Source organism: Blennius ocellaris (assembly GCF_963422515.1).
Source record: "Blennius ocellaris genome assembly, chromosome: 19".
Taxonomy (NCBI): domain Eukaryota; kingdom Metazoa; phylum Chordata; class Actinopteri; order Blenniiformes; family Blenniidae; genus Blennius; species Blennius ocellaris.
The window spans coordinates 13,416,058-13,556,358 of record NC_137668.1 but is presented as its reverse complement, the minus strand read 5'-3'; the positions used below and the strand labels follow the sequence as shown (position 1 = coordinate 13,556,358).

The 140,301-nt window shown below is 41.1% G+C and overlaps 10 protein-coding genes across 14 annotated transcripts; 6 read left to right on the top strand and 4 right to left on the bottom strand.

Moving 5' to 3' along the window:
* Nucleotides 1-1,900: 1,900 nt before the first annotated feature.
* On the bottom strand, nucleotides 1,901-11,829 carry tfap2a (transcription factor AP-2 alpha). Its single transcript, XM_080515441.1, is given in 9 exon segments — nucleotides 1,901-3,506; nucleotides 4,547-4,688; nucleotides 6,459-6,498; nucleotides 6,500-6,561; nucleotides 6,564-6,577; nucleotides 7,427-7,652; nucleotides 9,276-9,327; nucleotides 10,491-10,910; nucleotides 11,399-11,829. Coding segments are annotated over 9 exon segments (1,272 nt in total). The 5' UTR covers nucleotides 11,426-11,829; the 3' UTR covers nucleotides 1,901-3,217.
* Nucleotides 11,830-19,061: 7,232 nt separating this feature from the next.
* Nucleotides 19,062-20,748, top strand: tmem14ca (transmembrane protein 14Ca). Of its 2 annotated transcripts, none has more exons than XM_080514944.1 (5): nucleotides 19,062-19,127; nucleotides 19,568-19,652; nucleotides 19,786-19,887; nucleotides 20,079-20,166; nucleotides 20,541-20,748. In XM_080514944.1, exons 2-5 carry the CDS (start codon nucleotides 19,577-19,579, stop codon nucleotides 20,596-20,598), a joined length of 324 nt encoding a protein of 107 aa, XP_080371070.1. In that variant the 5' UTR covers nucleotides 19,062-19,127; nucleotides 19,568-19,576; the 3' UTR covers nucleotides 20,599-20,748. The 2 variants fall into 2 exon arrangements, with proteins under 2 accessions (XP_080371070.1, XP_080371071.1); XM_080514945.1 differs by having other exon boundaries at nucleotides 19,109-19,172.
* A 688-nt stretch (nucleotides 20,749-21,436) lies between these two features.
* mak (male germ cell-associated kinase) lies at nucleotides 21,437-32,685 on the bottom strand. Its single transcript, XM_080514760.1, has 15 exons — nucleotides 32,560-32,685; nucleotides 31,327-31,381; nucleotides 30,703-30,824; nucleotides 29,435-29,517; nucleotides 26,706-26,838; nucleotides 26,373-26,544; nucleotides 25,840-26,007; nucleotides 24,774-25,016; nucleotides 24,439-24,632; nucleotides 24,173-24,312; nucleotides 23,859-24,005; nucleotides 23,185-23,271; nucleotides 22,256-22,375; nucleotides 21,957-22,055; nucleotides 21,437-21,852 (listed from the first exon to the last, which is right to left on the bottom strand). The coding sequence occupies exons 1-15, from the start codon at nucleotides 32,658-32,660 to the stop codon at nucleotides 21,689-21,691; spliced, it is 2,028 nt and encodes a 675-aa protein (XP_080370886.1). The 5' UTR covers nucleotides 32,661-32,685; the 3' UTR covers nucleotides 21,437-21,688.
* Nucleotides 32,686-36,581: 3,896 nt separating this feature from the next.
* Nucleotides 36,582-41,565, top strand: plcxd2 (phosphatidylinositol-specific phospholipase C, X domain containing 2; the record flags this gene model as incomplete). Its single annotated transcript, XM_080514700.1, has 8 exons — nucleotides 36,582-36,684; nucleotides 36,786-36,922; nucleotides 37,028-37,147; nucleotides 37,520-37,573; nucleotides 37,912-38,067; nucleotides 38,996-39,106; nucleotides 39,263-39,393; nucleotides 41,406-41,565. The coding sequence occupies 8 exons, from the start codon at nucleotides 36,582-36,584 to the stop codon at nucleotides 41,563-41,565; spliced, it is 972 nt and encodes a 323-aa protein (XP_080370826.1).
* A 5,214-nt stretch (nucleotides 41,566-46,779) lies between these two features.
* Nucleotides 46,780-83,227, top strand: phldb2b (pleckstrin homology-like domain, family B, member 2b). 4 transcript variants are annotated; one of them, XM_080515013.1, is made up of 24 exons: nucleotides 46,780-46,862; nucleotides 53,709-53,765; nucleotides 54,032-54,155; nucleotides 56,518-56,616; nucleotides 57,183-57,266; nucleotides 63,530-63,649; nucleotides 65,705-65,889; nucleotides 66,111-67,286; nucleotides 69,468-69,839; nucleotides 70,395-70,556; nucleotides 70,747-70,884; nucleotides 72,067-72,195; nucleotides 73,143-73,298; nucleotides 73,748-73,858; nucleotides 73,951-74,025; nucleotides 74,569-74,718; nucleotides 75,857-76,000; nucleotides 76,172-76,271; nucleotides 77,507-77,657; nucleotides 79,685-79,775; nucleotides 80,103-80,249; nucleotides 80,672-80,891; nucleotides 80,978-81,063; nucleotides 81,569-83,227. In XM_080515013.1, exons 1-24 carry the CDS (start codon nucleotides 46,830-46,832, stop codon nucleotides 81,707-81,709), a joined length of 4,251 nt encoding a protein of 1,416 aa, XP_080371139.1. In that variant the 5' UTR covers nucleotides 46,780-46,829; the 3' UTR covers nucleotides 81,710-83,227. The 4 variants fall into 4 exon arrangements, with proteins under 4 accessions (XP_080371139.1, XP_080371140.1, XP_080371141.1 ...); XM_080515014.1 differs by lacking the exon at nucleotides 72,067-72,195; XM_080515015.1 differs by lacking the exon at nucleotides 74,569-74,718.
* Nucleotides 83,228-86,911: 3,684 nt separating this feature from the next.
* tlcd4a (TLC domain containing 4a) lies at nucleotides 86,912-108,222 on the top strand. Its single transcript, XM_080515353.1, has 7 exons — nucleotides 86,912-87,224; nucleotides 94,462-94,631; nucleotides 96,193-96,282; nucleotides 97,059-97,117; nucleotides 98,017-98,111; nucleotides 103,431-103,504; nucleotides 104,803-108,222. The coding sequence occupies exons 2-7, from the start codon at nucleotides 94,477-94,479 to the stop codon at nucleotides 105,119-105,121; spliced, it is 792 nt and encodes a 263-aa protein (XP_080371479.1). The 5' UTR covers nucleotides 86,912-87,224; nucleotides 94,462-94,476; the 3' UTR covers nucleotides 105,122-108,222.
* Nucleotides 108,223-112,106: 3,884 nt separating this feature from the next.
* On the top strand, nucleotides 112,107-117,673 carry bco1 (beta-carotene oxygenase 1). The gene is made up of 11 exons (XM_080514622.1): nucleotides 112,107-112,189; nucleotides 112,295-112,423; nucleotides 112,500-112,629; nucleotides 112,839-112,986; nucleotides 113,076-113,226; nucleotides 113,838-114,058; nucleotides 114,169-114,426; nucleotides 114,519-114,624; nucleotides 114,760-114,854; nucleotides 116,087-116,198; nucleotides 116,342-117,673. Exons 1-11 carry the CDS (start codon nucleotides 112,126-112,128, stop codon nucleotides 116,494-116,496), a joined length of 1,569 nt encoding a protein of 522 aa, XP_080370748.1. The 5' UTR covers nucleotides 112,107-112,125; the 3' UTR covers nucleotides 116,497-117,673.
* A 116-nt stretch (nucleotides 117,674-117,789) lies between these two features.
* On the bottom strand, nucleotides 117,790-122,804 carry pkia (cAMP-dependent protein kinase inhibitor alpha). The gene is made up of 3 exons (XM_080514623.1): nucleotides 122,704-122,804; nucleotides 120,733-120,910; nucleotides 117,790-119,942 (listed from the first exon to the last, which is right to left on the bottom strand). The coding sequence occupies exons 2-3, from the start codon at nucleotides 120,881-120,883 to the stop codon at nucleotides 119,866-119,868; spliced, it is 228 nt and encodes a 75-aa protein (XP_080370749.1). The 5' UTR covers nucleotides 120,884-120,910; nucleotides 122,704-122,804; the 3' UTR covers nucleotides 117,790-119,865.
* Nucleotides 122,805-125,352: 2,548 nt separating this feature from the next.
* Nucleotides 125,353-132,722, top strand: zc2hc1a (zinc finger, C2HC-type containing 1A). Its single transcript, XM_080514690.1, has 10 exons — nucleotides 125,353-125,401; nucleotides 125,997-126,064; nucleotides 126,839-126,955; nucleotides 127,481-127,507; nucleotides 128,628-128,769; nucleotides 129,812-129,954; nucleotides 130,374-130,479; nucleotides 130,566-130,641; nucleotides 131,059-131,163; nucleotides 131,502-132,722. Exons 1-10 carry the CDS (start codon nucleotides 125,386-125,388, stop codon nucleotides 131,635-131,637), a joined length of 936 nt encoding a protein of 311 aa, XP_080370816.1. The 5' UTR covers nucleotides 125,353-125,385; the 3' UTR covers nucleotides 131,638-132,722.
* Nucleotides 132,723-133,241: 519 nt separating this feature from the next.
* Nucleotides 133,242-138,639, bottom strand: LOC308143775 (uncharacterized protein). Its single transcript, XM_080514691.1, has 5 exons — nucleotides 138,445-138,639; nucleotides 136,556-136,681; nucleotides 135,875-135,961; nucleotides 135,287-135,406; nucleotides 133,242-133,642 (listed from the first exon to the last, which is right to left on the bottom strand). The coding sequence occupies exons 1-5, from the start codon at nucleotides 138,445-138,447 to the stop codon at nucleotides 133,499-133,501; spliced, it is 480 nt and encodes a 159-aa protein (XP_080370817.1). The 5' UTR covers nucleotides 138,448-138,639; the 3' UTR covers nucleotides 133,242-133,498.
* Between the last annotated feature and the right edge of the window lie 1,662 nt (nucleotides 138,640-140,301).

The following is a 140,301-nucleotide window of genomic DNA, read 5'->3' as shown; positions in this document are numbered from 1 at the left end:
TAAATAGAAATAAAGAGCAACTTCTTCCCTGAGCAGAAGACGTGTTATCACACAAAGTTATCAGTGTAACCTCCAGTATGTATTTTGTCTCGCACTGTCTCTGGAATATTTGATAACAACAGGCCTCACACTTATTAATTACTATACGAGAATCAGCTGTAATTGGTTTAGTTGAGACAAGCAGCAGTTATGGATTGAATTATCCAAATTCAGCTGGGTATTGCTGACTGGCTCTTCAAATTTCAGCCCTCTTTTATTCTCTTTTTGCAAATGACTTTTGCTTTGAGGCATTTGTGGAAACTAGTTCTACCTGTTTGAGATCAAATTAGGTAAAATTACAATTCTGTACTAAAAAGGTATGCAAATTGTACGCTGGTATCAAAGTAAACAAACGGCTTACAAAGGGATTTGGAGTTTCTTCAACACTCAATTCTATTACACAGAAAGACATAATTATAGGCCTCGCAATCCTCCTCATCTTTTACTAATAATGCACACAAATATCCGCCTTTGTCACAGCTGCAACTATTTCTAATGCGTTTGTTTCACCCTCAAAAAACCTGTTTTCATTCAAGCAAACCCCGATAAATTTATTAAATAACATTAGCATTAATGACACACGCGAGGGGCTTCCTTTTTTCCCCGCCACTAATACCAATGAATGCTGTTTTAATACGATTGTTTTCCCTTAAAGTGACTATTTATGCTATTCCCGCCTCACATCCACCATAGCAGGAGCAGCCGGGTAGTCTCTCCCCTTTATGAGTGAGCTATTGTGCCTGAGGACAGGATCCCACACACAATCTGAGGACTGAGCCAACAAAAACAGGGCCTGACAGACAATGCCTCGCTTCACCTGCTCCAGCACTGTGCATTGCAATTATGCCAAGGACATGTACAGTTAGGCTTCATTCACCCTCCTGCAAAACAACTGCCTCAGAATTAAACCAAGGCCCGAAAATCATGCAGATAATAAATACGGCTGCTGAGGAGATTGGAGGAAGGAGGAGGAAGGAGGAAATGGAGTATATAGGAGGGGGAGTCACCCATATCTCCCAGTGTTACAATATTTTAAACTGCATGGTTACCAGACAGTGAAATAAGGAAAACAGGGAACGATACCAAGATGCATATATCACCAGACTGATGCACGCTCCAGACGAGATTGATTCCGGGCTATATAGGTGCTGCACGCCATCAATACACAATCAAACTCAACTCAAATGTTATGCAACGACCTGCTCTCTGCGGCACCGAAGCAAAGGCCAGCATCAGATTTGCCATCACAGCCACATTTGTCGACCCACTCAGCCAAACAACGAAATAAAAAGTAGACGAAACACCAGTTAGAATAAATATTGCAATTATGAATATACTTTTTTTTTTTTAAACCCAGCAGCTGATTGTTCATTGATTAGAGACAAACAACATAACAGATATTTGATGCATGCCTTTAAATAAGGCTCCAGCACAGAAAAAAAAAAAAACTGGGGTGGGAGAGCCAAATATAACCTATAACAACCAAACATTGCACACCAGGCCTATATACATCTCAGAGGGTTTTAGCTGGAGGGGTGGCGCTGCACACTTCAAACGCGAATATATCCATTGTTGTGAGCCATTTGGCCTGCATAAGATCCTGTGCTCTGAACTAGGGAGTTTAAAGTAAGATTTTTTTTTTCTTATTATACTTGAGGGAAACAATGAGTTCAGCTGCTTTTTGCAAGGAGCAATCGTCAGGGGAGACTTAAACTCAATTACTGAAGCCGTTCAGAAAGGGGAAAAAAATACCAAGACGAAAAAAAAAACACACCCGAGTGTGTCAAGCAGTGAATAAAAAATTAAAAGATATGAATAAAAATCGAGATGAAGCGTATCAAATATTTATTTTTTTCTGGGCAACAAAGGACTATAATACATTGACAGGCATAGGAACTATTGCCAGCACATGTCTATACAATACAGCTAAAACCGCCTCCAATTTTAGACATTATCGGACATAACAAGATACCAGGTGGTCCCAAAAAATGTTTTTGAATGTCTTCGAACATTGAAAAAAAGACAATATTCCATTTATTGCTTTTATGGTGCTTCAAGGAGAGAACAAGAGGTGAAACGTATTCTGATTGGCACAACACATAAAAGCTTGTATAAAACGAAAATAGAAACACAAAAAAATAAAATTAAACATTTCTCCTCGGGGTCTCACTTATGCTCTGTCTCGAAATAAAAAAAAAAAAAACTGAATAAGGATGATATATATAGAGAGAGAAATGGAAGTTTATTTCTATTAAATTTGTTCACTTGCTTCAGTGTTGCCTCAACATGCTACAAGAGGGCTGAATTGAAATATCCCAGAGAAATAAAACACCCCAAACTTCTGTTTTCTAAGAACCATAAAATCACATGAAGAACTAACCGAATATTCAAACCCACTAAAACAGGAGGCACCAGATAAATAAAAAAAAAAAAAAGAAGTTTCAACAGACGCACCATATTTACAATTCCCATTAAATTACACATAAATAAATATATACATACATGAACACTGATTCCCTTATATAACCGCGAATCGTGTTGAAATTCAAAAAGTTCAAGTTGGTCGCTTGGAGAGAGAGAAAGTGTGTGAGAGAGAGTCTACAACTGAAGTCATGACATGGAGATCTGTGGGGTTTCGCTTTGTTTTTAAAGTTTATTATTCACAATACTGATAAGAATTCGTCCTCTTCTAAGCTTCGTTTTTGTCACAATCGTAAAATTGAGATATCGAGGGGTCGCTGGATTTCAGTCCTTTTCGTTGCAGCTCATAAAAAATAAGGGGAGTACATAAAAAGTCCTCTGGGTGAGGCATTACTTTTTCCTCTCCCTGGAGCTGTTCCTCTGCAGCTTTTTTTTTCTTTTCATATTTTTTTTTTTTTTTAAATAACATTTCATATGGTTCAAGGTGTCGGAGGAGGAGGAAGAAGAAGAAGAAGAAAGGAGGAGGATCTTGCGTCGTCTCCCCTGGAATCCAAAGTGGGATGTAAAAAGAAAAAAAAAACATGTAAAACCGCGCAAGATCAAGAAGTGGCACGTTTAACTTTATCAATAATATTTATAAGGTATTTATAATATTTATATCGGTTGGGCGGGGGGGCGGGGCCAGGCGGATGGGTGTGGGTCGGTGCAGGAGCAGGGCCCCGGGGTCTGGCCCCCGGTGGAAGGAGGGATGGAAACATCACTTTCTGTGCTTCTCGTCTTTGTCTCCGCCTTTAGTGCCGTTATCTGAGTGACTGTTGGGGTTGTTGTTGAGGTACATTTTGTCCATGGCTTTGATCGCCTCGGTCAGATAGTTCTGCAGGGCCGTTACGGCCGCGCACAGTGCCGGGGTCCCGAAGCCGTGAGAGATTAGACTGAAGTGGGTCAAACAGCTCTGGATTCCCGGTTCGAGGATGGGCTGTGGCCGCGAGTTTCCCAGCGGCGAGCGGTCCTGGGACAGCAGGTCCGTAAACTCTTTGCAGACTTGCCTGAGGACAGAAAGGAAGGGACATAATGAGCATAAATTAACTAAAACTAAAACAACAAAAAACATGTTTTTTTCTCCCCCCCCCCCCACACACACAAAAGTAATAAAAATGACAAAATTAATTTCTTTTGGAGCAAAACAAATCTGTCCATTCAGCATAATTGAACGCATTTTTTTATCTACTTGACTGAGCTTATTTGTTTCTATGGGTAACATGGGCAAAGAAAAAGAAAAAAATGTTCCGCACCTACAAACAGGTGGAACATATTTTTCAGTAATATTGACGAACACCCTTGAATTTATTTATTATCAAATAATTCCGAAAAATCAATTTGTTATGGTATATTATAAAAAAAAAAAAAAACACCCACTATATATAAAATGCATTTTTAAGTCTTGAAAAAAAAAAAAGGAATTGAGCTTTAGAAGTTGGATGGGAGCAGACATGCTGTGCATTTCATGGTGTCTTAACAGCACTCCAAAAGCCTGTAATAAGCGGTTATGGCTGACAGCTGTTTGATTATAGCAGCCCATCATCAATATTAAATGCTGGCCTCTGCCTCCCGATGCCTTGTGAGGAATCCCCACGTTTTAGTTAATGCATAGTAAACACCAATGGTAGCGCTGGACGAAAACCAGCGATGTGTCAGTGTCACTGAAATCACACGGTAAACAAAACTCGACTGCAACGAGCAAAAGGCCCAGTCAACACACCAACTTCAATATATATATCGAGCACTGCAATTAATATTCATCATATTACAACGCAGCAACAATATACAAAATGGGTGAGTTGAAATTAAAAAAAGGTATTTTATATTTCTTATTAATATTATATCATACATTTTTAAAAACACTTATAATAAATAGCGTGCAATTAATTTATCTGCGTGCCAACACACACACACACACACACACACACACACACACACACACACACACACACACACACACACACACAGCACACACACACACACACAAACATTGGCACAGATTGGACGCATTTAGTGAGACACAGTGAAATGTGATAATAGCACTTACTTCGTGGCCAATAGCATGTTTTTTCTTTGGACTTGTTCGTTTGGGTCGGAATGCTGACGGTTTACATATTCAGCTACTGCCTTGGCTGGAAACTCGGTCTCGCATACATAACCGAAATCCCTGGCAAGATGCACCGCTTCGCCTGAGAAAGAAAGAGGGGGAGAGATGAGCTTGAATGTGCTTGCTTTATTAAATATTGTCACATCAAATTCAGAGAGATTCGCCCTCCTGTGCGTGGACGAACACGTGACGATTTGGACGAGAACGCAGCGTCACCGCCGCTTTACGCGCACAGACAGGCCGGTTAAGGCACCTGTGCATTCCCAGAAGCCTTAATGACGATTACAAAAATATGATGCAAAAACTGGCAATAAAAAAATAAAGAGAAAAAAAACCAGCCACGTGAGCTGTCAATACGCCATATCTTTCACTGAAATGGCTGAATGTGGAGGAGAAACTATAAGTGGATATGAAATATAGACGGGGCGTCATGCTTAACACCATGTCATTGATTACCAATGCCTGCGCATTATTGAAAGTCCAGCAGATCACAGAGGCATGGGGAAGTAATTTTAAAGGGCTATACCTAAATCTCACTTTGCCTTCACACACTTCAGCTATGAGAATTACAGGTTTCATTCCGTCGGAGTCTCAGCTCGCCTGTCTTGTTGGATTTTTTTTTTCCTCCCCCCGACTCGTCTTTGGTTTTAATTTCCTGAAGCAGTTGAGTTCTTACTGCGGGGCTTCCTGCCCATAAGCCTCTGCTCCGGAAGGACGCATGCGCCAATTAGCATTAAAGCTTGAGTCAAGTCAACTATTTGCCATAAAATAGAGCGAATCATAAACAATGACAGCTCAGAAAACTCGGAGTTTCTACGCCATCTGCGGGCATCACGACCCCACCCCCACGTGCCACCACCCCTCTTATTACCCACAATCAAACATTTCTCCAGGCTCATTACAATACGGGACCAGATTTCTGGGAAACTCAATGAATATTGCATTTGGTTCTCGTCTGCAATAATGATTAACGGAGACCAATGAACCATCTCGGGCTTTCACCTTTGGAAACCAACAGCACACCAAATACCACCGCACTGAATAATAGGGTTCAACTCTGCAAGCAAAATGGATTTATTCAGTTGCGTAAAAGGCATCTTTTCGGCACCATAGTTGACTAATTTATTATTTAATAGGCCCAAAACGTATAGCTGCCAATAGGTCAGCACCACGCCATTTGCATGCAATAAAAAAAAAAATCTTCACAGAAAACCAAAGCTGGGGAAGCTATTACAGCAAGAATTAAGTCACCATCAAAATGCAGCCATGTAGTGCTATATCCAGACTGTATTAACGTTTGAAACAACGCAGGGTTAATAAATCAATCGACTTCTCATCCATGAGGTGAAACAGCTCAGTGGTGCCCAATAAACAAGCAGCACTCAATAATTAACTGGACTTCAACACAAATTAATCCAGTGTATAAACTAGGCAGCCGTGGACCTGCAAGTGTGCTTCTGAAAGCGAAGGCCAACGCTGCAAAGCCACTAGAGTCACCAGCACCACTCTCTCTCTCTCTCTCTCTCTCTCTCATCTCTCTCTCTCTCTCTCTCTCTCTCTCTCTCTCTCTCTCTCTCGCTCTCTCTCTCTCTCTCACACACACCACACACACACACACACACACACACACACACACACGCACACACACATCCTTCATGCTTTATTACTTGCGAGGCAAAGTCGGTTCCACATTACACGGATGAGCGCATATGCTGATTTCCAACACACAGAGAGAGAGAGAGAGAGAGAGAGAGAGAGAGAGAGAGAGAGAGAGAGAGAGTCCACTTTACAAGCACCTGATATCGGGCGAGAGCAACAAGAGTGAGAATGGAATTTAGAGCTTGCGACTTACCTTCGACTAGTGACGTCAGCAAGGTGACGTTGGCCGCCTTTGCGTCTGCCCGCAGGTAGATTCAAGCCGATTTTATCCAACTTCTCCCTTAAGGATCTTCCCCATTCTTAGATTTGGCCCTGTGACAGTGAGAGAAAGCAGACATTCATTGTAGCGTTGCTCATGTAAAGATTTTTATTTCTTTGTGCGCACCAAGTACTCATTTAAACATAAAGACATCTGAAGACACGGAGAACAGGAATTTTTTTTTTATGGAATTCTGATGTTTACATCACAGGAACCTGCGACCACTAACACAGTTCAGCTCTTTTTGTAGCAGCTGATACCGATAAGAACAAAATTATTTTGCCCTGTAAACTTCACCCACCTCCCCTTTCCTCACTGGCACAAGCAATAAATAATACTAAAGGAGTCCCAGCCTTTTCGTGGCAGACTAATACTGTACAAACTGAATAAATAAAGTCCTACTTAATAGGCAGCGCTATTACTGGCTGTGTGTCTGCAGCACTTCACTAGACAGTTCACTGGAGACCAATGTTTTCATGTGTAATGCCTTCACTGGGCCTATAGAGCTGAGCTTGAAACAGACTAGGCCTACATTAATTTGAGTGAGGGAGTGAGTGAGGGAGTGAGGCAGAGAGAGAGAGAGAGAGAGAGAGAGAGAGAGAGAGAGAGCGCTAGGGAAGTTAATATGGAATTTAACAGACCCCTCCTGCTTTAAATGCGGGAGCTAGGTGTCATGGTTGGTCGATTTTAATTATTCTTGGTACAGAGGAGAGAGGGAGGGAGAGAGCGAGATAGAGAGAGAGGGGGAGAGAAAGAGAGAGAGAGAGAGAGAGAGAGAGAGAGAGGAAGCGAGGAAGAGGGCGAGTTACATGCTCACAGAAAGGCAGAAATTATTGGAGAAGAGAGAGTTCACGCACACACAGGTAAAGAGGGAGATCTTGCAGCCCTCCAGTCCCACTCACCTCCTCAGCACCCCGCCCAGCAGAGACGCGTTGAGGCACTCGGGTGGCGAGAGGCGTCTCTGCACCTCTGCCACCGTGACCTTGTACTTTGATGTGGAGCTGAGGAGGGACAGCCGACCCGGAACCGAGCAGAACACCTCGTTGGGGTTGACCACCCCTCCGAAAAGACCGTCCTTATTTACGGGGATAGCAGAAATGTTGTTGTTCTTGGATAAAGACACTGGACCTATAGCCGGGGAAAGAGAGGGATGGTGGGATAGAGGGATGGAGGAGAGGGAGGGAGGGGTGAAACAGAGAGAGAGTTAGAGGGAGAGACCGTGCTTAGTGAATTTCATGCAATGCAGAGCCTTAACTAAATGAAGGGGGGATTTAGGCCCCGGATTTAGAGTTTAGCACCACATGTGGACACACTCAGCAGCAAGGATATGCAGGGAAATTGACAAATAGGAGCCTTTGTGTCGTAATAATAATAATAGTGATAATAGTAATATTAATAATGTTGGCACGTGTGATCAGTAGCTTAAATCTGAAACAAAATCAAAAAATTGACAGTGACCTGTTGTTCAGTCATTTAAATAGTAAATATCTTTGCAGAAGACACCATGAGCCATCCGGGGTCTCTGCGCCGAGGCAGTGTATTTTTTTTGCGAACCACTGTGACTCGACTCTCGCACAAAGCCGCCACACCAAGCGAGAGATTTTGGTAAAGTCTACCTATTTTGACATATCCTCGGTATCTTGCAAAAACACGGTCGCCCGTGTGTGATTTCACACCAGGGGGGTTGCGGGGGGGACTCAGCACTGCTGGGCTTTACAACGTTTTGGTGTGCAGTAACCGGAGACAAAGGGGACTGTGCGCCTTTGGATAGATCACTTGTGACATTAATGGCTCAAGGGAGCCTAATAGAGACAATAGGAGTTAAACGAACTCTTGAGATTACTAATATAAGAAGCCAATTATCATGTTGATATGCAGATGGACTCAAAAAAGAAAGAATTGGGTGGGGGGGTGAAAAAAAGACATGACTGAAGACAGAAAACGGAGGATTGGCGAAATCGCCCCACATCGTCTCCAGTCAATTTTAATCTGATCTGACAAAACGTTTTTTAACGTGGTCAAAAAAAAACAAAAAAAACCCTGTAATACAATATCAACGAAATCAACCACTAAAAATTTGACAGCAAATAAATAAAATGTAGAAGCCATGTAAATTGACAAGATCCACCAAAGTAATCTGATTACATTTAGAGATTATTAAGACACAGCGAGGGTTTGGATTCCCTCTCTAAATGACAGATAATTGTCCTGCACACACACAGGGGCCTGCATGCGCGCCATCCAGCGCCATGCAACTTCCATTTTAGATTTGGCCATGCTACGTGATTATAGCTATTGGCTTCCAACCACTGAAGTGCCAGGATCGTCTGCAGGCCTGTATCTTTGGCCATCAATAGCGCGGGGCCCACAAAGCCCACCAGCTCCACTCGTCTCCCCGCTGCGCAGAAACGCTGACAGTAAATTCCATAGACGAGGGTGGAAAAAAAAAAGGTGCAGCCAGTTTGATGCACTTGGAAACCATGTAATGAAAAATAGGCTACTGCGTATTAGGATCAGTCAGGCATTACCGCATTGCATCGAGCTCTCTCGAGCAGAATGGTGAATGGTGTGTGTGTGTGTGTGTGTGTGTGTGTGTGTGTGTGTGTGTGTGTGTGTGTGTGTGTGTGTGTGTGTGTGTGTGTGTGTGTGTGTGTGTGTGTGTGTGTGTGTGTGTGTGTGTGTGTGTGTGTGTGTGTATGGAGTCTATGCTGGTGAAGAAACATGCACGACATCTCAGAGGAAATTGCTTACCTTTTTTAATTACAGTCTGGTCGGGGATGTGAATGCCTTGATCCTCAACAGACTATGACACAAACGCAGAAAAGGATTAAAAAAAAAAGTTTTAGTTCCAATGTACAAAAAAAAATGAAATAACAGCCACGGTCTCGTGTCATTGAACGCACCCCAGAAAACTGTGCAAGAACAAAAGCCTGGCACAATTAGCTGCAATAATCACCTAACATGGAGGCTCCCGAGGCCCATACCTGTTATTATTGTCAACGAAGTGTTCCTCTGATGGACGGACTACAGTGGATCACAAACTCAGACTTAAATAACGAAGCTGTGTCGCCCCATAATCCTGACCTAATTTCGCCCTCAGACTGGTTCTACTCACAAGGAAACTTCTAATCTAGATTGGATAGTAATTACGGCGGCGGAGCCTATTAAAGGCCTATGAACTAATTAGAGGATTATTGGTGTTTGTTTCTGATTAAAAACTGGGAAGAATACACCCAATAAGAACAAGGGCTATTGGCAATTTTAGAGCTCATTTATCATGCATCTTTAGTTAAAAAAAAAAAAAAAAAACCTTAACTCAATACACTATAGCCAATCCTCCAGTTCGCTTGCTTGATAGTGTTATTGTTCACAAAGGAGCGCGAGCTTGGTCTTTTTTTAAATCACAGAAATCAAATAAAAGTCAAAAGGCATAAAGGGGAGGTTGAAGAAACAAAGCGGGCAGTATTCATATATCTAATCCAATGTATTTTGAGTAATAACATTGAACAAAAAAAACCCCACCGAATTTATCTGGTAGAATTGTTTTAAATGTAATAATTCAAAGCTGCATTTCATAAAACAAATAATGCAAAATCGCAGTTGAGTGATTTAAATAATTTCTGGACAGAAAAAATATCTGCTCTTATTCTTCTCTACTTTATTTAATTTTTTCAATAAATGCTACAGTGAGAAGCACGGACCTTTTGTCATTTCATCAAATACTATTACTATCAAAAAGCATAGTACATTTATAATAACGCGAGCAATATGAATTGTACTGTTGAAATATGAAATACTAAAACCAAATGTATACATTTTAAACGAAAATAATATCATTGTATTAATTATCGCATCAATTAAAAAAAAATAATGGAACGTGGTGCGTCGACTGTTAATGAAAGATGTATTTTTTCCCCCTTTTTTTGTGTGTGTAATAAAGACCCCCCCAGGTAAACGCTGCCTCACCTGAACATCTTCTAAAGAGTGAGGTATTCCATGGATAGGGATAGAGTCCGACAATCCGGAATCGATGCCGTGTCCGGACGGCAGCAGCACTTCCCTGCGGTACTCCCGGCACAACTGGTGGGGCAGGCTGCGGTGCTGGTGCAGCAGGCCGCTCTCCTGGCTCTGCCGCTGGCCCGGCCAGCCCGGGTGCTGCGGCTGCGGCTGGGCGTGCAGGGAGTTGAGGGAGTACGGGTCGTTGACGTGCGAGTAAGGGTCCTGAGACTGCGGATAGATGGGCTGGTAGGGCGGGGGGAAATACGGAGGCTGGAAGTCCGAGTTCGGCGTGTGGGAGAGTGGAGGTGCGCTCGTGTAGGGACTCTGGCCCACGCCGCCCAGCTGAGGTAGCCTGGCTGTCCCATTGCTGGTACCGTCGTGACGATCCTGGTAGAAGAGAGTGAGAAGAAACTGTTTTAGTCTGAGTGTATTTTTCTAAAAAAAAAAAAAAAAAGAAAGAAAAAAAAAAGAGAGAGAGAGAGGGGTCTGGGCAAATTAAGGATTTCTCTCTCGTCATTTCAGCTCTGCAGGCGTACACTGAGGCAACAGAGGATTACAAGAATCAGACCGTGTGTCTCATCTGAGTTTGTCGATATTTCTGCTCGGGAATTAAAATAAATGCATCCATCGCCTCTGTTTCCCACGTGTTTTTAACTAAAATAATAATACATAGTCCAAAGTAAATATGATAACAAACAAAACAGCCACATTTAAAGAGTATTGTTATGATTTTCTCATTTATGCAGGACGGCCCACCACTTTTGTATAGCATACACGAGAAAGAAAATAAATTAAAAGGCAAATAAATATGTAGTAAGAAGAAGCAAAGAACAAAAAATGTATTTGACAAACACGGTGAAGCTCCAGCAACTTACCATCGCGGAAAAACTGTGCACTAACATCTTTACGCTTGTTTTTTGGTGCGATTCAACAGAATAATCAGTTCAAAAACACTCGAAGTGTTTAAGTGGGCGAGCAAATGGGAATTAAACAGCAAAACAAAACAAAAAAAAGCCCCCAAAAGACTCTTCTCTCCTGCAAGATCACGATGGCCCCGGCGGTCAGATATGTGCCTCAATTGCAGGACGATAATCCATCAGAAATAAACGGTTAGTTCCCCGCTGCCCTTCATTTGGGTCTAAAAATGCAGATATTCGGCGGATGCTGGTGGGTTAGGCTGGAAAAGTTTCTCTTGGCAAAAAAAAAACCCCCAGCCTCGTTCTCCCTGTTTTCTCCGGGCTTCTATCACAGTGCTACCGTCCCCTCGCTCGAGCTCATATTAGCAATAGAGCCGCTTCTTCGTCTCCCTCTTGGACTCCTAATCGAACGCATTCATGACTATTAATATTGCAGAAATACTTTATAATAAGGAAAGAATAGTCGGAAATCTGGCGTGAAGCGGAGGACGCAACTCAAGGCAGGAGTCTGCGCTTAAATGACGTCCATTGAAAGGAGGAATCAGTATATCTAATCAGAGATGGTGAGAGAGAGAGGGAGGGAGGGAGTGAGAGAGCGAAAGAGGGAGCGAGAGAGTGTGGAGGGAATGGAGAGAGAGAGAGAGACAAAAAGAGGGATATTCACTCTCGTCTGACGAATCAGAGAGAGAGAGAGGGAGTAGGAGGAGAGGAGAGGAGGGGGGCGTTTTAAAAGAGTCCCAGGGCCAAAGCGCAAAAGTGAAAGAAAGACGTAGGAATGGAGGGAAGTGGACCGCAGACAGGAGGAGAAACCATGGAAGGAAACAATGTGCACCTCTGAACTGGGTGAAAATCCAGCAGACGACGCCGCTGCGGGCATCCCGACCGGCTCATTTCTACCGCTCGTCCCTTTGTTTTCCTCCTCAGACTCCGACAGCGAGCTGTCCTCCATGGGTCTCCTTCTCTCTCTCTCTCTCTCTCTCGCTCGCTCTTTCTCTCTCCTCTGTTTCCACCGAAATTAATCCACCGATTCCTCTTCGACTCCAAAATCCTGCTAACTTTAACTTTTACGGTGGAAGACGGGGGGAAATAAATCCTCTTTAGTCTCAGATAGGGCCGCTGGATCCGGCGCACCGACTTAACTTTTACGCGCGGCGAAAACAGCTCCACTCCCCCGTCCTGCTAAATCACGCCTTTTAAAATACCCAAACACTGGGGCCTCGATCGGATTTCGATTACACTTTTTTTTCCTTTTACCCTCTGCAGGAGCAGGGAAGCATTTCCTTGTAAATTAAACGAATCAACCGAACACGAACGCGGAGGTACCCTGTGTTTTGTTTCTTTCCTGCTCCCGGTTCGTCCCTGTCCTCAAGACGCGGGTGAAAACACGTCCGACTGGCTTCTCCACTCCTCGCCAAGCCGACAATATTACTGCCAAACTTTGTGTCCCGTAACAACAATCACTCAAAGAGTGCGCAGACCAATGCATGCGTGCACACAAGGCTGTGTGCGTGCAAAATCCAACGTGTGAAAGAGCAGAGGAATTAAAAACTGAGGGGTACATTTAAGCACTAAATAAAAACAGATTGTCTGAGTGCCCACGTCAAAGTGTGTATTCTATCAAATGCATGGTAAGTGCGTATTATTATTTCACCGATTCCACGTGTCATTGGATATTTTTTTTAAAGTGTAATTACAATGAAAAATTATGAAACAACAAATCACAATTCAAATTATATTGATGCAGCTAAAATACTCTCATAATTTTGGAAAATATGAATTACTTCAATTTGTTATTATTATTATTATTATTATTATAATTCTTATTATTATTTTTAATATTATTATTATTATTATTACACGTGCCAATATCTTTAGAAAAAAAATAAAAGGCAATTCATCTTGGAGTTAAGTGTATTAACTGTCAGCTGTCAAACGATGATCAGATTTGTATATATTCAATACAAAATATCTCTTAAATAATTATCCTGTCAAAATAGAAATATCAAAATGAACAAATAAAAAAAAAGCAGCCTCTTACCTCGCAGTCTTCATATTTAATGTTATCAGTTAATTTCCAGAGCATTTTCATGGGTTGTTGAGGTGGATATTGAGTATAGGTATCGTCTTGTTTTCACTCAGTTGAATTGTGCTCCCCGCTCAGAAAAACTAGTTTTATTGAAGCTGTGGGCTGCTGTCTGTCTTGCGCTCTGAGGTCTCCCTCTAATGGTGGAAGTGGAGGGCTGGAGCAGCTCTGTAATAACACTGGCACAGGGCCTCATTAGCATATCAACAGCCGTTGATTCCCCCCATCTGCTCGCACAACACCAATGGACAGCACACAGGTAAAAACTAAAGCAGCAAGACGCTTCACGTGCTTATTATTTCTACTGTTCATTCAGGTGTGTGCATGTGTGTGTGAGTGTTTGCGGAGGGAAGGGGAGGGAGTCATGCATGGGGGCCTGCGTGCACGCACCTGGGACGTTTCGTTGTGGGTTTTTTTTTGGAAGCCTTGAGAAGCACATCCACAACATATATATTGTTGAGCATGTATAATATTTTAAAAAGGAGTCAACGTCTAGGGGGGGGGGGGGGGGGGGGGGGGGGGTTTCACTCTTCCACTGTCTTGTTGATTAGTTTTCCAGAGTTTGATGTGAAAACAGCATGCCAAATGCAAATAGCAGCCAGTCCCACACTTTGTTACCTGTCTTTATTTGTTAAAATCCCCAAACTGTTATTTTAATCCCATTGAGAGAGGGGACCTTCAGAGGCTATTCTTTCAGTGTTATGTAAAAGGGGCGAGCTTTAAGAAGCAGCTCTACAGGTCCACTGACTACCTGTGAGGGGAACAGGGTTTGGGGGATGTAAATAATTAACACAACAACTCGGCCTTGTCTCATTGAAATGACTACGACCCAGAGGCTGGCTGTGCCCTGTCGCCGGCCGAGCCTCCACCTCAGCAGGTCGTGTGGGTCAGCAGACAGGTCGCCGCAGCTCTTTAAAGGCGTTGGCTTTGCCTCGTTTAAAGAAAAAAAAAACAAAACAGGATTAACATTTTTTCGGCGAAGTATTTTTTTTTTTCCCCATTACAAGCAGTTGTTAATGAATAAGTGTCAATGAGCGCATCTCACGTCGACTTTGGCCTCTTTGAGATCGTGTTTTAATGCGTAGATATAATAAATTGTTTTTTTTTTTTTTTTTTGTTGGTCGTTGCAGATGATCACAGGTTTTCAACAGCCTTCTCAACCAGGAGAAGATTTTCAGGGACAATCTGGACAGTGAAACTACAAAAAAAAAACGAGAAGGGTTTGACGTCTGACAACTCATGATCCGTGTTATAAATGCTTGCAAGGCACATAGCCTACTAAAGAAGAAGTGGCGTCTAATACGCCTGTAAATCAAAAGCTGAACTTGGAGCAACATTTGCGCTTTGTTCACTTCTAAACTTTGCGCAGAACAGACCAACAAACAAACAAACAGACGCATCACCCCTTTCCTCCCCCCACTAATATCCAATTTTCTATGTGTGCACATTACCGTGTCTTTACAGCTTATTCACTTGCGATTTGCATCCTCACAACAATAAATAAGATCAACAACTTCCTCACCGGAAAAAAGGTGCCACACGAGAACACATTAAAATTCCACGATTTCCTTCCTGCCTGATAAAATCCACATGAGCACATTTTAAGAGAAGCTCTCTCCACAAACGATCTCACATTGTCCATGCAGCCTCATCCGACACGAGAAGTCGACACTTTTGACAGTTTTCATGGATTTTCCGCAGCTGTCTCTTTGTCTCAAAGTAAGCAGCACATACCTGCCATTCCCCCATTTTGCCCATAATTGACATTCTTTGTCTTCTGCTGCCTTTGGTGGTGTGTGTATGTGTGTTTTTAAAAGTCTCCTCCGGTGTCTTGACTATCTCATTAGAGCCTTCGGTCGCAGCGTAAACCTTTTACTTTTTACCTGGGACCGATCGTCTCACCTGGTCATAAAAAAAACGGTGCGGGGGCCACCTGGTGACGCATGCGCACTGGTCCGGGTGTGGACCAAACTGCGTGCGGTACCTGGGAAAAAGCGAAACAGACGCCTCGTCAGAGCTGGATGAGCTTTCTATCCTGTAGTTTAATATGATGATTGGGTTATTACGTTTCTTTTAAACAAAAACATAAAAATACAGCAAAAAAATCCAACTTTCTGTATAAATAAATTTTAAAAATGCAGGGAAAAGTTTATTTTTATTAGTTTAAAAAAAATATCACAGGCTTTATTTATTTATTGTGCACGTGGAAATAAGTCAAGTTGACACGCTCCTTTAGTAATAATTGCAGGTAAATAAGAAGGCCTTCTTCAACTTGCAGAATATAGATCAAAGTAAATATTTGTTAGAAGGGGTCAATTTGATATTTTCAACAACTGGCATGAAGCTAAAAGGACATATCTACTGGTTCTGAGAGTCAATTAACCTTTCCATTCCTTTTCCTTATCTGGTTTGTCTTTGGTAGAAAACACGAATTCTCAGAGCAAATGAAACTGTGTCAAGTTAAAAAAACTTGAAGGTTAACTGCCAACATCATTATTTCTACACAGAAAGCTACCCCGCTATTGTGTGGGTCATTATTTATTTATCCACTGTTTATTTCTAATACATACTTATGTAGGCCCCTCGGGCCAAGTGCGAATGAGCTCTCTCTCTCTCTCTCTCTCTCTCTCTCTCTCTCTCTCTCTCTCTCTCTCTCTCTCTCTCTCTCTCTCTTTAGCCTCACACAAACATCCGCGTACGAACACACGGAGTGGAGCAACACGTGCGCTCATGGAGGTGATAATGGTCAAAGTGTTTCAGTGTAAAAAAGAAAAAGAAAGAAGAAAAAGAAACCTTTCTCTTTGAACTTCCTGAAGATGTGCGCACGCACGCGCACACGCATACACACACACACACACACACACACACACACACACACACACACACACACACACACACACACACACACACACGCACACACAGGATGCCATACATTCAGTTTTGGATCAACTTTGTTATTAGGGGGAAAAATACTGCCTTTTCCATTATCATTTATTTATCCACTATGATTTTATGTTTTTTTTTTATTTTTGTAATTGCATAATTCCACATGAGTTCTATAGATTTTTTTTGTGCTGTTAATATTTAAAACAAGCCTTCATGTTTGACTTCAAAGGCGAACACATTTTAACTGCACACACAATACCTGCAGCTATGTAGACCTTACCAGGCCCGGACAAAGGAGAAGAGTTGGGGGGGGTGGGGGGGGGGGGGGGGGGTGGAGGGTGGGGTATGGGGAGAGGGGGATCAGAAATATTGTTTGGGGCTCTGCGGCAAGGGAGGAGTAAGTTTTAAAGCGGATCTCTTTGGGAGCCAGTTGCTCGCAGACTGGAGCGGGGTCTTTTTTGAATATCCAGTCTGTTTGTCTCAAGGGCTGGGTTCCAACCACTTCCACATAGTGCCGGGCCTCCGGCAACATACTGCTGCACCTGAGGCCATCTCATTATTATTATTATTATTATTATTATTATTATTATTATTATTATTATTATTATTATTATTATTATTATTATTGTTATTATTATTATTATTATTATTATTATTATTATTATTATTATTATTTGCTTTACTTTCTGATTTAATTGTATGGCTGTGCTAGTGTGTGTTTCTATTTATTGTGTCTTCCTAAGATAAAACTCAATTTACAAAGACACAGATTGATCTTGATGTGTACCTCTTATAGGGGAAATATGCAGGAACTGTGAAGGATTATCATTGTCAGTACAAACCTACCATACAGAAGTTGATGAATCGAACAACAAATGCAGGAAAAACAAACAAATGCAGAGTTCCTCCTCTGATGGAAAATCTCCATCTGGACGCACCGGAAGTCCAAAACTCTCCTGCGAGCAGCTCTCAAGTCCCACAAAACAATCCGTGTAGCTTTTTGATAGTCATGAAATTGATGATTGTTGAGTGAGACGGTTCCAGGCCGGTGTTACGCTGCGCTGCGCTCCTCGTAAGAGGTTATAAATGATGTTTCAGCGCCACCTTGAGGCAGGAGAAAAGAAACGACGCACCACCAAGCGGGTTCAGGACGAGACTGCAGGTGATTGAAACTCGACGAGAACTTGTGATCAGACCAGTCAATAATGAATGATAGTTAAGCAGGCGATCAATAAGAGAAGTTGTAAAATATTCGGTGAATGTTCGAAATGCTTATTGTTGGATCAACATTATCACTGTGTGGTTGAGTTGCTTGTGATCCTTGTTTCAGTCACAGAGTTTAATAATATTAGAAATAAGCTCTATTGGGTAGCTTAATACAACTTATGTCGATTTGTAAAAATTAATAAGAAAACAGCAAATCAAAGTATGTTTTAAAGAGCAGTGATGGATAAAGTGCTGAAAGTCGTCACTTGTGGTGTGGCCCTAACGCACTATAATCTAATCCTGTAGTGCCATCAAGTGGTGGCAAAAATAAACTCAGTTTCGACTGTTGAAGCATCATCAACTGTCCTTGAGGTGGTGCTGCACGCTCGGAGTGAATTGGGATCAGTTGTGGGAGAGACACAATTAAAAGCTGATTATCCATCCACGTTTGTTATTAAACATGATAACATGTTATGTCTTTGTTTTGTGTGTTTGTTTTAATAATATTGACATGACAGGTGCAATGTCACTTATTGAACCTCAGATGTTTTTAATGTTGATTTTTGCGACAACTTTTACTCTTTAGATTTGAAAACAAACATCTATACTTTTATTCATTACTTTCTAAAAGCTCGCTTGTTAGTTTCCCTTTTATTAATACAATGTACAAAACGTTACATTAACATGGCAAAAGGCTTGAGTTATGTATGCATAGAAAATCAGCTTTTCACATCAGTACAAAAATACAGAAAGCAAGAGAAAGTAATTCTACAATACAATTTACAGATCAAATTCAATACAGAGTTCTTTGGTCTTCGCAGCTTTAGAGTTGGTGCAGTGTTTTAAAGTGATTATGCATGATCGATGATTTATCGGTGATTTATATACTATGAATTTAGGTTTTTGGTTGTAAAATATAGAGCAGTGTATATGACATTTTGCTAATAGTAAGATCAGGTTTATCACAAAGGATGTTTTTTGGAGGGATGTTATTTTTTTTCATAAATACCAAAAATAACATCTTTTGTTTCAAATTGTAGGTCCATATTAAGCTTTCCAGTCAAAAACAAACATATGTCGTTCCAGAATATTTGAGTATAAGAGCAGTCCCGAAGCAAAGGGGTGATTGATTCTTCAGTGTTATGACAGAACGAGCCCAGAGGATCTACATTTAGGCGATATTTTGAAATAACACTGTTCACAGGGTAACATCGATGTGATGATACCTTTTTTGTTAAAAAATAAATAAAAAAAAATAAAAAAATTAATGTGCATGAAAAATACCAAAGTCAACCCATTTTTATTTTTTAAATATCCTTATTATTCCAAATATAGTACTTGTGGTTACAGAATGACTGTCAGAGGTAGAACATGCGTCACTGCGTCATTACGCTGTCGTACAATGTGGACTACATTTCCCATGAGTCTTCACTCCTCGTGCGTTGTGCGCATTGAAATTGTGTTCGGTGGAGAACAAGCAACGACAGAGGAAACAGAGGACAAACTGGAAGGGTAAGGCGAAGCTCATTTCAGGGCCTCATTCGTGATATTCTTTGAGTGAGTTTTAAAGCCACTTTTTTATGTATTACCGCAGTCGGAATCGTATTAGGATCAGTGTATGTCAGTGGTTCTGGTTTATTTGCATGTTTTTGTGCGCGTGCTTGCTGCCTCTGGTGTGCTGTGGCTGCGTTTGCAGCAGTTTGTCTTATCTCCCCAAACAGACGTTTGCTCCTCTGTATCGATGTTCACTCTAAAGCAGATCCTTTGTGACAGACACGTTTATTTGCAACCATGCTTCATATCGTGTTAGTTCAGCTGTTCCTCTTTAACAGCTCTGACTCCAGTGTCAACTTAAACAACCCCTCAGTTGTGAGTTTCTTGAGGTCTGCTTCGTAGTTACAGTGTATCTGCGGGGTTACGTTTGTTTACTTGCTGCATTTGTGTCCTGGCAGGTGTCCAACATGTCTGTGGATTGGGTCGGGTATGGGTACGCAACCCTGGTCGCATCTGGAGGAGTTATTGGCTATGTGAAAGCAGGTGAGTGCACTTTTAAATCTATGCATGTGTCGCATTACATTACGTTACGTTACGTTACATTACGTGCTCCATGCTGGATCCTCTGGTTGTCATGTTCAGGAGTTGAGCCCGTGTCATTATGAATTTCTTCCAGGCAGTGTCCCCTCCCTGGCAGCTGGTCTTCTGTTTGGAGGGCTCGCAGGTTTTGGTGCCTACCAGATCTCCAATGACCCAAACAACATATGGGTTTCTTTAGGTGGGTGAAATGACTTGTTACTTGTTAAAATAAACAAAACGGATTCAAGAGATGCAGTTCTGCTTTTAAACTTGAGGCTATTATCTTGCGTTCTATTAAATGAGATCCAGGAAACAAAAATCAAGTCAGAAGGGTTTTGGATAAGTGAAGTTTTTGTAGTAACTCCATGTATTTGTCTTTATTACCTGCAGCTACATCTGGAGCTCTCAGTGGCGTCATGGGAAAGAGGTTCTATGGTTCCAGGAAGTTTATGCCAGCTGGTTTGATGGCAGCAGCAAGGTGTGTTATCAGTTTCCTCTGATTACAGGATAGTGTTTAGGATACTTTGATGCATTTAAAATATGCTCACTGCACAGTATTGCCATCTTTATTTCCTGCATGCATATTTCAGATGTGTCTTTTGTTGGTATTTTAATGATTATCTGTTGATTACATATGAATAAGCAGTTATAGTGGTGGGCCTTCACTTAAAACCAAACAATAAGTGTACATTTCTTACACTGATAAGTACATTAGATCACACCTCAACACTGCAACTATTATTTTTTCAGACTGTCCATGTATTTATGTATCAGTACCATTATTTTCTGTCTCTCCTATCATTTAAGAATGAATACATGCACAGGGAGTGAAATGTAAATTTCTCATTGCAGTCTTCTGATGGTGGGAAAGCTCAGTCTATCGTTGCTCCAGAAACCGGCCGAGTCCTGATGAAGTGAACGTCTTGAAACTCGCTTGTGGATCTTTTGCATGAAGCACAGTCACTCGGTTGAGTTCGTTATGTGAGAAACCAGGTCCTCTTTTTTTTTTTTAGATGATGTATATTTGAGGGTGAAATATATAAACTTGTTTATATAGGAATGGTCTTCTTGTCGTCTTTTTAATGACTTTGTGGAGGACAAACCTGGGGTGAGGATAGCGTGATGTTCCCACTGCTTGGCCATACAATCAATCCATGTCCAAGGATATTTCTTTTGGGTCACGTTCCTAATTATTTATCAAAAAGAGTCTTTAAAAAAACAGATTTACATTTTGTTAAATTATTCCCCTGCCAATCTGGTGCTGGTAAATGACTGCCTCTGTGTTCAGCACCGCCATGGCTTCGCCCCTTCCACACCTGTTACCAGCACCTTTAATTACCTGAACCTAAATTACTCCTCCCAGTGGTCAAAAATAGTACTACATAAGACTAAAAAGCAAAGTGGGATTAAAATGGCTCCAACAGACTTCATCAACATTAGTACTTTTATTTGTATAAAATCATTACAAAATGTACAGTTCATATATTGCATAATACAAAGACGTTTTGCAGCTTTAACCAATCGTATACTGAGGACGTGAAGGTATGAGCAATTAAACAAGACTAAAGAGAGCATTGCAGTAACAATTGAACAAAGACGGCAACAGTAATCAATAAAAACTAAAGTATATTTAAAAAAGTAATTGGTGAAACAAAATTATATGCTACGTTTCAGCTTTATTCAGTAATGTAGAAGCACAAAAAAGTGGAATTGGCTCGCACTGGATTCTTCAGGAATGCAGTGGGATTGTCACACAGAGAGTACCAGTCTTGGTCTAGCGTCATGGCAACCATCATCTTGAAAACACATATATAAACATCCAAAATGTCTTCACAAAGAACGTGGCGTGTGTGGTCTTCACGTGACGTCGCTGAAGAAATGCATCGGTGAAATAAACTTCATAAAACAATTTAAACTCCACGTTAAAAGTTTTGAGATGGATTTCCTTCACCGCTCAGCCAACAGACGAGGTTCACTGTTGTAGCACCTGCTTTACTGAATTAGCGATTCCCGCCGTACTTGGATGTCCAGTCCACCCGGCCGTGGACGGACTGCACGGCAGCAGGCGCTCTGCTCAGGAGATTCCCGGAGGTCTTTCCCAGGGCGGAATAGCTGCTCCCCTTCACCTGGGTCCTGTCGGCCCTCCTCCTCCAGCCCTCGTAATCTACAAGAGCATGCTCGTCAGTTTTCTACCCTCAGAAAAATTATTCCATGAAGATGTGAGAGGGAATGAATAACAGTGATAGGGGCAGCAGAAAGAGACAATACCTTCACTAGTTTCACCTATTGATGACTTGGAAATGGGTTTGAGCTTTGAAGATTTTGGCTTGTCTTTTTTAATATCAGGAGAAGAAGGAGGAAGACTGGCTGAAAGAATGAAATAAGAAGGAAGAGTCCCAATCAGAGTGACGGTTTGAAGAGAAAAAGTGCAGGAGGCTCATTTCAGAGCAATCACATTTAAGGCGAAAAGCAACTTTATGAGTCATAGAAGTAGGTTAAAGGGAGTTTTTCTCAGAGCAGGTTTAAATTGAAATTGTTGGCAGTTCAAAGATGATATAAAGCCTTACTTGTGTGCTGGCCAGCTAAAGGGGCGAGCTGGATCCTCTGCCCCACCGAGCCAACCTCTTTCTTCTGGAAAGAAGGGATGTAGCCGCCAGACAGGTTGTACTTTGTACTCACAAAGTTTCCTTTAAGGGAAGCAAAACAGTGTCAGCAACATTTGTTTACCGCATTCTTTCAACGAGTCAATGTCTTTAACATGAGTACGCCACAATTGACACTGACTGTGTGATCACATGTGATGCTGTCACTGCATATGCAGCTGTAAAAGAACTTTTTTTTTTTTAATTAATGAAATAGAGTACAGTCTCATTCTACCATCAACAGCCAAACAGTACATTAATTCCCAGACCGGACCAGTAGTCGGTACCAAGGTGCAAGCACTCTCTTAAAGAGCGGCACTCCGAACAGTTTCCATTCATTTTCACCATAACAATGTAAAACACTCATGCATGCTGGAGGTCTATCTATCCACAAATGAAATCCTCAACATGCCAAAATTTTGACAAATGTCTGACAAAGTCATAGTGACTTTATGATATAGAATATCTGAGTTAAAAAAATAATCTTTTTTCAAGGCTTCCAAATTTTTTTTATATTCAATCCCAATAAACACTAGATAATTGTTTTATGTTCAAGTACAAAATAATTAAAGGGAAATAGATTTTTTTTAATGTTTTAGATGTACCATTTGCTAGTCCACCTCATAGCAATATAAATATAACTGAGGTCCGTCTATGCATAATAGAACACTAGTTTTGTAGTTGTACCCAGAAGTCACATTTGAGGAGTTTTTTAGTTTGGGACAAACAAATGTCTGCCCTCAGTTTGCATACACAGGATATCAAATGACTAACTAACCGGTAAGGTCTAAATTAGCAGCATTGGTAATGCTCTACTTGTAAAATACAATACAAGATAGTTGATGTGAAAATACCTTTGGAGAGATCAAGTTTCTCCAGAATTCTTTCTTTAACAACACTTCTATCTGGCAGGCTGTCTTCAGACTTAGAAGTATCATCTTCTACTCTCACACAAGGAAGGGTAGAGATGGAGGAGACATGCATGCAAACAAAGAGAAGGAAGGAAAGAAATATGAAATGGGACAAAGTAAATGATATGACTCAAATCAAGAGAAGGCGAAGAGCAAAACATAACTCAACCCAGCATTATTTTTCATCAGTAATAAGTGTGCAGTATTAAAAACAAAGAGACAGAAAGGAAATGAATGAGCAGAGGTGTGCCGTTAGGAACAATTTAGGAAGCACTTGATCTTACACCAGCAGTCTCAATCTCATGAATAAGAAATGGAGGGAGAGACGAGGTGAGACAGAAGAAGAGAGAGAAGAAGGGATCACATATTGTGTGACTGTCTGGATGACAAATGACTTATAGATGCCTCATTTTTAGAAAGTTGAAGACTCCTTATGTTGCTTTCATGGATCTCTGACTCCTGAACAGGATACATTAGCTGCATCATTAGCATTCGGCGCGTCTGTATCAGGGCAGTGTCTTATTGTGTAACACTAGGCCACGGAGAAGAGTCGCCAGGTTTCCACTGCATTGACCGAACCTTTTAACACCTGTGCACGAGACATCAGCGGACTTCACCTGCGTTGGCCCTGCTGACGGCTAATCCTCCTCCGATAGGCCCGAGAGGTTTGTTCACTGTGTTTGAAGAGGTCTCCCACAAGTCCCTCAGTGTCATACCACTCAGCTCTTTATCTCCAGAGGAAGTCGGATTCTTGCCAATCAAACCTAAAAAAAAAAAGATCTTTGTGAATAAGAATTGAGGCTACGATTACTACAATTCTCTTGACTAGTAGCAAGCAAGGGAACTGAAGAACAGCGCTTAAAAACAAAGCTTTTGAATAGGCATCCATAAGAATTTAAGCGGATGTAATAAAAGTGCCTCTTTGTCCTACCTGGTAAGTATCTTGACTGACTGAGATAGTGCTGCCGTGCTACAGATCCTGGAAGATTGGAGTCGATTTGGCCAATCTTAACATTGTTGGGTAGCTTTGTAACTGTGCTGAAGGAGAACAGAGGTTTCTGCTCCTTTGGCCTGAAAACAAAATAAAGACATCATCATGCATTGAAATCCCTTCAAATATGTATTTTTTTTTTTTTATTATTCTTAATGTGGCCTTTTAAGGACCTTCGATCTGCTGCTTGCAAAAACAGCCCTTACTGTTGTTCCTTTGGGCTCCTCTCCTCCTCTGCATTACCCAGGCTGGGCTTCTTGGAGTTTGAAGCGGCTGTTTCTGAGGGGTCTGATTCCTCCCAACTGTCTGAGGCCTTGACAGCCGTCTGGAACCAGCGACGCCGGCCATTCTTGAGCGCTCCTTCACCAACGTTATTCTCACTGCCCGCTGGCACTGCCTTCTAAAGAAGGCGATACGAATCAAATTCATCTCACCGTAACCACGGCCAACCTCAGCATTGCAAATTAATGAAATCATCTAAAATATCATATATCTACATCTAATTTAGTAAAGAAAAGTCAGACTTCATTAAGCCACTCACTACATGGGCAGCTCCCACTGGTTTACTCACAGCTTGAGGTAAGGGGATCTGCTGAAGAGGCTGTTGAAGGTTTCTGTAGGAGGATGTGGAGGTTTTAGATTCCGAGGAAGACTGCTGGGGTTCAACCTTGGACTCAGAGGCTTGTTTCTGTGGATGAGGCCTGGTCTGGACCTTCTTCACCTCCTGGCTCTGAGGACGAGGCCCCAAAATCTGGCCCACTTGAAAGTAAGGATAACGCAGTGCCTGAACAGGGAGAGGAATAAATGAGCACAAACATTTTTTTCTCACTATTCTGTCTATACTGTTTCCCAGAACAATGAAGACATGATGATGCATAACACTAGAGACATGGATTTCTATGCAACCTGTGTGCACAAACAACATGAATCAGACTGTTGGGGAGCATGACTCACTATCTAACTCCTGCAGGAACGAGATTCAACACATAAGAAGTCCTGGAGTTTTCACCAACAAACAAGCACAACAAATGCTTTGATTCAGAACTCCATCGCCAGATCAAGTTAAAATAAGATGACCCTCCTCACAGAAGTGTAACACCTGGGAGCTTAGTCAACAAAAAAATGGAAATGCACTCCCGGTGGACAGGTGTTTCCTACACTGGGCCCACAGAGTGATTCAGCTATCTCACCGAACTGTAAATGACTGCCTGGCCGCAGTATAATGACCGTGGATTGTCTTCAACATGTGCATGTGTCACAGAGAATACATGCAGACGTGCACTGATTTGCTGCGGCACGGGGAATGAAGTATTAAGCTGAGACATCCGTTGGAAGGACTGGGATTAGGGTGCTGATTCAATTTCCGCATTAGAACTGGAGATAATCTGTTTCTCATGGTGAGTGTTGTTCTGTGGCAGAAGATGCTTCTTTGAGGACAGGTGTGTCCTTGTCGGTTTGAATAAAATCCTTCTTCAGATAGGTCGAATAAGGTTGAAATTGTAACTTCATAAGATAATATTCACTGGTCGATACACATAATATGAAATGTACAGCACTGGAGCAACATGACACAGATAGTTCTAAGTCCAGGCTCCAATCTGTCCTACCTGGGCAGCAGTGGGCCTTTTTGTGGGGTCCCACTGCAACATATTCCTCATCAGGTTGATCGCCTCATTGCTGGCATTTGGGATGAGGGTCTTCAGGGGGGTGGGGACACACTGTGGGAAGCGAAAGTTCATAGCATTTGCGAGCTGGTAGCCCTCTGGCCAATCCGCCTGATGGAGGAGAAAACCAAAGGATTGTATATTAATACATTTATCGATCATTTATTTGTAAAAGGAGGCACATGGTCCCGGTATTGTATCGGTGTCGAAATATCCACATTTGTAATCTCAAAATGTGTTTTAGTTTCTAGAGTCCATGTGTCTTTCTGGAGCACACACACATTACATGTAAAATAGACTGTAAGCAAGTAAATTATTCCTCACAATATCGATGGTAGGTTTCATAATCAAGTACACGTAAACTTTTATACACCAAAGGGAGAAAGACACAGTGCTATTCACAAATGCTGTCCTTCAGTAGAATCCTAAAATATCTATTCATTAAATATATTAATACGCGATTAGTTTCTTCCCACCTTTTTGACCGTGCCCAGAACTTGGCAGATCTTAAAGATCTCATCTACTTCGCTATTCCCGGGAAAAAGAGGCCTGAGTGTGTACAGTTCAGCCATGATGCAGCCGACAGCCCACAGATCAATTGGGGAGCTGTATGTCAATGACCGGAGCAGGACTTCTGGAGCTCTGTACCTTAATTGAAGATAAATACAAGCTAATGTAACCATGGACAGTAGTTTTTTATTAAAAGAGAGCATGTAAGTAAAACAAAATTAAAGATACTCCTCTCTTGCCTGGATAAGCGATGTGACATTAAAGATGAGATAAATATAACGTTTACAAAGTGCCCTTACCATCTTGTTGATACATAGTCGGTGAAGGGAGCTTTGGAGCGGAGCTCTCTGGCCAGTCCAAAATCTGCTATTTTGACCAGTTCGGGCCCCATACACAACAGATTCTCTGGCTTCATGTCCCGGTGAAAAAATCCTGTATAAATGTAACATCAAGCTTTCAGCTTGTATCATGAAGAAACAATCAAGTACATGCTTTTTATGGTTTCAACCATGGTTTCAACCAAGTCAAACATAAATATCTCTTGATTAAGTGAGAATTGACCCCCGGGGGGGGGGGGGTTCTATGGGACAGGGGCCGGGTGTGTGTGTGTGTGTGTGTGTGTGTGTGTGGGGGGGGGGGGGGGGGTACGAGTGTGGATTGGTCTGTATGGGTAGGTGTGGGTAAGTGTCTACGTGTGTTTGTGTGTGCGGGGGGACGGTGAATGTGAGCGTAGGTGTATGTGCGTGTGGGGGTGTGTAATTTATATATAAGTATGGGTGTGTGTATGTGTATGAGAGTATGTGAGTGTGGGGGGGGGGGGGGGTTTACGCTCCCTAGCCGCTGGTCTCCAGCCGGGCTCGTGCCGGGCCATGCGGGTCTTAGACTCTGCTCTTCGGCCGTCGGGTGGGGTGGGGGGGCTTCCTGTCCGGGTCCTCTTGTGGTGCCTTGTCGGAGTGGGTGTTGGTCCCCGTGTTCCAGACCGGCCGCTTCGGGGTGGGGCGGGATGGCGCGGGGGGTCCAGCTGGGCTAAGTCCTAGCGACGGGGGGACCTTCTCCCTCTCAGCCCCTCCTACCTTACCATACCATACCTCATTCAACAATAGGGGCCAGTGGACGGGGCCTAGGGTGGGGGGTCCAGGCCACTTAACTGTGGTCTACCCCTCCCCCGACTTTGCGCCGCCCACAATTTTAACTACACTTAGTCACGCAGGGTCTTGAGGGGATCAGCTGGCTTTCGGGGTTCTGCCGCTGGGCAGCGGTAGAACGCCCGGGCCCCCGCTACCCCTCAATTTTAAACCGCACCCTAGACACACACATTGCACCACCTCTTCAAAACACAAATACACACATCCACATGCACCCAACACCCCACAGGGTGGAGGGGGGGGTGGGGGCTCCCCCCAGCACCTCCCGCTGTGGTCCCGCCGTGTTCCGGAGCGGGTGCGGCTGGAGTGCGGGGGGCACGCTAGCTCGGGCGTGGCACCTCCGGGGGGGCTGGGTAGTGGTCCTCCCTCCCTATTCACAGTTGGACTGGTGGAGGACGAGATCCCGTAGTGGCCTGGTGGGGGCCTGGCTGGCGGCCTGGGGAGTGGGGGGCACCCCCCTCCCAACCATATAAATGTATGTACGTATGTCTGTATATATGTAGATATGTATGTCTGTGTGTGTATGTGTATGCTTGGTGTGTGTATCTGTGTGGGTGTGTATGTATGTCTGTGTGTGTGTATGCGTATGCTTGGGTGTGAGTGTGTGGGTGGGCTGGGATTAGGTGATGGGGTGGGGGGGGGGTGGCTGTCCTCCGGCCGGGCCTGGCTGGGCCTTCGCTCTTCCTGGTCTGGGGGGGGGGCTGGTCTGGGGCTCGGCGGCTGGGGCCTTCTCTGTCCCGCCGGGGGTTGGGGGGGTGGTGGGGGGATGGCCCCCGGGGGTGCGGCGGGCTCCGCTGTCGGGGCCGGGGGGGCTCCCTGCCCGCGTGGCCTGGGGGCGCTGCGCTGGCCGGTCCCGGCTTGGCGGCTCGGTCGGGGCCCGGGGCTCTGCGCCCTTTATCCTTCTCCTGTGGGCCCCTCTGGCCTGGGGGGGGTCCTCTCTCCGCGCTCCGTCTGGTGCCTTCCGGGTTGGGGCGTGGCTCTCCGGGGGGGGCTGTCGGGGCCTCCCTGGATCCGGTGGGTCGCTGGGTGCCGGAGTGGCAGCGTCCGGCCCTGGTGGCCTTGGGCTCCGGGGTGGTGCTGCGGCCCCCCCACAACAGTTTCATTCACATCCAGAGGACAAACCACACACACACACACACACACACACACACACACACACACACACACACACACTCCCACTCCTCATTGACGAGATTGTTCTGTTAACTATCAAAACCAAGTTGTTGTCTGCTTTTGTTGTTGTTGTGTTTGTTTGTTTGTTTTATTTATTTATTTATTTATTTTTGTTCTATGTCCTTTTGCTTTTTGCTTTTGTTATAATTGTTGTCATTATTTAGGTCTTTTGCTCTGTTGTTGCTCAGGCTGGTCTTAATCTCATGGCAGTTGGAAAATATTTAGATCACTGTGGTTAATGTATTATCAAAAAAAAAAAAAAAAAACAATTGTATGTAGCACTAACAAGGGTATTGTATGTATTTTGTATTTTGTATTTTTTGTATTTATTTTGTTTCACCAAGCCTTTCTCTGTCTCTCCTCTCCTCTCCTCTCCTCTCCTCTATCCTCTCACCCCAACCGGTCCGCAGAATGCCGCCACCTCTGAGTCTGGTTTCTGCAAAGGTTTCTCCTTGTTGAGGGAGTTTTTCCTTTCCACAGTCGCAAACACACCTGCTTGCTCATGTGGATATGTTGGGCTTTTCTATTTTCTCTATAACAGCAAATTGGAATGACTGTAAAGTATTTAAAAATAATAAAAAAAAAAAAAAAAAAAAAAAGTGAGAATTGCTAAAGAAACGAAGTGACAAGGCATCTCATAATATCAACTTTATACAAACTACCAAGCTAAAGGTTTGGTTATCTATAAATGATAGAGTAAAGCCTCTTACCATGCTTATGCACAAATGCCAACCCAGATAGCACTTGAAACAGGATGTTCCTAATTTCATTCTCTGTGAACATCCTGTTCTCTCTAACACCACACCAAAGAGATGGAAAAAGAGGAAGAAAAAGAGGGAAAAAAGGAGACGAGAGGAAAGAGAATATGAAAAGAAGCGTTAAGAAAAGAAGAAGTGTTTGTGAAAGAACATGCGCCCACATGGATGTGTGGTTACTAACATCATCAACATATATTTTTTTAAATCTTGCATTTTTTTAATTTTATGAGCAGGAGCTCATAAAATTCATACATTTTAGGAGTTCAGATAGACTGGCATAAACAAATAGTTAAATCCACACGTCCATTTCTCACACAGAGCAGAGTTACACGAGTTTTTAAACAAGGCACTTATAGAGGGTTCCCATAGTGCAAAAATTCCATGATAAGCAGTCTGGAAATTCAGATTTTGAATATATCAATATGTGTCCCAGTATCTGTTTGTTAGTTTGCATTTGAGATTTGGACGTATATGATGCTCTTACTTTGACATTGGGCACGTTCAGTGAATCTTGCAGTATGAAACCACTCTAATGCACCTGCAAGTCAGGTGGAAATTACCTACCATGTTTGTGAATAAATGACAGGCCTTGTAAAATCTGAAAGCTTATGTTTCTTATCACTGACTCAGGGAACAATTTTTTTCTGTAAACATAAAATCAATGTCATTTTTGTGAGCCAGGAGGTAACACACTTGTTCTATAAACAGCATTCAATACTTGTTCAACTGATCTAAAAGAAAAAGTTCAAATTCAAGCACAAATCTGATTGGATGTTGTAGAGCGAAAGTTTCCTTGACTCCACCATGTACACACGCCTTTGCTTTCCAAGCATAAGGCATTAGGGCCTTCCCAGGAGAATACACTAAGTTGGGTGGCAGCTGTTTGCAAGTCAGAGCTTGATCCTGGGAAGGTGTAAACTTTTACAAGTGGGGTGCAAAATTGTGAAAAAAAATATTCCACTGGAAAACTACTTGATCACAACATACCATTTCTATGTGTGTGTGTGTGTGTGTGTGTATATATACATATATATATATATATATATATATATATATATATATATATATATATATATATCACAATTATTGAAAACTCTTGGAAAAAGTGAAGATGAAATGCTTCTGAATCAGTGGAAACTCCAATTTAAATCAATGTTATGCTCATGCTAGAAAACTACTGTACCAAACAAACTGTGCCAAAGTGGGTTTTCTCTTCTTACCGGTCCTTCATTAGCTGGTATAGGTTCTCCTTCATGTACTCAAAGACAAAGTAGAGGTGATCATTCTCCCTGATGACCTCTTTTAATTTCACCACATTCGGATGGTTCAGCTTCTTCAGTGACTGGAGTGACACATGATTAGAAAATGTGAAAGAAAAATGTCAATATGATCCATATAATGACATATTTTCTCTATTTAAAAACAGCTTTATCTTTGCCTTCAAAAGGTTGCAACCCACTAATATCGATGGCACATTCCAGTGAACTGTCACTGCCAATATCGTTTCACAATGTGTTGTCTATTGTTCTCAAAAGCACATAGCAACACATTCTCGCCTCATGGCTCTCATTTATACCAATGAAAGAGAGTACTCTCGCTATATACTGCTAGCAGTAAGGAAACTAAGTACAGAAAACAAGCAAAACTCATGTCTGGTAAATTATATCTTTGTTATAACAATACTTCTTTGAGAGTACTTTGTAAGCCTTTTGAAAGCTTGCAAAGGTGCCACATTTTCTAAGCACTGAGCAGACGTGAGAATGTGGGTTGCCCCCGTGAAAAATATACTGCGTTACAGCAAATCAAACTTGAATGGCCTTCGTGCTTATTATTTGCACGCTCACCTTTACTTCTCTTAAGTTCATGCATTCTTCCCATGAGTAAAACTTCCTCTTCATCCTGCAGAAAACATGGAAATGTATTACATGACAGATATTTCATTTCAGAGAAGGATATAGAAATTAGGACTGCGGGTCATATGCAAGCCTCCCTGTTCACTGTGACATCTTAGCAAACTTCTTGTGTCTTCATCAATAATTCAAAACTTTTGACATGTCTCCAATTTCAGCTCATAACTTTGCAGAAGACCAACCTCACAAAGCTGGAGACCATTATTAATACTAATAATTGTTTTTCTAAATCATGTAAATTTTATTTATTATTTTTTAAATCTAATTTTATCGGGCTTGTAAACAAATCATTACTCTACTCATTTAAGAATTTCTCACTTCTTTCATATTGTGCTTTATAAAGCACATTTAGACAATGCAGCAGCAAATATAAACGTATCTGATTTGATCAGCCTGTCCTTTCCTCTGGAATTACATAAGAGCTGCAGAATGTCAAGATATCTTTTCCTCCACCTGCCAGTCCCAGTCATCTGTTTCACAGTGTCAGCAACCCGACACACCCACTCTACTTTCACTGCCTTTCACCGTCACCACTTGTATTGTCTTGCATGGTAACCAAATGATCAACCGTTGGACGCACCTCCCCAGTTTCCTATCTATTATTGAGCACTGCTGCCATGTTGCTGTAACAAAGCATTGTAAGCTCCCGTGTTTGGTGATAACAGGATGCTGGAATGACTCAGAAAATACACAAGTCAAAATTGTTCATCTACTTGTAGACACACAAAAATGTCCTTCGGACCTCACATAGAAAGAATAAAAATAATGAAATAGTTGTTTTACTGTCGTGTAGTTTCACCCTTTACATTTTAAATGTAATATATATTTGGATTTATAGTCATCAGATGTAATTATAAGTGCATAAATATCAACTTTGCGATGCACTCAGTTTAACATTGACTTTGACATGAGTGTAGTAAAATTTGTAGCTGATGTTAATATGAATATAGCTATATTTTCCACCTGTAAATAATGTGGCCATAATATGTGTTTTAGTGATTGCTGCATATGAGTGTTTTTAGAATTGTATCAGTCAGTTACCTTTATAAATGCATGATTATTAAGTTAATGTAACTAATCTTCTAATTCCGCGCTATCAATTGTTTGTCTATATTGTTTATGCAATCTTTGTATTATGACCGAGACCACACATGGCCATCCTCTCACCTTTTAATAGCTACGAATTCTCCAGACTCGTTGCTTCTCCCCATCAGCACACTGCCATAGGTGCCGTCACCCAGCTGCTTCAGGGTGGTGTAGCGGTTCATCCTCTCTCAAGATGCTCTCATCAGCGTCCTAACTTTCCTCACGTGTGGGATGAATTGAAGAGACGGTTTGTTGTGTCATCGATCCTTTCCCCTCTGCTCGAGTAGTTTCCCCCGGTTCTGTCCTCAGTATGAAGGCTCTTCAGTTGGCCAGTGTGTCCAGTGACTCCAGGAGTTCAAAGCTCGTCTGGTAGTGACTGGTCCATCGTGAGAAAGACTGAGTCCCGGTGCTGCAGGTAAACCAGTGAATCAGAGAAACAGACACATGCAAAATGTCAGCGGCAAGTACAGAAACAAATCCTCAGGTGTAATCAGTCCGCTGCAATACGTCCATACAAAACAGGGTTTATAGAACAACCAAAGACAGAATGACTATGACCACTTGTTGTTTTTCCCTCACTGAGCAGGATTAGGCATGTGGCGCACCTGTGGGCGGATCCAGTGTGACCACCCAGGGGAGATGACATGGCCGGGCCCAGGCAGATTAGGCCAACAGGGATACAAATAGGATGTTACATCACTGTTATGCTTCCCGGCATCGACGACCTTCCCCAAGCACCCCGCTTGGCAGGAGGATTTCATTGATGCCATTGGTCATAGTGACCACCTTGTTATGGTATATTTTCTGCCAAATAAATTGCCCCAGAGACACTTTTTTTTTTTTTTTTTATAAACACAAAATGATTCAATTAACACCTGTCATGGATGCATAGCATTACTATGAGTTCTATTTTAGATTGTTACCAGTTATCCTTTAAATGCGACCATCACTTTGATGCAATAAGACGTCAGCCACGTCCATATGTGTATTGGATAATACCTCACAGAGAACATGGTACACTAAGCAGCTCACTTTTTAAGCTCGGTTTATCTGTTTGTGGTGGTGAATCATATTAGGACGCCTACAAATGGAAGGCCAACAATGAGGAACATATCAGAAGAATGTCAGGAACAAAAATAAAAATTTGAACCAGAAGCTAAAAGTGAAGCTGAAATGTTCTTAGTGTTGGAATTCGAGGAACTTCATTGGACTAATTGCTCATCTCTGTTTATTCATTAATTTCATCCATTATTATCAACATCAACAATTTCCTTTGTCTAGATTAAAGTCTGGTACTTCTTGGATCATGGTTAGTAAATATATTATTCAATATGCATACAGATTTTATGCCCCAAAAAATTAGAGCATTAGATTTTAAGGGTTTGAATTCCACCGTGAGTTATTTTCATGAAACTATGGTGACATAAACCTGCAGGACTCTTGAGTGTTGACAAAGCATGTGTTTATTTCACTGAATTTAGGAACTGCTCCAAAAAGTACGGCCAAACAAGACTTAGCCTTGTTACCGCTGATAATGATGTAAATGTAAATTATGCAAATCAGCAGTGAAAATGACCGAATGTAAATATTTAAAGATGTCAGATTCCCTGTTTGCACATTTAATTTACATGTATCATATTCCCCTACTTCACTGCAAATTAGAAATGCTTCCTCGAAACAAACTCCAGCTTGATATTTGAGTCCCAGTAAGACAAAAAGCAATAGGATAAGAAGAGGAAAGCCAGCAGACTTCTGGCCTGCACTCAGCTCTCACATATGGCAATCTGTTGTTGAGGGGGATTTAAAGGGAATTAAGATGCATCTAGTGTGTCTGACATTAGGAAGACATTCAAGGTCGCTCACACTGAAAACACACATGGCCACGAACCTGACAGTGAGAAGAAAAGGAGAGTGGATAAATGTAATCATGACTTCTCAATATGATAATAATGATAATCAAATGGTGTCAATTTGTGTCAGCTGTGTTTTCTCTAACATTAATATACAGCCTGCCAACTACGATACAGATGAATCCACTTCCAGGCGTTATGTGCCGTGAACTCAGTAAAATAATAAAAACAACAGTTGTTGTTGACATGCAAGCTTTTGACAGTTCGACTCCTCAACCATCGCGTGCTTGGTTTCCCCCCACAGTTTCTCGCGCTCTTTCTCTCAGTTTGAAACTCACCACAGAATGAGTGTCGTTTCTCTCTCGTTGTCTGGGTTTGAAGATAGGTTCAGATAAAATCCTCGTAGTATCTGAACCCCGCTGAGACGATAACGCTTGTGTGGGTGTGTGTGCGTGTGTGTGTGTGAGTGTATGCGTGACTTGTCCCTATGGAAACGGCTCAGCGACCAGGTGACGGAAGGCGCAAGGCTTTCTGGGAGATGTAGTCCTGTTTTAAAGTCCGTCGTCTGCAGCGTGGTACTCTTGCCTTAACAACAACCTAATTGCGTCAACACAAACTAAAATGAAATAAAGTAAAATGACACAAGTGTTAAATGCAAATATCTAAATATAGATATAAAATTAAATGATTCATTTCATCTTTTCAATTGAATTAATTTATTATTGCAGAGAATACAAACATAAGCTGAGAGCAAGACAGCAGGCCTTGAGCAGAAACCAACTGAGGTAACAGTCCCCAAAATAATAGATCTTAATTTCCATGGCTCCTGGTGTCTGATGAAGCTGCTAATCAGAGTTTATGATGTCTCATGGAGGCTCCTCATCTAATGTCAGGGCAGTTTGAACAAGACTGAAACCCAAATTTATATCACTCTGTGTATTGTAATATTGTTGTAATATTGCTACAATTAATAAAGAAAACGTTTTTGGAGAGAAGCTGAACTTTTCATCAAGAATTATATGTTATTCATAAGAAATATCACAACTTTAGAGGAGTTCATTGTAAAAAATAGAGGTGTGATTTGGGGTTTGTTTGAAATTTGGATTTATAGCTGTCCTCCACTTAGAAACAAATACTAAATCTATGATTTTTCAACTGAAAGGGGCTTTTAAAATTGTAAAATTTGGACTCATATTTATATGTGGCTATCATATTTACAAGCACACCCAGAAACATTTTACTGAACTAAAATTTGTCTTCAGAGCTCTAAATCATTTGCCAGTTAATCTGTTGGCGGAAAAACAAACTCGTGAGAGGAGCAGGTTATCTTTACAGCACCTCTGTGAACAATGCTGGCAGTTCCAGTGTAGCACCAATAGAGGACGCCGCATGATTGCTCATACTAGGTAATGAAGCGCTTCAAAAGCGCATACAAATAGTCTAGTTCTAGAATTAACTGAAACATTTCATGTCACGAAAACCCGAATAAAAACAGCAAATACATGATCAAATAGTAAGTCCAGGTTAAAGTTTCCTTAAAGTCTGCTTCGCTCATTAAATTAACATGATGCATTTCAATATAAAGGATTGTGGCCACATACGCGCGCATTAACATATTTTCATGTTAAAGTTGTTTGCCACAGTTTTGTCATGTTGTCACACCATCACACTATTGAAACATTTCTCAATATGAGCTGCTTAATGTTTTCTGTTTAACTTATTCTCAACCCGATCATCAGGATTTCTCAGTTTTCCATTTAAAAAATTGTTTTAAAATCTGTGATTCACGCGTCTTGGATTGCGCGTCCATGGGTGGTCGTCGCGCGCGCGCACACACACACGCGCACACACTAAGCAGGTTAAGCCAAGAAGCAAGCTCTCGGGCGGGTGTGAGTTAGAACAAGCGCTATTTCATGCTAAGAGGCTTATCCCGGTCGTTACCTCCTTGCTGCCCTAGTCAACGGTGCTGGTTTGCCGGTTGGACTTCAGCGCACCGGTGCGTCCAGTCTACCGGTAACCGGGCGAGGGGAAAAAATAAAACGGGTCACACTGCAGCTGATGCCTCTCGGGTAGTATGTTTTCCATTGTGTAGTTGTATTAAATTAATTGTGCCACGACAAGATGATTTGTAGTAGTTTCAACCTGCTGGGAGCGCGTAAAAATCCGTCACCGGGCGTGCACCTGTACCAGAGGGCGGTTTCCTGAGGGCCTCCTGAGAGCTTCCTCAGGGGGAGGGAAACCTTGCTGGCAAGTATGAAGACAAGACCTGCAGGGATCGGCAATGTCAATGCCGACTGGATGGGCTCGCTTCCCTCCAAACTCAGCTCCATGCCGCTCAAACACCTCGCCGTGCCAGGTGAGCGCATCACGCGTCAATGTCTGCGTTTCTCTTGCTAAATTCAGAACAGACAACAAAGCTACACACCAGGTATCATCAGATCTCGCTCTTTCTCCCAGGCTCACACGATTCTTTCACTTTCTGGGTGGATGTGCACGCTCCCGTGGGACCTGACCAGAAGTCTTATGTGAAGTACCTGGCCACTATGTTCAGTGTTTTAGCCAAGAAAGTTATGGTGAAGTGGTCCATGACTCAGGTACTGCACAGAAGTACCTTGCGGATGGCAGATTTTGGGGACAGATTTTGAAAGTCTGTGTTTTATAGCCTTGCAGATGTAATGTGTGACGTGTTGCATTTGTAGAATCTGACTTTTATGGAGCAGCTGGATGCAGGAATCCGTTACTTTGACCTCAGGGTGTCCTCCAAACCAGGCGAGTCTGGAAATGAAATTTATTTCATTCATGGCCTCTTTGGACATAAAGTAAGTTTGGAAGTCAGCATTTTTTCTATTATTTTAATGGTTTTCATTGTGATAACTTCCTATTTATAATTTTTTTTTTTGTTTAATTTATTTGTGTTTGTCTGCCACTGCTTGGTTCAATACCTTAATTTTGGATGTCCTGAAGGATAAGAGTTCTTCCCTTTTGTCTTTTACAAGTACAACTGTGTGAAAAGTGACTGTCTTCTGTTCCCAGTTGAGGCTTTCCAATATTGAAAGATTGGTTGGGATATTTGATGATTTAATTCTTTTGAAACTCCAAAACAGTGTTGTTTAGTTTATATGTGACTAACAAATCGGAAGTTCTGATGCGTGAAATACTTTACTAACCCCTCACTCTGATTTCATCCAAAGGTGAGAGACGGCCTGATTGAAATCAACTCCTTTCTGTGTAGACACAAGAAAGAGGTGAGAATGTTTTTTTTAAGATATTAAGATTTTCTGGTTGAAAAATGTGATGTTTTGGGACACGTGTTGAGGAGAGACAGTGGATACATTGGATGGAGAATACTGGATATTGATCTGCCGGGCAGGTGAAGAAAAGGAAAATGAGAAGATTAATGCTTGTAGTGAAGGACACCATGGTTATATTAGTTGTATTGGTAGAAGATAGAGGGGCTGGGTGGAGATGAATGCAAAAGATCTAAGGTGGCAGTTCCTCAAAAGGGCTGTCAGAAAATGAAGAAAAAGTTTTTACACGTCCATGTATTGTTAGAATGTGAATAACAGTTTGATGTTTGATTTAGATTGTCTTTCTGGACTTCAATCATCATTATGCAATGAGGACAGAGCACCACGTGTACCTCATCACCATGCTCCAGGAGGTGTTTGGCAACAAACTGTGCATCAACTGTGCTGTGGAGAGCATCACCCTGGATTATCTCTGGGAGAAGAAATACCAGGTGATGTCAGGACAAAACATTTCAACTCACCTCGTTTACTGATTTATGTTTCTGTGAAGGGGTTTTCAGAGTATTTTATGTTTAGTATCTTACACGAGGGATTGAATGGCAAGGTTTTGTGCATATCTATATATATGAAAATGAACAACAGTGAGAAGAGTATGCAAGGTTGAGCGTGAGGAGTTGTCAGCTCACTTAACCTCTGTGCTCAGGAAATCCTTTCCACCTGTGACTCTGGTGGTCAGGAATTAGCAGTGAGCATCATCTCATTAACACTCGTTCCACCATTGAAAAGCCCTTTCTCTTTCTACTGTCTTCAGCTCCTTGGTTCTACATGTTGATCTTTCCAATTTATTTTATTTGTAATTTTTTGGCGGGTCATTTTTTTGTCCGTTCTCGTCACACTCCCAGACTCAACTCAGCTTTGCTCTCTCTTTATCTTAACTCTCACCACACACGTACTTCACAGGCATGTAGAGACGAGTACTCAGCCACCACTTATATCCACACACACGAATACTGCGATGACGTTATTACTACGGTGTATTCAGGTCTCATTGAGACAACGCCATTCTGGTTCCCATGACCCTAATCTGTGGCTGGCTTAGTTGGCAAAGACGAGGGAGAGAGAGAGAGATCGGAGAGGAAGAGAGTCGAGATAGTAGGAGGTGCAGTCAGCAGCTGCAGAGGGAATCCCTACTCTGTTTGACATTGTAACACAGGCACTTTTAACTGCCATGCAATAGAGTGACCTTTAGAGTGATCTTTAAATACGAGTCTGAATGCTACATTTATTGTAACCACACTGTGAGTCTACAGTCAAGTTATGCTGTTATCAATGTAAATTAAGTCTTCTTTGTTTTTCTGAATTGAAGTGCTTAAGGTCTCTTCAAAGTGTATACATTTTATTTAATGTTTTTCCCCACAGGTGATCGTGTTCTACCATCATCCCTCAGCTCAGGGTGTCCGCGTAATGTGGCCTGGTAACAAGATTCCTGCTCCCTGGGCAAACACTACCGAACCTTACAAACTCATTCAGGTCTAATAGCAACACCTGAACACCTTCCGTCTTTACAGTTACACTTCAAGACAAATGTTTTTCTCACAATCTATTTTGAAAATCTTCATTCATAATCCTGTGCGTTACATTTATCGCATTTGTGCACTCTCCTCTCTCTGAAATTCTCCTGTTTAGTTCTTGGAAACCACGTTGAAAGAAAGAGCCAAACAGGGGTCCTTCCATGTGACGCAGGCTATCCTCACTCCCACACCCAACACTGTGGCCAAAGGTCTGGTCTGGGGGCTACGCAACTACCTGGTTGAGAGGTCAGTGACTGTACTTGGCAGAGCACAAGAATATGCATTGACAGGCAATAGACAAGGCAGGATTTGCCTATTTGTATCACTCTATCCAGATGCAAGGCAACTCAAAGTGTTTTACGGGTGCAGATAAATACATTAAAGCAAAACATTATGAACATTCGACAAGTATTCTGTCATGAAACGCCTGAGGGCTCATTGTTTGTCATGAGTGCAGGTGTTTTTGTGGCACGTTGGTGCAGTGATATGCGGTTTTTATCAGTGGTGCATCCCAGCAAGAAGGCATTTGATTCTGAGCTGAGGTGTTTCTGTGTGGTTTGTATTGCATGTTGGCTCAAATTATGGCAAACATAAAGGAGAGGTCCAAGCAGAATGCCAAATGATAATGCATTTTATTCATTAAAAAACAAAGGACAGCAAAGAACACAAGGTTTCAGCGAGAATTTCACGGAGATGGGATTAGATGACACCCATGTGCTCAAAGACAAAAAAAGAGATATGTTATTTTTACCCAGTTAAATAAGTTATATGAAAAAGGGATTCTAGAAACCTCAGCAGTTCGTCTGATTGATGTATGTGGATGACTGCCTGTCTCACTGTGCTCTGTGACAGGCTGGCTACCTGCTTATGGAGGTATAGAAGACGCGTTGATCGGCGCGTGTCTACGTATATATTGGAAACATCCAGCAGAGGGCAGCAGTAGATATGATACATTCTGCTCTTTGAATGCCTGAGTAGGATGGCTGCTAACCCAGCTTCAGATTACATTAACAGTAAAAACTATATGTCACATCAAACAATTAGTAATAGAGCAAAATAATATACATTTCAAAACCGAGTGTCTCTTTGAATATTTCTTTAGGCTATGTGTTGGTAGTTGTTGTTCAGTTGCAGGTTATCTTCCATTTTAGTGTTGGTGGTTCAACACCCCATCACATCCAATCTGTATGTGGAAGTGTCCCGAGGCAAGAGACTGACCCACAAGTTGGTCTTGCAAGCCAAGGGGGCCGTAACACCTTGCATGGCACCCATCACCTTTGGTGTTTGAGAGTGAGTGTGGGGAGTGTGAATTAATGAGTGCAATGTGCAGTTCAACATGCAGTTCAATGTGCATGAATCTCCAAATAAGTTCCAGTCCTAATCCAAACTGAGTGGCATCAAACATCAGCACATGTCTAGATTCAGGTAAGATATCCAACTGTATGAGTTCCCAAACCCTTTTTGGTCATCCAGCACATTGAGCTTTAGATTCAAGAAGAAATGTCAGAGGAAATCCTGCCTTGCAGTCAGTATGCTCATACCTTTGTATCTGCCACCAGGACCAACCACCAATGCCAGGCTATAAAACGGCTAAACGGACGCTTCGGCGAGACAGGAGGCGGCCTAATTTTGCACTTCCGAGGAAATGGGATTGTTTATCACTGCTGGCTTTCCTGCTTTTGTTTTACTGGTGGCTGAAACATAGTGGAGGTTTTTACAGTGTTGGAAATGATACAGCTCACAGCAGTTGTGTGTGTGTGTGTGTGTGTGTGTGTGTGTGTGTGTGTGTATGTGTGTGTGTGTGTGTGTGTGTGTGTGTGTGTGTGTGTGTGTGTGTGTGTGTGTGTGTGTGTGCACATGCCAGGAACATAAAGAGAAAGTGTTATGATTGCAAAGAGAGCAATTTTACTATGACAATATTGGCAAAGTAGTCTTTCACTGAGTGACACGGAACTTTCTCCCACAATGTCATATATGTTGTATCTTGAAAGCCATTTGATTAAATGTGATAGAAGTACAGACAAATAGTCAGCCAAGAAGCAAGTGATTAGGTTCTGGCAAAGTTGTAGACAAAACTATAAAAGCTGTTAAGACATAAACTTGGCAGTAAGTGGATTTTGAATGTTGTTTTTTTTTTTGCAAGGTCAGGAATTCAAATGAGAGTAAAATTCAACAGCAGGATATTCGGTGTAACAATACTCAGTGTAACCGTTCATTAAATGACTTTTGATACAAACTTTCTTCTGTTTTCATGCTAGAAACCTGCCAACCATCATGTCCTGGGTTGAGGCTCAGAGGCCGGGGGTGGACGGAGTCAACATCATCACCTCGGACTTTGTGGATCTCACCGACTTTGCCAACATAGTGATCAAACTTAACAACTTGTTGCTGTCTGAGCAAGATCGCAAACCACGATGACACATGTTTTCACAACAGGACAGGGGTGTGCTCACCAGAGGGCGGTGCTGGTGGTGGGAGGAAGATATTTCTGTCTTGAAGTAACTTTTTATTTATTTATTTATTTGTATAATATGAATTAATAATAACTTTAATAATGTTTTTTCTTCGCATTGGTCCATGATCCATAAATAACTTCCTCTTATAACTGATAGAGCTTCATTGGTTCGCATGAGGACCGTTCATATTAACATACACATGGAATGTCTATGATCCATTGTCCCCGAATACGAAGCCTTTTAAACTTTCCAGGAACTCATCATCAAATCATGTAACAGTGACAGCTTTGGTCCAGCTGCAGTGTTATAAACAAAGTCTACAAATAACTCAGCTCAGAATGATTTAGTTTGCCTATAAGGCAGACCAAACGTTGCCACATCATAACACGAGCAGGAAATGTAGATTGCTAACGTCTTTTTTAAAAGAATAACCGGAAACACTTTTCAGCGCTGCACAGCCTAATACATGATAGTAAGAGGTACATTCACACTGTTAAATGCTCTATGCATGTATTATAGGCATCAACACTTATATTGTCACAGCAATGGAATTTGTTGACTCCATTTCACGCATATGGGCACTTAGCTTGCAAAGTAAATTCGACACTTTAACTGTGCACTGGGCGCTTTAACAATAATGACCTGAACATAAGAGCACAGGGGACTGTTTCTCTGGGTATTTTTTTTCTGTGTTGAGCAAAGGCATTTGCTGTGAAAGAGGAGCCTGCTGTGCCAACGGTGGCTCAGCACTTCCAGCATTTAGCAAGCAATAAATACAGTGGCACCTTTTCAGGGGAGGTGCAGAGGGAGAGCCAAATATGTGTGGCGCTGGAGCCACAATTCCTGTAAAAACACATGCAATGCTGCACATACACAGCTATAAAAGTTTATTGTATTTATTTTACTCCAACTATTTAGAGCTGCAGACATAGGAACACTCTCCACTTAAAGGTATGTTGGAGAATTGCAAAGAGAAGATATAATATGCAATATATTTTGAGTCTGCATCAGACTCCATGAAATGGAACATGCATTGTAAAAAAAACAACAACAAAAACCAAATCGTAGGTATTGTTGTCTGAAATATGTCATTTGTGCATCAGTATGTGTGCCTTGCGAGCTCCGTGATTGCTATGCATGACACAGACAGTAGTGCAGTGACAGTCACCCCACATTCTTGTGGCCAGGATGAGGGGGGAGAGTAGCAGGAGGCACGACAGTGAAGGAAAAGTGATTTACGGAGCGAGGAGAAAAAGGGGAAGTGAACGACAAAAACAACAACAACGAAAGACATACAATAGCTGTTTATTCAGTCTGGATTTAGAGAGACAGAGATCATCTGAAATAGAAAGTGGATAAGGCAAGTTCGAGAGTTAACAGAACAGCTGCCATGTCCTTCAGCAGTGTTGTCTATCTGAAAGGGAAATAAAATATTTTGTTTTCATATCAGCTTGGCTTTCTTTTTTCCACATCCTCACTCACTTGTGTGAAGTTGCCCGTTCTGTCCAAGCCACATTGTTGACAAGGTCGAGAGTGGTCACCAAGCACCACACACACACACACACACACACGGACACGGACACCAGTAGAGGCACTTTAATTGTGGAGTAATTACCCACCATTGAAGGCCAAGGGGAGAGAACACAGAGTAGCGCTACTGCCTGAGAGCATTCCTCCGTTGCTTGGATTGGTCCTCGCCTCACTGTAACCCGGCCGGCTTCCCAGGATTCAAAGGAAAAGGCCATAACTCAAGCATGGGCTTTCAGGACTAAATAAAGTAATGAAAGAGGTTTGGACTCTGTATGATGTCACTATGATACAAACAATATCTCCTCTCCTTATTAAAAAAAAAAATACTCACTGCTCTTTGATATTTTTCTTATTAGTATTTCTGAAGATGCTTTGATTTTGACAAAATCACATAACTGCTATTTTAGCTTCTCTCCATTGGTTCCTGTGTTTAACACCTCTATCGAGTCCGTAGAGCCTGTCCTCAGGATCGGATCCAAAGTGAGCTCCTTCTGACTGCTTCAATCTGAGCCTGACCAAATTTCAAATATCAGGGCTTCACCGTCCTGAGAAGAATCAGAAATTTCTCTTCAATCACTTCACTCATGACACAATGTCATTAGTTCCTTGTAGTCCTTTGTTTCATTTTCAACATATTTTCTTATCATATCATTTTATTATTAATTTTGTTTAGCTGTTTGATCCTATATATTTCAATTATTATTTAATTTAGCTTGGTTCTAATCTAGGCTATGACAAGAAGAGTGTACAGTGTGAGAAAAGCCTACAGTGCAAGTCTCAATGACAGAAACTCCTGTAAAAGTTAAAATGAGAAAGCCAATCATCTCATCCTTATGTGGTGGTTTGACGGTGAAAAGATGAGTAAATTCAGTTTTGATGGAATGTGCTGTTGGTGTTGGTGTCAGATGCATCATCAGACTCATCATAGAGCTGTCAGTCGCTTATAAACCCAGAGCACTATTGTATTGAAGCAACCACAAAAACAACAGGTCCTCGATCTCCTGACCATCTTTGCCTGTGAGTGAATGAGAGATGAGCAAAGCCAGTGAGAGACTCATCATGTGTAGGTGCACTGCAGCAGACCACAGAAAACTCGTGAGGATTTACCTCATGTAGTCACAAGCCGCAACAAATCACTCCAAGTCAATTACCTGTCATGACTGTCGTATTAAACGAATTAGGGATGAATGGTTTTATCACACCAGTCATCAAAGCTCTACATCAATGATGGCACCAGGGATTAAATGAGTCAGAAATAATGGCGTTCTCATGGTTTCAGCTTGCCGGTAGTATTTGATCTGGTAGATCGTGTTACACTGCTTCATTTGAAGCATAGACTGGAAAAATTACTCAAGTTGAAATATATCCATTTTAGAGTCACATTGTAGCCAAGAAAGTATCCTAATATGTGATTAATTACTTGTAAAGCCCTCTCTGGAATAATATTTTATTATCCTTTAACCCAATATAAAACACTTGTCCCAAATGCAGCCTCAGGGTGAATGAATGGATTGTTTGGTTTTTTAAAAAGTTATCTGATGCTATCATTTTGTCTATATACCTTCTTTTTTTTTAATAGTGACATGTGACTAAAAGTTATTGAAATAACTGCCGGGGCCGAGTCATCCAACATTAGGTGCAAAACCATCCAAATGAAAGCTCCAGACTTCTGGCTCAGTGTCTTCAGGTCACATGGGGAATGTGGAATTCGTTTGGGAATGCTGTCAAACATTTGGTGGCCCCTTGATGCCCACCAGCTCCGGTATGATGTCAGTGGGAAAACTCAGCAGCTCTCACTGCTGGCAAACACCCGTGTAGACTTAATGGCTTAATACCGCCTGGAAAGACTTAAGATAAAGGAAAGTTGAAAGCAACTGCAAATTGTCAGGCAATGTTATCCTGATAACATTTGCTGTTCAGCTATTAGGGCTTCCCAAACATGTCTCAGTAAACGTACAGTCAAGACCATAGACCAGCAAGGATCCCTAATGTACCATCGACAAAAGAATTAAGACATTTGAGGGATCAAGAACTGTAAGTTTAGGTTTATGACTTTCAAGCAAAACACGCTCTGTCATAACATCTGATTCTTTTCACTTTTTTTTAGGCCAGTTTTGACATACCAGGTATCACTCGGTGTAAGGAGCAGTGGAGAAAGTGGGACAGGGTTGGGTGCACAAGCTCACTTCCTGTTTATCTGTAAAGCAACCCTCTACATGCCTGTAAGATAAGATAATCCTGTCTCAATGGAATGAAATGAAATGACTGTATGTGCATGTGTGTGTGTGTGTCTGTGTGTGTGTGTGTGTGTGTGTTCACATATCCTCCTTTTTGACCTCAAATTCAATCCAAGGATAGTTTTAAAGATTCTACATGTCACCTTCTGACAATAGAAACACTTTATGCTTTGGGCTTTGGTCATCCCATGCATTGGCTCTGCTTGATCCCTATTATGGCTCTATGCAACCTTTGATAATGAACTGTAAAGAATGCAGAAATCTCTGCCAAATCAAATTACCTACTTGTGATATGGAACCAATGGCATGTGTCTGAACACCATGGTGCCTTTGGATAGATGCATGATGAGACATGTAGCTCAGATTTTCCAGATAGTGCGCATAACTCGTGCGGCTAGCAGCCTATCGCAGCCTTCAGATGCCAATGATTCTCAGTGTGTGTGACATGACAAAAGAATTATAATTTGAAAAATGACAAGGACTTTTAGGGTCTTTTGGTGACACACATAGGAACTGAATCCATTTATGGTGCTTTAAGCATTTTCACCTTTGACCTTGTTTATGATTAAGACCTAATATGTAATGGAATTAACATCGATTTCACTTGGCTGGCTACTTTCCTCTACTTTCTCTATATTCCACTATATATGAAGCCTCCATAGGCTCCTGACATATTCTAATAAGTTTGTTATTCTCTAAATAGGATTATCGTCTTGGGCTGCAAGTAAGAGTTGGCTTACATATTTTATTTTTGCAAACCTTTTAACATTCTTATTACCTTCTATCTGATTTGCAATCTTTTGCCAATTTGAAGCTTTTTTATTAAAAGCTGCACGAGTGGGACTGGGTTATGTCTAGTGTAGGGAGGCTAGACTGCTTGTATCATTAGTTAAACATGCATTTTATCATTGTTTCTTATCATCAGGCACCAAGTAAAAGAATTCTCTCTCTCTCTCTCTCTCTCTCTCCCCCTCTGCTTCTCTGTCAGACATAGGTTTCTTTCTTTGAAGCCTTTAGGGAGAGAGGTCAAGAGGAGGTCTGTTACCACCTGCACATTATGATCTGGGGAGAGAGAGAGAGAGAGAGAGAGAGAGAGAGAGAGAGAGAGAGAGAGAGAGAGAGAGAGAGAGAGAGAGAGAGAGAGAGAGAGAGGACAAGGAGAGGGAGGGGGTCTCTCTCTCTCTCTCACTCCTCTTCCAGCTGTTGCTGCATTCCTCCACAGGTCGCAATTGGCTGCAGCCGCCGGCTTTTCCACGTTTGTGTACGTTTTCTGAGTGTCAGTGTGTGAATGTGACACAGAGGATTAGTCGAGTTCCCCTACATCTCTGCAGGTTGCGCACGCTGCACAGGGAATGTCTCCTCCTCTGTTAAGTCACAGACTGTAATCGCGCCACAACAAAGGGGCAGCAGCATACTTTTGCGGACTTTTCTCTCTTGGAGAAGCAGCGTTATCTGCGCAATGACAGAAGTGGCCAGTCCAGTTTCAATGATGGTAAGCACCTTTGTACACATTTGGAACTCTACAACTTCGCCTTGTCACGATTTGAATGATTTACTGAAACAGGAAATCGTTGTATCCATTAATGGTTCCAGGAGAGGGATCAGGGGATTATTTCCAGAGTTTACCCCTTTAGTGAGCTGTAGCGCACAGATTTGCGCTTTGAAAATTAAACACAGACAAAGTTTTGTTTCTTTCTTGGCGACCTTTTTTGAAAATAAATATCGATGCTTTTTGTATGGTTTGGCCGAGGATAACTTTGTAAAAATGATGATGTTTGAGTTTGTTGATCTTTATTTTAGCTTCAGTACTGTGGCCAACAATGACAGAAAAAGCGCAATTGTCCATAGAAAGACTACATAAGGAGAACATAGGGAGGAAATCAGATTTCTGGTATGAGTCATTAGGAGCGATTGTGAAAGTAGGTGTATATTTAAAACAGCACTATACTTCATCTGACACGCACAAATCAGCCTTTGTTTTTCACAGTCAGTGAAACACTGAACCTGTTAACTTGTCCGATCTTATTTGTGTTAATTGGTTACAATTTGAATCACCATTATCAGACTAATCACCAAAAGAAATACATTACTTTGCCTGATCCTTTGCGAACAGCTTATCAAAACCATGTAATATGAGGCTTTTAAATAGAAAATACATCCACACAGAGCAACACTGAGTAAAACTTAAAGCTCATACATACCATATTCCATTATCCATGTGGCTCCCTCCGAAAAATTTATCACACTCCTTAATAATTCACTTTAATTGATATTACATGGCCTTCCTGACTTGTCTCCATTTGTCTCAGAGATGTTCTGGTTTACCAAAAACACAGTTTAACTCTCCCTCTAATTTGACTTAATCTGGTAATAAGCACCTTCAAAGAAAGAGCTTAAGAAATTGTTTTTAGCAAGTTACATTTGTAAGGTGTTTGTGGTGTTTGATTGCATGTAGGAGGACATTTTAATCAGCCCATGTGTATCTAACATATTATCATGAGCTTATCTGAAAATGTTCAAGTGTTAGAATGAGTGGTGTGTTACTCTCTGGATTAGTCTCTGGTGCATTCAGTCACAGCACTGCAGCAAGATAGCCAATTATCCATGTCATTAGAATGGTGACACCAAACGGGGTCAAATCTTGCTTACTTATAGAGGTATAATTTATGTGGTTCTATAATAGCAGTACTCACTTTAAAACCTGTCATCTTGGCTCCAATTGGGATGTTGAAACCAAAAGGATGTCGCCATACTGTCATGAAGAAGCCCAATAGTTGTATCTGCCCCCAGTGTTCATAGTGACATCTTGCATTGGGTTTACGCTCAACTATATTCAGCATATAAATGCCAAAACTTTTAAAAATGTAATAAATTAAAGGATTTTAGAAGTTTTGTGTAATGTTGATGCAACTGTTTGGATTGCTATTGGTGAAATGTAGGGACATTATTTGGAGACTGAGAGTGTAACTGGGGGAGGCCCTTTCAATCTACCACTGATCTCTTTTCTTTCACATCTAGATTATTCAGTTTCAGCCATTTTACATGTTCATGGTCTTTGTCTCCTCCACAGTTAAGTGGTATCTCAGACAATCTCCTCTTTTCCTTTTTATCGAGCTGTCAGTTCACCAAACCACTTCTATTTCCACATGCCGTTCCTCTATCCAGATTTCCATGTCTCTGTGTCATATCCGGACCCTTGAAAACCAAACATCAGTTGATCCCTTACATATGGCAAGTTAAAGTACCCCCCCCAACCCCCCCCCCCCCCCCCCCCCCCCCCCCACACACACACACACACACACACACACACCCTTACTAGAAATTCAAGTTAGATTTCCTCTGCCTTTGAGTCAGCTGCAACAACAATGGACTTTCTTTCCTGTGAGGATCTTGCACTTTGCTGAATGATTAAAAAAAAAAAAAAATGCTAATAGGAGTGTGAGAGAGTTCAAGTGTGGCGGATATTTATTGTTTCAGCAGCGGTTCAAGGTCAAGATGAAGTAATCCACTTTTAGAGTTTTTACAAAAATACACACACGTTTGTAGGTAAACACAAGAAACCTTTCACTTCTTTAATGGTTTAATGTGGATGACAAGATGTACAGTACGTGTGTGAATACTTGTGTGTGCACATGCTTGTGTTCATGTGAATGAAAGAGCAATTCAATCAGATTAAAGTCTGGTCATAGATAGTCCTGCACAGGCCGACACACAAACAGTGCAGTGAAAAGGCAGGAAGGAGATAACCCTGTTTAGCCCCATGAGCTGCCCTGTATGAGCGACACAGAGAGAGGGACTCCATATTAAACAGCATCTACGATACAATGCTGTCTTTGTCAGGTGGGAGGAGGAGAGGGTGAAGCTGGAATGTACTGGGAGGGGATATTAGTGAGGGACAGAGGGATGGAGACAGACCGAGCTCGAAGAGAGATATTAAGCAAAGCCAAGCAAAGATAAAGATGTTACAAGGTACAGAAACTTTAAAAACTACAGTTCTTACTTATCGCCACCTTCCTGTCATCAAGTTGGTGTGGTGTGAAACATCACATAGCAGCATCTTGATGAGCTCAAGACCAATGATACTTCACTAAAGCAGCCAGGAAAAAGAAAAAGGGACCAATCCCGCAGGCCGTACTTGCTGGAAATCACCCTTTATTAGCTACGATTAGATTGTTCTGGAAGGTAGTTTTAAAAATACAGATGAAACAGGACATCATTCGCTGAAGCAGACAGAAAAAAAGGAGGTATGTCGGGAATACAAACTAGGAGGAACAAGATAAAGAAAGGTTAAAGAAAGGTTTGATGGACAAGCACAGAAACACTGCCTCATAGGTATCAGGTATTTTTTCTCTGAGAAGTGTGTGGTTTTCCATCAGCCCATGTTTCTCTCCCTATCTCCCTGTTTCATCTCTCTCTTTCTCCAGATGGAGGTCAAACTAAGAATTTTGGGGAGACTCAGCTGCTCCACAGATGAGATCAAAAAGAGTTTGTGTCTGCATGTGTAGTTTTGAACTTGGAGCATTTTCTATGAACAAACCTGTTCTCTGCAATCTTTCAGGGTTTAATCTGTTCAAGTGTTTTGGATTTTCTTTTCTGTTTTAATAAGGCAAAAAAATGAAAGAAGGTTGGGGTTGCATATTTGTAGAAATATTCTCACTGGTCCACTTTCCCATAAAAGGAAGAATTTACCATTGAAAATGTTCCCCATGTCTTAAATTGTTCCATTTAAGAAGTTATGGTTTTCTTAAAGAAAGCATGCCAAGACATTAATGACTAGTGTTTAGTGAGAAAGTAGATTATAATGGAAAACGTTCATTTTTATATTGAATCAAACTGTCATTCCAATTTTTTATGCATAAACGTTGTTTTCTTTTGTTTCAGTTCTGAAAATTAAGAAATATGAGTGAAATCTTGTTCTGACAATTAGATGTTGGTTAAGATTGCAGATAAGGCTAATTAGGAAGATATACCGTTAGCATCTCATATTCTGCATTAATTCTTGTCGTCCTTGTAAAGTGATTGCATTATCATAACATTGCTACTTTTCAAAGTGGTGCTTGGTACTTTACTATTGTAGCACTTAATGTGGCAGATGTTTATGTTATGCTCAGTGAGCTAGGTATTTAGCATTAACAGTATTGTCTCTATTTAAAAGCAGCTCTGTTTTACTATTTGTTTTGCTTTAATTTCATCCTGCCCCCACATACCATGCATTAACAGCATTAAATGAATGTTAGTTTATATTTGTAAAACATTTGCAGATTGTCAGTGTTTTGTTGCTGCTTCTTAACAATATTATTTGGTTAGTACATGTGATATTTTGGATCATGGTAATAACTGTATGACAAACATTTGAGTGCATGATGTCAACGTCTTTAGTGCTTTGCGATTTTGTCACAGTGCTCTTTCTCTTGCTCCTAATTTGCATGTTGTTTTTCTCTGTCTGTTCCTCCATCACAACACCCACACAGTTGTGATATGTATATTGTAAAAAAAATTTTTTTGATATTGCACAGATATTGATTAACTTGAGATATATTGTGTAGCTTCATTAGACAGCTGTTAACATTGATGTAATAGAAAGAGCACGAGTTACTTTTCCAAACAGTGTTACTTTCAAATGTTCAGTTACTAGTTAATGTATCTCCATCACTTTTTAAATGGTGTCTAATACCTGCGATCAATCAATGACATTTTAGTAATTAACTTTACACTGGATGGGAAACATTAATATCAAAGAATCAGACTGGATGATGCAGCTTCGAACCCTCCTGGGAAAGAAGATGAAACGTCTTAAGGGGGGTGGGGGTTGACACACTGCACTACACTGCACTGCTTTAACTGGTGCAAACAAGGCTCCAAACCTGTGTTGACCTGCCCAGACTGGAACTCACTTGGTGACTGAGGTTAAAGAGGGGGCTATGCATACAGAACACGAGTGCATGACAGAGAACAAAATGAAATCATGTGAAAAAAAGAGGAGCCATTTGAAAGAAAAGAACCTCGTATAAATATGTAAGAATGAAGCAACTGAACTCAAAAGAATTTCTCTTTTAACTTGTGCAACGGGATTGACCCCTTTTCTTCAGAAAGTCTCTGCGTCTCTTGACCAGCTGATGTTGCCACCATAGACAGTGTGTTTGCTTTGTCTACACCAGTAATGAAAATAATCAGTGGAATGTGGAGCCCGCATCTCAAGAGCTTATGTGTGACTTTATTTGTTGATGTTTGTGTGTGGATAAGGGGTTAGAAGTTTGGCTGAATAGAAAGAAAGAGTGTGTGCCAGTGTGTGTTTGTCTGTGCCGAGGGGCGTTTCAAAGGCAATGAGGGTGTCAAAGAAGCAAAGGAAGTGAGCTCAGAAAGGAAGCCAGCCCTGAATAAGAGGAAGTGCTCCTGCGTTGGGTTTGATTTGTATTTCCTTTGCTGATGATTGGAAGAAAGAAAGAAGGAAAAAAAGTAAAGAGTGGGAATTTAAAGGCAGTAGAAAAGGAAAAGAGAACATCTTTTCAAAATCTATGCGGGGATTTTAAAAAGTGGGAGAAAGTAAGGAAAACAACATATTAATTGTTCAAAATGATCAATTTAATGAAGATTATATCAGGATGATGTGGAGAAAACAGAGGATAATGCAAAATGAAAAAAGAAAGAGAAGAAGTAATGGTGGGAGGTGGAGAACCAGATGCGGTCATGATGGTTTCCTATAAGCTGTAATCATCTCTGCTTTGGTGAGAAGCATTTCACTCATCCATCTGGGTGTGTGTGTGTGTGTGTGTGTGTGTGTGTGTGTGTGTGTGTGTGTGTGTGTGTGTGTGTGTGTGTGTGTGTGTGTGTGTGTGTGTGTGTGTGTGTGTGTGTGTGTGTGTGTGTGTGTGTGTGTGTGTGTGTCCACGTGTTTGGGTCCTTGATTGTGTATAGACACACAAATAGCTGCACAACTGTTTTTGCTGTTTGAAATTGCAGGGTAGTACAGGGGTTGTCCTTGGCTCAAGCTCTGGGTTCATTTACTCGACTGTACGCAATTACATTTCTGAGGCATTGCTGATTCTTGCCTACTGTCATGTCGATCTGCTTCCATTCCTCTTTGAGTTTGTCATTCTCTCCCTCCCTCATCTGGCATCGTACATATATCCACAAAACATGAAGCAGTTTGACTTGATGCCCTCTGTAATTTAGACATGCCTGCAAATTATTACACGGTAAGGACAGCAGAAACTTGTAGTAGCTGCTGTTTCTTTCCAGATGCCTGCAGAAAGTTTCACTGCCAGAGGATCATGAGCTTGTTGAACAGAATGTGCCTGTGAGATTAAGATGTGCCTTTGTTATGACATACCTTGACACCTGACCTGTGGTGGAAGAAAAAAAAAAAGAAGCTAACTTGATGTCCAAAGCGAGGAGTCGCTTTCTTGGACGGAACAATGTGCTTGGTAAATTTCACGGACATTACATCTTCGTGGAACCGATTGTGATTTATACCTCTGATGTTTGTAGCCTGAGGCTGACACTAAATATGTCAACGAGTCATCAAAATGAACAAGGATGATCCTCCGGCAACCGAAAGTCTTGATGGGGTTTCATGACAGATGGTTGCTGTGGACTAAATGTTTCAAAGAGATATGTCAAGTAACTCGTGGAAATCAATATCCATTAACTTTGCTATGTGTCAGATCTAACAGAAAATACTAACAAATAAAGACAAGTTGTCTTGAACAACAAACACTTCCTTTTCATCCCTCTCCTTGTTGGACAGAAATGCAATCAGTGCTGTTGTGAGAGCTGAGGCCAGAATCAACAAGTTGCGAGAAATGCAACATTTTTGAAAGTTCTTCTAATTGAAGGACTTCCAAAAAGAACTCCCTGCTTTTGTGCACATGCGTATGTTTTTCCTCTCAAGTGGTATACTTTCCTTGGAACACTTTCATAGAGAGAATTCCTCTTATGTGGAAGCTAAACGTGGCTGCAGTAGTTGTGTGCGTGAGGAATGCGGTGCAGTGCATCTACTAAAAGATTCTTTTTATTCTATGTATACAACTTTTGACTGTATTCATATACCGCACTCTGCACATGGTCGCCTATCTGAAGTGGATTATGTCATAATTGTGTTTTTTGCATGGATAAAATTGCCTCAGTTTAATTGTTACAAGAAGAAAAACATCTAATAATAAGTTTGAGTATCAAAATGACCTTTCCATATTCAACCAGCTCACCTCTGCTCATGTCTTTGATTGCATTTACATTTAAACATCCAGTGTAAATGTTTACAACAAGTATTGCCTGTCTGAAATGTCCACTTTGTTTTGGAGTTGCCTTTATTTACTTGTTGGATTTTGTTTGTGTGCAGGACTCTGAGATGATGTTCCAGCCAGAGTCGGATCAGAGGTCACCTGTTGACCCCAAGGTGAGAGAATACACACAAACAGGCATATATAAACAGATATTTAATAAGAGGCATCATCAACATGAAAATCAAGTCATGCCAGCACACTGATTTCTTTCGCAGCTCTGTTTAATCTTAATTTGTTTTCTAACGTATATCTTGCGCTTAAATGTTTAATATTGACAGTTATTAACAGTAAGTAAGTTCATCCTTCGAACAAGATTAAAACTTGTGCTCCAACATTTGTAGTGTCAAATTGACCTTTCTACAATACCTGATGTTGGCAGTCTCCACCGCTGGACCTGATCGACACGGGAAAAGGGCTCAAGGTTCAAACAGCGACGCCCCATCTGGTTAGTCTGGGCAGTGGGAGGTTAAGTGTGGCTATCACGCTGCTGCCATTGAAAGAAGGTAACACACAAACACACACAGAATGAAGAATGACTTTCTTAATCAAGTAGCCATTCATCTTTTCCCATTTGTCTGAATTGATAAATCTTCAAAAGTATACTTCTCAGTCGTCACGCAAAGCTACAACCCGTAGAAAAGCCAGATCCTTACTGCCCCCCCCCCCAAATCTCTGTGCTTGTCTGGCTTTCTCTCCTCTACCTCTATTTTCTTTTTGCCCTCTTCCCATGCACCAGTGGCTTCATTGCCATGGTTACGAGAAAGGTGGAGTGAGGGAAATTAATACTCTTTGCTGGACTGCAATCAAGTCAGGGAAAGAAGCCGACACTAATTCCTTGCAGAAGGTCTCGTCTATTCTGCAAATACTTACACAAGTTGTTTCTGAATCAACTGATCCTACTTGTTAGGAAATACGGGCACATTATTAACAGACAGCAAATGACACAGCATGTTTTTTTTTTTTACAATAGCATTGAAGCACTCTCTTTAAGCTCAGTCAGTATTTCATTGGAATGTCTTTTTATATGTTCACGCTGTTTTGTTTTGTTTTTTTCATAACAAAGAGCTTCTTGCAGTCCTTGGCTCACTGGAGGGTGCATATACACAGCTCACACACTCAAGTTCCCTTTATAATAATGATGTATTGAAGTTATTTATAGGTTCTCTATCATCAGCCGTCCACAGGTGTCTTCCACTCCCTCCTCTGTCCTCATTCACTTGGCATGCACCCTCCTATTGCCACTCCTCCCAGAAGCAATGCATCAATTTATATTCATTTCCTGCACTTTATTTCTATTCAACCATAACGTCTACATGCCTCATCCTTAGCCCAATATCCTAACTTGAACCTATTTCTAATCACTGTCTCACCTTGAAACATGTCTTCACCTCACATTTCACTGATTTTCCATATGACATAACAGCAATCAGGCTCCATAATCTCCATGTAAACACACACATCTGTTTTACAGGAGCACTTTAACAGTATGATGGACTAAGGGGTGTACTTGCCCATGTTATTATTTCGTAGCCCGTAGCTCATATGTGACGTACTACAAATTGAATCATTTTGGATTTGTGACTTTATAAGCCAGCCAGTAATCGGTCCATTGTTGAGTAATAGTTTTGACTCTCATGTATTTGCCAAATGCACAAAGATCTTATTATGTTCCTGATGCAGAGAAACAGAGATGCTTTCTGTTTTCCCTCCTTCTTCCCATGGGAGTACAAGGGAGTGCAAAATTTATGTCCATACTCGGTTGTATATATTTGTAGTCACACATATTCAGCATAGTACAACATCTAAAGTTGTCATAACATAATGTTAATCATAGTTTATGCACCAATTCAGAAATAAACTTGTATTAGTAGTATGATGTGCAGCCATAGAGCCTTGCACAACACAAAGAACACTATTATAACATTTAATTCCTGAAAGGTTGTGATAAAAACTAAAAAGACAGTGTAAAGTAAAATAGTTTATCCAATTGTGGCGTGAGCCTTGGTCACATATCTTACAGTTTGTGGTGTTATTATATATTGCCTTGTCATGCCATTTGTGAGTTTCCCTGCCTGGTGTGCCCTCCCATGGCAATGAGGAATGTCAACTATGTGAACAAGACATCTTGGGAAAGTTGAGTCTTTTTTCCCAGAACAAAATCGCTATGTAAACACACATTTTTGTATGATACCTATATGGAAGGCAGCCACTTGCATGAAGTCATAGACTGTACATTATCAATATAAACATATTGTTTCTTAGAACATATAGATCTACATCAGGAGTGTTGCAGTCTTTATAACATGTATCCCAATTCGAAGTGTTCTGGATTCATATATTGATAGCTGTGATAAGTTCAAATCCTGTTGTTTATTTTTCTTTTTGCCCAAAAGTCGAGGTGCAAATTCAACATTATGCGTTTTTATCAGGACGTCCAGGTCCAAAATATAGTGAAATGTCCAAAACCTATTTGTTAAGGTTGACACACATATTATCTATTTCTTATTATTGGATGCAAAAACGCAACAGTTACTTTTGGCTTAATTCTGCTCACTGAAATTTGATCTATCACAGTGTTTCTTTTCAGACTAATGTTGGCTAAACCCTGACTTAAACCAGGACCCAGCAATCTTGCAGCCTTGAACATTCATGTTATCACAAATCCACCCACCCACCCACCTACCCACCCACACACACACACACACACTCACACACACCCACAGTTGCTTCGCAGGCAATAAAGTTGTGTGACTGATCTCTTTTCCAGGGTCACAGTGTAGTGTTGTGTGACATACTATCAAGTCCAGATAACATTGTATCCTTATTAAACTTATTACCACAGTGTATTGTTTTGAAATGTTTTAGGCGTGACCCGTATCGGTAGAGAAGATGCACCAATTCCTCAAGATATTACAATCCAGGGGCCGGGCATCGAGGCAGAGCACTGCCTCATCTTCAATGAAGGTTGGTGTTAGGGTCGTCTCAAATACAATTGTATAAATGAACTGGCGAAGGAGTTTACATCTTTACTTTTCAATGTGTTAAAGGACCGATCTCTTTATGCTGTAATTAACTAGCTTTAGTTCTTTTAATCTCAGATATAATTCACATAACACTGCTGAATCAGTGGAAACAAATATGATCCTCAAGTGAGATTATATTTGACATCATCCTGTAAAGAGATTTCCTGCTAAATGCCATCTTAGTCTGTCATAAATGGAAAGGTATTTCATCTTGTTTTGTCAAGAATATTTTTTATTTAAAATGAGAAGTGATTACCACAATATCACTGGCTTACTGTTTTGTATCACAAGTATCTAATAAGTGCTCTGGATGTGTAATCTACCAAGTAATAATAATAGCTTAATGTTTTAAGTGTTGTTTTATGTGCAAAAGAGAGAAACAGAGAGAGAGAGACGTGTGTGGTCTTTACTAAATTACTAATTGAGATATAAATGCTACAAATACAGTGGATTGCATGAATCGAACGTGCGCTTAACACTGACACTCTCCCCAATTCTTCTTCCCAGGAGGTGTTGTGACCCTGGACCCCTGCGGTCACCTCTGCAGCTTGGATGGAGTCCAGGTCACTGTGGCGACGCCACTCACTCAGGGTGAGAACTGGAAAAGGACTGTTAAGCTGCATATCAGCTGTTTCTTATGCTGTTGCTTGAACTTACTAGGTCCTGCATAGCTGCTTTGAGACATTGCCACCTACTGGTTGCACAGGGGTTCAATATTGCTGAGGGTGCACGTTGTTTCACAACTTCTCTGTGTGCATGCATGTGTGTGAAAGACAGGGAGAGTAGTGAGGTAGTCATTTGGTTAACATGAATTCCATTCTGTTTGTGTATGAGTCATCTGGGCACAGTTACCTTTTTGCTGACTTTCTGTGTGAACTACAGTGTGTGTGTGTGTGTGTGTGTGTGTGTGTGTGTGTGTGTGTGTGTGTGTGTGTGTGTGTGTGTGTGTGTGCTCAGTTCTGTGGATGTGTGTCCCTCTGGTTTAGTTTAATTCATTGTGGTTTGGAACAGCGCGTTGCCATAATGAGTCAAAGCTTCCACCAACAGCAGAGCACAACACAACTCTCCAGGTTCTGTCACTGCAGGCAACAGAAAAGTCTCTCAACACTCCAACACAGTCTCTGCAATATCTATTTGTTTTCTTATCTTTCTGTTTACCCCTGCCCACGTGCCCCGGTCTGCTCTTTGTCTACCCATATCTCGATCTTATTATCTCTTGTCTGTTTACTCTCGTCTTTCTCTTGCTTCTCCCAGTTGCCTGGTTTTTTCCCTGACTCTCCCTCTTTTACTGTTTTGCAGACTGTAATACTTTCCACTCCGTTTTCCTTCCTTTTCTTCTCTCATTTCAGTGGACTAGGAGGTCACAAGCTTGTCTTTCCCTTCTGTTTACACTTTAGTTCTTTTCATTGTCACCGTGTGGCCTGACCATTTCAGGTTAAATATTGACAGGCCTATTTAGTTTCCCGCTCAGCCCGGCTGATTCAAATATTGACCTCATCTTTGTCAAGCGACACCGGGACACTGTGAAGTAGAAAAGGCAAAGTAAAGGACTGAAAAAGAATAGAAAGTGGGGGTTAAAAGAGTCAAAAGGTCATGGTTAGGAAAATTATGGAGGAAGAAAAAAAGCAGAGAAAGAAAGAATATCCACTGGCCTCAGATGTTCTGGGTCCAGTTAGTTTAACCACACGTGCACGCACACACACACACACACAAATGCACACTGTACGGGAGTCTGGAGATGATTAGCTATGTTTAGGAAATGTACTGTTCTGGATTTGGGAAATCAGAGCATGACCTGGAATCGCATCAGGTTCACAGCAAACTCACTGGAACAGCTGGATGACACTTGTCGAATAGCAATGTGTTTTGGGAACGTAAGAAAAATTGAAAAAGTCTGACATTGAATGACACCATGTGGCAAGTGGACATTGAAAACAACTGTGTCAGCTTGGTTAGCTTAATGGATTTCATACAATCATTCAGCAGGAAGACATTTACATATATCTGGAAAATGTTTGCTCCTTTTATCTTGTGCCATCTTTCCATGAGAGCTTTTTCTTTTCCACAGTTCACACTTGGACCAATATTCAATCTCCCACCATTGATGCTCATTCTGATATCTTTAAAGCAGACAAAGAAATTATTCATAGTGTTGTGAATTGTTGAATAGTCTGAAATTGATTATTAAAGCATAGCCTTTAGTTTGACCAAAGAGCTCCTAAAATAGTATTTTTTCTGTTTGCTTTTCGTTATTCTTCAAAATGTACAAAGTTGTCTTAATTTATTCAAACTATGCAGCAGATCGACACACAGACCTCATTTCTGCTATTCTCTATTGTGTCCCATTAAGCATAGACTGATATTCTGTTGTTTAAAAAGATCTTATGGAGCAGAATTAACAGTCTCTACTAGACTATTCGACACAGAGTTACTCTTGTCTAATGTAGCTTTTTGAGTGCAAAAGAGGAGGAAAATAGGTAGGTAGACAAAGAAAGCAGAGGGGGCGTCCACCAAATACCTCTGTGTAAGACCGTCTTTGAACGTACCAATTATAAATAGGTGATTTTGCATATCCTTGTTTTACTTTAATAGTGGCTTTCAATTGATCACACACATTTAAAAGCTCTCCTAAATATTGACGTCGTATTAGTTCATAAAACGGTACCTAGGGATAATGGCACTGTTCTAATCGGCCATTAACATCCACGCTGCACCTCTCAACCCCCCCTTCTACCGAAACTTGGTACAGTCCGGGGCTCCGGCTCATGGACGTAAAATCAGTGAACTTTCTTCCACACGGACTGAAGACGACTAAGGAGGAGTTTCAACTCAGGACAGAGGAAAACAACACTTTCATCCATTTCTAATAATTATTATAATTATTTTAGATTATGTTACAATAGTTAGTAAAATAGCTACTTACGTTTTTTTTTTTTTTTTCCCGAAAGAAAGGAAAGAGTTTCTCTAGTCGTGATAAGTGCTCATTTAATGGGACTCAAAAGGTCAGTAACAGCCTTTTTTAAAACTCTTTTGATTTGCTCTTGCATTTCTTAAATATCTTCTGAATACAATTTTCTATAGTCGTCTTCATGCTGCAGTTCTGCAACATTTTATTCCTGTTACTGTTTAAACAACACTTAAAAGGATTTATTCTGTCAAAAATAACTCAAGCTCAATATGATGCATTTATCATTAATAATATTAAATCTGTTATGAGAGGATTAAAAAGCATGAGGCATGTACCACTCCATAAACATCAGCAGTTTGCAGTCAGACTACAATAGTAGCACAATGGCAGGACCTTGTGTTTGTGTGTGTGCCCTAAAGGCAATCTGTAATGTGTGTGTTTGATAAGTCTGCACTCTCTTGTCTACTTTACTGTAATAATGTCTTTTGAAGACACTCCTTCTACCTAATATGCACTTTGGACCTTCTGATCTCAGCCATAACCATTCCAAATATATCCAATCAGTCTATTCCTGGTCTTTCTGCTCACCACTTAAATAAGATGAGTAGTCTGTATTTACTTGGACAAACACCTTTTGCTCAACAGCTGAGATCATAGTTTAACAGCCTTTTGGTTGACTATAATAGAAACCATTTATTAAGGCAGATTTTTTTCACACAACTATGAATACAACAGTGCTACTTTAGATCCTTTAGCTGAAAAATATTTGTTGACAATGATGAAGTGCAATGCATAATGCAAGTGTCTCATTGCTAAAGCCTGGCTGGAACTATGAATCACTGCCACAATCTTAGTCATTTGGGGTTTAAAGTAAAAAATTCATTTTTTCCAAAACATCCCATCCCAACCTGTTGGTTGTTGCACATCGCCAGCTTCATTCAATGCAAATGCTTGCTTTGTGTATGCCTCAGGGCGATAAGTAAATTAGCTGGGGAAGTTCACAGACCTGTGTGAGTGCACATGACAAAGAGAACTAGCCTTTGGTTATGAAGACGGGCTCTGTGGTCACGATACCTGACACCTGGAAACAAAACCTGCCTCATTGTCCGGGATGTTATTGTCCTCACAGCTCTCTATCCCGCTTGCCTTCGGCACGATTTACTCTCCAGAGATCAAACAAATGAAGAAGAATTATAGTTTTATCTATATATATCTGCCATTGGGAGATAAAAGGCTATACTGAAGTCTGTGTTCCTGACTTGAGAAAAGAGTGGTGAGTTGATGCTTTGTGGATACAATTTGAGATCAAGTAGCAAGAAGATAGCTGCTGAGCTGGTGAGGAGCCAAATTATGCATGTGAGTGCGTGCATGTGAGAGAGCGACTATGAGACTGAACTAATCTGCATGCTCCCCTGAGAATGACCAGTTTGTTTTTTCATGATGTTACTTCTGGTCCCTTATGCCCCAGAGAGTCGTCACTTGTGGTTTTTGAGGCTAATTTACACTCCCACTGCGACCTGTTTGTGTGTACGCATCATTTCATGAATGAATAAATACATTTTTAGCTTCAACTCCAGTGCCGAGGCAGATGTTACAGTTTACTGCAGCACTTTGGAGAAAACTTCAAAGGGAAACGTCTAAAATGAGCATTTTTCTGACTGTTTTTAGAAAGTACTGAGAACACTTTGTTTCCATGTCAAGCCTGAGCGAGTACTAGGTAACTGGGTTTCCTCCAGCTGCTTGTTTGACATGGGATCTTTGTAATTAGTTTATTTTTCATTCGAGCCTAATGGTCTCCGTTTGGCAATTCTCCACTTATGTTAACCAAACAGAGAAACAGTTTTGAGTTTCCCCTCCTATAACATTGTGGTGAGAGCGTAAGATCTACATGGGGTCGGGAATTGGCTCCAGACGTCCGACAGCTCCTACATCTGTGTCCTCAAACACTCTGAGGTCTGACTTTGTAGATTGGAAACTTTAAGTTATCCTATAAATGTATATACAGACTAATTTCAAGTGTATTTGTAGAAAGGGGGGGGGCAGTGCAAGGTTTCACATGAGAGGCAAACTCAATTTGCTGGTAAACAAGTAAACACGTGAATGTGATTAAATGTGGGTCTGTGTAGTGTAGTGTAGTGGGATATTTGGTGTGTTTTTGAAATGATTTAGGTCAACAGATTTTGGTTGGTTGGTCAAGAGTGAATATTAGATAGTTTTTTTTGGGGGTGGGGGGTAAATGTGGGTGGTGCTGTTTTCTTATATTAATATCACAGATAGATTTTAGTTAAAGGCTAAAATCATGCCATCATTGTGTGTGAAATCATCACACATAGAAACACTTATTTTCTTCTTTGTTTTATTTCTCTCGTTGCGTCACATAGACACACATGCGGACATCAGTTTCAGCTGATGGGAGGAGAGGATTAGTTAGTTGTAATTTGTTGGCTGAGACGTTGGAAGGAAATTAGGAAGAGGGGAGAGCCGGGGGCTGTGGACAAATCAGGCCGCCACGCTTTGAAAAGGTGGCACATGGTGAGGCTATTGAGGGTAGGAAATTGTTTTTTTACAAGACTGGCCTGCTGGCAAAGTGTGTGTTACTGTGCACATTCCTGTGTGTGCGCTAAATACTGAGAGATACTGTGATTCATTTTGGAGACGGTGTTACAGGACACGATCCCAACAAGAGCATGTAGGATATTTTGAAGCCGTACAGTGTTATTACTCATGTCTGGCAATGAGAAACACATATTATTAGGTATTACTCACTCTTGCTGACATACTGATTTGTGACTGTGTGTGTGTGTGTGTGGATATCTCTCCTTTCCATGGCAGAAACGCATGTTTTGATCTCTGCGTCATGATGCCACTTCCTCAAGAGTTTCTGTCCGAACCTGCCGCACTGTTTGTATGGATTTGAGGAGTTCACAGTCCAGCTGTGTAGACTAAACACGTCTTACTGTGTTTTCGTGTGTGTGTGCGGTATGAACTCCACCTCATCGCAGTAAGCCCCCCCCCCCCCTCCATGCTGAGAATTACAGCTTTGAAGGTATAAAAAATTGCTCTTCAGGCACTCCAAAACATCGTCTAGACATATATGACCGCTTTCATCTAAGCTATAAACTCAAATGAAGTTCTTTTATACAATCTTCGGCTTGGGATGTCAATTAATTCGGACATGATGTTTTTGCAGAGAACGAATTGGCTAAAAAAGAGAAAGGAACGGACATTTTTCCGTTCAGTCTTTTTCCATTCGCCCTCTCGTTATCCCCCTCTTGCCTCAGTGGTTGTGTCTGACTTCAGGTCCAAGGAATTTGATGCAACTGTAATGGAGGTATTAAAGAGGCACTTTCCCCGACTCTTTCACACAAGCGTGATGGGGTTTTGCGTCGAGGCTGATCTGAACTGATTAGGATGATGAACCAACCAATAGAGAAACAATGGAACTGCATGTGAGAAAACACGAGTTTGATTTTTGGCGTGCCTTGTGACTTTCTCCCTTCTTTACTGCTTGCCGCTCAAAATGCTCATCAGTGAAGTGTTTTCATTTCTTTTTCTCTTTTGGCTGTCCTTCAGTCTTTTTCCTGCGTAAGACCTCCTGTATGTGTGTCAGCACTGCTGTCTCTGAAGTATTTGGACAGCTGTGACTGGCTGTGTGTATTACAGAGGTTGTGACCCTGACATCTTGTTTAATACCTGGCCCTCTCAACCTAATTGATGGCCAGAACAAACATGGAGGGCTGGAATGGCAAGCTGCATGCACGAGCATGACTGAAGTGACGGTCTGGCTGTGATAAAACACTTCTGGCTCATTCTAATTTAAAGCCGTACTTAGCGATGTGTCTTTGTATGCTATTACAATGTTTAAGTACCCATTCAGTATTTATTATTGTGAATGGTTGCTCGTTGAGTTGATCTTTTCTTTTGTGTGTGTTTGATTTCCCTCCAGGTTATTCTCTGTGTTTGGGTAAATCCTATTTCTTCCGCTTCAACCATCCTGAAGAGGCCAGCCGAATGAAGAGTATGCTTCCCCAAAAGAGTCCCGTGTCCGCTCTCGCCTACAACACAGGTACGCAGAAAGGTTCCTTGACCCTGCACTGTACTCTTGCCCTGCTCTCTTCTTATCAGCGCCTCCTCCTCTGCCTTTATTTTGCCACATCACTGTCTGCTTGTCCACGTTGAGCGTTCCATCCCTGATTTATATCCTGACTTATATGTGCATCTGCTGCCTGAAAGAGGTATGAGGGAGACGAGGTGGAGTGAGGGCAGGGGCAGGTATTCCTTTCAACACGCGCACACACACACACACACACACACACACACACACACACACACACACACACACACGCACACACACACACACACACACACACACACACACACACACACACACACACACACACACACACACACACACACACACACACAAACCTAAAATCCAAAGCATATTGCAATGTTTTTGTCATCTGGTGCTCGTCCATTGCCGTGGTGATACAGCTGGACTTTGCTGTCTCCTTTGTGATTGATCGGGCAGTGAGGTGTGTGTGTGTGTGTGTGTGTGTGTGTGTGTGTGTGTGTGCATGTCATATTTGGAGTGGTTACTGCTCCTTAAACTCGGAGACACAAGGAATGTACTCCTCTCATGTTTTCAAACATGCGCCAATAGTAAAATTGCAGCAGCCGCAGTCTTCAGTGTGATTCTTCAGACAAGCCAAGACCCACATGCTGACATGCGCACCTGAAGGAAGGACTCCCACACAAAGCACGAGCAGCATTGCATTGCTGAGAGAAGGGAAATTACAATAGAAGTGAAGTCGATCCACACCAGGCCTGCTGTGGGAATCTGTCCATGTATGGACACAAACACCCTGCTTGTGCGAGTGAGATGGTTTCTTCATCTTATGATGTCTTTCATTTTCTGCCCCGTTTCTCCTCCACCATGTAAGGCTTGACATTTTCTCATACAGGCTTATTTTCTGCCTAAAAAATATTTTCTACTGTACTAAATACTGTACTGGATTACTGTGGTTGAATATTCACAGTTGAAATGAAGTTTGTAAACAACTCAGTTCATTATGGACTTTTGTACAAATTAAAGGTATTTGTTCTTCTCAAACTGAGCCACCGTCTTCAGATGTATTAAAGCTTTTATGTGTGCGGGTGTGTGTGTGTGCGGGCCTGTTAAACACTGGGTGGTCTCATCTTGAACATTGTAGTAGCTCTTTTTCCACATAAAGACACACATGAAAAAAAAGACAGGTTCATCACATTTTGCTCTACTGATTATTTGCAGCTGCTTACTAGTTGATAGGATGTTTACGTCTAGATTTTCATTAGCCTGCTCAGAAAATACAATAGTGCTATCAGTTTTACTGAAATTCTTCAAATTTCTGCCATAAAGGTTAGTTTACCAAAATTCCAAAGTTCAAGCAAAGTTTCCGGCTCATATTCCTTTTTCAAATTTAGCAGGAACGAAGTCAAAACAGACGCTGTGCTGAAAAAAGACCCCCTCACTGCTGAAGCAGCCTTAAATAATAGGCTTTAGGAAGGGCGGGGGGCCTCTTGAGGGTACGGCAAAATATTCTGTGGTCTTTCTCATTTACCAAATCCCCGACTAAGGAACTGGAGTAAATCTGTTTGCTTTGGATATACCGGATGGTTTTGTGTGAATGTGTGAGCTGACTTCAATGCCAGCTGCGGGTTGTTTGGGTTGGGTTTGTTCTGCCAAGGGCTTCATTTGTGAATAGCTGCAGCGGCAGCTTCAGGTACACATACCACCTCCTGCCCTTGTTCTTCTCTGTATTTATGACCATTGGCCCCTCCCTATTTTCCCTCTTCTTTCTTTTTCTTTCTCTTTTTTCCCCTCAATTTTCCAAGAACTAACCAGAAATGATTTAATGCTTCTTCATCTCTTTGTATATTTATATTTCTCATCCCAGTGCCACAGTTGTATATTTTGTATGTCTATTATTCCTCCCACAGTTTCCCTGTTTGTACCTCTCTGATTCTAACTCTGTCTTTTCTCATGAATAATCTCCTCCTTGTTTGTTCATGTTTTCCCATTTATTTTTATTCCATATCCATCCCACTGACTTGATGTCCTTTCTTCTCGCTGCCCCTCCAGATTACCTGAAGTTTAGCAGCGACTATAGCCATGCAGTTGTCAGGGGCACCAGCAGTGCCAGAGGCATGCGATCAGCTTCTGAACTTCGGGACTTGATGGATACCCTGCAACGCAAGAAAATTGCCCTGGAAAACAGCCTGAGGGCAAATGGAAATGCCAACCCTTCTTACTTCAGTGTGACACAGGTTAGCCTTGAGTTATCACGGCTTAGCGGCGCTTTTGAAGTCTGTTTTGTTAGTCTGGATGCCTGTCTCGGCTGTAAGTGTCACGTTTTACATAGTGCCATTAATCTCCACCAACTTAGGGCTGCATATTTCTTTCTGTTGGCTAATGCTGCCATATCAAATCGATTTTATGCTGTATGTGTGCCTTTAAATCTTTTTTTTTTTCCCTTTATGTATTTCAGTCACCCCCCACCACACCTGTATCAAGTCTTTCCATATCATCCTCAGCCTATCAGGAGCAAGCCAGACGTTTTTATGCCTCAGATCGTTCCACGTCTTTAAAATCACCATCTCCTCTTTCCCCTGGGCGACGATCCGATCCTTCTTCTTCTAGCCGGCGGCTGCATAACCCGGCCTCCTCTCCTTTGCTGTCCATGTGGAACGGTGGAGGCTCCTCCACTTCTGTTCCCGGTAATGACAGCTTCCTCCTCTCTCTCCCTCCGCCATCGTCCTCCTCATCACGCTCTCCATCGACAGGAGGAGCTGTGAGCATGCCCTCAAGTCCCCGTCTGGGCCGCCGTAGCCATGGGAATCAAGAGCCATTGCCCAGCATTCGAACCAGGAAATACTCTGCGGGCTCGGTGACTGGGATGTTGGGCGGAGGCCACAGCTTGTCAATGCCACGCCTCTGTCCCTCCCCATCTCTCCGGGACAACGGCAATGGTGTGCTGACCTTGTCTACGCTGCCACCGCGACGGTCTGATACAGCAGGAGGATACAAATCAAGCAAAGACCATCATAATAACAGCCAGAAAGCCAGCCCTGACCTTAATTTCAATAACTACAGCCAACAAGCTTCAATCAGAAATCAAATACAAAACAATACTAATGGCGAAGGTGTTGTGTCTATCTCCCTCTCCACCGCGAAGATCTCATCAGTCACCGCTCATCCTGTCCCTCCAGTAAGTGCCCCACCAGACGTGACCATCCCTTCCAGGGCAGGGGGTTCCTCCTCTCCTCGCGTCGCCAAAAAACTCAGCCTGACCTCCACTAGTTCACTGGGTTCCATCAGCTCCACAAGTCCCGGCTCCTCAGAAACCGACAGACAATCAGGCCAGGTAGTCTCCCCAGGCACTGAGAGCTCTTTGGGTGAGAGGGAGAGACGAGCAGTGGGCCTCGAACTAAGTCCTGGAATGGGGCTTGGCGAGAGAAGGACTTCTTTTGGGAAAGCCGGGCTGGAACCTGGGATGGGCCTGGGGGAGAGGATGCAGTCATTTGGAAAGGCAGGGATTACCCCACCTGGAGGTTTCAGGGAACGACGCGGGAGCATCAGCTCACTGAGCGGGAAGGAAGAGTTGACAGACTACCACCAGCGGCAAAAAGAGGAGCGACTCCGTGAGCAGGAGGTGGAGAGACTGGTGAGTTCCGTTTTGTTCCAACATTTAGTCTTCAGTTTTTAACTTGAATTTGTTCTGCACGTGTGCAAGAAATGGTCGAGGTTTAGGAATGTGTCCCTTCAGAATAGCCGACTCAAGGGCCTCTCAAACATATTCTCCCAGGGAGCTCAGTGCACGAACACACACACACACACACACACACACACACACACACACACACACACACACACACACACACACACACACACACACACACACACACACACACACACACACACACACACACAGGGTTAAGAATAGTGTTGTTAGTATGGGCGAAGTGCCATGGGCATCTGTTCAGTGGCAAACCTCTCACTAGTGTGTGTGTGTGTGTGTGTGTGTGTGTGTGTGTGTGTGTGTGTGTGTGTGTGTGTGTGTGTGTGTGTGTGTGTGTGTGTGTGTGTGTGTGTGTGTGTGTGTGTGTGTTTATGTCAGTCATCTGGAGGTCCGCCCGGTGTGGTTTGCATGGCTCAAAAGCCTAAGAACACATCAGTTACATGTCGGTTTGAGAAACCAAGAAGATTACAGAGTCATTGTGTAGCAGGTGCATAAACACACAGATGCTCCACGCGTAACCAGGACCAGACTCGAAATCCCAAATTTCTTTCTCCAAATATGTCTCTCATTCACTTAGCCATATTCTGCCCACAGTCGTTTGAACTGTGAGAAATTCTTCTCTGAATCCTGCACAAACAAACCTTTGATCCATCAGGTTGACTGTGGTTTCCAGCTGCCTTCTGTGGCAGGTTTGAACTTCATGAATATATTGATCTCACATGAGGGATCATTTTTATTTTATCCGGTATTGTGTACCCAAAGTCCACAGTATTACATTTGATGTGGCGATTTGACAGTTTTTGGCACAACAAAGCAATAATTAGAGCATTGAAGTGAAATATTCTGACTTTCTAATAATTTTTTCAATGTTATATAATATAATTCAACAAGTAGGTCTTCGTTTTGCTGTTCAAATTCAGTATGATATGATAGTTGCCAAAGGCACTTACAGCACACGTTCATCATCTCCAAGACCTTGGGCCATCCTTCATTGTCTTAATTCTGTCTGCCATCTAGTGGTGGTTTTAACAAACTGCCATCTGGATGCTCACAAGAAATTTACTTCAGAAGCCGATCATGTAAATCCAAGTAAAAAGGAAGAAACGTGCTCAAGCAAAACACAAAAAAACTTGACAAGGTGGCACAGGCCCGTTTTCTCCTGGTTCACATTACACATTAGAAATGGCTGTGTATGTTTGCTTATATGTAATCTAACATTGAATGCAATATTTTGGAGTTGAATCCCCAGATGGATGTAATGGTCTATATTTTACCTCGGAAGCTGGGATCTTTCCTATATAGGATGTCAGCGTTGATGCTTTTTGAGACAGGCACTCAGCACAAACCTCACCTGGCTCAAATTCCTTCCTGGAGTACAATTGCCTGGAAAGTGTCTTGTTTCCTTGGTGGCAATGCACACTGCCACATTCCTGTGTTTGAAGTTATGGCCTGCTCCCATGTATCCGATCATAGTTGACAGCTGTCCACCTTCATATTAGCTCGGTCCTCTTTCTCACTTTCACACACATACACCTCTGTCTCGTGTTTTTTTCCCACTCTGTATCTAATATTACTTACACAGGGCTGCTGTGTGGATAATATGCGTCCCTCCCTCCAAGAGCTACAGCTGGGTGTATTTTGACTCTCTGCAGCCCCTGTAGCTCCTCACATATCATTTTGTTCAAGCAAGCAGGTCTGCGGAAAGAGAAACTTTAGCTTGAGGACAACACCTTGTGAGAGATGCCTTTTATTTCTCAGAATATAGATAGCTTTTACTCAAATGTATAGTATGTAAATCATATGAAAGGTAGTATCAATTGAATACTCGGACAATTTGAACTGAGCAAAGAGCTTGTGACAACTGGCTTCGGCAATGCTTCCTCAGGTAATCCGAGCACTGGTAACTCGATTTTCAATGAAGTATTTTCTCGAGCTGGTCTGACTCCTATTGTAACATTTTATTGTCTGATTGTGAAAATGCAACTTCAGTTTTGATCAAAGTCTATAATCATAGACTTCATTAGATCTTCTGTGAACTGGCAAATTTCTTGTCTTTAGACACTACTCACTGCTTATGTATTCACCGTAACTGTATGGTGATTTCAGGAGCGACAGCGACTGGAGACCATCCTGTCCCTCTGTTCAGAGCTGGGCAGGTCCGAGAGAGATGGAGACGGCACAGCGACAAGTCCCACTTCAGCTGTTGCAGACCTGCAGAAGATCAACCAGGAGCTTGAGAAGCTTCAGGTGAACGACGAAGACGACGACGACTTGCCCTCGGTCTTTTCGGACTCTTTATCCATGAACGGAAACGGGCACATCGGTTCCCCCGGCTCAGAGAATGGTTACTATGAAGGTGATCTGCAAGTGCGGCGGAGGCGCAACAGTGGCCAGAGAGACAACCGGGCGGAATCACCTGCCGTCAGCCTGCGAAGCTTCGCCCCCTCCCCGTCTCCACGAGCTCAGATAAGGAACGAGGTATGGGAAATGGGACTCATTTAGATTCTCATTTATACAAATATTAATAAAATGTGTTGGGGTTTTTTGTGTGTGTGTGTGGAAGGGACTCAGGTGTAGTAGTAGCATCTGACAGATATTATTCAGGATTAATGTGGAATGTGTTCATGCTCTTTATTCTTTTTGAAACACATGAGGGTGACGGGGATTGCTGGCGTTAATGCAGCTTTCACATCCACAGATGGGAGATATTTACAGCCCATTTATTAGATTAGAGGAGGCCAAGTGTTACCATTTTAAATTGACAGCTGGTGTTTGCATGTGTGTGTGTTTGTGACTGCCCACATTTATGTGAAGAACAGAAATGCATGGAGAAGGTTTTGCATCGATACCATAAAGCTGAGATATTGCAATCTTCAATACAGAATCAATTTATTTGCTCTATAAAAATTTGCATAATACATAAGTCATTCATGAGTTGAATACTAACCAAAAATCCAAACCATGTCTAATCAATATGAATAGACATTTAACTGTTTAAATCAGCTGATATAGTGAAGATGTTGTTGTCGTCAGGCTTTAGATGAAGCATCTCGCTGCCGTGGACACAATCTGATGCCTTCAGAGGAGGAAGTGAGGCGAGTGGAAGAGGAGAGGATCCAGGTGCTGAACAACTTGGAAGAGCTGGAACAAAAAATCAAAGAGCTGGATAACCAAATGGAGGAATCTGCCCGAGAGGTACAAACAACAAGGAAGAGGACTTACTCCACCATAGCAGTTTATTTAGGATTTTGTTTTGCTTTTGTAAGAAATAAGAACTTTGAATTCTCCAGCACATTGTCAAGTTTATAATGCACATTACTTTGTTGGTAATGTCGAAATGGCTTCTGCTCTGAGTCACTGCAAGAGGTTTCTTTCTGTCTTCAAGGTGGAGGTGGAGCGAGCTCTGGTCGAGGCGGAACAAGAGTCAGAGGTCGCGGCTCTCCAACAAGAAAAAGATGCATTGGAGGCACTTCACAACAAGATGGCTGACCTCGAGACCAAGTCCCAGCAAGAAAAAGAAAAGGTAATTTATTGGCTGTAGACAACTGTGATACAAAGGAAAGTAAAATGTTCAAATGTCCATTAAAGTGGTTGGAAGACCTGTGTTAGTTTGGCAACTACAGATTATGGTGTCTAATGATACTTTTCTTTTTTACTATGGTTTATTTTTCACTCCACTGAGACATTGGTATAAGATATCATGCAAACATACTGACAAGTGCAAAAACAACTTTTAGGTTTTTCTAACCCGAACATCCAAAAAATGGACTTACTTTCAACTTTCACCATGAATTTCCCTTGCCATGGTGTAGGTATGGAAATGGTACTGAAAACCAATAAGTAACTCCCACCCTCCCATATATTGGGGGGGGGGGGGTCATGTGACTAACTGGTAGGTGATAATCCTTCTCATGCTGTCCCTGCTCCAAATATATACCTGCTAATACAGGCCAGGGTGTAGCGGTCACCAAGTGATCCTATCTTGCACACACTGCTACAAGATTGCACTGGTGTGTGTGTGCTTGGTTCCGTTTAGAACCAGGCTTTTATCCTCTGTTGGACTGAGTCCTGGTCTCACAATGAAATTTCCATCCACCAACAGCCTGTAGATAGTGTCAATGGTGAAATTCCATCAAGGTACTGATAGAAAAAGAAATGAATTTATAGTTGCGTGTATCCCCTGGACTAAAGAAGAGATCAGTTTGTTTGCGAGCACAGATTTTGAGCGCCTGTGTATGGATGTTATGTACAGAAAGTACCATTAATGTGATAGTTAACCCTCTACTGAGCCATCCCATGCATCCCCTCTCTCTTGTCACCCATTTCCTAAGTCATGCATATCCCGACGGACCTAAACAAAGTAACAAAACATAAGGTTTTGAGCACACCACATCCTCACTGTCATTTCTTTACAATTCATACAATCAGTTTTTCTACCGTTTCCCTTCCATCCCCCTCCCTCCAGGCCAGCCCCACTGACCTGGTCTGCCGTAGTTACTAACTGTGGCTCCCCAGTCCTAACTAACTTTGCCATCCTCTCTCTGTCCTGTGTGTGTGTGTGTGTGTGTGTGTGTGTGTGTGTGTGCTTGTTTTTTTGTTTTTTTTGTTTTTTTGTATTCCTATGTACACATACACCAATGTGTACATGGTGCACATTTCCTCATGTGTGTGCACCTACGTGTATGCACTTGTGAATGTGTGCCAGGCGTGTGAGTTGCTGCAGGCAGAGAAAGGCAGAGTAGAGAGGTTGGCTCAGAGTGTGTGTGAGCAGCGCTCCCAGCTGGACAGCTGCCCTGAAGCCACCAAGGAGCCCCTGCAGGAGCAGCTAGCCAGGGTCAGTACACACACACATGCACACTTACACACTTATACGCGATGCAGACACATATAACCTGATATGTGTAAGCAGAACGCCAATAGCGTTGAAGAAAAGAAAGAAACACTTTATGAAAGTTGACTTGTAGCCTCAAACAGGCTATATAAAAGGGGCTATTGACAGAGGAAAAGAACAATAGAGACACATTCAGCAAAATCTAGATTCAAGACAGCATATTTATATATCTTTTCTATGAGCAGATGTAAGCGCATGTCAACAAAGACACATCTTTTGAACAAACTTTTTCCACAGCCGCCACACAGTCATCTTTAATCTTTCTCCATGGTTCTTCTTCTCACTTTCTTAACCACCACTTGTTTTTCCACATGTTTCCGTTTCATCTGATTTTCATGTGGTGTTTATAGAACTACAATCACATCTGGGCATAGAGTTTTTTGTGTGTTTTTTTTGTGTTTTTTTACATGACAGTATTTAATTTAAACAGATTTCCTAAAATAATGACTTTTTTCAACTGTCTGTATTTTTTTTTGAAAGCTTTGCTACATGTGACTTGTTGCATGTTTTGAGTGTCGGTGTCTGTATGACCAGGCAGCGTTCGTGATGCAACCGAATCCTCTTGGCCTGGTTTGTTTGTCTTTTTCAGGTCCGTGTGGCCCAGAATGGCTTCTTTATCGTTACGTGCACACATATCTCTTTTCACTGAAAAAGCAGTAAATTTTTACACAGCTTCTAAAATAAGTGGAAATGTATGAAGTGGTTTTCTTGTGGGATGCCATCTGTGTGGGCTTGCATGTGCACTTGGGCCTTCTCCAGTTTGCATTTGTACGACAAAAGCATGTGCAGTTGGCTTTCTGATGCAAAAGTACATTTAATTGACTTGATGAATTTCATCAGTGAGTTGTTTTTTTTTTTTCGTTTGGTTTTGTTTTGTTTTTATGTTTCAGGACTGTGAGGTGCTCGAGGCTGAGACAAAACGCTTTGAGGACTTGGAGTTTCAGCAGCTGGAGAAAGAGAGCAGGCAGGATGAGGAGAAGGAAACTCATACACAACAGCTTCTCCGGGATATTGCAGACTACCAGCGCAGCTCTGTCACTCGCAAGGTAACAGAACAATAAGAGTGTATGTAAAATGAATCTGTATTTGTAAAATGGACATCAGTTTTAATATATTAGGCCCAGTTAGACCTGTGGATTGCGAGATCAGCCGTATGTTCGGTCAAGCAGCTACAGTAACTGTCGTTGTGAAGAGAGAGCTGAGCAGTAAGGCAAAGCTCTGTGGTCTGTCCCCACTATCATCTGTCATGGACCAAAATGATGATATGATGGATAAAAGCACCGAGGATTTTTCTTTGCTGGCGTCCCTCCTCTTGATACGAGTGAGGAGCGACTCACAGTCCAGCCGTTTCTCCTCCACGTCCACAGTCAGTCTACTGAGTGAACATGTCCTACTACGAGGAGACAGAAAGAGATACTTCTTTATACTCTCAATTTAAAAGCAGTATAATCAAGCTATAAACACATAATGGGCTCGTTCTACCCCGTTTTTTCAGGAGCGGCTCCTCATCCTGAAGAAGCAGGCAGCACAGATTTCCCAACAAGCTCAGCGAGAAAAGGAAAGCTTCTTGAAAGAAAAGAACACCCTTGAATCAATGCTGCAAAGAGTATGTTGACACATATATACATGAGAGTGTCCCGGCCCGTTAAGAATGGTGTTTTTAAACATCTTTTTTTTTTTTTTTTTTTTTTTTTTTAGGAAAAAGAAAACCTTGTTTTGCTGGAACGAAAATATACCGACCTCACTGGTGGCCGGAGTTTCAGTCTTAGGGAGGTACGTGTGCCTGGCAGCAATTCTCCTCTTTGAATCCCATTTGAAAAGCTCCTTGGCTGGGTAGAAACCTGGTTATCTTAATCACTGGGATTTCCCTCTCTCCTTGATAGGAGACAGCTTTTTTAGCTGATGTGTGTCAGTCCTCGCTTTCTTCTATTTTTCTCAAGAACGCTGAGGTACAATTGTCTCGGCGCACTAAAACAAATTCTGTCTGTTTCATCTTAATCGTTAAGATCCGTGCACTCTTTTTAATGTGCTGGCATGTGTTGGTTTCTTGCACCAGAGGAAATGTTACCGGATTCGTATGGACATATAATCAATTAATTGTAAGCACAGCTTCCTCGTGCATTTGTAATTGATACTGACATTCACTTGTAGAAACGTTTGTTGTCATGATTGTGTTACCAGTGCACCACGTTTCCACAATAATCACCAAGTCCTGCATCATTCTAACAACTAATTTACACCCAATGCGGCTGACTCACTCCATGCTATGCCTCACCCTTTTCTCTCTCCCCCATTTCTCTATATAATACCCCACAGGGCTATGTCACAGTCAGTGAACTCAATGAGCTTTATTCACAACTTGGGCACAACCCTAAACCTCCCCCCTCCCTCAATGTGGCCAAGGCCTCCCCTGAGTCCGAGGGAAACCGTTCCCTCGATGACGACACCAAACCAACGGAGGACGAGGTGTGTGTAGTCACGTCAACGGTTTCTGTGTGTATAGATAAGTACACAGCTGTAGCTGAGGGTGTGGAATATTTTCCCCCAATTGGCTTCTTTCTTTGGGACCGTTTCACTTTTTTTTGTTCTTTTCTTCTTTTCAAAGATCTATCATTCCCCCTCACCTGCCGACTGTCACTCCTCTTCTTCCTCCTCTTCTTCTTCCTCTTCTTCTTCTTCCTCCTCCTCCTCTCATTTAAATCCCCGCCCTGCCACCAAAACTCCCTCTGTGCATTGGCCAGAGATCATGGTGACATACCGAGACCCTTCTCCCCTTCCTGACTCTCCCCCACCTCCCCTTCCTGTCAAAAAGCACCATCAGCAACACAGGCAGGTAATGTGTGTGTGAGTGGCTGTGCGTATAAATACTCACCAGACATTTCATTAGGTACACGTGTACAACCAAATGTAGTATTTTCTTGCTTTATATCATAGGAGAGGAAATATTTAGTCAAAATATTGGTCATTGTCACACAAATGAGTTGTCACATTCATGATATCTTACCACTAATAGACATTGTTAAAGGTTGTTAGTTAATAAAACGTTGAAATCATTACATCAATAGTTTAGCAGCAAGACATTGAATTGCAATGAGAGATATTTTACTGTTTTTCGTGTGGGTTTGAATGCACATTGTGGCTATTATTTACATGCATGATATGAAGTTACTGTTGTTGACCTGGAATTCAAGTTTTCAAACAACCTGGTGGATTTCACATTCAATTTCTTCAAAAAGAGAATACGTTTTGGGAGACTGTGTTCACTGGACTGGTAAACAATGCTTTAGGCTTCCACCACAAATTGGAATGAATGATTAAAATAAAAATAAAAGGTGTGACAAAAGTTTGTTTCTGAGCTGAACTACACTTTTTTGAATGGGAGCTGACCTATTGCCATACATAGAGGAGCAAAATATGAGCACTTCTGAATGTGATGCAATCCAGAGAAACACCACTGCTAATTGAAACACTTAAACACTTATTTTTGACTGAAGAAGACAGTGCTGTTTGAAGGAAAATAAAATGAACTGCGATATTGTGGTAACACTGAACAGTGAGCGAGGAATGACTGTGCACGGTTTTCCTATTCTGTCTGTTCGATTAGCATTTCCGTTTGATGGAGGAGAGGAAGCGGTCAGAGAGAGAAGGGGGATCACATCTAAGTGGCACTTTACCCCGAAAGAAAACGACTCCCACCATGAACCCCCAATTCACATGTGCAACGCTTGGACGCAGTTTTCCTACCAAGGTAAAAACATGTAAGCACCATGTGTGCATTAATAGAACAAAAAGGTGCTGATTATGTAAGCTTGGACTTTTTTTTTTTTGTCTTAACATTGCTTGCAATTTCTAACTTTTTTATTTGTATTTGCTTCATGTAGTTTATACTGTGAATTGCAACTTCTTGATTCATCTATAGTCTCATCAGCCTCTGGTTCAGAGTACAAGCTGTGGCAGTATTCTTCCAAGAATCTTCTCCTTATCCAGCAAGGAAACTGAGTCTCGCCGTCTTCATAAAGGTACAAACAAGCACACCAGGAAACAATCCAGACAAAAATCCACATGGAGGCTAATACATGAACAAATACATTATATTTATCACCTTTTAGGAACATTGACTTACAATTAATCCTTTCTTGGAAGGATGTTTTCTGTAACACTTAACAGAAAGTAGCTCTCGTGTACACTGTGTATTCAGATTGATGTTCTCGTAGCTGTAATGCACACACTCCACACACACACACACACACACACACACTCACACATACACACGCACACACTGCGTTTTGTGGTTTTGGGTGTGCACTTCACTACATTTTGATAAATGACACTGTTTCATTTGTTTATCCGTTGCTGAAGATAGTGGAGGAATGTGAGTGGAAGATGGAAGCCACTTCAAGTGGTGTAAACTGTGTGTATATGGAATCTGAAGTATATGTGTGTTATGGTCACTCAACCAGCCTCCTGCCATCTCTAACTAAATCTAATAATTTGTCATAACCCTTACAATAATCTCCATGTCTGATGAAACAATACCTCAAATCTGTAACACACAGTGTGTGCAGCAGATGTGGTGATTTTCTCCGTAACTACAAACACAGTCGCCTTAGGTTTTGTTCAGTTCAAGACCGTTTTCGTTGCCCCTTTTGAGGACAGATGTGCATATATTTGCATTTTTCTCGGTTTTGGGTTGTTGTTGTTACTTTTTCTCTAAGTATCTTGTGCCTCGTGTTTATTTGGGTTGCTATTTTCCTTCCGGGCACTGGCACGTGTATCTGATCCCTTCAGTCCCTTTGGTCTCCTAATCTGGCTCATCAAATGGGTGTGCCTGCTTCCAGACGATATCAGTTTTTTGGTGTGCGTCTCTTCCTGTAGCCAGAGGCGGCATGAGTCTCTCTTCACAGTGTCCACTCTGTGACTGCTTCTTTGAAAGTTGCATTTTCTATTCAGACATCTCTGGACTACGTTGGACTTTGGACTATTTTTCTTTTTTAATTTGGGGTTTTGTGTGCATGTGTGTTTTCCTTTTCGGACACAATTCCCCCTAAAGTTACCCTATTGTTATTCCCTTAATTTCTTGAGAGGTTAAAGAACAGTTGTCACAGTGGCGGGGCATTGTGATATGAAATTAAAGCCATCTGGGCAACCTGTCTCAGAGGAAGCGACACAGACAGGTAGAAAACATACAAACAGACGGAAAGGAACTCTTAATTGTTGATAAAAATGTCATTCTTTTTTTTTTTTATCTCCCCAGGTCCTTCCAGCTCCCGGGCAGCCTCACAGACAAATGTCTACCTCGATGCCTTCGGCTACCGCGATAACCAGGCCTTCGACACGATGAGTGTGGACAGCAGCGACTCCATCGAAACCAGCATCTCTGCCTGCTCGCCAGACAATGTCTCCAGGTACTTTGTGGCCCAGTTGTATTGTTTTGCAAGTATCGACATGCATGACTTTTCTCAGAAAGTTCATAAACTTGGGGGAAAAAAAACAAGATGTTTGAAATACGAAATGAAATGAAAAACACGAGCATGGACAGATAATGAAAAACATGAAAATGTCTCTTTGTTTTCATAATGTGAAGCATATATTTATTATTATGAGAACAATAGGAGACATCAAAGAAAGAGAAAATCTGATAATGTAAGAAGTGTGTGGAGAGTTTCCCTCTTCGGAGGTTTGATTGTGCGAAGCTTTTGTGTTGTAGGAGCTAAGGGGACTCTTGATTAGTGCAGCTGAGATCAGGTTACAGAAGACAGAAAGAAAGCATTTGAAAGCATGTGTGTTCACGGGTCAGCCCCCTCAGGATGAGATGAACTGAATGAATGAGTGTGGAGGTACTTTTTGGGGCTCCAGGCCCCCTGTCCAGACTAAAACCATGTGTGCCGGCTCTCCTCCTCTGGAATTGTATAGTGGTTGCATCTTTTCTCTCCCCTCCTTTTGTTCCTGAATGGTTTGGTCTCGTTCGAGCACATTTCAAACCATTTGCAGACTGACCGTTCTGCGTTGGAAGTTTTCCTCCAACGGGCTGCTTTTGTGATCCTCAGTATGGCTCCATCTGTTTTGGCTTGCAGCAGCTTAGGTCGGACTGAGAGATACGTTCGAGAACGTGAACCAGGATCAGACAGCAAAATAGTCCTATGATCAAAGTAACTTTTTATTCAATATTTTTTATTTTTTACAATTTTTGCCCATAATGTGTCCAGTTTGGGGAGATACAATTTTGAACTGAGATAAAGTTTGTTCTAATTTGAAGAAGAAACTTTGAGGGGGACTGTGTTACAATGACTGCAGTTCCCTCTCATCGATTAAGGTAAGGCAATGCAAGAGAGCATGATGAACACAGTTGCGGGTAAATGTTGCCGTCAGATCACAGATAAGATAGATGAATGTTCATCGTAACGAAGGATATTCGCAAGGGAATAATATTTGTTGCAAAAAAAAAAAAGTGCTGTATACAAATCTGACTAACAGTGCTGTTAAGAGGACTAATCTGATTTAGCTTTTAGTTGTGTGTTGATTATCATCATTATGTACTTTGCACATCTAAAGTGATTCATCCAAATTCATTACTGTGGGGATAACTTGCCACTGAACTGTGAAAGTACCAGAGAGCGGGAAAAAGTTATTTTCACTGCTGGCTGTTGTTTTGGGTTTTTGCTCCAAATTATACCTCCGCCTGTCACTCCTTTTTTACTCGGGGTACCCTGCTTTCCTCCCCCTGGTCTCCCCCTCATGATTTGTTTATACATAAGTTCTGACATCATTGTATATTAACACCGGGCATTCATTTCCTTTTGGCTGAAGATAAAAGCGGGCGCGCGCGTGTGTGTGTGTGTGCGTGCGTGCGTGCGTGCGTGCGTCAGGACAAGTCACTTATGAGAGAACACATAACACAGCAATAAATTAGATTAGTTTACATTGTTTAATGTGACGAAGCCTCACACAGCCAAATCCACATGTTTTCCCTGCGATGTGAGTCAAGAATGCGCATCATGTGTAGAGCAGCTGTGTGCTCGACCTGAAAGATGGAAGAAATAACGCGAAAGAGCGAGAAAAGCTTTTAACTGATTTGACAACCGCAGCTTTCGTTCAAATGTATTTCCTCTTAGTTTAGCTCAAAACAGCAGTTAATCAACAGTATTCTCAGGGGAATTTTGCCTTTCAGCCATAATTCCAAGAAAAAGAAAGAAAGATCACAGTTCTGCTTTTCTTTTGCGTAGTCGTTCACACACAACCAGTCCCAAAAGTATATTTCAATGACTAATTTTAGAGAAAAGTCCACAATAAATCTCTGACTTATATTGGCTTGTCTCGTTGCAGCAGATCTCACTTGTGCTTCATTCACATCGTTCTGGTAGTTTTCCATGTTGCAAATAAGTTGTTTCCACTTTCTTTCTGATGTTTGTGTCGTGTGTGCTTGTGTGCCCAGTGCCAGTACGTCTAACATGGCGAAGCTCGAGGAGATGGAGCGTCTTTTAAGGGAGGCGCAGGCCGAGAAAAGCCGCCTCATCGAACACAAGGTCAGTTTGATTTAAATACGCAGACAAATGGAAAAGGAATACACACGGTGATGCAATGATACCGACAATGTCTCTCTGACCCTATCGCTTTCTGTGCGGCATTGGTGCTTCGTTTGTGTATTGGTTTACTCCAGGTTCCCTCTGTGGGCTTGAGTCGGATAAGCAGTGTAAAAAATGGATGGATTGATGTAAAAGCTATTGTGCATAGTAGCCAACTGGGATATTTTCTTCTGGCAAAAGGATAGCCTGTATAAGAACAAACTTCACAACTCGTCAGGGAATTATAGAGTCGCACCTGCATCAACTAAATGATCTACTTTTTCTTAGGAGCAAGAAATGGAAATACGAAAGCAGGCCCTGGACGACGAAAGAAGACGGAGGGAGGACCTGGAGAAAAGGTTACAGGAGGAAACAAGTAGACGGCAGAAACTTATCGACCGAGAGGTGAAGCTGCGAGAAAAGCAGCGAGCGCAGGTAAAGAGGACAAGACAGCGCTGTGGATGCTAACCTCCATGTTTATCAGTATCAGCGAGGCTCAATTACCTTCAAGCTGTGATTCCATTGAGTTTGCCCATTGCTTCATTTCTGTTTTGGTTTTTCAAACTGTTTTTGTAGCCACATTTTGTGCATATTTCTCTCCTCCTGTGTGGTTTCAATCACAACGCCGCTGACGGTTCTTCTTACAAGCCTCATTTATCATCTTTATTTCTTTCTCCTGAATCCTCAGCTGCTGGCAGCACAACAAAGAATCTGGCTCTTTTATGTTTCTCAGCATATGATGTGCATCTGCACCATTTGTATGAATTATTAAAAAAAGATTTAAAAAATACCAAAAAGAATGTTTGAGTACACCAGCGTCACCTCTTCCATGTGTTTGCTCTCTGCTTCCATTCCAGTCACGGCCTCTGACGCGCTACCTGCCAGTGAGGAAAGATGACTTCGACTTGCGGGCTCACATCGAGTCCGCCGGCCACAGCACCGACACGTGCTTCCACTTGTCCATCTCAGAAAAGACCTGCCGGGGTTACCTGGTCAAGATGGGGGGGAAAATCAAGACATGGAAGAAACGCTGGTTCGTCTTCGACCGCAACCGACGCACACTCTCCTACTATTCAGGTAAGACTCAAATGCATGAAGATACAGTCCGTCTGCACATATTTCTAAATTGCATATCTGTATTTATTTGTTTTTCTCTTCTGCAGACAAACATGAAGCGAAGCTGAAAGGAGTCATTTACTTCCAAGCTATTGAAGAAGTGTATTATGACCACTTGAAGAATGCACATAAGGTAATTGGTGAAAATGCTTGTATATTACACATGTGCATCTCAAAAAGTAAATACCCACTATTTCATTTTTGCCATGATTTAATTCGGATTGTGAATCCTCCCTATACTTCAGTTTCAGTAGACACAAACTGAACTTCTTCTTTTATTGTCACAAAAATCTAAAACCACATCTTTAAATGCTTTTAAAAAAAAAGATTTTTCCTCTATTTTTTAACTGGTCCATAGTTACCTCAAAAATGTCTTTATAAAAAATCGTGAATTTATTTTATAGTAAAATATTTTATGAATCAGCAAATTACTGACACTTGTGCTATTTTCTAAATGTTGTTGGCTAAACCAATTAAACCTTCTGTTATTTCCCTACTTACTTAATGTTATGTTATTTTTTTCGGTTTGTTTATTTTCAATACGCCACTACGACTGTGGTTTGGACCACACGAAGCTATGTAAAAATAATGGATGTTATAGTCAATCTTCAACCTTTATTCTTTATTATCTTCCTCAGAGTCCAAACCCGTCCCTGACCTTCAGCGTGAAGACACATGATCGCGTCTACTACATGGTTGCTCCCTCCCCTGAGGCCATGAGGATCTGGATGGACGTGATTGTTACGGGTGCTGAAGGATACACACAGTTCATGGTGTAGTGAAGGTGTAGTTGCACCTGCGCGTGCCAACATCACCCGGTCCTTTGGGTCTGTGAAGACGACATTTTCAAGTTCTTTTTTTCCGAAGAAAGGATTACATTTTTACAATGTAGTTCATTGACTGCCGAGAAGCAAAGTCCAGGAGTCCTGAACTGTACTTCAGTGTGTCCCTCTGCCTTGTTTACTCAGCCTCACTTGTGTGTGAGTTAAACATTTTCTTGCAAGAGGACGAAACTATCACTTTATGTCTCTTGTTGGCGAGGAGGTTTTTTTTGTTTTTTGTTTTTTATAACCAACCACTGGATTAATCTGATCACCTGTTGGAGCTTCCAAGTTCTTTTGTGCCCAATATCATATAACCAGTCTCAACAATTCCTATATGTCATGAAAGAGCAAGAACAGTTTGACATTATTGTTGTACAGAGGGAATAACGCATACAAATCTGTTCTGATTGTGATTTAACAATATCATTTTATGCAACATTGCTGTTGCATTCTCAGGTCTTAATTCTGTACACTGATGTGTGTGTGCACATCGTATCCTCATGTGTGTACAGTAAATATACTTGTGATAAAGAAGTGCCTGTTCAGTCTGCACATTTCTAACCAATGTAGCTCCGAGGTGCTATTATTACATGTAATTACAAGATGTAATGTAGGGTTACAGACTATTACTTGTGGTTACCGTGCTGGGTTTAATAGTATTCCCACAGACTTTGAAACAAAGCTTCAATTGCTGAAAGAATAACAAGCGATCCACCATTAGCATGAGGACTTTTAACTTTAGCAATGTTGGTATAACTGTACATTTTTTATTATTATGGTGTAGTTAGTTTTAAAATAGTTTCAATCCATTATTAACTCAAGTCCTATTTGGGCCTTTTTCATCACAGTTCTTGTGTCAGTATTTTTGTATATCTACAGTACAAATGCCAAAATATCGGAGATGTTAGAATTGAGCTTGTGGATGCCCAGCCACTAAAATCTATGGTACATCTTTTCACCAGTCCTCAAAACTGACTGGTTATTGTGCTGCTTTTGTCCACTAGTTTTCAGTTTAACACATTTATTGAAAGAAATGTAATATTTCTCTACAAATGAGTAGCCCCACCCTTTATCAACAAAGCTGCTTTTTTGGTGTGTTTAATGAAGCTGCCTGATATGTAATATATCTGCTCGTGCATTTCTCGCTTTGCTTCTTGGCATTGTTTATTTGCTTTTTGACCAAAGTATGTTCATTTGGTGAGATGTATATGTGGTTTTATTGCTTTGACTTCTCTTTATATACAGCGAGAACAAAAGTATATATATATTCTGTTTTGTCACGTTATACCAAGAACATAGGTCAGTTTTTACCAGCTAACCAAATGTTACTGTTGAAGCTTCCATGAGTTTGTTTCATCATATATTTTAGTTTTTATAATTATTTTCATGTTGATCCTACTGTATTTATGCCATTACCAATGCATGTATCTTAATTTCGTATTCCCTTATGAACAATAAAAATGCTATATTTTACCTCTTGAACTGAGTTTATTCTGGAAGGGGACTCAACACATAGTGGCATGTTTGAAGGAGATTGAAAAGTATTAAAATTCCAGATATTCTTTCTTGGAACCATTTAGAGTGACATCCATCTTCCTTATCGAACATGCCCGTCTCAAAATAATTTCACGGAAGATTAGAACCAATTTTTTCAAATTGAAATGCTTTGAAAAACTTTGTGCTCAGCAAGAAGTATTTTATTTGTATTTTACCGAGAAATTAATACTAATAAATAAGTGCTTGTATGGCCAATGAGCCACAAACATCACAGTGTTCGGAGAAAAATCCAGTGCAATGTTATGTCTCTATAAGTGAAATGTAATATAATTTTGAGCAAGGAATTTGTAGGAATGTTGGAAAAAATCAAAAAAACTCTGATATAAGTTAATCAGGTGATAGAGCGCCCCTCTGTGGATGGTGTCTATACTCACTGAAAAACACCCCGAAGGCTCATTATTGTGTAGTTTTATACAATTCTGACCCCCTTTCACGAGTATTACCATTACGTTTTGATGGTTTTTCTTAAGTCTGAGCATGTGTACATGCCTCAAAAGTAACCGTATGGACATACATATACCTTTTTTTAAAGGTGCAGTAAGTTTTCAGATTTTAAGTGCACAGCTTCTCGGCGTGTATTCAAGTGACAGAGTAAACCTTTTAGGAAGGATGTGGTTTTTTGGGGCGGAAAATGATCAAGAGTGAAACCATGAGAAAGTGGAGCTTCTGATATATAATGATCATCTTAAGTTGGATAAAGTGTTAAAGTGTTTTGGTAGTTCATTGTGTTGAACAGATACAATTAATCTGGATTTTATCAAGCAGTATAGCATTTAAAACATCGGCTATCCCACATTTAAAGAAAACGCAATCATAGTCCAAGCTTAAAGCTCCTTTGTAACATTTCTCTATCAACCTGTTGTTTTCTTTGAGATTCTCACTCATTCCCTCTCTATGACTGTGCTGAAGGGCCTTTTAACATCATCAGACTGGGTTAGATAACTATGGCTAACTGGCTAAAACTGTTGTTAAAACACACATCTTGTGAAATCTCTTCTCAACACACAGTACAAGTAAATGAAACAAGTTCAACACAATCGTGTGCAGTGTGACTGTTTTGCATTCAGTTAAAGCCCCGGGGACTGTGGTCAAAATGGGTTTAGTTCTCCCATTCAAATATCACTTTGCAATGATGTGAGCCTGTTAGTATGTTTCATCTAGAAAATCAAAATAACCAACAATAACACACATTGCTTGTGTTCACAGTAAATTGACCAAAAGAGCAACAAAATGCAACGACATGCAGTGGCGTCAGGATATTTCAGTGTTGTTTTTCAAAAGTGTTAGGGGATTTTCCCATGATGTCGATGACGCAGTTGCTCAAACACAAGAATCTTGTGTGGTTGGATACGTGATCTTTTCAAATTACGTTGACATTTACCTACGGAGCTGATCAAAGCGGCCAGCTGCAAACAAGAGTCATGACATGATTGTTCATCTGTACTGACTTCAGACACAAGTCATGGTCAATGCTGTCCAGTGGGGACAAGACAGTTGTGGGGAAAGAATGGCTCTGGCCTCATTTGGTGGAATCACACAAGGCATGGAAAACTTGGTTTAACTTAGTTGAACCACACACACATAATGGAAACCAATAACAGTGAGGCAGTATGATTACAAACAAAACTCTTAAAGACTTTTACCAGACCACATGTTATATTTCGCAGACGATGTTTTTTAACATTGGGCATTTATTCTCTCATTTGTACTGTGGGTGTTATTTTTGTGCTAACTCAACAGAGCTTCTCAACGTTATTTCTCTAAAAAGAATGATAGCGAAAACAAAAAAAACATGTTTCTCGCTGTAACTATCCACTTCAATACATGTGATTAGACAACCTCATTTAGCTATCCAGTGAAATCATTGAACCTCACAGTATATGTTCCAGTGTTATGTTGAAGTCTGCTTCACAGTTTAATGTCAAAGAGAGAGACACCTTCCAATGGAAAAACCAACTTCAAGACAAATGTAGGTGAATCAAGGTCAAACAAGAAGAACAAAACAACTGTCACACCGTTTGATTTTTTTTTTTGTTTGTTTTTCTCAGCAAAGTGTTGCAATCACTTTGGGAATTACTCAGACTATAGATACAATGAGTAGTGACATGCAGATAGCAGTATAGTAAAATGTCATTAATTCCAGTACAATATATCACAGTTATCACATTGCTTCTCAAAATAAATTCTAAATGTTTACATTGTAGTTACAACAACTATAACTTTTTAAAGATAACTGTGTGTGTTTTCATCATCAAGTCTTGACATGTTTTGAATTTGGCTTCGTCCCCATGTCGCCTCGATAAACCTGTTTGCAATGCTATAAAACACCATCATAAACTGCCTCTGTGTTTAAAGTCCGTCAAATCAAGATCCAGGTCACTAAAAAATGGCTATATCTTTAACCCCTAACAAAATGTTTTTGGAATTTGTCCTCTCTGTTAATATCCTACAGAGTAGATTAACACAATGTTTATAAATTTTTATTAGAGTCATTTAAAATGTCACTCACACAGACACACACACCCACCCCCACACACCCCCACACACACACACATACACACACACACACACACACACACACACACACACACACACACGCACACACACACACACACACACACACACACACACGCACACACACACACACGCGCACACATTTCTTTATTTACTGTATATTATCCCCATCAAACAGTTGTTTCAATGCCAGGGTGTGGCTACTGGTCAATTTGGGAAGGAATTTTCCACACAGGGAAATAATAAGGTGCAAAAAAAAAAAAAATTAAATATCTAATCTGGGCCGGAAGGCTCTCTCGTGACATAAGTCATCTATGCCTTGATGTCGATTGGGTTTTGAAATAACAGACTCTATTTCTGGTAGGTGCTTCAGGTGGGAGGAGACAGGTGGAAACTCAGGGTCTCTTCTACTAAACCTGCCAGCAAGCAGGTTGTGTTCACAGAGTCTGTTACTGTCGTGACTCAGCTCTCCTTCTGGTATGAATAACTCAGTTTCTCTCATTTCAGAGTTAAAATACACTGAGTTTTCATATGATCTGCTTTCTGGAATACCCCCAATGGTATTGTCACTTGGAATGTTGTTGTGTAAACGAGGCCTGAGTAAAAGCGCTTTGGTGCCTGTTCACATCTGTCTTTACTTCTCGCCACTTGTGATCTGATCATTCAAAACACAAGTCAGGGTCCCGGATAATGTCGGTGGAATTGCAAGGTGCAAATTGTGACGAAGGCTTTATGTCAAAGGATTTGGTGGATTTAAAACTAAGAAGTCAAAGCAGCAAACTACTGTGGCTGCAGTTGATTTATTTACATCTGATTTATTTACAACTGTGGCTATAAATAGACGGTGCGCGCGCGTATGTGCGTGTGTCTTTAAGGTTTCAGCTGTAATTTGAGCCCCATGGCAGAGAGAGAGGGAAAGAGAGAGATGGAGAGAGGCAGAGAGAGAGAGAGAGAGAGAGAGAGAGAGAGAGAGAGAGAGAGAGAGAGAGAGAGAGAGAGAGAGAGAGAGAGCCCCCTCCCCTCCTCTAGAATCGAGAGTCGAGCTGTTCGAGCTGCACTTCTGCAATTATGCCCGTTTGTTGTTGGTGGCTATTCTCGCTGAACGCAGTGGAACCCGGCGGCACAGGCGCGCGGCTGCAGCCCTTCAGCTTCCCCCACAGGTTGATCGCGCGTGCAGCACAGCAGCAGCAGCAGCAGCCGCCGCCGCCACAGCAGCAGCAGCAGGAGGAGCAGGAGGAGCAGGAGGAGGAGGAAGAGGAGGCGGGCTGCCTTGTTTACCAAAAATGACTCGCCATGGCTGTAGCTTTGACTCATACGCGGCTCTGCGAGCGCGCCTGGACGCCACGAGCAGCCGCAGCTGAGAGCAGCGCGAGCGGATCATCTGAATGAAAGTCACAAGGTAAGTCTGATTTTTATTTGTATTTTTTTATTTCAACCTCCATATCAAGTAGCTGGTGTACAGACGCGACCAGGCCAGTGTTGATTCTCCTCAACACGTTACAGCAGCTGGTCAGGCAATGCAGCGTGAACTGGCCCTGTGTGTGTGTGTGTGTGTGTGTGTGTGTGTGTGTGTGTGTGTGTGTGTGTGTGTGTGTGTGTGTGTGTGTGTGTGTGTGTGTGTGTGTGTGTGTGTGTGTGTGTGTGTGTGTGTGTGCGTGTGTGTGTGTGCGTGTGTGCGTTCGTGTTTGTATATATATATATATACATGAGTGTGTGTGTGTGTGTGTGTGTATGCGTGTGTGCGTGCGCGCTATATGCATGCACTCTATTCTCCATTATGAATCTGCATGGTTCATCCATCGATTCTGCACAGCATCTCTTCTGAGCCAGAGGTGCACACACGCTTCACTTGTTTTCGTGTTGAAGATAAAAATATATTAATATATATATATACATACGCACCCATGTTACGCAAGCGCGTTTGTCAGTGTTTACAAGGCTCATAAAAGCTTCCTAACACAGTATTCCAAGAAGAAACCTGCCTTAGTCATGTATGTGGAAATATTATTAGTTTAATTTCGTAGAAAATGTAGGCCAGGCCTATCAGGACGCCGGGCCCAAGCAAGCAAGTCTCCATTTCAGTAGGGGCTTGAATGCCACTGCTCTTAAGCCTGGGAGGTGGTTAAAATGTTAAATCCTGCAAACTCACAGGGATTTTTGTGCATGTTGTCCCAACTATACTAATGCAAAATGTTTGATAACATTAAAATGAGCTATGTTGCCTTATGTGACCCTTGATTTGAGGCTCTTTTTTTTTTTTCTAAATCACCTTTTATTTTATGTGCTTGGAGTGAAGGACAACAAAGTTCTGCCCCCACACAGCTTTGTGAAGGAAATGCTGTATGTAAAGCTGCTTTTCTCTTATCGCCACAAGCACGTTTGGTGACTTCCCCCACGCTGCTGCTGCTGCACAACCCTTACTTGAAACTTTTACGCATGCATTGTATTCTCCAGGGTGCTTCAATTGTTTGCACGCTGTATCCTTAAGTCGACCTTTATAACGATTTGCCCTTGGCAGGGAGGACCTTCATTGCACTCAGAAACATGCATGTGTGCTTGTAAAACAATCCTCCCACTCTCGTCATGAGCTTGACAGGAGGCAGCCGTTCACATATATCCCGGGGGTCTCTTCCACAGAAAAAAAAAAACCTCCTACCTTGCAGCATGCCACAATAAAGCCATGGTACTCAATCCCCTATACTGCAAAAGGAGTGTACTCTTGAATTGGCCCTTATGGTTCCCTACTGGCTTTTGTTTCTTAAGCAATTCTCTGGCAAAACAGGGGAACAAAGGCAGGTATAGAAGCACCAAGGCCAGAGCTCAAGGGACGGTGATATGCGTTATATGTGCCCGTGCTCAAAGATATTCTCTCCTGTTGCTTAGGAGATGTCTATATGGATATAAATTTAACTGACCTGACTCATTTCAAAAGGCAGACAAAATTGCCTCAATCCAAATAAGTGAGAGCAACACTAATACAAGAGGACTTGCAGTTCTTTTGCCCTGACATACATTCACTGGCTTCAGTCCAAAGTGCTTGTTGGCGCTACTAAATTTAGATCTATGTTGCTTTATAACATAAACAGAGTTTTTGATTTAAAACTGGACAAGGATAATAGATTCTGGGGCGTAACAGTGGCTTTAGGCCAAAGTGCAGGATTCCGTGGTACACTACATGACTACAAGGCCCGGAGTATATGCACTGTGTATATAAAATGGATTTTATTGAACCAGCCCACACTGATCGCTCTTTATGCAGCATGTTCAGCTCCCAGTTTCCAACATGGCAGAACACTGGTGTGTATTTGTGACGCGCTTCCAGCAAAACTGTGATATCAATTGACCATGTTGGCTCAAAATAGAAGAAGCAACTGGGATACTGAGGGAGTTTATGTGTTGTCTCGTTTAAGAAATAGTATTGCGAGAGCTGTGCATTTTCCCAGGAAAATGCCCAGAGGCCCGTGTGAAATGGAGGAATAGTAAATGCAAGCTAAGACCTTGTCTCATGTTGATATGGACCCAATAGTATCGCTTCACAGCCGACTTGAAACGTCTTCAAGAAAGTCTCTGCTGATGTGCAGATGTCTTTCAGGGCTTTTTCCACTTACTGTACGTGTTCATGTCTCTAATCCCACATTTATTTCAACCAAAAAACAAAGGTAGGTGTTAAATAAAAAAAATACAATGTCATGTTTATATATGTTCTCTATAATGTAGCTGTGACTAAATTGAGCTAAGCACTTTAATTTTTAATATGTGTAAACTGATTCATCCCTGCTGGTGGCGCTTGATGTGTCGCAACTGAAAGGGGGTTTGCATTGAATCCTTCTGTGGACATACATGCCTCTCACAGGATGAATCCTATTTATAAAGCGCCGATTATTCTTACAAAGTCATCAGTGTCCAAAGGTCTCGGAGAAACATACCACTGATTATATGCGGCAGGCTGAAATTAGAGCGATTACGGTCCACCGTTAATTTGGATTGTGATCAGTTTTGAAGGCCATATAACTTTCAGGAAGTATTTTCTAAGAACATTCCTGTCAGCCATACCTGAAGCTCCAGTTATGACATGGGTGTCTGTTGTGCTCATTCGGTGACGCCAACTCACAAACGTGCAAAACACCATTGTGCAACGGTGCACGTTATATAATAATGATGATAATTCATCTTAATTGCACATCATTGAATGTCAACCGGCAGTAGGCCTGAATCATTTGAAGGTTACTCATTAACACACTCTACTTTTAACATAGGAAAGTTAAGCCTTGCGAGTGATGCATCTGTACAAACATCTGTACATTACATTAGTGGCTTTTTAAAACCAGGAATAAAAACATGCATTTAACATTGCATTTGGATAAAGTTGTCATATTTCTTGTCTTGAATCTAAAAAAAAATCTTTAAATGAGGGGAAAAACTGCTCCAAATTTAGTAGCATACAGGGAACTGGTGCCCTACAATATTATGTCTGGCAAAAGTGTCGCTGAAATGTGACTTTTCAGATGTATTGGGCATTATGTTTAAAAATGTATATTTTCTTGGCTTTAAGTGGCACATTTTGCAGTTGTCTGGCCGGTAATGCTGCCTGTGGCAGGCGTGACTTAAATTTCAAATATACATGCCTCCTAGGACCACGAGGAGGCACACTGTATGAGCACAGTCAACCTAGGTTTAGGGTTTTATAACATGGTTAGAAAATGTGTGATGCAGAAAACAAAAGCCGATGGTGGGCTAAGGCCTCATTCACGCAACATTTCAAGTGAAAACGCGCTGACCGACATCTACGTTGATGGACAGATCACCAAGTTGCATTGCTATTTACTCTCGACTATAAAAGTACTCCGAGGACAATATCAACCCGCCATTGTTATTGTCCATCTCCTGGCACGTGTACGGAAGAACTATTTACTCTGACCGTGGTGCACATGCACAGTGGCAGCATGCATTTTCCACCGTCATGGAGTCGGAGCACTTGAGGTCCACCTTGAGAGCATTTTCAGTCGCTCAGAGCATTTGAAAACGTTGTTGTGTGTGTTTTTTTTTTTAAAAGCACAGAGCCACAGGATTGTTTAGAGTTTCGGTTTCTCAATGTCCAGCAGCATTCTGGTAAACAGATCAGTGTTTGTCTTAAGGTTATCTGATTTTCCCCAAACATTTTCACATACAAGATAAAGCGTTACTCATTCATTTATTTAGGCTCTGATTTTATCTCTTCATATTCAAAGTTCTTTTTTTTGGGGGGGGGGGGAGGCATATCCATCCAAGAATTTTTCCTCTGGCTTTCTCTCAGTGTCGGGCTGGTTATAGTGAATGTCCTACAGTGACTCAAGTAACACTCAGACTCTCACAGTAACTGTGGCGAGAAACTGGAGAATATTTAACAGCAGCTTAGACTGTAGTTGTCAGAACATTTTGTGTGTGTGCGCGCGCTTGTGTGTGTGTGTGTGTGTGTGTGTGTGTGTGTGTGTGTGTGTGTGTGTGTGTCCAGGCTCTTTGACTAATCAGGCCTAAATCTGTAGCCACTGTTACACCCATGTCACAGAGACCACCCCATATGATGCATGTCATACGTTCATGTCTGGTGAGGCATCAGGCACTGATTCTATCAGGATCCGTTTTACAAATATGTGAACCGAGCAAACGAGATTATTCACCGTTTGATCGGCAGAAGTTGATGTGTTATGTTTCGGGCCTCAATTGAAGGTCACCATTTAATCTCACATGCATGTCACACAAAGGGCCAATATTTGAAACCCATGATCTTCTCGCTGTGAGGAGAGAGAGAGAGAGAGAGAGGGAGAGAGAGAGAGAGAGAGAGAGAGAGGAGAGAGAGAGAGAGAGAGAGAGAGAGAGAGAGAGGAGAGAGAGAGAGAAGAGAGAGAGAGAGAGAGAGAGAGAGAGAGAGAGAGAGAGAGAGAGAGAGAGAGAGAGAGAGAGAGAGAGAGAGAGAGAGAGACGAGAGAGAGAGAGAGGAGAGAGAGAGAGAGAGAGAGGAGAGAGCGTTGACCACTGCTTCACTATGAAACCTTACTTCAATAATCCCAGAGGGGAATTCTTTACAATTGCTCCACACGGAATATAAATCCAGGCTAGAACATAGTTTGATCATGGATAAATAATACACCATTGTGAAACTTTGTGCCTCTTCACTAATCTTATAATATAACAGAGCACACGTTAAAAACAAAATGTATTTATAGTTCAAACCATTTGATAAGTATATCTATTTTAATTGTTCATTATATATTTGATTCTTTCCATGGTGACAGCCGAGGCTCCGCCTCCCCTGACTGCACATCGCTGGTTTTGCATCATAGTGTTTATTACCTACCAATTATGTTATCTTGGCTGTGTTCATGATCTTCTTAAAAGATTACCACATACCAACTATGTCACTGTGGCAGTGCCCTGTTCATTAGACTTTGCTCTGTACACTGGAGCAACAGTTGAGATTTAGTGCCCATAAAATTGTAAAGCATCAGCAATAAAATTATTATGGTGTGATTATAGGTCACTACAAAACTAATGAAACTAAAACATTTAACATATAACCTAACAATGTGAACAAAACACATGCTGCTAAGCCATTGTGACCTATATTCTGCAACCTAACATCTACAGCAATGCTGTTTGCTGAGCTTTATACGGTACATTGTATGGAGGATTATTTGAAGCTCAAGTGTTAAACCATCTTCTCACTCCAAGGTTGATCTCGCATTTTTCTCAACCTTGCTGAGTGCCATTGGGGGATCTGAACCAAATTGCGACGTTTTGCTGTCAGATATCTCCGTATGGTCACCGGAGCTTTAACTGGACGTTCCAACATCCAGTTTAAAAGTCAGGGGTTCAATACCAGGCCGACACAGCCATTGGGTATCGTCACGTGACCTCGGGAAGTGTCTTTCCGTCGCTACAGCAACAGCTCTGCGTCGGTGAAATCCTTCTGCCATTTTGGCTCTGTGAGGTACACCCCCCCCCCCCCCCCCCCCCCCCCCCCCCCCCCCGCGCCAGCGTCAGGTGGCCCATTTATCTGGGTTAGGGATATACCCATCTTGGATGGGTATATCAACTCGTTCACCACCCGGTGGACACTTTTACGGCATCGCAACAGTCACACATAAAACACCCCCCCCCACACACACACACACACACACACACACACACACACACACACACACACACACACACACACACACACACACACACACACACACACACACACACACACACACACACACACAGCATATAGCATTTGGTAGATTAGATCTCTGTGTGAGATGATATTTGCTACTTAAATGTGTTGATTATTGAGATGATTCACACATTTTTTGAATTAATATATTTTTGTTAATACATGCCTTTTAGCTGAATTGAATGATTCCTGGTGATTATTGTGTGTTTATTGTTGACATTCACTGGTTTGTAACAATTTGTGCTCGGATCGCCCACATTCCCTTGCATTTAAGATTATTATATTTTGCACAGAAGCATTAACCAACAAACATTTTTCATAAATTACTTTGTGATTTATTACTTTCAATAATCTATTAAGTACAGTAATTTAATGCTAATGACCAAACATGAATCCTTTCAGGTATTTAGGTAAATTCTATCTACTATTACTTTGATTGTATTATGACAAGATAAGATCATCTTATATAAATGTACAAAAGAATCAACAGCAGGAGAAAATCGTTCACTCTCCAATAAGAACACGCAATAATATGCTGCCTCTGAAGCTGGTCACATTCTGTGTCGTGTCAGTTTGGAACTCCTTCAGCTGTATTGAGTCTTCAGTCAAACTGCGTCAGAGCTTCTATCAGCTGCAAACATGTCGTATTTCTGAAGCCCATCTTGTCCCGTGTTTGTCTGTTTAAAGGTGCGCTGCAATCAGACCTTATGTTCAGTCACATTCTTGCCTCTTGTTTCTTAACCACAGGCTTTCAGATGACAGTGTTCACGCTGACGTCACAGTAGCATCAGGTTTTGTCCCACACGCACCGAATCTGCACCGAGGTGTGAACACACCTCCACAAGTTATTCTTGTGAGGACACATATTTTCTTTTTCATATCTTCAAGACCATGAGTGACATCACTTGCAAATGGGGAGCATTTCAATGAGGGCCTTGAGTGTTTACACAAGAAAGAACCAGTGACATTTCTGGAATCATTTGCTTAAGTTCGTTATTGAGTGATTGGATGGACAAGCACAAAATCAAATGTCAAATGTGCTGTTTTAGGAAATGATCAAAAATTACAATGTCTTCAGACATCATAAATCGCAGTGCATTTTGTAATTTATTGTAATCGCATAAGCTCTCAGACCTGGTAGAAATGCTTGTTATTCCATATTCATGAAGGCAGATATTCTACATAATGGATAATATGTGCTCAGTGAGTCTGACAGGCTTGAAATTCAAAGCTTGGGCTGGGGTGTATACTCACAATCATTTTAGAGTTTCAAACTTCCTTTTACATTTCGTGAAAAGCCAAGCTGTGATCATATTCAGGTTAGCCAAACACCACAGAGGTAAACACTCTCACTTGTTCCGGCTGATGTTTGTTAACTACTGGAGTTAGGATAAAGGACAGGTGGGGTGTTCTAACGCTTCATTCTGGTCTCTTTCCGCAGTGGGGTCGGGTGGCCATGGACCCATTCAGCCAGCTCATCCTCACCATCTCGGTGACCAGCTTCTTCACCTTTCAGTGGCTCTTCCACAAAGTCAGCCCGTGGGTGTCCATACGCATCAGCCAGGGCTTCCTGGGCCTCAGTGACAAGCAGAAGGTGGAATGGAACTCCAGGTGACTTGATATTAATTTGTTTCCCGTGACGAATGCGACTATTGACATGGTTTGTGTGGCGCTGTGTGACACTGGTCTTGATTTAAACCCTTGTCCGAGGTAGGACTCCTTTAGCTCCTTTAAAAAGATACGTGCTGACATTCAGCCCACATACTTGCTGTGACACTAGTGTCTGACTCACATGTGGGTTGCATTGTGTGTTACGCAATGTTTGCTCTCTATACTGTGTTTCCATGTGCCTGCAACATGGCTGAAATTCCCTTTATAGATCCTATGGAATGACATTTTCATTTTTGTCCATTGCTTAAAAATATTCCGGGGAAAATTATTGTCAATGTTGATTTTCTATTCATTTTTCTTTTTTTTTTTAATCCATTTCTGCATATGAGGTTGTTTAAGAGTCACATTGATTACTGAGTATTATGAAACCAGATAGGTGATCCAAACAGAATCCAAGAAACTGACTTGGCTTTTGTGCAGTTTTTTTCTTTTTTCTTTTTTTAAAAAATTGCTGCCAAACAGGTTTGGCTATGCTCGATAGTCTAAATGGCAACCAAAACAGACCACAACAAGGGCAGGCCAGGGTCGGCACCTGACAGACAAAAATAGGCACACTTGAACTCTCGAGACTATCGAGCAACTGATGAGACGAAGGATGGCATAATGGATAACGGCTGGGAGTTAAAAGTTAACAAGGTATACCTCACATAATTAAGAGGGAGACAGCGTTGAGGAAGACACAACAATGAAATCGGAGACATACCTGTAACAAATACTGGGCGCTGAGCCAGCAACAACATGGAACATGAATGCAGAGACAATTATGTCACAAAACGAGAACACAGATCATAAAACCTAGAGCATGAAAATAAAAACCAAACCAAATCTATACTGACGTTTCCACAGGAGAGAATACACAGAGATCCCTCCTGCATTGTTTCATGGAGTCTATTTTGGTGCTTGGACGTGTGTTATTTTTGTCAAATATGTCACAGAGGTGAAACCTGAAGATTGAAGGCTGTTTGACGGGAGGAGTGTTGAGGGAGATCCACACGGGTTCAGTCTGCATGAACAATCATTTTCCCTCAAACGCAATTGAATACACACAAGAGCCCCTTGCAAAATTGATATGGCCACATAGTTTATGGGCAAAATGAAGACGAATGATTAGTAGAGACTGATTCAGGTTATGGAGCACCCTGTTGAGGTCGCTAGCTTCACCGATGCCATTGAAAATTGTGTTGCAGTCGGTGTTTCTGCCTGAGAACTCTAGGACTGTCTCATCGTCTGAATGACTGACTGGGACTGTGCGCTGCTCTGCCTGACCCTTCAGCAGTATTTAATCTCTTAGTCTAATTGGACTGAATCTGTGTGCAGCCCTGACAGACAATCAGTTGATCCACGGTAAGTACCAAAAATCCCACTCTCTAAACCAGAGAGAAGCTGCAGGCCACTTTTCATGAATAAACACAAACGTGCGGCATTCTTTTTAGGAGGCCTCTGACTCTGCATCCGTCATTCTCATGGGTCGTCTGAACCTCCCACGTTGCTTGTCTTCCAGGACAGTGTCAACGTTTCACGCACTGTTGGTGGGGATATTCTGCCTCTCCATCTTGTGGTTTGATGATGCCGTCAATGAAGACCCAGTCTGGTGAGAGATCTGTGTTTTTGATGGGAGCAACTGAATGTCTGGTTAATTTCATGTTCTGTTTTTCCACAAAGTGGACCGTTGACCTTTCCAAGTCAGCTTTTTAAATCACAGTCAGCTGTGCAAAAAGTACAAATTTAAACCTGAATTCACAGGAAACGTGAAGATTTAGGAGAAAGGTTTATTGATTTTTAGTGCGCAAAAGAATAAGAGAATGTCGAATTAGTTTTGTACTTTTGTACAAAACATTATAAAAACACAAAGAAATTTGAAGTTAACAATGAGTGACAGATCGATGAATTCCAGAATATTAATACAAACACAAATAAAGTAAAACAGTTTTTCTAAGTTGTAACAATGCTTCTTTGCGAAAAAAATCTTTCCATTGGGAGATCATATTTCCACTGGTACCTCTTGATCGAACCTGATTTCTCTTGGTGTACTCAGAAAAATATGCAGAAGCTGCTTTTATTTATTTGATCTTTTTTGGATCAATTATTTAGAACGAACTTGCAGAAACCTGCAAAACTGCTCAGATTCAGTTTGTTTCAAAAACAAGACTGGAGTCCTTTTGGTTTCATTCTCCCTTTCAGAAGCAATCTGTCAATCCATGATTTAATTAGAATATTTTATGCAGTGAATATTGAGTTGGCGTTTTTATCATTCCTTATTTGTATTCTCATGTTTTCTTCTGTTGCTGTTCATATTTGCTGTGATACAATAAAAGTTGCAAAATTTCACTCACGTTGATTGAAAAGCAAACGATTTTATTCCGATAGGGGGGATCCTACGCTGGTGAAGACTAATGTTGCCATCACAACAGGCTACCTCATATCTGGTAAGCCAATGTCTGCTTACTCAATGCAAAAAAAAAACTATTAATTTGTGTATGTCATATCCCTGCTTTAATTTTTGCTCACCATCAGCTGCCATTTAGGCTCTGTTCACACTGCAGGTCTTGATGCTCAATACCGTTTATTTTTTTTGCTGAGATTTGATTTTTTTTGGCGTGATCATTCACTTTATATTTTAAACGCGACGTCTACCAGACTGCCGTGTGAACGTGGTCGGACTTGACGGTTTCCCAGAGTGCATGGAGCGCACCAGGGTTGCCAGATGTGACACACTGTTTCCAGCCCAAACATCATAAAATCCACACAGAAATCATGTCAAGACCATGAAATTATTATATTTGTAATAAAGAACCCGCCATACATGATGGAACGCAACATTTTGGCAGAGCTGCTTCCTGCGGCGCTTATCCTTGACGTCAGTCACACGTCAACGACGAGGCGGTCGCATCTCGAAAAATGCCCGAATTGGTACCACATATGATCGAGGCCTGGTTCTGGTGTGAAAACATCAGAATTGGAGTTTTCACACAACCCGGTGGGTTACGGTTAAAAAAAAAAAAATCTGATCTGGGTCGCATTTCCCTGCAGCGTGAACGTGCCCTTTGAAATATCAGGAAGCTTTCAAACTTTTTATTGTACCTTCATATGATGAGGAACTCCCATTAGAACAAAGACCTCTTTTGAAAGAGCAGTGCAGATACTGGTTACTAATGATATGTTGGAGTGCTTTTGTAAATTATTCCTCAATTAAGGAGCATAAAATGAAATTTTGGTCAAATCTCACTACACGTTCAAGTGTTAAGTGTGCATTAACACTTTCTTGATAACACTGACATGTTTGTTTGTTTTTTCAATCTCCTTCCCCTGTTCTTCTGTCTTCCAGACCTGCTGCTAATATTTTACTATTGGAAGGCGATAGGCGACAAGTTTTTTGTAGTTCACCATCTGGCAGCGTTGTATGCTTACTACTATGTACTGGTGAGTGCCCTATTGTCCAATAGCAGAACGTGCAGGCAAGATGGGAAGGAGACAGCCAAGGGTGAACAGCTGTGTCATTTAATGCTGGGTGACATTGGAAAAAACAAACCACCATTTTTAAACAAATGTATCAATCACTGAGTCTCCACAAATGTCCCAGTGCAGTCATGAGCAATGTGAGCAGTGCCACGGTCTGTGCATCTTGACATATAAGCTTATGTAAAATGGACCTCTTTGAGTTCATTGCTTATAAAATTCCCGTATCAGTCTGAATATAAGATGGACCCTGATTGTCAGGCAAAGTCCCCACATTATAAGGCTCGTATATGAAAACAAATATTACAATAGAAAAACAATACAAATAAATCATTTTTGATTCATACCAATTACTGTGGTATAATTGACCCTGTTAGATTCAGTGTCCAGCCTCTCTGGTTTCACCGCCTTCTCCCACACTGCATCCGCCATGCTGCCATCCAAAGTGTTTCAGATGCAGCTTGTTAACCGTGTCCAGCACTTACAGCTGACTGGCACTCTAACCATTTCTCCATCTTTAGCTTGAGACTGTTTGTGCAGCTTTTCAAATATTCGATGTCCCCATTCTGTTGTTTTTAACCCCCCCCCAGGAGTGGGCAGATTTTAAACTTTAAATTGACATTTGAGGATTCACTGTGAAAAACACTGATGGTTTTGACGTATTTCCTTATTTAATATTTGCTACAATAAAATCCACGTAACTCCATGTCAACTCAGTTATGTAGTTTCTATGCTGCGGTATCCTCCGGTTTTATGTTATACGTCTGGTTTTTGTACCAATATGATCCCTGAAGCACTGATTAATGACTTGTTTGTGCAGCATAGCTAACTGTTGGCTCGCATGTAGAAGCATTAGTCGAGTCTCTCCAGCTTTCAGGCAGCGCTGTTCACTCTTGGTTCAATCTGAAACCCTCTAGATCGCCAGGATCTGTGGCATAATTGCAGGAAATGAATGACTATGGTATTTTTTGCATGGAATGCTCAGTGATGGTACTGGCTGATGACTCTCCCTTCCCATCCCGTCCCATCCCGTCCACTCCTTCCCCCTCACCTTGCCCTTAAAATTTCTGTGCTTTGTGTTCTTTTCACTGACCCCCCCCCCCCCCCTTCCTCCCCTCCCTCTCCCTTTAATGTTGTGTGGCCCTGACGTAAAGCTGAACCTCTCTGGGCTTAGCGCAGCTGAATGTTGAATTGTACCCACTGCGTGCATGCCGCTGGTCGCTCTGTAGCAGGCGGGGCTCATTTCTTGTTACTGTGCATGCCAACAAACAGAATCTAACGATCTTAATCACTCACCTGCCTATCCACAGTATCTTCCGCCTGTTTTGTTTTTTGTGCCAGAACTCGGCACTGCCTTCTCTTTCTCTTTCTCACACTCCACTTCATGATGACTCACTGGATAGGCAGTCTCCCGTTTCCAAATGTTAGCTGCATTCATTTAGGTCTACTCTCCAAGTACTTTAAAATGACAGATTCCCATGTTTCTTAGTCTTTTTCTTTATCGTGATACATTTCAGCACATTTACTTTACTTTGGATTAAATACATTACTATGCAGTGTGCGTTGCTCTGACTATTTATTTTTGCAAAGAAACACATGCGATGCATTGTTTCTCTTTTTCCATGAGAAAACGATGACAAAAGTCAATACAAATTGAAAGTGTGGTGTCACTAATGCATAAACCCTGTCATCTTTTCCAGTTGTTGGCAGGATTTGACGTTTAGAATTGTGATGAACATCATACAGTCTTTGTTGCATTGTTAATGAGGACTCTACATGTATACATTTGGGCCAGAACAAATATATTATTATTACCGAATGAAAATCATTTGATCTTTTACACAAATTAGGATTTACAAGTTTCTATAAATCCAGTCTATTTTTTTTATGGGGGGGGGGGGGCGCAGAGCAAGCACCTGTATGTAAATCATTTAGCCATACTGTTACTGGACACTCATGACTGCTTCCTCACAATAAAGTCTAAACTTCTACATTGGTAAATTGTGGTATCAAAACAACGAAATACTCCACTGTCGCTGCATTACAGCTACAGCTTGGATGAACATTGATGTCATTTTCATTTTATTAAGTGTTGTTCCCGGTCAGATTCGTCGTATGTTGTCAGTCTTATGAGTTAATGTGTTTAGTGTGTTTATGTGGAAGTGTTCATGTTAAATAGATTTGACTTACAAAATAAAAAAAAAATTAACCCCTGAGGCGTATGGCATAATTCAACAGAGCGCCTTTGCCATTTTGGTTTAAAGGTAAATAGAAATGCCTCGGTCAAAAAAAATTTCGCGTCATTTATAGATCTTTTACTGAAATCGCACCATAGTCTGTATTTTTTTATAATTTATTTTTTTAACTCTCTTGTCAAAATTTTGTGACTATTGTGCCTGCTGTGTAAATGTTTTTCTGTATTCACACTTGTGGTGCAGATCCCAGGTTCAGTTTTTCATTTACGGGCATTTCTGACATCAGTCCAAACGCTATGACCAAAGCTCCCGCATTTGTGTTAAGCTGAATGTATTTTAAATTTTCTGTGTAATCTTTCAACTGAATATTTACCAACGTCTACAAAAGAGTCGATAAGTAATCCTCCATTCTTCACATCAATTACGATTTACTGCTAGTATACAGAAACTTGCCGTGTCCTGTGTTTGGTCCGTTAAGAGCTCGGGTCCTTGCTGTGTTCATACTTCAAACAGACGTTTGGGTGCACACACCGCTCTTCAAATGGCAGCATTTGCACCTCCAAAAATGGGCTGCACTAACTAAACAACCACAGCAGGACAGATTTTAATCGGACCAAACCTGACAAGTGTGAACACACCCTTAGATGCATGCTTTTCTTCTCTGTGTTGTAAGCGTTGCTTATTTGCTTCCAGTCGTTGTGAAATCTCTCTTTTTTTTTTCTCTTCTTTTTGTTTCTTCTAATCTATTTGTCTGTTGGTCTCTGTCTCCTGTGCCGACCTTAACATAAACGGCCCCCCTTCAAACCTCACATGCAAAAACTACCAAGATCAAGTTGGGTTGTGTCATCTGTATTCATGCAAAAGCTACCAAAAGGATCGTGTGCGATTTACAGAGGCAGGTCTGGATCTAGATGGGGACCTCTTTATTCCTGTCTTGTCTGCTGTTATTGCTGTTGTGTTGTACTGAGCAGATATGATGCCCAGTCACAGTATGGACTTACCAGTTCCTAGAGGTACTAGCATGCTTATGCTAAATGGAGAGTTCACATGAAATGGTATATACACACTGCACTGCCGATGTATCCTGTTTGTAATCGAGTAGTAAGTATATTTCAATGACCAGCTTCTGTTTGCAGCGCTGATGGTAAGTCTTCTTCTCTAAAACGTTGCAGTGCCAGCCAAATAACCTTGAAATATGTGCTTTTTGTGGGTGTATTAGTGAAACGAAATGATTTGTTTTTCTGAATTTCATCCATCCACAATTGCGTACTGGAAAAATACCAAGTTTTTGGCAGCCTCATCAATCTGGAACTTTCTAATTAAAGTTGGAATTAAGATTCAGATCACTACACTCAATCTCACTAATGCACCTCTTCAACTTGAGCGCATGGTTCATATTTATTTGGCGAATGGCCCAGTGTAAACACAACTGAGTTTTTACAGTTGATTTTTAACCAGGTTTTACAGGTTTCACGTTGGGATTCCTCAGAATTGATTTGTTTTCCGATCAGACTGCTAGCAGCTTCAGACTGCTTGGGGGGAAAAAAACAAAAGTAAAAGTAAAATTCATGACTCATTAAAAGGAGTGTGACAGTTAAAGCTTTTGTTTTTGACTCTGCATGGCTTTTGATCGCTCCTTCCACGAGTGGCTGGCTGAATGTCCCTGTCGTTGTACAGTATTTGGTTCATGTGCTGTGTTGATATTCTGTCCCATTTTGTCATTGTTGTGAGCCTATTCGGATTAATTGCCCTGCATAGTGTGTGACAGATCATTTATTCTATTTTCACCATTAAAAGACAAATGGTAAGGCATTACTGTTGCCACATAGCTTGTTATGAAGAGTAATAAGCACCTGTTTTTGTATTTGTTTCAAATACACCCACTTTTATGTGAGATGTTTGCTATTTTTAACCCTATTTGTTAGTTTACTTAAAGAGGTATATCATTAAGAAGTTGATAATAAGCTGGCTTATATTTTACCCGTGAGAAGCAATGCCAGTGCAGGCTGCTGGTTTTGTTTTTGAACGGGTACCAGCTGAACCGATATTGACTTTATGATCCCGAGTTTTTACATGACGTGTATTTATTTTTTTCAGCGGGCTGATATTTTCTTCCTTTACATTTCTTACATTTTGTTTGGCTGGTTAAACCCCAAACAATGGAAAAGATTGACTTTTACTAAACTGATTTAATCTCTATTGTTGATTTACCAGATACAAAAATACTAAACTAGTTAGTTGACTCTCTTATTTCAGTGCTAAGAAGACATGGGAACCATAAAGAGCTCATACATATTCACAAATTGTGCTTCATATAATTTCAGAATTAAGTAGAAGAGCTGGATGACAAAGGATATCTGAATATACATGAGGCGCCATATTGTGGCGTGCATGTATACGATTCTAATTTCTTTTACAATTTGAACAGCAGTAGATCCAATCTCGTACATAACTGTCAACTTTAAAGGTTTTGATTGGCACAAAGATTGTCCAGTGTATTCATGTGGCTTTCATTTCAGGATGAATTTGTGTCGACATGTTTGTCACACTTGCTTCCCGAGTCTTGCTGTGAACAAATGGCCCCCGATCAAAAATGTCTCCCATTGCAGCTCTCAAATAGTGAGAGGCTCGGAAGCAGTCGGTGTGTAATTCTACACATCACCAAGCTCTCTCTGAGCCCCGCACGACAAAAGAGTTTCTGTTCACAATAAATGAAAGAGAATTAAAGATGACAGTCTAATTTTGGCCTGCAGAATTGAAGGACTAATCTTGCTCCCTGAAGCAGAGGGACTTTTGTTGGATCTACTCGATAGGTCTAATTTTGGTGAAGGCTTTGTGTAATTTTAGGCCTGGGCTCCCCGTGCCCTCTCAAGTTTTTCTTCAGTTTTTGAACTGCCTAATGAAATGCCATATCGGTGTAATCTCTGTTTTCATAGGAGATGTGAACTGTTCTTCTTTGTTAATGGTAATAAATGTGGAGCAGGTGGTACATCAGCTTCATGCTGCTGATCCAAATGACTCCATGTCTTGTTTTTTGTCCCTTTCATGTTTCGTTGTCTTCCTGTTCCTGCCTCTTTCTTTTTTCCAGGGCCAAGGAATGTTGCCTTACTTTGCTAACTTCCGCCTGCTTGCTGAGTTTTCTACACCATGTGTGAACCAGCGGTATGTACTTTGCTTACCAATGAGAACCTGCAAGCATTTGCGCGCTCTCTCAGGGTTATCTAATGTCACAAAAGAAACTGGACTTCCTTGAAGTTTTAAGACATTTTACCTCCTGTCCAAAATGTTTCATTTTATCAGTGCTCTGTGATTAGCTTGGGAGTTGTTTAGGTTCTTTTTTCCATCATGCACAGGTTTTCTGTCAAATTAATACTAGTTAATGTTGCTCTGTATTTGCTCTGCAATGGACTGGCATAATGTCCAGAATGTTCCCCGTAACTTTAAGAAATCGGTTGTGTTGATTTTGCACATCCAACCAATCGCCTATATCTGATGGATTTATGATTTCACTTTTGGCCTTGTAATTCACATCTTCTAATGTAATTCTGTCTTCTGAACTTTATCTGAGCTCATTTGAGCCGACACTGCAATATTGACTAAGACACAGTTAAAAGAAGGGTCAGCAATCCATGGATCAATCTTCTCTAATAATGTATCCACCGCAGGGTCGCGGGATGCTGTGGAGCTGACAGACGCTGACAATGTCCAAAAGTTTTAAAAGTGCATTATGTTATAGTTTAGTTTTCACCGACAAAGCAGTGCAGGATGTTTTTTCCTTGCTGACATGTTTCGACTCCTTCCTTTGAGCGTCATCCGATATGTGATGACGGTGTCAGTCTTCATCAGCTCTGAGGAAGACTGTGGAAACATGTCAGAAAGGGAAAAGCATCCTGCACTACTTTGTAAGTACAAAATAAACCATAACATGAAGATAATTCAGCTTTAAAAGACCTTTGACAGGTCACCAACCCATCCGAGGGAAAATTAAGATAAACTGATATTCACAGACATTCATTCACATGCAATCTGGACAGTGGGAAGAGACCACAGTAAGCCTGGTAAATGGGGTACTGTGGATTAAAAACTACAAGAATCTATGACAAATTTGTTTTTGGTTTTGTTTTTTTTTGCATCTGTGCTCACGAACCATGCCACCATGTCCAACAAGCACAACATAATCTTACAGTTTCGGCTGTTTATGAGATAGACATCAGATGTCATAGTGATTTTTCAACAACGGGTGAAAAGTTTACAAAACTTCCAACAAAAGCCCCTGATAGGACTCGATAGATGAAGACCTTAACAAATTAGATTGTTCTCTGTCCGAGAAATGCCCAAATCCCTCTGTTCTGGAGTGTGCATCTGTAACTTTGGTGTTTTGGGTTTTACTGAAACAACAATATCATATTTTATCTGCACACATTTTCCAGATTGTTTCTAAAAACTGTGTTTCATTTCAGCTGGTTCTTTGAGGTACTAGGTTACTCCAAGTCCTCCCGGCCCAACATGGCCAACGGCGTCGCAATGGCAGTAGTCTTTTTCATGGTCCGCATCGCCGTCATGCCAGTCTACTACAGCCGTATGTATGCAGTCTACGGTACCGAGGCCTTCTACCTGGTGCCCTGGGGCGGCCGTGTAGCCTGGATCGGCTCCAGCATCTGCCTGGACATCATGAACATCATGTGGATGCACAAGATCGCTCGCGGTTGCTACAGGGTGCTGCGTTCGGGACGGCAGAGCAAAGCTGCCATACCTCAGGAGAACGGAAAGACGGATTAAAGGAACCAGGGTGTCGGCGTGAAAGAGCCACGGCAGATACAAATGGACAACACTCTCAAGTGCAGAGCCGAGTAGCAGTTTGTGGACCTTGACATGTCGGGCTGCTTCGCCAGCAGAAAAACCAGGACTTCACGTTTCAAGACCGAATGTAACGAGAAAAGCCGATATGTCTTTGGAGAGCAGGCGCAGTCACTGAGATGTACCGATGGACCATTTAACTGGCCATCTCAAAGCCATGAAATGACCTCTTAGCAATACTCTGTATGCATGGCCAGTTTTGTTTCTCTTGAACTCTTTACCACTGCCGAGTGGCCAATGTTTGGACAAACGGACTATAAGCCCACCTACAAATTGTCAAAAAGTTTACCAATCTTTGTGTTAGTGCTCAACACATGACTTCTTTTTCTATCAATACAGCTGCCTAAGTCATGGGGTCAAAAACGGTGAAATATAAGTTCAAGCAAAGCAGACATGCAGCGATGCCACCATGATGGCCAGTGGCCATTAAAATCATTGCCCAGTTGCTTGTTGAAGGAGTGAAACGCAATCAGATTACATCAAGTGCAGTGGCAAAAAAGAATAACCCTGATGTTTGTTGCCCCCCGTCATCATTAAGAGGTTCATTTGAGAAGCCAGCCTTTCAGGACTTTTATTTTTAGAGCGTTTCAAGTTCTATTCACATTTGCACAATTGTTTTTGGATAAAATTGAGTTCAGCAGTGCACTGTATGTACAATTCTTTTTCACCCAGGATGAAGAGCACTTGTTTTCAAGATATAATCATGTACCGTAACTGTTTTTTAATTGAAATGACCCTAATGTCAGGAAGTCTGTAGAAATGCTCCATGGGAAACTGACAGTCCATCGCTGTGTACACCAAGTTTTGAAGTCGTTTGAATGATTGAGGCAACAGCTGATTTGTCGATCACATTGCACGCACGCCAGTGCGTTGCTGACACCGAATGTAGTCGGCATTATATTTATTTAACGTGCGATGCCTAATGGACGGCGCATATGAAGTCATACGGTGGAAAAACAACAATGAATATACTTTTCTAAAAAGGTTCGGTGGAAGATGTTAGCAGGATTCTGACACTCTTCTGGGTTTTTAATCTGACCTTTGTGTAATAGCCAGACATCCTATTTATAATGTGTTTTATGTCCATTTTAGCCCTTGGCAATATTTGCCAACAAGTTGCATGCTGCACTGTATTTTTAAATGAGAGATTGGGATATTTGGCTGGTGAATAATGTTCAGCACATGATGTCAACACTTGTTTATGCAGATTTTATTTGGATGTAAACCAAGGACAATAATCAGTGTTTTGGGAGGTAGAGGTTCTGTATGTGTCAGAAATATCTTGTGGTGGTTTCTGAGGATTGTGATGCAGATCGTTTTTGCCTCATGCCCCATATGATTTCTGGTAAAACCATATTTATTGGTGGCATTGATACAGGGATTGTATTTTCTCTCAAGTGGCTAAATTTGAATATGTTAAATCGATTCATTTATTATTTTACACTCTGAAGTTTTTATGATAATCACCCAATAATATGAACACAGGGATGATTCCGCTTGAGTTTCCTTTCGGCAAGTGTGTGATTGGTTTGAGTTGAACGTTACAGCCCACAGATGGTCACGGTGTGTACTTGAATATTCGTTGTAGATGTAACTTTACATGAGCTCTACATCAACTGCTTCTGTGAGTCGTTTTGTGACACAAACAGGGATTGTAAGTATGCCTTGCTATGCTCAGCATTTAATTTTCATTGCCTTTAAAAACAAAAACACACAAAAAAAAAACTTATCATTGCACAGTATTTTGTTACATTTAATTCCTCACAATGCTGAAAAAAAAACAAACAACCCATGATGTTTTTCAGTGGCTCACTGGCACATTTTCCATGTCTGATGCCTGACTAATGTGACTGCTTGGCCTTGGTACTCTAGGTTGAAATGTAAAGCGCATGGGCTCGTGAAAGTCGGTTGCTTCAGTGCTTTTTGTTTGCTCACTTTATGTATTCATGCCATTACAACTCCACATTGTGTAAAACGTGCAGCGTTGCTGTGGGGTGAAGCTGGATTTTGTTTTTATCTGTTGTATTTTTTTGTATGATTGTTATTATTTTGATATATATCACCCCCCCCCCCCCCCAAAAAAAAAAAAAAACAACCTACATTTATATACACCCGTGCCAACGACCAGGTATGGTTCAGTGCTTCACAATGATTTTATTCACATAACTATCTTTGCATGCTGTGGCTTGTCAAAGTATAACATAATTCAGTTTATTGTATTAACGTGGGAAAGAACAAATCCTTTGAGGTACACCGTTAATTTCAGGCTGTCTAAAAGTGTGGAACAGTGGATGTTATCTTCCCTAAGTTGAATATCGCGATCCCACATCTCTGGTAACAAGGCAAGACTTAATGTACGTCAATATTTCACTGAGAACTGGTAGAATTGAAGTAGGCTCAGTGTGCAACTCATGCATGGTCAATGTGGTCTTATTCGTGCACCCTCTACTACTGCATGTGATATTGCATGGGGATTGCACTGTAAAGACAATAGCATATACATTTGCAAAATAGATTCTTTTCTTTTTCTTTTTTAGTACCTGAACATAATGTTTACTTTAGCATTATTCTTGTACTTGCCACATAATATAATCCACAAGTGATGAGAATGATGTTGATCATATTATGGATAACGTCATGAAACAGATATTTAGTATATAATCCAGCACAGAAATGATCGATAAGGGAATACTTGAATACTAATCAGCACAGTTTATAACAATCTGGGCAGTGCAAATAAACATTAACCTTACCAACTTCTTGCATTTGATGTGTCCAGTTGTCTTTAATTTATTCAGGAAAAGCTGACATAAAACAAAGCAGATGCCAATGTAAGTGGGGAATCGGGTGCTGCTATCAGATAGTTCCAACTATTGACGATGTTTCAGTCCTTAATGCTGTTTGGAGGAGATATCTGAGTCGGTGGCGTGCTTGGTGGCATTCTATGAATGTACTGAAGATGAGAAAACATTTGTCATTCACATTTTCATTTATTCTTGACAATAAACACCAAATTAACTGCTGTGAAGTGTCTCATTGAGTCAGTAACAGTTTGGCCACATGTGACTAATGGAAAACAAATAAAAATGGGCTATCTTGAGTGTTTGGTTTGATTCTACTGCGACTGACATTCGCCAAAGGACAATATTGCATTGTTTTTGAATGTTGTACGTGATCTCTGTAATGGATTCAAAGAAAGGGTAAAGTGTGACGTATCACTGTATACCCTCTATTAATGTGACTTTTGCTGTTACTTTGTCCATTCTTATGTTCTATGTATCACAGTATAGTTTCCACGTCTCTTATTTCACCTCCCAGTTTAATTTTCTGGTGATTTCTTTGAACAAACTAAACTAAGGACCAAGCTACCATTTGGTGCCTCCTACTGGTGGCATGTAGCAACTGCAAATTTGGCAACCCTACAATGCAAACATACATTCCCAAAGAGTGCAACGTGTTTTTTTGTTAGTTTTTTTTTAATTATGTAGGAAAACAGTGTTTCACGCTCTCCCTCCAAACATCCTGATAAATCTTCTCTCAAGGTTTTGAATTACTAATCATTTGCCCAAAGTCATCTTCGTTCCTTCCTGATGAAAGGGACAAATGCTGCAGTAGTGATCTCATTTAATTGTCATGTCATGACTTTTTGTTTTTACATAAAGGTTCCTGTCATGGTGAGAGTCGTCTCAAATATTTGGTTAATCAAAACATTTAATCATGGTCTGCATCACAAAGTCTGTAAAATTCAAGCCCAGGAAGATTTATTTGTACTTGCAAATTACAAAGAGCAAAAGCCTTGCACCAAAAGAACATCATGATATCATTAAAAATGTATTGCAATCCTTTGTGGGACAACTTCACTAAAAATGAAAATAATAACTGTGCTGTTTAACTGCAAAATGGTCATATTTGAGGTTTAGTTCAAGAAGTCAGTATTTTCTTGTTTCCAATATATAGCGGCAAAAAAAAAAAAAAACATCCTTGTGTTTCTCCTGTCTCAACGTTTTTTGAGATGCGTCGCTGTCACATACATATGAAAGGGTACACTGTTAACATTGATTCAATGGTGTTTCATTGTGAATAGACCACAACTTTATCGTTTTACGACTCTCAATTTCATTCAACTTTGACATTTAATGTCATTTTAATTTTTCTATTTGTAGCATCATTTCATGTTTTGGAAATGGTCTGTTGGGGGAATGGGGTGTTTTTATTCTTCTGTATGGAAGGTATTTTGATGTTTGATGAGAACATTTTGAAATGTAAGTTTCTGCCTCCATTCCTCCCAGATGTCTGAAGTTGTTCTCGTGTCCCAACACCCAGCGAGCCACGAGATGGCAGTGCGGTCTTGTTTTGCTTTTCTATCTGACCTCGTTTGAGCCACACAGTGATTCGTCATTGCACCATGGAATCTCCCATTACACAATTACCACATGTGATTAAACTTGTTTATTTGTTGTTTATTAATATTCCTGAACTTTGTTAAATGTCTCGTGGTATCAAAGAGGCAAGAGCTCAAACGTAATATCAGGTTTATAGGTTAATGGTGGCAGTGACACACAATTATGAGAGAAACTTGCCCCTTTCTTTTCTGATTGATTGCAGCTTTGCTGAGACAAAATCAGATGAAGGACTGAGAAAGGCAGTATGATCACAGTGGCTTTAGGAGCTTTTATTACTGCTGTAGTATATATATACTCCTAGCCACAAGAAGCCAAAGAGCATTTTTCACAATGTAAGTTACTCTGGGAAGTTAAATCGAGTGAAGTAAAACTTGCAATAATTGCGACTCGTGCATCTCCCAATATTCTGTTGACCCCATTTTTATGCTTTCTGCACTTGTTTGTCACACATTGAATAAGATAAACATCAATACTCATGGAGACAAAGAATCCCCCTCCACAAACCAAACATATCTGGCAAAACAACTGTGAAGAATATCTGCACGTATCCAGACACAAACTTAATGACCCGACAGCATTATTATGAATTTTAACTGTAACAGGGGACTTTGGCTTGAGTGTCTGCTCCATTTTCCTATGAGGAGAAACCAGTGACGTTGCCCACATGGCTCAACGTACGGTCAAAGTTCAGGATCCCTATCAGTGCACATGCACACGGTCTGCAGTCAACAACGATTTAGTTTGGGCACTTTCATATACAAATACACAGAATATTTTTGAGAATGTACAGTGAACCTGAACGGCAAGTATTCAGAAAATGAGAAGCATTTTGCGGCTTATGTGAGACAATGATTTGATTCTTGTTCTTAAATGTATTCAACAGTGATTCTTCATCTAAGTAAAGGAAGAATTAGGAGGGACTGGGAAAGTCCTTGATGGGGATTAAACCTCCTATACAAATAGTAATTAAGACAAGAGGCCACAAGGTTCTTGTAGTGTTAAGCATGCTTGCTTCACTGCAAGAAAATCCCTGATTGGAGTCCGGGCTTCCATGGTTTGCTGTGTTGAGTTTTCATGTAATTGGATGGAAGGATGGATGGAAAGTTGTTTTGGGACTTAATATGGCCTCACATCAGGATAGATTGTGGGCAATTATTTGTCTTTCCGTTTGCCCTTTGAAGGGCTCACAATCTGTTAAGAATATTTCCTATCTTGTCTGAGACTGGCTTGAGCTCCCCACAACCTCCAACTTCAAATAATCAGGCATAGAATCTGAACATGGTTTTGATTTTAGGGGAAAGGGAGAAAAGTCGAAGTCGAATTTCATTGTGCCTTTCAAAATTGTATAATTAAAGCACATGTGACTTCTTTATAAGGTTCTCTTCCAGGTAGCATGGGCACGCCCACACATTGTTAGGTTTCCATTGACTCATACTGATTTCTTGGACATCCAATCAAACCTGGCCTTTTCTCCTCTTGGCTTCATATCCATTAAAACGCAATCTTACTTCTAATCTTAAAAGTGCATCGTGACCTTTTTATTATTTAATGATTTGAATTTCCTTCCCTTTGAGGAACATCTATGCCAGCATGTGAATGTCTAAACGCAATCAGATGCCCACGACATGGATGGTGTATGACGGACACACACACACATGCACACACGAGGACATATCACTGGTTTATGCTGGATGGAAGAGGCTCATCCTACACTTAAGGTCGCCCTCCAGGGGACTCTTCAGCCTACTTTTCCACCCCCACATTCCATATTTAAAAACAAAAATAGCAGAGGACTCGTCGGCCAGTGAAAGGTCTGTCTTATAGAACCAACTTTCCCAAGATAAATAATCCCACGAGAAATGAAGTTTGAAGTCTCGGAGGTCAACACAATACAACACTATCTAGTGATAAGGATATAGATGATAAAAAAAAAAGAATGCTAGTCATTAAAGCAGATAAGACGTGTTGCTTAAGATCCCAGATGATAGAATTATATCACATTTCTTTGCAGACTTATTAAACAGAACAATTATTTATCATTTACCTACACATACACAAAAACGTGTTTTCCTGGTTGAAATTTAAAACTATTCAACAACAAACTGGGGGTGGGTTCCATATTATTGAGTGTAGTCATGAGATTAAATGAAGTGAACGCCTTAAAGTGCGACAGCATCATTCAACATAATGCATTAAAAAAAACCAAGTAAAAATATTTTATTATCTATTTTAAGTGACTGGATAAATGTGATCAAATAACAGCAATAGGTCGGTCATCTATAGATGATTTGTGCTGAACGTTGCAGAATTTTATGGTGAAATTTTCAGAACTGAGAAACCAGAATTCTGTGAAATCCTCAATGATGGCTGTGATTGCAGGGCAGGCAGATAACTTATCGTCCTCAGCCAACCACACGGGGAGCCTGGGAGCTTTAAATAAGGAGTGGTTCAAACCTCATTGTGCTGCAGAAGTTCTTCATCCGCTCACAACGCGCCCTGTCCTCAGCAATTCCGTGCGCCAACATGTCTTTTGATTTTTCCAAGAACGCAGTGGAGAGTCCGGAGCCCACCAAGGCAGAAGTTAAAGGTAGGTCCGGTGTGTTTGTTTTTTGTTTTTTTAACTCTTAAACTGACTGCAAATGTTTTAAATAGCAGAACTTCATGTTTGTAACTTTTTGTTTTCGTTTTTAAGGTAATATCCCCAGCTGGCTGCAAGGCACCCTGCTGCGTAATGGACCGGGTATCTTCTCTGTCGGGGAAACCAGCTACAATCACTGGTTTGACGGGATGGCCATCATGAACAGCTTCACTATCAAGGATGGTAAGTGCTGCAGATTTATACTTGCATGATCTGCAGAAGCTACATGGAACTAATCGGAAAATATTTTTGCTCACAGGTGAAGTGACTCACAGGAGCAGGTTTCTTAAAAGTGACACTTACCAGGCGAACATGGCTGCAAACAGAATAGTTGTGTCTGAAATGGGAACGATGGCTTATCCGGATCCAAGCAAGAACTTCATTTTCAAGTAAGCAAAATCTATTTTTATTGAAATATTAGTTCGGCATGCACTACCACTTTCTCGTTTTCTTTATTGGTGCTTAAAAAATATCTGACTTGCAAATGCAATTATAATTTTCATAAGGGTCATGATTAACATGCATGTGTCTGTGATCTGTAATGTTAAGATGATTTTAAAGAACTCAAACTGACAGATTTGTTTCTCTAACCTTTCAGAGCCATCACCTTCCTGAACCACACAGTGCCTGACTTCACTGACAATGGCGTAAACAATTTTATCAAGTATGGAAACGACTATTATGCCACTTCTGAAACCAACTACATCCGCAAGATCGATCCCGTGACCCTGGAAACCCATGAAAAGGTCACACCTACTGTTTTATTTGTAACATCACGTGAATATGTGAAGTACTGGTTTACTAAACCACGTGTTTTTGGCCTTGCCTCGCACAGGTGGACTACATGAAGTACCTGCCTGCAAACATTGTTTCATCCCACCCGCACTATGACAAGGAGGGCAATGCCTACAACGTTGGCACTTCGATAGCAGAAAAGGGCAAGACTAAATACTTGGTGTTTAAAGTCCCCGCTGTTTCAGAGAAAGGTACATACACTTTGAAATCAATTCAACTTTGTGCCTGGCACCTCAGTTCTTCCTCTCTTTATCGGCTGTGTTGAAATGATTTGAAACAACCTAAGACTAAGTAAATATAACATAAGAATGGATGAACCAGGGAAAGAGCATCAGTGAGCATGATTGTGCTACTGGTGATTTTATTGTGGGGCAGGACAGCAGCGAAGTCAAATAATATTTTTGTTGGCCAATTTTACAAAATATCCCAAATCACTCTTTTGCCTCGTGGGGCCTTGCAGCATGATAGAGGGCGGAATTTCCCAGGGGAGCTTCAGAAAAACTTCCAGGCTCTGTGAATGGAAAGGGGGGAAATATTCAGGTCGCATAACAAGGTCACACTGATTCCTCAAATACGTGTGATTTAGTTCGACACAGTTTAGCTATAGCTGGATAATATTTGGGGGGAAAAAAAAGAAATGTTCCAAAACAGAGCCTGTTCTAGAATATCTTATGTGTCATAAAGATCTTGAATCTTGAAATTCAGCAGCACTGACTAAGCAGGCAATACGAGAAACAAGACGTCACCACATTTGTCCTGCTGTTTGTTCATTTTCGTCGCGTTCTGTGCTTCTCCATTGCAGTGAAAGGGAAGACTGTCCCTGTGCTGAAGAATGTGGAGGTGGTCTGCTCCATTCCGTGTCGCCATCTTCTCACGCCCAGCTACTACCACAGCTTCGGCATGACCGACAACTACATCATCTTCATCGAGCAGCCCCTGAAGCTGGACATCGTGAAGATGGCCACCGCCTACATGAGAGGAGTCAGCTGGGCCAGCTGCATTAAGTTCTGCCCTGAAGAAAATGTAAAGACTTGCTTCAATTTTCAACTGCTTTTTTTTTTTTTTTAAAGAAAACAGTCATGGCTTGTTATTGAGGACAATAATAAATCTTGTTTCTCTTCTTCTTCCATCAGACTCTGATCCATGTGATCGACAGAAGGACTGGCAAAGAGGTCGAGACCAAGTACCACACCGGAGCGACAATTGTATTCCATCACGTGAACGCTTTCGAGGACGATGGGCACGTGGTCTGCGATGTCATCTCCTACAATGATAACAGCCTTTATGATATGTTCTACTTCAACAAGCTGAATGATCACTCTGGGGAGAGTGAGAAGAACTACTCCAAGCCCAGTTACAAACGATTTGTGCTCCCTGTTCATCCTGACAAGGTAGTAAGCAGAGCAGTGTAATATCTGTGTGATAACTTAAAGAAGACACTCCTTTAAAGTCTAAATTTTGCTCCTTGATGTGATTTCTTCAGGGTGTCGCAGTTGGTGAAGACCTGGTGAAACTCAAATACACAACAGCCAGTGCTGTGAAGGAGAAGGACGGCAAACTTCAATGCCAAGCGGAAGTGCTCTGCGATGGTAAAAATCACTGTAACTTCAAGCAATTAAAAAAAAATTTAAAATCCCCCAAAACAGCCACTTCTCAAAGCATTTCATTTGCCGTAACTTATTGTAACTTAATTTTTTTCATATTAATTTTTTTCTTTCCAACAGGTATCGACTTGCCCCGTATCAACTATGACATCAATGGCAAGCGGCACCAGTTTGTGTACGGGAACATTGTGAAGGACTCTGCTCACACCAAACAGGTGAACCTGCACATTGTTTTTACAGAGCGGGTGGGAACATCCTTGTTTTCGGTTTCGGACATTCAGTTGAATCAGTGATAGTTGCCAGGATAGACTGGACACTTTCAGGTACTTCAGAATCGGCTGTACGTGCTGCGCTTACGGGAAATAGGTTCTTCCGGACAGCATTGTTTCAAAGCTATAGGAAGTACTGGGAATGCTGCCACAGAAAGTCTCAAATAGAATGTAATGCCCTGACATTCTCAAAATTCTCAGCAGCTTCATTACTCCATTGGGTACTCTTGTACGTCAAGGCACTGGGAACAATAGAAAGAAACCTTTAATGTACTGAGCTGCAGAGAGAAGCCAAAGCCCAGGGGTATCTGCATAGAGGGATGTACTCAAGGAAACACATTGTTTCCACAATTAGACTTAAAAAAAAAAAGAACAAAAATCCTCAATTGACCTTGCTATTACAAAGCTGCAACCTTGGCACTTCCTCGAGTTTCAGGGTTGTGTGAAAAAAGGAACTGATCAATTTCCTTCATAGTTGAGGAATAACAAAACAAAGGTGTCCTTGCTTAACATTTAGGGTTTCTTTGATCGAACAAGAAGTGGAACTCATTAACCTTGAGAATGAAGCAACTATTTAAAGAGCATTGTCTGTTGCACAGTTACATTACGATAAGAAGTGATGCATACAGTAACAACAGAACCTGGATATGGTCATGAGATGGATGGGTTTTATTGCAGGGCATTGGTAACAAACTTGAGGTAGAGATACTACTAATCTTCCTCTTTAGCTGCATTTCAACACCATATGATTGTCTGAGTCAGTAAGTCACAAGTCCACATCATGTCATTTCTCGTGCTTCTTTTCGCAGAAGAAAGCTCTTTGCCTAAGCCCAGCAACATATTCTCTGACCGATTGTAACCTGATACGATATGATAAAGTTGGTTCTATCTGAGTTTCGCTGACATTGCAGCTTTGTTCTCCTTCCAAGTGCACGTGCTGCAGGAAATCACACGTGAGCAATGAGGAACACAACATGTGTTTGACGTGCTCAAGTGTCAGTTCAGTGGTAGTTTACAAAGCACTTCATGTGCTCTGATATAGATATTTATGTTTCTCTCGCTCTCTGCTGATGATTGCAGATGAGCTATCCATCAGATGAACTTTGTACCATTTTCTTATTTTTTGTTGACTCAGAGAAATCATGGGTTACAGTAAAAGCATGTTTAATTTTCTGCAGGTTGCAAAGTTTGACACAGAAACCAAGGAAATGCTTTACTGGGATGAGGAGAACTGCTTTCCGTCAGAGCCCGTCTTCATCCCCAGACCGAACGGAGAGTCAGAGGATGACGGTGAGAACATGAACTGGTGTTTATTGAAGTTTAGCTGCACTTGATATCATCTCTAATTGTAAAATGATCTTACCTGTGTTACCAGGTCAAAGCAATTTGAAGAAGAAAAAAAAAAGTACAATAACGCTTTCTCTTCCTTACAGGTGTGGTGCTCATGTCAGTCATCAACTGCAATCCGGGCCAGTCTGGCTTTCTCCTCTTTCTCGATGGCAAAACATTCAAAGAAGTCGGCCGAGCATACCTAAAGGCTGAGCTCCACAAAGACGTGCATGGGTATTTTATCCCACACGGAAAGTAATCAGTTTAGAGTTAGTGTTGAATGTGTTTGAGACATTAGTGCACATGGTTTCAGGTGCTACTTCACGCTACTCAAGGATTCCAATACAAGTTTGTGAAAGAATAAAAAATGTAATCATTTTTTGTTGATAGAAATGCCACAACAGCACATGCATGTGTGAATATATTTGTTTTTACTGGTTATGTTTCTTGTGTTGTCCGAAGTAGTTTTTTTTTTTTTTTTCATAATTTAGAATATCAAAAGTCACTGTTGTATATTAGGAATAGGATTGTTCTAAAATTTAAAGTGAAACTGATTTATCTTCATACACTTCCATTATTTGTCCATCTAGGTGCTTTTCCAATGTTTAGGTGAAGTTGTAGGAAGTCATATAGGTCAGGAAAAAAACGCAGATATGTCTTTATTTTCACTTTATTCCATGTGGGAGGTTGTTTCGGAGTCATGTTGGGTTTCTTTGACTGCATTTAATATTTTTAATTCAGTCGTTCTTTTTCATTACTTGACAAGAAACTGTAAAACCATTCTCAAAACTTCCTAAAATTATGTGAATTTGTAGAATCAATATAGTTTGTTTGAAATACCTCTGATGTCTTTTATTCTCCTTCTGCTCAAGCAATATGTTTGCATTACATTTATCTGTTAGAGCGGCATCAACTAGAATATAGAGAACATGTGGTAACCTGTCCTAGCCGCTATATGAGTAAAGGCAGGGCTAATGCTAACTGAATGAGATGTAATATGTGTTCAATAGTTTTACAAAAATATTAATTTTTATCATGTTTTGCTTCTCTATCAGTAACCTTTTCTATTTCCTAACCTTGACTTTTGTTTCACACAGGAGCAAAGTAGTACTGGGGTTATTTTCTCAGAAGGAAAGTTTCTTCTTCTGCTAAGAAAATACAATTTGATGATCCATAGATATATCTTCTTTTATTGTCACAAGTGGATATCAGAAATATTCATTGTATAATTACACAAACAACGGACTAACTGCTAATAAGTCATTACCAACATATTTTATCTCTTATAAGCCGCTCTTATAAATGTTGTTTTTTTCTTGTTTGGAAGCAGATTTAGACCAGTTCCGACCATTCTGATAACTGCCAGATGCCCAAACATTATTCTATTGTATTAAATGTATGTTGTTGTTTTTTTAATAAAATGCAATATTACAGTATTTGTGGTTGCTATTTTTTTAAACATCTTGCACTGGATTCAACACTGTGTGGTTGAAGTTTCATGACTGAAGTGTGTTTTAATATTAAGTTCTAAATCCAGTATGTTAAAAGCAGAGTTTTTCTGCGGCTGAATGCTGTGTCTTTCTTTGACCACTAGAGAGAAGCAATGCCCAGGAAGCTGCAAACACACACTGTGCATGCAAGCAATTTAAAGATGAATGTGTCCAACGTGATGACATTAAACAATAATACTTCTTACGGCGCAATGAACAGATAGAAATGGCAAAAATGATGTGAGAAATGCAACACAAGTTAAAGTCCTGTAACGCCTGAATCCATAGTCCTGAGTTGCATATGCACTGTGGACAATTCCTATCTTTACAATGAAACACGCAAAATAATATTCGAGCATTACACTGCACAAACTCATCAGAAATATTTAGCGAACATATAAATGTGTTTGTTCGGATAACAAAACAAGGAATCATACAGTTGTAATATTATAAAGGTTCAATTCCTTTTAATATGGGAAGATTTTCAAAAAAGGGGACTTGCAAAAGGCAGTCCATACAAATCCAAACAACAATCATTCCAACATGCTTTCCGTCACTGGGACTACACTCAAAACTGTGCACATAAATCTTTAAACAAGTAGCCATTATAAATAAGACACTAGTGTTACCAGTGAGTGCTATCAGTAGTGCAATTTTTCTAAACTCCATTAGCATTTATTTTGTCTCAGTGTCCATCACTATGCTAAAATACATTTTAAATGCACCTTGGGATGTTATACGTGGCAGCATGGAGCTCCTGCGATATAAAGAGGAAGTGATGCAGATACGAATATTGTGTCGACAATTTTATATTGAAGTCCTGCATCAGCTGCCATCACATACAATGATGGCGTCTTTTCAGCAAAGCCATAAGAAATTAGAGGCGGGATTAATAATACTTCAATTATTACACATTTTCAAAATACAATATTTTTCTTAAAAAATAAAGCAAATTTCTGAATAAACAACTCAACGTCAATGGTTTATGCCTGCAATGCGACACATCTGTACGCGAAATAAAGCTCATTCAACGCGATGTCCTTCAACTGAGGGAGGAAGTGGGAGTCCCGGCAGATAAAGCACACAGGCACAAGCAAAACAAGCAAAGCCCAAACAGGGAGAGCCCGGCCCAGACATGACCCTGGGTGACGTTAATGCGATACAGCAGTGTGACACATTGCACCACCGGATCACATGGGCAGCTCATTGTGTTGAAAATGCATGATTTCCAAGAGGAAAAGTATTTACTCCATCAATTAGGCCTGAACGTGGATGCACAAAAACATGAGTGACTATTTAGTAGAATTCGAGACAGCCTTATGGGTCGGAGTGCAAGAACAGAGCAAGCCACACAAGTTCTTCTTTGTCTCACGACTTTGTTGTTATTGTGAGGCAGTGCAGAGCAAATCAGACCAGTCAAAAAAACTACTGCCTTGATTTGGTCTCTACATGGCTCATGGACGCAATAATAAAGACGCATGACTGCATGCAGCATTTCTGATCAGTAGTGATATTATATGCGGATAAACAATGTTATTCGGAGTGTTATTTACTTACACGATACTAATAATTGAACATTCTCCAAAATTCCACAGGAGAAACACAACAGAGCATTGAGTCAGAGTAAACAAATGTACAGAAATCATTTGATAGACGGTGGAGAACAGCTGTGCAGGCGTGAAAAACAAGGCGCTGTCCTGTCACCCTCGTGTTTCGTGGAAGAGCTGCAGCCACATTAGTGGTTGGTTCAAGGCAAAGGGGGGAAGGGAAGACAAAATTTTAATTCTGTAGTTGAAACTTAAGCCGGACCCAAAAACCGTCAATGACCTCTTTTCCCTGATCTCCATTCCACTCGGGGCATTTGTCCTCAAAGCAGAGCTGGTCCTATTCTCTCATCTTATAGCAAAGAAGGGAAGGCATCGAGGGAATACAACGGAGGATGGAATGCACCAAAGAACAGGACGAGAGGCGGTACTTTGGTTGCCAGAGTGATAACTTCCCGATGGCGGGATGCTGATAGTGGAGGATTTGAACGTGTATCTTCAATGCCGCTCTAAGGTCTAGGTCATTATTCAGGGATCAGCAGGGCAAAAAGACGTGGCTCTTCTGGTTTATAAACGTCTGACTCACGCAGCCACTTAGCTGCCCCCGGCTTGAGTCTCCTCTTCTTTTGCTGGACAGTCTTGGCATTTCTCAGGATTGTCTGCCTCACCACCTGACAAACAGTGGGGGGGGGGGGGGGGTTCATAAGTTTCATGCATAAGATACAACTTGAGAAGTCAGTGACGCAAATGAAGCCGGGTGAATCAGCAAAGTATGTCATGAGGAAATCTGCAAGACCAGAAGTCACTGGCGTGAAGAATCTGCTCAGAACAGCTCATACCAAGTAGATAAGGCCATGAAAAGACTTGAGCAGAATATGAGTATGTGCCAGTTCAACACATTTTTAATGATCCCTTTCAAAAACATTGTCACACATATGAACAGGATAGAAAATATTTTTTAAAATATTTTTTTCATAATTTTTTAATACGAAATCTTAGTTTACGTTCAAAATGGGTTAACACTTTAAATAGTTGCGTATCCTCTCAGTGTCAATTAAAATAAACATGTATGTGTGGGATCGATGTATATGTCATCATCATATCAGTGCGTTTCATAAAAAGGACTTAAAAAGGATAGCATGGTAGTCCAGTGGTTAGTGTGGTTCCCTCATGGCATCAACACATATATGGAATATATGTGTGCTTGATTACTTGTTTCTGTGTGCAGTGTTGGTTGGAATTGGCACCTTCTCCATCTATGGTCTTTTTTTAGATCAATATTTGAACTTGTTGTCTTTGAGTACATCAAGGAGCTTTGTTCACTTGGAGTACATTTTGACACCTTAGTTCTATTTAGATTACTTCATTTTTTTTTTTTAAAGAACTTTTATTCTTGTCCATTTACAGTTTCAGACAAGCGTCGTCAAATCATGTGCAAACAGTAACCCAAATGTGTCTCACCTGATTTGTTGATGTCAAGTTGTGCCAGACTCTGCGACGGGTCGGCGGGTCCCTGCGCTCCCGGGGCTCCGGAGATCTCGTGGATGGCATTCCTGCGGCCGGATCGTTGAGACGCAATGAAGTCCTCATAAGTCGCCTCCACATCCGTCATCGCTGACACACCTCACCATAGCACAGCCTGGATACGCAGGGCAGCGCAGGCTTACAGACCCACATGCAATAACATAAATGGCCCTGTGCTACACTTGAAGGAGAGCTATTGAAATGTTGCTTGTCCAAAGTAGCTTTGCACAATGAACGTGTCAGGTGTTTATGATGACAAGAAGAAAGTGTCACAGTGGGCTACACTCGTTCAATACACCCCCCCTCCTCCTTCTTAGTTTATGACCTAATCCCTGATTAATCTATTTTAATCTCAGCCTACTAGCGACACAGAGAGGACAACGTCTTTACGGGAACTACTGAGAGACGGAACATAAAAGAGGACGCCACATAATTAATGCAACACAACAACAACAACAACAATAACAAAAAGACTAAAAAAGGATAATTAGGCAAAAAGGAAAGAAGCGCTTTCATCCCACTAAAGTAATCTCAAATAGAGCTGCGCTGAGATTTAGGTTAAACCCTCTGTTGACATTTTATCGTTCTGTATCAGTCTCCTTGCACGAGGCCGCCCTTCAGCACTGAGCTGGTTCGGGCTTTGTCCCTCCAATTTCATTAATCAAAAAAAACATGTCAATCTACATTTTTAAGCTCGATATCAACTTTAAATGCAGGTGTCGTTACACTTTTACAATTCACATTTGCACAATCAGAATCAAAGTTTCTTTAATAAACCACACACCTCCCAACACATTGTCTTCAATGGCAATATTGGTCAAAATGACCTCAGCCTCCATATCCATGTGTGGCTCTTTAGAGTCGCACGAGCTGAGATGGACTGCGTCTATTTTTGGATGCCTCAACTGCCATCATCCCCATATTCACTCTCACTCAGCTGCCATTCTCTAAATGGTGTCAAGATGGGCAAGACCTAACAGATGCTGTCTGTGTACAACTGTAAAACAGAACATGGGGGGTTCATAATATATACCCCATATAGGGCTTAAAAACATTGAGGCCTCTTTGATGATAACGTAGTGCTCATTTCTAATGTTAAGGTGAAGATCTGTATGATGTCAACAATAAAATCACCGCAATTTCATAACCGCTGTGCAATAGACTGTCATTTTATTTGTAGCTGAAACTAGAAGACTATTCCTGACAGGTGTTTCCTATGCTCATACTCTATAAAATATTGATTGACACTTTACATAATTCAGTCACACTGTGGCACCCATGAAGTGGAACATCACCATCAACTGTGTGTGAGTGTTTCACGCTCATGGAAAGGCATGTCTGTGAAATCCCAGGGAGTTTGCTCCCATGTGGGACCTGGAGCTCAGCTGGCCTGAACTAGAAACAAATGCCCCAATCACTAAATAGCATAAAAGGCCAGTGCACTTTACCACTGATTTAAACATGAGGGCGAAGAAATGGTGAAGCATGTGGCTGTGCAAGCATTTGAGTTGTGGTGTCAAACCGAAAATTAGAGCGTGAAGGGGGGAGTACAGACATCTAATGCCAAAGTTATTCTAGGTGGCCTGAGCATAACTGGGACTGAAGCCCAACACAATGTTTCTGTCAGGCAGAAATAAACAATGGCACCCTGCACTCCCACATGGAACTCTAAATGAAAATTAACTTTTTAAATATTATGCGGATAAAAAAATTAAATTTTCTAACTGACTTATTGGTGCAGGTTTAGCATCATGCTCACACTGATTTAATAAATCAACAGCAACATGTCATCTGCTGACAAAGACCCCCAACCTGCAGCCATAAACGCAGCCTGTGCATGTAATAATTAGGTATGCATGCATTATGGTCTTCTCCTAACAGACCTAAAATAGTGTGATCATGAAGTACCTGTTTGAGCTTCCGAATATCAGCAGGGGTCAGTCACATCAGCTTGAATCTCCCTACTTATGCGTCCCCCATTGCGCTTCCAGAGAGAAGGCTCCCCTTCGTCAAGCGAGAGTCCAAATAACGCTGCTTCCTGGAAGCAGTTTCAGAATAAAGCTCTTGGCGTGAACGACTGTCAATACATTAAAAAAAAAAAAAAAATTGTTACATCAACTGGTGACATTATTACACTGAAAATGTTACTCATTTATTGGTTTTCAAACCAGAGCCTTGATATAATACATTTGATGAATGTTGTTGAATGGTTTGTGAAGTTTCAACTCAGAAAAGGGATGTCCTTTTCAGTGCAAGCAGACAAAGTAGATTGGAGTTTATACTTGGTGATTCATGGCACCATCTTCAGTGCAGAGGTGACTGTTTTAGGCAGTAGTGGCAAAGAGAAAGAACAACTGGATCAGAGGTTCACAGGTATGAATCCAACGGTTTCCTCTGTGGCTCCCTGCGCAAAGCCCTTGACCCCCAAATGATGCACTGCTGTTCCAGTTTGAGCCCTGAGGAGAGGTTAAATACAGAAAATAAATGTTGCTGTGCATTCGATGTGCATGTGATAGTGAGTGTTCGGGTCGAAACTGAAAGTTCTGAGTCTTGTCTTTTGAATCTCTATACTTTCCAATTAAAAAAAAAAATGTAAAAAGCTTTTCCTATCTTATGTAAAACTGAATAAGATCGGGACTACTTCATGATGAGTGGAGCTCACATTGCACATAATGAAGACCTTGCACCTTTCACATTGCTTATGAGATTCAGATTAGAGTCTAAGATGTTAATGTGAACAAGTTGGCCACCACAGTAAGATTCAAGGGTTTTTGTTTTTTTAAATTTATTTTCAAGTGCCTTTAAAACAATCAGGGAAATTCTACTGGGTGGCACCCTCAAGACCAATCAATAGTAATCGAGGTCAGGAACACTCAACGTGAGCTATCAGGGTCATGAGGTTTGAAAACAAAGCGGAGGGGGATAAACTTTATGACATAGTGTGAACTGAAGCTCAACATGAAGAAAAAGACAAGAAAATTTGGTTGTGGATTTTCGGAGAGGTTATGTCAGGTGACCCCCAGTTCACATCCAGTGTTGACGTGGTAGAACATCACAAATATCCACTGACAGTGTTGACTGACTACAAACCTGGTCATTTGAGATTTCAGAGATTATACAGTTCTGTTTAGAGTGTCCATGTGTTTTATGTCTTTACAGCTACATCTAGTGTCAGGTTCTTTTTCTCCCAAATAATTTTGACTCAATACATCAATGTCCCATTACACCATCTTGTGGTAGAGTCTGTCTGTGAGACTGGACACCCTGTGGTTAGATTGGCTTAGTAATATTACCATTTTAGATCATCATTGTAATCTTTTTAGATCAATATACTGTTTCCTGAAACAGTGATAGTGCTTAACTCTATGTGTGCGTGTGTGTGTGTGTGTGTGTGTGTGTGTGTGTGTGTGTGTGTGTGTGTGTGTGTGTGTGTGTGTGTGCGCGCGTGCATACGTGTGTGTGTGTGTATGTGTGTGTGTGTGTGTGTGTGTGTGTGTGTGTGTACGATAGTGACAATGAGGAGACTCATGCTGAGGACAGCAATCTTGTTGTGATGAGTACAGATGTAGCCATTCAAATAAACGCACGTTCCGTGGTCTCATAACATCTGGCTATGAATTAGTCCATTCAGACGACACACGTTCTCAGTATGGGGGAAACTGGGATCCACTTAGTGTTTACTCAGAGCAAGTACTTTTCTCGGCCATTTCAACAAACAAAGGCAGCGAGGGAGCACACACACAGTGGAGTCATTGTGTTGGAGTTAGGATGACAGTCATCTCTAAATGAGGCTTGACCCTAAACGAGGTTGAATGCAGAGCAAAGCTACCCACATGCTTTCGTTTTGTTTTGTTTTTGTTTTTTGTTTTTTTTACTTTTTGGCAAAAGATATTGTGAAAATAGGTTTGTAATATGATAAATTTTAGATTAATGTAAATTATACTTTTTCGATCAACATAATATTTACACTGGTAAAAAGTTTGATTTGTTGTCCATAAAAAGAAGACATAATCTTTTTAAACAATCCTGAGTGATATTTGAACCACCCAAAACAGTGGAATGCATAATATTTGAAAACAACACTGTAACCATGACAACAAAGTTGTCCTCCTACGCTCCACCTGCCGTCTCGAGGACACACTGCGTCTAAGTTTGCAGATAAACATTTGCATTTTTTGACTGTCTTCGGCTCCTGCAGTCTAATCAGTTGTTTTAAAATGTGAAGCTTTAAAAAAAGAAAACAAAAAAAAGACATTCTTGCTGTGTTGTACTTTTTTAATATATTCAATACTTTTTAAAATATTTTAACTTTTCTACAGTTTTTCCCCATGCAAACCGATGTTTTTTTTTTTTTGTTTGTTTGTTTGTTTTTTGAACGAATAAAAAAGCTTGCTTTATGTATAAAGATCACGCGACTTCCGGTATCAAGAGCGAAATGGCAGCGCTCTTTGTTCGCAGATCGGTACCGCGCCAGTTTTCGCCTGTTAAACGAACCCGGAAGTGATGATGAGGGAATCCTCTCGTCTCCTCTGGCTACACCTTTCTTTTTAACAACAAGAGCAGCAGCATCAGGCAAGGGACAAACTAACGATGGAAGAATTTGAAGGTGAGCGAAATTAAAGCTCCCTGGTTTGTTGTGAAGGCTTTGTAGCACGGTCTACCAAGCAACACCTCGGGTTTTATCTTTCCAAGATAACCCTGCTGCTGGCGCTTGGTCGGCTTTTGATAGCGAGCTGTTTGTCTGGGGCAACGGCAGGGCCAAAGATGAAGCTTACCGCTCACGGTCTGAATGGGTGTGATGCCTAGCTACAGGAGCTATCCTCTGCTAGCATGCTGCTAACTTATCCAGTTTTAATGAACTAACAACATTATAAACTTTCAACGCTGGCTTAATGACATAGACGCTCCAACGCCCATTTATTGTCCTAGTTTTACTTCCTATTGTCAACTGGCATCATGTCATGGTTAATGGTTATGGACGACTGATCCACATATACAGTATGTATAACAGGGATAGTTTGTTTGAATGTTGTGCCTCAGGAGTCTAGAAAAATATAATGATGAAACCCTGGCTAGGAATGTAATTGCTTTTTCACTTCTATTTTAGGAAACCGGTTGTATTAACGCACAATCAATCCCACTGTTATTCCCTGTTTTACACACTAGTCATTATATAACTATATATTTTGTTATTTTTGCAGATGAAGCTCCTGCTGAGGACCTGATTCAATGTAACACCTGCAAAAGATGCTTTTTACCAAAAGTCCTGGTAAAAAGAATTCATCTTTTATTTCTACTATTCATTGACAATAATACAAAATATGCACATTGTGATAATAAATAAGAAACTACAGCGATGTGAAATGAGAAGTGGAACTGCTCCAATCTTTCGTGGGGACATGCTGTTTTTGCTGGATAACACATTTTTCCATTAGTATCAGCTGACAGAATGTCAGCTGTTTGGGTTGTAGCCCACAGGCCTGTGTGAAGGGTTCTTTATTGCAAAAAATACTGTTTCACCCGATGAAGCTGTGATTCTAAATCAGTGTGTGTGGCTAGAGTCACTTGTGAGTTCAAAACCGGGCTTTAGAACTGCTGTGATAGGTGGCACATTTCGTTTGTATAGAAATGTCAAAACTATGCTACGATAGACTGCTCAGTTATACAGTCTACCCATGGAAACAAAATCTAGTTGTTTTTTTTCTTTAAAGCATCATAAGTGTTGCTTCAATGTCTTGCAATATGTATATATGTATCTTTTGGAGAAAGAGTGTTCTCTGTTAATCACTCAAGTGTGATGGGAATGTGGTCCTATAATAATCTGCTTCTGTTTCAAGTGCAAGTTCGTTGTTTCACTGGTGATTTTTATCTTCTCACTTTTATGTGAGCGTTTTGCCACCTCCAAAAGAACATATGCAATAAACACAAAAATAATAAACTCTGATTGAAACGTGTTGCAGGAGCAGGGTACAAGCCTTTGAAGAAAAACACAAAGACGAATGCTTGATTTTACGGTATTTTATATATATTTTTCTTCTCGCAGGCGAAGCATTCTAAAATCTGTCAGAAGTCTGCAGCTAAAAAGAGAAGGGTTTTTGACTCCAGCAGACAGAGAGCTGAAGGAACGGAAATCTCGACACTTAAACCCATCAAACCAAAGGTAAGAATTCACCGGAGCTGCAGGACGGACGTCTGCAGCGAAAATCCCAGGAGGGTTCCGAGGATTGTCTCCCAGTTGGGGGGAAAAAATGCTTGGAGTCTGTCTGAAAACGACATAATTTTATCAAAACTTTACAGCTTCCTAAAAATGTTGTTTTCATAAGATTCTTGTTTACACAACATTGTTATATAGACTTCATTTTTGGCTAATTCCTACATTAGTGCTTTCTTATCTCAAATCATCTAAATATAAAACAATAACTATATATATATACACACACTTAATGTTTTGCACAGTGCATTCATAAATATAAACATTCAACGGAGACTACAGTTATTTATCACAGAGCAGTACACCACTAGACTTGCACCCTTGTTTACAGTGCATCTTATGAAAACTTAAAATTACATTTTGATTTGCACCATTAAAATATTTTACTAATCTTTATTGTTCCCTGTAGGATACTCAGTTCTTTGTGTTGAAAGTCTATTTATCAAATGTAAACCACTTTCAATTGTATTTCAGTCACAAAGTTCAGCTGCTGCTCAGAAAGTAAGTTGATTTGTCTGCTCTTATTTTTCCGTTTCATCTATGTTGATGTTTAGATAATCTGTTGATGCCCAGGAAGCTTTTCCTTGCTGTCCTTGGCTTCATAAAGACGGATTTTCCTCTTTTTAAAATATTGGCTCGTCGAGAGGTGTACCATATCACACCAGTGATATTAGTCACTCAACCGAAGCCTTTTTATTTTCTTACTTCTCTCACTGATCATATTTCACTTTCCTTCTTAAATAGTATTTTCTGGCTACACTGTTGCAATAATCCACCTGCTTTAGATTAAAATCACTATTTAAAAACTAATCAAAGCTATAAAAGTGGATTCATGAATGTTCCTTTAATCATACAAATTGACATAAATTCCCAAGGTCTGCCCAGAGTTTAATTTGGCTCTTTATTTATGCCACCTTAGAATGTGTCGGTTACTCCGTTTTTACATTTTAAAGTTTGGTAAATAAAGTTGTCGTACAATCTGATCTGCTTTAAAGTCACAAGAATGAACAAACATGTCATGTTAAGCCTCCTACCATACCAACATATGTATTTATGCACTATGGGGTCCAACACATGTTGCTTGTCCATTCTTGATATTTAATTGCAGATCAGGCCACAATTCATCCAGGAAAAAAAGGACATTTCTGGCCTTAATGTATTTGCCTAACTGATACACACTGACTATCTTTCTACTCTAATAACCTTTTCCATAGCTTTATGATATGAACAGGACTATCCTCTAATCCTTTATCTTTTTTGTTCAAGGCCACATAGATAATATGGTCAGAGTCATGTTTCCACAGAACCAGCTCAGCGAACCGCTTCTGTCTGTTATTGTCAGCTTTAGATAAGCCTCATGCCATTACCATTTTTCTTTGTTGTCCTATGAGTGCAGAACATGAGAGTTGGCAGTCACTTAAACTAAGAATTCAGTTTTTGGGGGTTTTTTTCATGCTGATGTGAGAACCTGTCCCCATTTCAACTTAGCAGTAAAACATTTGGTACATGTTGGGTTTGAGCGTCCTCCTGTGGTCGTACAGTTTTCTCTATTGACGTACTGAGAGCTTGAGAAAGCGCAAGTCGGGGTAATGGAACGTGTTCTGTGGTCTCTTCCTGCCAGGCAGAGCCTCCAAAGAAGCCTTCCAACTGGCGCAAGAAACATGAAGACTTCATCGCTACCATCCGCGCTGCCAAGAACATAACTCAGGTCATTAAGGAAGGGGGGCCGTTACCCCCACCTCCACCTCCAACCTATGACCCAGGTAGTCCATAAATTATTTTGCGAGTTGAATTAAAGGTGCTATTCTGTCGTATTGATTCTTAATTATGAGGCCCTGTGGCTTACAAATAAAAAGATACACACGGCCCATATTCAGTAACTGTTGGTAAATGACCCATTTGATGTTGTATAACATATTGAAGCACAAAGATATTCTAATGTCGTGTGTTTACACTCATTATGACCTCCTGCCTGTTTTATTGGGGCACTACTTTACAGTGTTAGGAAAGTCAAAAACCTGAACCAGTCAAAAGAATGCATCAGTGGCACCAGTGTAGCATCGACATACAACAAAAAGCTTGTTGTTGGAGGCCAAAATGAAAAATTGGTAAAACTGTATTGTTAGAAGGCTTTTTTCTTTTTAAAGAAATTGTGACGATTGAGGGAAGCAGCATTTGTCTTCCTGAGCTCACCCTTTCTTATGAATTGCTCAAGATCTTCTGTTCGTCTTTGGAGCTCTTCATTCATCTGTACTTTTTATTTGATCACTTCCTTCAGTTGTAACACTTCCTGAATTCAACCAATAAGTCCAGATGTTGTTCTGCTACTTAAATAATTCCTCTGGTATGAAGATCGTGGATTTTTGAACTTCTTCCATATCTCCAGCCAACGTCTTGGCAGCCATTTTTTTTTTTTACTGGTTAGTTACAGTAGTACTTGAAAAGTGAAAGGAAACTGCAAAACTTTCTTCCAAGGATTCAATGTAATCCAGTGAAGTATTACAGGTATGCAGCACCATCAGCTCAACTTCCAGAAGTCGAAGTTATTTTCTTGATTTTTCTCCATCAAGCCAAACACACAGGACCTAACCAGCAGCCATATTGTTTTTTGCCTTGAAGCCACTGTTGTCATTCCAGCTATAATTCTAGTGGATGAAGTGAAGGATTATTACTTGCAAAGGTGAAAATGCCCTCAGATGTGTTGTTTGGAGAATGCAAAAACAACGTCCTCAAACAAAAAATACTGTCAAGGTCACAGATTTACTGAAACTTCGGGGTCTTCCCCGCTTCCCGATTTGCCTTCAGATTATATCCAGTGTCCCTGCTGTCAGCGGAGGTTCAACCAGGGCGCAGCCGACAGACACATTAAGTTCTGCCAGGAGCAGGCGGCTCGAATGCCAAACAAGGGCAAGGCGGTGGAACCCAAGAAGCCGGTTGGTCGAGCACAGGTACACACCGTCCAGGTGCACATTCACAAACCATCGTTCTTTCAACATGATATATTGGAATGGCCACTTAATATAGCCTGCAGATGGTTGTGTGAAATAGTTTATGAGACCATGAGTACATCTTCACACAGATTTCAAACCCATCTTGAATAGGACCTCTGCTTTTACATTACAATTATTACCATGATTTCATTTCGGTTCCCGAATGAGACGTATTCTTTAGATCTGTAATGAGTTTGTGGAGCTCAGTCTGTTTTTAACGTCGTATGAAGAAATAACCAACTGCAATTATTTCTGCAAACCTGATTTGATCAAGATCACAATGAAAAACAATCAAAGTAATCGACTGATATGCCTGCATCCAAAATATTTAAAGTTTAACTCCATGCTTTTTATTGTTTTGCGTCCTCTGGCGTTAGTGCAAGACCCCTACTCCGGTGAAGAAGGCCAACCCTCCTGCTGTGTCCACCACCCCTTCAGCGTCCTCTCGCTTACCACAGAGATCAGGCCTGGGACAGCCCAGTGGTGAGACTATGGCTCCCATGGGTTTTTGATGTGCTTCACAGTTATCCACACATCTGCCTGAATTCATCTGTTCTCTTCCATTCAAGGAATCCCCTCCAGCAAGACCTCGTCAGCAGGTTTGGTGAAGAGTAATCCCTCCGGGCTCACAAGTCCACCGTCGGGGTTTGTGCGCGCGCACACACACTCACACACACACAATGTTTTTTCTTCATGTGCATGATGATGCTACTGATACAAGACTAAATGACTCTATTAATCACATTTACAATAAAGTAAAGTTTATTTATAAAGCACATTTCACAAAACTGGAAAATCTATCAAACAAAAGCTTGTGGTACCTTCAGGAGACTCTAGACTGAATATTGAAAAATTAACTAATACATAAACTAAAATTTGAACATTTATGTGGTGCTTGTTGGTGATAATTTGTATATGTTTTGCTGCTCTAATGTGTTTCAAAACAAGGCAGGTGAGTATCAAAGTGCAATTTATGCACTTCGCTCTGTACCAGCTCAAACACATTTCAAGTCACACAGCCGTGTCACTGTTCTCTCTGGTTTTCTCTCATTTCTCTCTCAGCATGGGAAATAAGACCCGAGCAGCGAGCTCTGGCTACGGCTCTGTGAGAAACACTCAGTCTGGAATAGGACAAAACAAGAAGAAAGTGGACGCCTACATATCGAGGTGAAAACAATCTTGAGCTCTCCTGACCTCTTGTGGTCAGCTGATGTTTCGCAGCTTTGGAAATTACAGCTTCCAACTCCACTTCATTTCATTTAGGTTTTTTTTTTTTTTGTCTAAAAACACTCCATACAAAACAAAACCACTTTTATTTACCATTGAATTCACAGAGTTGAATTGAAGCAAGTAGATATAACTTGGAAGAAAAACTTCCTTCTTTAAAACTTGTATTTAAAATGGATGTACCGTCTTTGTTTCATTATTTTCCAAATGTTTGAAATTAACTAATTCATCACTGTTGACTATTCATTGTTTTGTACCCTTCTTCATTCCACTTAAAGGAACAATGTTGACGGAGGAAATGACGTCGGCAACGGCGAGGTGAAGAGCAAGTTCTGCCACGCTTGTGGGACCAAGTACCCTGTTGAATATGCCAAATTCTGCTGCGAGTGTGGAATCAGGAGGATGTGCATTTGATGGGGGTCTGAGGACGGAGTGTACGCAAAGCTAAAAGGGTCAAAAATGGTTTAGAAAATGTGAGACAGGGCAAACCGAAAAAACTTGGAATGGTGACTTATTCAGAGGTGAGTGGTAAAGCTCTGCATTTCAATCCTCAGCCCACCTTGGTCTGATTTGCATTCCTTAAAACGATGAGCCTCCCCATCCTCTCTGACAGATTCTGCTCCCGTTGAAGTGCAATATGGTTGACTACTGAAGAAAGTAATGTCGTTTTTGAGGGAAAAACAATATGGGTTTCAATTTCCTGTACGCTATTTTATGAGGGACCAGTCTCAACGCTAAATATCTAGTCAGTGCTCCTTTTAAAGTCACTTTAGAGATAAATGCATCACAGTACCTTCATAGACAAATGTAGCAATTTGCTCCCTCCTTTTTACTCTAGCTTATTTCATTCGGTAAGATTAGTTATTTATTTTCATATTCCCATTTTTTGTTCTACTGAATAAACAATGGCTACAACTCTTCTGTGTGACACCACAGAATGTTTGTATTTTGAGTTACTGGTATATTAAAAAAAAAACAACAAATGCACCTAGATGTGTTGCAGTAGTTTTGTTTTCCTCAGTATTCAGTGGATCACAATATTGGTTTCAGAAAAAGTTTTGGTTTTTACTTGGTTGTACTTGGTTCTACTTTGGTTGTGCTTCCAAGACGTATTTACAACGCGTGACGCAAAATGTTTAAACAGGTGGGATGCTTGTGTGTCTCTGTTCTGATAACGGTTGCTAACCTGGAGACAATGGACCATGCACTTAAAGCCATGTATATCCATCATCAATAAACTTGACTGAAACTGTAAAGATATCTGTGATCTAGTTTTCACTGCAGAGTGCTGGTACATGGGTCATTCAGTTAAAAACATGTGCACTCTGTGCATGTAAATATATTTGGAAAATGTATAAAGTTGTATACAGAGACAGAAAGCAGCTATGTGATAACTTGCAGTAAAGGAGTGAAGGCTGCAAACTGGATTTTTTTGTGTGCATTTTTCTCCCCATGCACAATACATTTGTCATGTGAAAACAATAAATGTTGAGTATCGAGTAACTCTGCTACAGTACGTTTTTGATATGTTTAAACCATGCAGGGTCCATTAAGCACGGAGTCACAGAAGCATTTTCTGCTGTATCCCAGAGTAGAAGTTTCTGTTTGCAAAATTCAAGCCAACCATGGCAATCTATGCTTTTAATATGTCAATCATGCTCGATGATTGATGACCTCGGGGTTATCCAGTAGAGAACAAACGATTCGTCACACTGCCTAAAACAACGCCACAGTCAAACACGGCACCTTTTTAGATGCCTGGGATAGCAAGGATGTGTCGGGGCCGGTAGTTTGAAAAGTGAAAGTAAGAACTATTTGAGCACCTTAATGTCTCCTGCTTGTTTATGCTTAGCTGTCATCGCGTACTGCAAGTAAAAGTCAACTGCATGTTTTACAAGCTTGACGGCTTGGAGAAATTCTATATAGCTGCACATGGGAAACTATTCTCCCACAATGTTTCCCTTTTCGAAAACACAGTAAAACAATTAAGCTTCGTTGCACTATGAACATTCATCAGCTTATTTTGAACTGGTCCTAAACAGTGCTTTGAGTAAAGTATGATGGACTGGGGTAAAAAAAAAAAAAAAAATATATATATATTTCTCTCAGATTAAGAGCTTCTTCTTGTGTAGCTTGGAAACTTCAGTAATCATGCAAAAAAAAAAAAGGGTAAGAGAAATATCACAGTTTCTGGCAGGAAAGCTTAAATGATGTGGAAGCGTCTTCTTGCATAACCCCGAAGAATTGAACAAGTCCCTTCTGCTTGCACTCGGTCTCAGGTGGCTGTTGATCCCTGAGCGTTCAGCATCTCGTAGCATTCCGTCATGGCATCCATGACGGTCTTGGCTCGGCAAAGTTTTTTTGTCTGCCTCTGGTTTTGCCTCTTCCCATTTGCCATCCGTCTTCTCGCTGTCATTATCTTTTACACATTTTTAGACAAAAAAAAAGAACCTAATTAATATACAGTAATCACTAATTCACTTCATATCAACATGTGAGGAAAATTAACAATGCAGTGATACATATTGCTGACTCACACTCATCATCTTTATTATACAACAGAATGACTCACTTCTCAGTCTGACTGGGACAAATCAGAGTCCAATTTTTTATTTTTTTTCCAAACCCTGATTATAATCATAATACACTATATTCCATGTATATGTATATGTATATGGCTGAGGTAACTATCAAGATGTTAAAAAGCAGTCTGGTGTGACTTTACTCCTCCCCAGCAGAAGACATGCTCTGAAAGGTTCATTTCTCCTAGTTTGGCGTGAGCTATTCACGCATGCAGCCATTTTGAAAAAAACATGTACTGCATTCAAGTGACGCGTGAATCAAAACTCAAATTAAAGATTAAAGAGTCATCTGAAACGGTTACTTAAACCAACTGCACAGGGCATGGGGGCATCTTGATCGGTGAGGCTCTGACGAGGCCCCGGTTTACGGAATGACTCAGACTTTCACAATGACATCGAATCATCAGATCTAACGCTGATCCAGCCTTTCAGAAAAAGGGCTGAAGAGTGCAGCTTACTTTGTCTGGTCTGGCGTTGCCAAAATGAGATTTGTGTTTTCTAAAGAAAATGTGTTCTTTCAGTGTAGAGTTTATATGTTCTCCCTGTGCTTTCTTGGGTTTAGTTTTTTACAAGGATTCTGGTCTCTTCCCACATTTCCCACATTGTTTGATTAATTGCTTGTGAGTGTGACGGTCTGTCTCTGCCTGTTCCCTGATGACTGTACAAGTTTACTATGAGGAGGCCGTAGTGCAAAACCTGTAAATGTAACAGGTGTGTCAGTTGTACGTCATGCAGTGAGACTAACCACAGCTTTTCTTGATTAAAGGTGACTTACCAAACACTTTCACTTTCCTTTGGATCTGAAAAGCTCAACACAATGTTTGGCAATACAAGGACATGTATTACTTTCCCTGGATTTGAAAATACATTTAATTGACAGGTTTTGCTCTGTCAGGTATTGTGAGGACACAATTGCTGTTCTGAAGAGGGTTCCTACACGACATGGACAAAAGACTTTGGGCACACCTGTCAATTTTTGAATTCGGGAGATTCAATCAGACCCTTCGCCACTGGTGAATGAAATCATGCAAAACAGTGGTCGCAGTGTTGGGGATGGCTCTTTTCTGTACAAGTGTGACTCTCCTCCAGCGCACGACAAGGTCCATTTAAGGTATGCCTGGATGAGTGGAAGAACTGAAGCGGCCTGCATAGCGTCCAGACCTCGACTCCATTGGGGACCTTCAGCATGAACAGGTATAGTGATTGCAATAATTCACCAATTACTGCGTACTTTTCTGGCCTGAAATTGTCAAATAAGAATGAATACACTCTTGTGATCGGCTTGCTCTGTAACCTGTGACTCACCCATTACCTGGTTACAAAAAGCACCACAGGGTATCGATTCAATACACTACAAAGTTGTGCAGAGGATGTAAAACTTTTTTTTTTTTTTAGATCTTTGGCACTATGCTGCAGCCCCTTACAACCTTTAATGAGCAAACTAGCAATAGAAACATTCAGGGGAACTTGCTCAGACTTACCGGTTTTTCGAGACAAGAGCAATGTATCGAGTATAGGACAGATGTAGTCAAGCTATCCGTATGGGAAAGCTTTAAATTCTTCATTTTGCAGGTTAATATGTGCAGGGTGCTCACAAAATCCTACAGAACAGAAACACAGGAGTCGTGTTTAGCATTTCAGTAGGAGGGTATGCACACCTGGTGACCACAAAAACTAAGATCCATGTCCAGATGCCTATTGAAGCATGAGTCGCCTTTGCTCTATGACAGGAATGCAAACATCTCGCTGTGTGGAAAACAATTGCCTTACAAGCTGATGAGGTGAACACTCCCTGCTGCTGTCACTCATTCCTTTCCTGTGATGATTTTCTCCATAACCCTGACTCTTAATTAATCATCAATTCAAACAACTGAACTGTGGCATTGACCTTGTTGGAACAGCTCATTTCTATTAGCCGCTCAGAGGTTCTGTAATCTGTTCATTTATTAAGGAGCTGAGGAGACATGGCAGTGTATGTAGAAAGCAAATGAATAGCTGAGATGGGATCTCTGCTCTTGTGGCCACTATAGATATTTCAGATGATGCACTGAATAATTAATAATACTCACTGTGTTGTTGTTTGAAGCGCAGCGTCGTAACTTGTATCTCAGATCTGGGCAGGATGAGTTTTGCAGCAGGGTGATGACATTTTGTCTCTTCGGTGAATGAGAAAGACAAAGGTGGGTGACAGTTTTCGGACCACAGTTTTTTTAAGCAACACAAATTGGATTGAGAAGTACTTTCTTTAGTTGTATGAACAACATATTATTCAATTCAGACAAAAGAACCATATTCCTTTATTCGACATTTCTCAGCAGATCACTTCATTGTGAAAATCCAATCAATGTGCAAGTGTAAGGATTCACAGTGAAGCTTCACCATTACAAACAAGACAAGACCATCCAACCTGCATAATGCTTAATATCTGATACCTAATATTAGGTTACGCCTCCAGCATCACTACAGTTGTGTTCCAACTTGTCTGCTTCCCTTTACAGTGTTTTCACCTTCACCGTGGTGATGAGATTTCATATGAGAACTATGTGCTGTAACTGGTGATGGCTGTTATTGGGTTAATTTTTATCTGAGATGAAGCTTATAAAAAAACTCCCCAATTTATACAGTCAATCCATATTTTAACATTGCTCAAATGCTTTTTTTATTTATGGATTGACACCATGAGACTACTTATTGCCCCTTTGCTCAGAAAGGTTAAAAAAAGTTAGAAACATAATATTTGTCTTACTTACTGAGTTGTGCAGATCAATCTTCACGAGTTCGTAATCTCGTCTGACTTCTTGAGGGAGCCTTTTACTGTTGCAGGACAGAGATAGAGGTAGAAGCAGAAGAGCAAGGACGCTGCTGCAGAGAAGAGTCTGTGAGGGACACAGTGGAGAGAGTGGTGGAGAGGTCAACCAAATAACACAAACTCTATCAACTTGCAGTCCATTCATTCATCTTTTGTATCGCTTTATCTAACATGAGGTCAGGGGGCTTGAGCCAATTCCAGGCAGAACAACACTTACAAGAAATTCTACTATGGCAAATTAACCACAAATGCATGTCCCTGCACAGAGGTAGAGGTTTCTTCTGGGAAGAAATCACAATCCCCTCTCTTGCAATGACATGCAATCTATTCAATTGAATTTGATTGATTTAGAGCCAAAAACAACACAGTCACGTCATGGCTTTACAGAGAAAAACCCAAATTAAGCGAAGCATAGGCGACGTGGAAAAACTCCCTTCGAACAGAAAGACACCTTTGCAGAACCAGGCGCGCGCGCACACACACACACACACACACACACACACACACACACACACACACACACACCCACACACACACACACACACACGTTGTGGCTCTCTGGACGTGACTGGACTCCTGCGAAAGTTCAGAGCGTTCATGATCCAAGAGAGCATTGTGTTTTCTGAAAAATAAGTAAATTATGTTGGAGATTTATGAGGATATGAGCCATCCAACCTTTAAGTCTCTAAGCGTGATAAAAAAAAACTGACTGAGAATTCATGTGAGTGGAATCCAATACGTGTAACATTATGAATGTGATGAAGCTGATAGTATTCAGGTTATTGTTTTTTTTATTAGTGATTTCAGATTACATAACCACATTGTATAACAAGAAAAGGACCTTGAATTAATGTTATTTCCTTTTCATTAACCGAGTTATAAAAGCACCGTGAAACCACCCACTTGTACTCACTATGCTATAGTCTAATAAAAAAAAAAGAAAAGTCAGGTGTGATTTACGGTAAAATGACTAAATGGAATAAAATCAGTGTCTTCACGTTCACAAAATACCTTATTATTGGAGTCAGAAATGTTAAGAGCTTACACGCAGGTTTAACGCTTTTCGTGCGATATTTAGACTTTTTACAATGCAGAACCCAGCTTTACCTCAGGGATCTGGTGCACTGCACAATAGTGATGTGATTAAAAAAAAAAAAAAAAAAAAAATTTACCGTGAAAAATACTGATCTATGTTTTACAACATGACCATTGAAAAACTCCCCGGCTTTGTATCAGACCTAAAGATATCCCATCAACAGCTTCAGCAAACAACTGCAATTATAAACCAACACGGAAAAGGTGAAACTGTCACTATCTTTATCCCTTTTTCTTCTTTAATCCACCTGTACTGCAGCCCAGTGTTTACGGTAAAACAGCGATTCATATGAACTGCGCGTAGAAAAAACAAAACAAAAAAAACCTTCTAGGGAATCCGAGGCAGTCCCGCGGCTCCACTAATTCCTGGAAGCGGGAGGCCAATTCCTGTAAATCCTCGAGCTTTTTCAGTTTCCTTCTTACGGGCAGGGAAGTTAATTACACGGAATTCCCCCCGCTTGGAAGCTCCTTTCAGTCTGGCACAGAAACGCAGCCAGTCAGTCGCTCGGCGGAGGCAGACGCGCAGTCCAGTCTCTTGGTAAGTTTACACTTTTTAATCACACACACGGTGCATTTTTTTGTTGCCTGTTGTTTCTCTAAATGTAACACACACACACACACACCTCGTTACTATACGCACATATTTTTGCTGATAAAGTGTTGCTTAATTCAGTGCGTCACCACTTTCGGGGGTCACTTGAATGAATCCACGCAAGTTGCGCGTCATTTACTCACCATTGGTCATTCTTCAATTATGTTCACCGAGGGCTACAGCTGGAAACGGACACTATCGGGTTAGTCTCCCATTGTTGCGCAGATGCTTAGTTGGTGTGAGTTTTACAGTGTGGGAACGCACGCAGTCCTCCTCTCACAATTCCCATGGCATTGGAGCGCAGGAATGAGTTCTTTTTTCCCCCACGTCCTGCCTCGCGCAGCTCTCGAACCACGGCATGTGACCTGACTTCCGTCCTCACTGCCAGGTTTCACTTCACTGCCTGATGCACCAACGTGCTCAAAGTTAGGGTTCGCCCACCGAGCTGACTAATCCATAACAACGTCTCAGTTTGTTGTGATGGATGGAGATGAGCTGTGGTTTTACGCGTGACTGTGTGAAAACACAGCAAAGGGTCGCGCGTGGAGCGAGCCCGTTTCCTTGTGACTGCGTGAAGCAAGATCATGGGCTGGATGTTTGATTAGAACAAAATAAACTCACAGGAGGACCATGAGTTGCCTCTGCTTAAAGTAGACCACGTAGCAACACTATCAATCATCTCTTGAGGGCCAAAAGTCACGCTTCTCCACACAGACCCCAACGTTTAACACCTCCTCGTGCATTCATTCATTCTCTGTGTATGCGAATTCTACTCCCTAACACGTAATGTCGCCTCACCTGTAATTCCTAATGTGAGAGGATGATTTGTTTTCAACTGCAGATTCAAACCTTTAGACTGAGAATTTGAATCCACCCCACTGCAACCAGTTCACGCAGGTCACCACACCACTAACATTATATTCATTAGAAACACTGTAAAAGTAGATAAAAAATAAAGTCTTGGTTTGATATTTTGGGTGTTTTCTATTTAGAAAAGTAATTTGACACGGCAGTATAACAAGCAGCAAAACGCTTATAAACAGCACAGGAGAGCTCTGTTTTGACCATAAAACTAAGGATTAATAAAGAGAAAAAAATAAACACAACAGCGGTTAAGAGCTGGTAAGTCAACATATACCTTAGCCCTGTGTATGGATTCATTATGAGTTTGAGTTCTGAAGGCATAATAAATGAGATAAATGTTTTTTGCAATAATCACGGGCTTCAGCCTGCTGATAGTGGCGTCCTTACACATTTTATGATCGTTTTTATTTGTTTGATATTTTATATATTATTGAGTCATTTATTACATTTTCTCTTTGCTAAATTTGCTCAAATTGATTTATATTAAACATTTAGTGTCAATTATCACACTGTTAATAAGACATGAAGTGAGCTGTAGAAGTCAAATAGACAAATCTGAAAACAGATGATTTTGTCTATATCATGCTCACTATTGATTATTTTGTAGTTTGAATTAACACAGAGTCAGTGTGTGTTAGTTGTGTGCGTAGTCATGGCTTGCTTATGATTATAATTCATGTCTCCATGCACCGTATTAGTTCAGTGTGCATGTTTTCTCGGCTTCATGTGACAACATGAACAAGTGCTGGCAGGAATGGTTAGATGTTATTCATTACATAGTACAATATAGCACCCGCAGAGTTATGTTGTTGTTTCCCCTTAGTTTCATGATATTTTTCAAAAGTGTGAGAATAGTCACACTGTATTTATTTCAGTGGAATATATTTTCCCACGAGCACTTTGCCAAAGATTTCCACTGACCATGGAACTGATTTTGTTGATTGTAAATACTTCTGTGACAAGGGCCTTTTCTTGTTTTTCCTTTTTCAAGACCCAATGAACTGTGTGAATTCCAATTTATGCCTGTACAGCATGTTCGATTAGTATGTGTGTCACCAAGGAGTGTAATGACAGCACGGTGAATACAGTGAGCGTCATACCTGGTTTCTCCTGTTTGAGAGATTTCTTTACTCATT

Excerpts from the sequence above, each read along its gene's own strand:
- phldb2b (XM_080515013.1), top strand. The coding sequence starts at position 46,830 with ATGACAGAAGTGGCCAGTCCAGTTTCAATGATG. Across the intron at positions 73,299-73,747 it reads GCAGCTCTGTCACTCGCAAG|GAGCGGCTCCTCATCCTGAA; the intron begins GTAACAGAACAA and ends CCGTTTTTTCAG. Across the intron at positions 73,859-73,950 it reads TTGAATCAATGCTGCAAAGA|GAAAAAGAAAACCTTGTTTT; the intron begins GTATGTTGACAC and ends TTTTTTTTTTAG.
- zc2hc1a (XM_080514690.1), top strand. Across the intron at positions 127,508-128,627 it reads GTTCAGCTGCTGCTCAGAAA|GCAGAGCCTCCAAAGAAGCC; the intron begins GTAAGTTGATTT and ends TCTTCCTGCCAG. Across the intron at positions 128,770-129,811 it reads ACCTCCAACCTATGACCCAG|ATTATATCCAGTGTCCCTGC; the intron begins GTAGTCCATAAA and ends ATTTGCCTTCAG.
- LOC308143775 (XM_080514691.1), bottom strand. Across the intron at positions 135,962-136,555 it reads AGATTGATCTGCACAACTCA|AGACAAAATGTCATCACCCT; the intron begins GTAAGTAAGACA and ends CATTCACCGAAG. Across the intron at positions 135,407-135,874 it reads GCGCTTCAAACAACAACACA|GATTTTGTGAGCACCCTGCA; the intron begins GTGAGTATTATT and ends TCTGTTCTGTAG.
- tmem14ca (XM_080514944.1), top strand. The coding sequence starts at position 19,577 with ATGTCTGTGGATTGGGTCGGGTATGGGTACGCAACCCTGGTCGCATCT. Across the intron at positions 19,888-20,078 it reads CAACATATGGGTTTCTTTAG|CTACATCTGGAGCTCTCAGT; the intron begins GTGGGTGAAATG and ends TATTACCTGCAG. Across the intron at positions 20,167-20,540 it reads GGTTTGATGGCAGCAGCAAG|TCTTCTGATGGTGGGAAAGC; the intron begins GTGTGTTATCAG and ends TTCTCATTGCAG.
- tlcd4a (XM_080515353.1), top strand. The coding sequence starts at position 94,477 with ATGGACCCATTCAGCCAGCTCATCCTCACCATCTCGGTGACCAGCTTC. Across the intron at positions 97,118-98,016 it reads AACAGGCTACCTCATATCTG|ACCTGCTGCTAATATTTTAC; the intron begins GTAAGCCAATGT and ends TCTGTCTTCCAG. Across the intron at positions 103,505-104,802 it reads ACACCATGTGTGAACCAGCG|CTGGTTCTTTGAGGTACTAG; the intron begins GTATGTACTTTG and ends GTTTCATTTCAG.
- bco1 (XM_080514622.1), top strand. The coding sequence starts at position 112,126 with ATGTCTTTTGATTTTTCCAAGAACGCAGTGGAGAGTCCGGAGCCCACC. Across the intron at positions 114,625-114,759 it reads AGCGGAAGTGCTCTGCGATG|GTATCGACTTGCCCCGTATC; the intron begins GTAAAAATCACT and ends TCTTTCCAACAG. Across the intron at positions 116,199-116,341 it reads CGGAGAGTCAGAGGATGACG|GTGTGGTGCTCATGTCAGTC; the intron begins GTGAGAACATGA and ends TCTTCCTTACAG.
- mak (XM_080514760.1), bottom strand. The coding sequence starts at position 32,660 with ATGAACCGCTACACCACCCTGAAGCAGCTGGGTGACGGCACCTATGGC. Across the intron at positions 31,382-32,559 it reads GAATTCGTAGCTATTAAAAG|GATGAAGAGGAAGTTTTACT; the intron begins GTGAGAGGATGG and ends TGTTTTCTGCAG. Across the intron at positions 25,017-25,839 it reads AAAGGCCCACTGCTGCCCAG|GCACTGCGTTATCCTTACTT; the intron begins GTAGGACAGATT and ends CTCCCTGTTCAG.
- pkia (XM_080514623.1), bottom strand. The coding sequence starts at position 120,883 with ATGACGGATGTGGAGGCGACTTATGAGGACTTCATTGCGTCTCAACGA. Across the intron at positions 119,943-120,732 it reads ACTTGACATCAACAAATCAG|GTGGTGAGGCAGACAATCCT; the intron begins GTGAGACACATT and ends ACTGTTTGTCAG.